The sequence below is a fragment of the Quercus suber genome, unplaced genomic scaffold (assembly GCF_002906115.3).
Source record: "Quercus suber isolate HL8 unplaced genomic scaffold, Cork oak 2.0 scaffold_82, whole genome shotgun sequence".
NCBI classification, from domain to species: Eukaryota; Viridiplantae; Streptophyta; class Magnoliopsida; order Fagales; family Fagaceae; genus Quercus; species Quercus suber.
Genome location: NW_027069547.1, coordinates 1,519,750 through 1,663,928, shown reverse-complemented (window position 1 = coordinate 1,663,928; position 144,179 = coordinate 1,519,750). Strand labels below are relative to the sequence as shown.

At 34.4% G+C, this 144,179-nt stretch overlaps 8 protein-coding genes, 1 non-coding gene and 1 pseudogene across 15 annotated transcripts; 4 read left to right on the top strand and 6 right to left on the bottom strand.

The window, feature by feature from the left end:
* Positions 1 to 5,821: 5,821 nt before the first annotated feature.
* On the bottom strand, positions 5,822 to 9,122 carry LOC112038201 (protein SENSITIVITY TO RED LIGHT REDUCED 1). Its single transcript, XM_024071007.2, has 2 exons — positions 8,988 to 9,122; positions 5,822 to 6,981 (listed from the first exon to the last, which is right to left on the bottom strand). Exon 2 carries the CDS (start codon positions 6,918 to 6,920, stop codon positions 6,069 to 6,071), a length of 852 nt encoding a protein of 283 aa, XP_023926775.1. The 5' UTR covers positions 6,921 to 6,981; positions 8,988 to 9,122; the 3' UTR covers positions 5,822 to 6,068.
* A 2,777-nt stretch (positions 9,123 to 11,899) lies between these two features.
* LOC112038199 (flowering time control protein FY) lies at positions 11,900 to 33,217 on the top strand. Of its 2 annotated transcripts, XM_065773892.1 has the most exons (18): positions 11,900 to 12,285; positions 13,625 to 13,716; positions 14,901 to 14,969; positions 15,138 to 15,242; positions 16,374 to 16,469; positions 16,558 to 16,640; positions 16,782 to 16,853; positions 16,929 to 17,026; positions 21,559 to 21,618; positions 21,711 to 21,771; positions 21,855 to 21,942; positions 22,110 to 22,173; positions 25,489 to 25,567; positions 28,020 to 28,109; positions 29,179 to 29,267; positions 29,604 to 30,151; positions 31,170 to 31,418; positions 32,809 to 33,217. In XM_065773892.1, exons 1-18 carry the CDS (start codon positions 12,078 to 12,080, stop codon positions 32,878 to 32,880), a joined length of 2,223 nt encoding a protein of 740 aa, XP_065629964.1. In that variant the 5' UTR covers positions 11,900 to 12,077; the 3' UTR covers positions 32,881 to 33,217. The 2 variants fall into 2 exon arrangements, with proteins under 2 accessions (XP_065629964.1, XP_065629963.1); XM_065773891.1 differs by lacking the exons at positions 11,900 to 12,285; positions 13,625 to 13,716; positions 14,901 to 14,969; ... (3 more) ...; positions 16,782 to 16,853; positions 16,929 to 17,026 and adding exons at positions 18,933 to 19,005; positions 19,174 to 19,278; positions 20,410 to 20,505; ... (1 more) ...; positions 20,819 to 20,890; positions 20,966 to 21,063.
* A 7,270-nt stretch (positions 33,218 to 40,487) lies between these two features.
* Positions 40,488 to 49,000, top strand: LOC111996022 (putative disease resistance RPP13-like protein 1). Of its 6 annotated transcripts, none has more exons than XM_065773888.1 (11): positions 40,488 to 44,446; positions 44,771 to 45,027; positions 45,163 to 45,395; positions 45,528 to 45,659; positions 45,940 to 46,049; positions 46,511 to 46,828; positions 46,962 to 47,240; positions 47,375 to 47,505; positions 47,700 to 47,888; positions 48,141 to 48,466; positions 48,586 to 49,000. In XM_065773888.1, the coding sequence occupies exon 1, from the start codon at positions 40,687 to 40,689 to the stop codon at positions 44,410 to 44,412; it is 3,726 nt and encodes a 1,241-aa protein (XP_065629960.1). In that variant the 5' UTR covers positions 40,488 to 40,686; the 3' UTR covers positions 44,413 to 44,446; positions 44,771 to 45,027; positions 45,163 to 45,395; positions 45,528 to 45,659; positions 45,940 to 46,049; positions 46,511 to 46,828; positions 46,962 to 47,240; positions 47,375 to 47,505; positions 47,700 to 47,888; positions 48,141 to 48,466; positions 48,586 to 49,000. The 6 variants fall into 6 exon arrangements, with proteins under 6 accessions (XP_065629960.1, XP_065629961.1, XP_065629962.1 ...); XM_065773889.1 differs by lacking the exon at positions 47,375 to 47,505 and adding an exon at positions 47,506 to 47,619 and having other exon boundaries at positions 45,106 to 45,395; XM_065773890.1 differs by having other exon boundaries at positions 45,106 to 45,395; positions 47,700 to 47,885.
* A 3,179-nt stretch (positions 49,001 to 52,179) lies between these two features.
* Positions 52,180 to 61,070, bottom strand: LOC111996024 (potassium channel AKT1). The gene is given in 10 exon segments (XM_065773915.1): positions 52,180 to 52,264; positions 56,825 to 57,021; positions 57,312 to 57,497; positions 57,621 to 57,653; positions 57,802 to 57,900; positions 58,027 to 58,272; positions 58,395 to 58,715; positions 58,813 to 58,870; positions 58,991 to 59,356; positions 60,883 to 61,070. Coding segments are annotated over 10 exon segments (1,779 nt in total).
* Positions 61,071 to 71,904: 10,834 nt separating this feature from the next.
* On the top strand, positions 71,905 to 79,773 carry LOC111996026 (F-box protein At3g54460). The gene is made up of 9 exons (XM_065773884.1): positions 71,905 to 72,494; positions 72,961 to 74,009; positions 75,161 to 76,655; positions 76,760 to 76,973; positions 77,074 to 77,361; positions 77,456 to 77,515; positions 77,590 to 77,720; positions 78,633 to 78,747; positions 79,474 to 79,773. The coding sequence occupies exons 1-9, from the start codon at positions 71,965 to 71,967 to the stop codon at positions 79,618 to 79,620; spliced, it is 4,029 nt and encodes a 1,342-aa protein (XP_065629956.1). The 5' UTR covers positions 71,905 to 71,964; the 3' UTR covers positions 79,621 to 79,773.
* Positions 79,774 to 88,931: 9,158 nt separating this feature from the next.
* LOC111983149 (PH, RCC1 and FYVE domains-containing protein 1) lies at positions 88,932 to 107,044 on the bottom strand. Its single transcript, XM_024014810.2, has 9 exons — positions 106,450 to 107,044; positions 103,803 to 103,889; positions 102,148 to 102,237; positions 101,220 to 101,300; positions 100,869 to 101,063; positions 98,579 to 100,717; positions 95,019 to 95,165; positions 90,911 to 91,293; positions 88,932 to 89,415 (listed from the first exon to the last, which is right to left on the bottom strand). Exons 1-9 carry the CDS (start codon positions 106,510 to 106,512, stop codon positions 89,283 to 89,285), a joined length of 3,318 nt encoding a protein of 1,105 aa, XP_023870578.2. The 5' UTR covers positions 106,513 to 107,044; the 3' UTR covers positions 88,932 to 89,282.
* Positions 107,045 to 119,197: 12,153 nt separating this feature from the next.
* Positions 119,198 to 119,393, top strand: LOC111991113 (U2 spliceosomal RNA). Its single transcript, XR_002880735.1, has one exon. It is a non-coding gene; the product is annotated as a U2 spliceosomal RNA (small nuclear RNA).
* A 7,324-nt stretch (positions 119,394 to 126,717) lies between these two features.
* Positions 126,718 to 130,145, bottom strand: LOC112016856 (transcription initiation factor TFIID subunit 4b-like; annotated as a pseudogene).
* Positions 130,146 to 132,148: 2,003 nt separating this feature from the next.
* Positions 132,149 to 133,101, bottom strand: LOC112016853 (uncharacterized). The gene is made up of 2 exons (XM_024049325.2): positions 132,332 to 133,101; positions 132,149 to 132,242 (listed from the first exon to the last, which is right to left on the bottom strand). Exons 1-2 carry the CDS (start codon positions 133,083 to 133,085, stop codon positions 132,193 to 132,195), a joined length of 804 nt encoding a protein of 267 aa, XP_023905093.2. The 5' UTR covers positions 133,086 to 133,101; the 3' UTR covers positions 132,149 to 132,192.
* Positions 133,091 to 137,153, bottom strand: LOC136067704 (serine/threonine-protein phosphatase 7 long form homolog). The gene is made up of 7 exons (XM_065773914.1): positions 137,046 to 137,153; positions 136,177 to 136,952; positions 134,563 to 134,650; positions 134,015 to 134,394; positions 133,765 to 133,852; positions 133,201 to 133,596; positions 133,091 to 133,144 (listed from the first exon to the last, which is right to left on the bottom strand). Exons 1-7 carry the CDS (start codon positions 137,151 to 137,153, stop codon positions 133,091 to 133,093), a joined length of 1,890 nt encoding a protein of 629 aa, XP_065629986.1.
* Between the last annotated feature and the right edge of the window lie 7,026 nt (positions 137,154 to 144,179).

Genomic DNA, 144,179 nt, shown 5'->3' with positions numbered 1-144,179 from the left:
GGTAGTATTGGATAGTAGATAAATAAATAAATTCGTAAATTTTCAATATAGAATTTGAATGGCTACCAGGCAGCAAGAAAGAAAGGTTTTTTTTTTTTTTTTAATAATAAGTTTCTAATGGTAAAATTTTATTAAATCAATATTCTTAACCAACCTTGTAGAGTTTGTGAATAAACTAGAGTTCCTTCCAAAAATTTACAAATTAAGTTTTTGTTTTTTTTTTTTTTTGGAGAAGCAAATTAAGTTTGAATATAACAGTTGAGCATAATCTTACGATTAAGTTGACTCAAGCTCCAAACCAGAATAAACGAACCAATCTCTCTCTCTCTCTCACACACCAAGCTTAAACACCTTAATTTATACTAAAACTCAATTTGGCTCATGAATTTACAATTCTAATCACTAGTTTCATATGATCCGTGTTGTGTCCAATGGTGCACATAGTGAAACTACCTTGCGTCTTTATCATACAGGAAAAAGGACATAACCTTTGTCATTGATATAAAAATGAAATACTGAAGAAAAAAAATGGAAGTAGTTATTTTCTTAATAAAAGTTGACATTCTAATTACAATTTTTTATTGGAAATGGTAGAGTATACACTGTATATTATTATGAAGGGGTGTATTACATTTACATCTTTGGTCACTGCCTCCAACAGAAAAGCACGAGATTCCTCAAGCCAAACTCTTGCATCAGCCACATTCCTAGCATATTTTGCTAAGTCACAAGCTATACAACACTTCAACGCCTATGAATACAACTGATCTGCCATTGTTGAAATGTTCTGAGTGGGTGTCCGGTTTCCTGAATAACATGTTCACACTTGAGAAGCATGGCTGATTTTGATAGAGTGTTGGATAATGTCGCCTTCCAACACAATATGTTGAATTCTGACATCTCTAACAAACATCAGAGTTAACAATAATGCTACGGTTACAACCTTTTTTATAACTATTAACATAATTTGTTGTTATTAGAGCAATATTACTTTCACTTGGGTCCATTATCAATATCATTTTTATTATACACCAATTACAAGAGATTATGCCAGTCTTGAAAAATGTTGGGTCCCTAGGCTTGTTGAATAGCTATAAGCCTAAAACTACTGCGCAGGTCTTGGTCTCTTGGGAATTACACGACTTTTCCTTTCTGGCCGAGCGCTGCAGTAACTCATCCAAGGTGATCATGTATGAAGATCCCAATTACAGCATTCAGCATTGTTATGGACAAACTTCCTAATTGGCCTTGAGGAAATCCATTGGTGAGGGCCTCAATCAGTACTACATTATTAGGCTCATGATCAGAGTACTGATGTGGCAAAGGAGTACTCTAGTGCTGCTGATGCTCCTGCTACAGTTTTTGTGCACGATCTGAAAGGAATTTTGGATTATCAATCCAACCTCCATGAATGTAATAATTCCCTTGGTACCACAGCCACTACAGATTCCATTTTATGAAGTATGACACTCTAATTACAATTTTGAGAACAATATCCTTGCATAAAAAAAGTTAAATGTGCTCAGAGAAACCATATGATAATACTGTAATTGTTTTGAGGTTCCCATTTGCAAGACACCAAGCTGGACTAACCATAATAAAACATATACAAAGAAAAAGAAGGATGAAGAGTAGCAGCCCAAGTAAGGCATATTAATAATTAATCCTACTTACCTACGACCCAATGTCAAATCTTCAATAATAATTGATTACATAAAAAATGATATTCAATATCAATCAGCCAAAAACATCCACTATCAACAACATAGTTGATCAATATTGTCACAAAGGTTATAATGGGATCAAAGGCACAGATCTTTGAGAACAGAGGAAATGAAATATGGTGAAATTAGGAACCAATAAACAAAAAGAAGAATATGTTGAATTGAGGTGGTTGCAGTTGGATGCTATATAGAAATGCTATTAATTAGCTATCAGAATATGCATTGCCATCACACAAAGAAAAGTAAATGAATATGTCATCTGATAGTTCCAATGTTACACTTGACAAATATGGGTTAATAATAGACCTGACCTGACTACCTTATATAATCAAGGTTTCATTTAATTTTGTTGTTTTTAATTTAAAGGTGAAAATATGTTGAAGAAGTTATTGGTGGTCATTGCAATGGAATGGTACGTTGCTTTTTCTCTCTAAACTAATAAACATGTTTGTTACGTTGTTTCTATATTATTCTATTTTTAGTTGGTTATCTTTTTGGTATGTTATACAATCTGTTAGATTTGTGAGAGTTGCAGACTATAGCCTGGACTTTAAAAGGTTCACTCTTTATTTCTCAAGGGAGTAATTGAATTCATGTTTGAGTAAAGCAAATGACATAGAAATTTTTACTGCAATGCATGGAGAATTTGGCAACCAAAAATCAACAATAGACTGAATTTATAGAGCATCCATTATGGTCCAAGGAGCATCTCACTGTGGGCACAAGAATACTTGATTGAGTACACTGGATTAAGAAACATAGCAAATTGATTTATGCTTCTTTTTTTTTGGTTTAGTTTCCATGAAAGCCATTAAAATATAGAGTAATTAGGCGTGATGTAGATGTAGGGAAATCATATTGACGGTAAAGTTGTGTTATTTTATATTTATTATGTTACAATTTTAATTATTCCTCACTATTAGAATTTTGTAAATTTGATTTCTTAACTAATTAGATATGCTCTCTATTTGTTCTTTATTCTAGATTTTTTTCCCTTGCAATAACGTAGAGTACAACTCCTAGGCTCATACTCATATTGGATTAGGCATTATAATAATTCTCTTGGTTCTATTGTGGTGTAAAAGAATTTCATTATTATATCTAATTCTAATTTTCTCTTTTTACATGGTTGCAGTTCCAATTTTATGTGATACACTACAATTGTGGGGCTAAATTTTACTCAAGATAATATAAAATAGTTGTCATCTATCTTAACATTTACCAAGGAATTGTATTTGTGTAATATCACGTTATGATTATGTAATATTATTATATAAAATTTGAATGTTTCTCATTTTTAACGATGTTTAAAATTATGACAATTTGTCATATGAGATGTTTAATTACTTTCTCTCCATTTCATATTGGAGATGAATTAAAATAATCGAAATTAGATAAATATTTAAACTTGGACATTTTAACATTTTGAGCTAAAAGTTACCCGTGTGATGCACGGGTTAGCGACTAGTTGATATAAAAATGAAATACTGGAGAAAAAAAATGTAAGTAGTTATTTTCTTAATAAAAGTTGACATTCTAATTACAATTTTTTATTGGAAATGGTAGAGTATATTATTATGAAAGGGTGTATTACATTTACATCTTTGGTCGCTGCCTCCAACAGAAAAGCACGAGATTCCTCAAGCCAAACTCTTGCATCAGCCACATACCTAGCATATTTTGCTAAGTCACAAGCTATACAACACTTCAACGCCTATGAATACAACTGATCTGCCATTGTTGAAATGTTCTGAGTGGGTGTCTGGTTTCCTGAATAACATGTTCACACTTGAGAAGCATGGCTGATTTTGATAGAGAGTTGGATAATGTCACCTTCCAACACAAATATGTTGAATTCCGACATCTCTAACAAACATCAACGCTAACAATAATGCTACGGCTACAACATTTTTTACAACTGTTAACATGATTTGTTGTTATTGGAGCAATATTACTTTCACTTGGGTCCACTATCAACATCATTTTTATTATGCACCAATTACAAGAGATTATGTCGGTCTTGAAAAATGTTGGGTCCCTAAGCTTGTTGAATTACACGACATTTCCTTTCTGGCCGAGCGCTGCAGTAACTCATCCAAGGTGATCATGTATGAAGATCCCAATTACAGCATTCAGCATTGTTATGGACAAACTTCCTAATTGGCCTTGAGGAAATCCATTGGCGAAGGCCTCAATCAGTACTACATTATTAGGCTCGTGATCAGAGTACTGATGTGGCAAAGGAGTACTCTAGTGCTGCTGATACTCCTGCAACAGTTTTTGTGCACGATCCGAAAGGAATTTTGGATTATCAATCCAACCTCCATGAATGTAATAATTCCCTTGGTACCATATGAAGTATGCAACAGCCACTACAGATTCCATTTTATGAAGTATGACACTCTAATTACAATTTTGAGAACAATATCCTTGCATAAAAAAAGTTAAATGTGCTCAGAGAAACCATATGATAATACTGTAATTATTTTGAGGTTCCCATTTGCAAGACACCAAGCTGGACTAACCATAATAAAACATATACAAAGAAAAAGAAGGATGAAGAGTAGCAGCCCAAGTAAGGCATATTAATAATTAATCCTACTTACCTACGACCCAATGTCAAATCTTCAATAATAATTGATTACATAAAAAATGATATTCAATATCAATCAGCCAAAAACATCCACTATCAACAACATAGTTGATCAATATTGTCACAAAGGTTATAATGGGATCAAAGGCACAGATCTTTGAGAACAGAGGAAATGAAATATGGTGAAATTAGGAACCAACAAAGAAAAAGAAGGATGAAGAGTAGCAGCCCAAGTAAGGCATATTAATAATTAATCCTACTTACCTACGACCCAATGTCAAATCTTCAATAATAATTGATTACATAAAAAATGATATTCAATATCAATCAGCCAAAAACATCCACTATCAACAACATAGTTGATCAATATTGTCACAAAGGTTATAATGGGATCAAAGGCACAGATCTTTGAGAACAGAGGAAATGAAATATGGTGAAATTAGGAACCAATAAACAAAAAGAAGAATATGTTGAATTGAGGTGGTTGCAGTTGGATGCTATATAGACGTGAACACCCACTTGACAAGATCCAAACTTTAATGAATCCAGAAGTATTCTCAAGTAAAGGGCAGAAAGGAACCAAAAGAAGAGCCAACCTGAATCGTGAGAAGCACCAAATAATCATTTTGGATTCGTATGTGAATCTTGAAACATCCCAGTTTCGTGAGTGACACTTCCTCATAACGCTGCATAAGAAACATTTTGACTCTTGAGCCCCTTTATCAACATTGGTTGATCATGGATAAAGACATTAAAAACAAAGAGCTTCCTCAACTAATTGCTGGGGAAAAAAAAAGGTAACTTATTCTGCACGCCATTATATCACCCTGACTATGCTTGATTTAGATCAGTGCAAAGTCCTGGAAGTCAATGCAAGTTCTCTAGATTCAGGGAGCTCTCCAATATATCTCCTGAATTGATTTTAATGCTTTGTCAGGATTTTCGAGAGGAAGAGAACATGGTTTATATTCCTACAGATGGGATCATTGGAATCTGTTAAATTCCACTTTCAGAAGAATATCAATAAACTTCTGCCAATTGTAGTGTTGGAACAACCAATTTTACGTTCCGAGAAGGAATCACAAAATTGGTACCTAGTTTTGACAGATATTATAGAATTCATAACCTTTTCATATCAAGACTAGTTCGAGGAATCAGCCAGTAAAACCAAACATACTTCCAAATGAAAAGACAAAATCCTCCACAAGTAACAATCAATAAAGAACTCCTTCAAAGTAAGCCAGAAACTGGTACTACTTCCTAATAAAAACAACTAAAACACACATACCTACCGAGACACACATCCATTCACACCCCCAAACCCACCCCACACACCACACAAGAGCAAGTCTGTCGTCATCACCAATATAAAGTACCTACATCTGGATTTTCAGTCTAACATTGTCTCACATCCATAAGAGTTAGGAATAATATCAAATATATAATATATTGGCAGAATGGGATATATAAAAAAAAAAAATTAAAAAAAAGTGCACTTTCCATGTGAAGAAAGAAGAGATCAATGATGTTACATATATTGGTAATCAAAAGTTATAATATCAGGTGATTTCTGATATGCAGACTTGACATTGGCTTGTTTAGGTCCTTAATCCAAGCAACTAAACACAAAAAAACTCATTCTGCATGCATTTGGATTATAATAATGGTTCTCAAGAATCATTTCCAACAAAAGTTGGAAAGAAAAAATATGCTTCAGACATTATCCAATTACTGAAACAAATTTGATATTTTTAATCGATGTACTGTAGCTCTGTCTCACGAACAGGGCTGAAAAAATGCCAACTTGAAGTATGGAAAGCACCAAAATAATCATCTGAAACTGTCTGGATTCTGAACTCCTTTGTAAATTGTCGAATAGCCAAGATATGCCTTGTTGAATCAACCATAGCTGAGTTCTTAGAGTATGAGACATTCTTCTCATATGCGTCAAAGCTATTCCCAAACAAGACTACATGATTCAACAGTTCCACTCTCCAATTTGCCCGTAATAGATTGTCATACAACATTGACTCACAGTGTGGCATATAGAACATAGTTGGCTTTTGAGCACATCGCTGCCCTTGCTCATTTATTGATAGAACAGAGCAACCTAGGGCTTCCAGTACCTGACATTCAGTTGTAGAAAGAACAGGATCAAAAACCTCGATATCTCCAATCCAACTGAACTTCCTCTTCAGCAAGATTGCAAGGCTTAGCTGCAATCGAGGGGGTTCATATGATTCAATGCTACCTATACCATAAATCACCATTTGCATTTTCATCTCAGAGCCTAAGACCCTATGAAAGCAACAAAAGATTTCTGGGGTTTGGATTTGATCCAGTAAAGTATGATAGAACGGAGAATTCTCCATTTTCTTCATGCAGATCTGCATCTTCTGCATTAATTTTAATTTCCTCACAGCATCAGTTTCAAGATCGATTGGGGCCCATGGTTGTTGTTGTTGTTGTTGTTGTTGTAGTTGTTCTGGAGATCTAATTCTGAATGAATGTCTTCTCTGTTTGCCACGACGGGGTAAAACAACCGTCCAGTCACCATCTAAAGTATGATTGTCAATGGTGAGGGTTTTTGCAGAAGCTGCCATCTTTTGTCAAGGAACCTCTTGTCTCTTTCTCTTATAATTAAACGCCACTTTTAGGGATATGCTGAGACAAAGTTACAAGGAAAGAACGTGAGTGGTGGGGCAGATTCCATCTTCATTTACATAAAAGGAAAGGGAAGAGGTGCATTTCTCATTCAAGGGGAATGGAAGACACTAGAAATATCATATATCAAGTGAGGTATTCTAACTATCCAGAAATATTTCACATAATCACAAACAATTTCTTTTTCTTGTTCCTTTTTTTTTTTTTTTGTGAGAAGTAACAGAATCACAAACAATTTTGTTAACTTTGCCAATGACCTTTCTCTTAAATAGCACTCTCTCCTCCCACAAGAATCAGCGGAGGGAGATCTCATAGGTTCAAGTTAACTGAATGTGTTTGTAATTTTCTTTCTTTTTCCATACAACAACTAGGGAGGGGGATTTGAATTTAGGTTCTTCTCATGAACAGTTGATCACAACATTTATCAACCAATTAAAAAAAATGCAATGAAGAAGTAAAATTAATTCCCTCCTTTACAACTGTAAGAGCACTAGCATTGGTCTAGGGAAAGTTTTAGGCAAATATTAATATAAGAAATTACATTTTGTATCACAGCTAGCCACTTTTCAAAACGCTCCACATCCAACTCTCTTTTATAAACTCTATTCTATTTTCATATTATTTCTTCATTCCTTTTTTTTTTTTTTAGTTAAAACCATTAAAAATACAAATACATGAAAAGCCAGGTACTACAATAGCATCAGTAAAACCATCAAACTGCACTAGATGAATATAAAAGACTACAATGCAATTTGCTCAAGCTTTGAAAAAATATTTAAGAGGTTCTAGATTTTGGGGAAAAAAAATGAAAGAAAACAAGAAAAATGTTTGATATGACGATACTAATCAAGCAGTCACTAAGAAGAGCAAGGAAAATAATCCACCATCTCCAAAGATTTTAGCAGAAACCATTTAGAAATAACTGCATATAGTACACATACAAGAATCATTCTTACCTCAAATAAAGAAATATTGCATGAATTTGATAACTGAATCATTAAATTGAATTGAAATAGAAACCTACATTTGAAAGCGTAATAACTACAGAACCTAAATATATCTCAATGGGCTACATATATAATCCTCTTTTGTCTGAATCCATCTCAATTAGTTCAATCTAGAATGAATAAAACATATGGGGCATTATTCAAACATGTCCACTACCTATTAAACCAGAAAAAGCTACCAAGAGAAGATGAAAGAAATCTTATTGAATTCCAATCAGCTAATAGAATAGAACAACAATATAAAATCTAACGACAAAGAGATATATATCAGGCACAGGTATAGGAACACCTTGAAGATCACCAATAACCAAAAGGAAATGAAAAAAAACAGAAACCCATTTGGGGCGAACTAAAATGCAATAAACAAAAAACCCAATTTTGCTAAGACACAGTACTATGGATTAGCAATGTAACTGGTGGGTGTTTCCAATGCTACCACTTTTTCAAGGAAGCATGTACACTGACACAGTTACGGGTACGAACACGGTTACGACACAGTGACACAAGCAATTTCTGAAAAATTATAGATTGAAATGGCTGGCACGACACGGGTTCGATACAATTACGGCATCCTAAATGAAGTGTCTGTGCTTCCTAAAATTTTTGTGGGTTGGTTGTCAAATTTAAGCTAAATTAACCAAATGCCTTTCAAGGGTCTTTAACAACCATTACAGACATAGATACAGATATAAAATTTTAGTGCTTATCTAGCAAACTCTAACCCTCCAGGAATTTGAAAAAGAGGGCTGATATCAATGGTGGGATTTAAAAATTAAAAAAAAAAAAAAAACCATTTTCTGATAAATTTTTAGGGAAACCCAGATGCATTATCCTATAAATTGATACACAAAATTCAGATTTTCATGAGTTTTTCTTTCTATTTTATTTTGTTTTGCCCAGCACCAAGAAAAGTCTTTACAAAAAACATTGTAGTAACAAAAGGACAAAGTAATTATGAATTGAAAAATGAAAACAATTTGGGTAGTGAGTTGATGATACCTCAGCGATGGCGAAGAGTTGGTTAGACAGGAAGAGTGTGGGGCTCTGAGACAAGTTTGACCAAAGATGGAGAACCACTCACCTACGCCGCGTTTTGTAATCAGGTCGAAGTTTTTTTTTTTTAATAATTTATTTGGTAAATTCGAGGAACATGATGCGTTTGTGTTTAAAAACTAAAAATATGTGTTTGAATGAGTGTATCAAATAGAGGCTACTTGTTTAGCTAATATTAATTAAAATATTTGTTTGGGATCTGTTTATTTTACTCAAATTGAAAATTTTTTATTGAAAGTATCGTAGATAAAGCTAAAAGTTAGCTGAAATAATACAGTAAAACCCATGAATAGTACCAAAAAGTATAGTGAGATCTATGAATAGCTGTAAAAATAAGCTAAATAGTAAAATAAATTAGCAAAATAATTTTTGCCAAACGGACACTAAGTCATAAACTTTTCAAAAGTGACCATCTTGGCCCCTAAATGCTCTTATGGGCCATTATTTTTTAACATTTTTTCTACACTTTCAATAAAAAGTTTTAGTTTCAACTAAGGGTCCATTTGGAATTCATTTTATTTTGCTGAAAGTACTGTAAATGTAAAAGTTAACTGAAATAGTACACTGTGACTCATAAAATAGTACCAAAATGTGTAGTGGGACTCATGAATAGTAAAAAAAATAAGCTGAATAGTAAAATAAGTTAGCAAAAATAATCTTTGCCAAACGGACACTAAATAAGCTGTTCTAAACGGACACTTAACCATATAAAACCTAAAACCCCTAAAAACTTAACCATATAAAACCTAAAACCCCTAAAAATCTCTGATCACAAAGCATACAAACATATCCATAATATAATTCATACTCCAACAAAAACACTATATTAGACCAATTTTCAAACAAAATCCAAATAACAAAAAATACCCACAAATGACCATACCCAAACCCAACCTTTCAAACTCAAATAAAAAATCACCCATTGAACCAACAAAGGAGGATGAGAATGACCAGTGGCCAATGGTGGTGTTTGTAGTGTGATTCATTACCTATGGTGGTTGCAGAGGTCGTGAGTCTCTCTTTGCCAAACATTCCCTTGACATTTGGCATACAAGCCTAAACTCAAACCCAATTCCAAACAGAAGCACAAATGCAAACTCTCTCTTCCATGGCTGAGAGGAACACCAAAGCTAGTGTTGGTTGCACTAGAGGTCGTGAGTCTCTCTTTGCCAAACATTCCCTTGACATTTGGCACACAAGCCTAAACTCAAACCCAATTCCAAACAGAAGCACAAATGCAAACTCTCTCTTCCATGGCTGAGAGGAACACCAAAGCTAGTGTTGGTTGCACTTGATCGGAGCCTTTAGTGAGGAACAACAGCAGCAGTGGTGAGGGAAAAGCTCGAAAATTCCTAGCCAATTGTTTTCATGGCACTGATTCGAAGAGAGAGTGCAAGATGGTAGTTTTGCCATTGTGGGTAAGAGAGAATAAAGAGCGTGTGGGAGAGAGAAGATGGGAGAAGCTGAGAATGAGTAACGGGCCTAAATGCCATTTAGAGATTGATTGTATTCAGGACCAACTTGGTCACTTTTGAAAAGTCTGTTTAGTAATGTTATTTAAGTGTTGTGGAAATACGTGTTATATTGTTTAAACAACAAAAAATGTTGTTTAAACAACGCAACCAACACATGCCTTTAAAGTTTTGGATCTCGTTGGTATTAACCTAAACCCTAAGATAGTTTTTCTATTAAATGGTTGCCAAACATGGACGTTTTTGAACCTTTGGAGTCAATCATTTTTAAAATTTTTTTTAGAGTGATAAACATGCTTAATACACCTAAAGTTTGTGGGTTTCTAGATTTTATATATCTTAGATTTTTATAATTCGGATTTTATGCTTGAAATTATATTCTATTTTCATCAATAGGTTCAATATTTTTCCTTGAGTGTCACGTAAGTTTATAATGTGTGTTTAGTTTGTCTAATAATTAAAGTTTTTTTAGACTACAAACATTACGTGACATAATTTTATTGAACGAATTAAACACGTGTGACACTTAATGGAAAACATGGACGGAAGAATTATTGATGCAAACAAAATATAACTTAGAGCATTTTCATAAGTTCGTGCAAATTGTCTTTATCTATTTTAGTGTACAAATCTATTTTTTTATTTTTTTTATTTTACATACTCACTTTTCAAAATATCTCACATTATATTATTTATTTTACATTACATTTCATTAAAATATACAAATTTCTTGATTTTTAAAATACTTTCTCTTTCTTCACATACAAGTTGCAAAAACCATTATTTACTTTCCTCCTTTATTCTCAAGATATGTAGAGAATTAATAAAAAATTAAACAAAAAATTAATAGTACTAGTATAAATTTACTTGATTATTATAGAAAATTTGTAAATTTACATAACTGTGGGTCGTTTTTAAGCAAACATTTGTAAATTGTATACATTTTTCTATGAGTATGTCTACTACAACAATAAATTCCACAATTTTGGCTATAACTTGTCTACGCGACGAGTTGTAAGTGATGAAAAAAATGGTGGGTCTACAATTTTACTACTCACAAATTATCATGTGGATAATTTGTGACAAAGTTGTGAAAATAGTTGCAGTACTAGTTTTACTCTTTTTTTATTATACATAAAAGTAATTTTTAGATACTCTTAAAGCACGATAAATGATACTTTATTTTCTCATATTCATGTTAGAGTTTACTCATTAAAAAAGAAGTACAATTTCATTACACTTTTGGAGCACGAAAAATGGTGTGCCCTTCTCTCATGAGTAAGTCAAAATGTAACTAAAATCTAGAGACAATAAAAGCCGTTAAAAATAAAAAAAGGTGAGGGTCACGCGCAAGTTCTTAAAAGCCACGTGCACATTCTCACACACACACACAGTCTTCTCTTCCCACTCTCTTTCCCGCTTCTTCACTCTCTCTCTCTCTCTCTCTCTCAATTTGGGGGTTTAGGGTTTTTCTATCCCATCCCAGTTCTACATTTTCCTCTCTCTCTCAATTTGGTCTTTCGCATTTCAATTCGATTCCAGTAATACCTACCTCATCGCAAATATGATGTACGGTGATCCTCAACAGCACCAACAGTACAATCCGCAGCAACAGCAACAGCAACAGCAACAACAACAGCAACAGCAAGGCGGAGACTTTCACAGAGGCCCACCGCCGCCGCCGCTGCTGATGATGAGGCAGCCTTCCGCTTCTTCCAGTACACTCAATCCAGAGTACCACCACCCCTCCGGCCCTCCTCCGCCGTACGACGGTAATGGGTTTCTCTTTCTTTCTTTGCTCTCCTTTGCTTTCATTACTAAAGAAATTAGCAATAACCCAAATTTATGGTTTTTTTTTTTTTTTTTTACATATGGTTCTAAATTGAGTGAAATGTACTAAATTTCAAGATATGGGTATCCTTTACTTTCAGCGTTTTAATTTAAGAAATTGGATATGGTTTATTTTTTGGTTATAACGGAAATTTAGAATTAAAAGATGGTTGTTTTGATGGGTTGAGGTTAAAAAATGGGTTATGATTTATTAAGTATGATACAATGATGTCTTTTTATGTATGGAGGATATGAGGCAAGTTGCATTTGCTTTTCTGAGGAGCTTGTTGTCGTTTAAGGTTTGAATATTAAATTTAAGTCAATGAGAAAGAAATTGAAAAGAATAGGTAAATTTTATAAGGAAAAAAAAAAAAAAAATACAACGGGGAGAGATTATGGGGTGACTTGTTGAATTTTTTATATATTGAGGATGGCTTATGAGTTTGATTTTTTCATGACCTATGGTGTGAAAGTCTTTATAATAAACACCTCTTCCTTGACCTTTACACCTTGGGTGTGCATAATAATGCTTAAGTTTTGGGCTAGTCTAATTGGTGTTGTATGCGCAAAAGCTGTGGGGGAGTCGATTGACTGAGCATCTCTTACTTCATTGTTTTAGTTTAGTGGCAAGGGTACTTGGTCACGTGGTTTCATTCTTTGGAGTATCTGGGTAATGTTGAAGACTTTGATTCAGATGTTCAAGAATCTGGAAGGCTGTTCCTTTGTGTGCACTGTGTATCATGGAGGTTATGGAAAGGGAGAAATAGTAGGAATTCTGAAGGTTTTGATTGCTCCTGGTGTTATTTAACAGTCTTTTATTGAGGTATTTCCGTATTTGTAGTTTGTACAATTAGATGACTGAGTATCCTTCCATTACTTATCAAAAAAAGAAAAAAAAAGACTGAGTATCCTTCCTTATACTTTTTAGATCTTTAAAGATTTGTTGAACTTCAGATATTAATCTTTAATACCAGTTCTGGCACATTTCATTGTATTGAAACTATCTCCTCTGTCAAATAAACATATATTTATAAAATTATTTTATGAGTCTCAAGGTATGAGGAAATGCTTAGCAAGATCCTACCATGTTGTAAAGCCTCAAGTTTATTAGCCTTACAGTTTTGGACCTTTATAAATTGAGGCGAAGGTGTAAAATTATGATGGTTTTGTCTCTTATTGAGAATATTGATAGAACTTTGTTACAAAATGTTGATGGTCTAGACCATAATGATTGTTCCTTTGGTTAATTTTGTTTAAATGAGTAACACATGGTTGTTGCAGCACATGGCGATAGTTTTGCTGCAAAACGAATGAGGAAGCTTACCCAGAGGAGGGCAGTTGATTATACTAGCACTGTTGTGCGATATATGCAGGTATTAGGTGAATTTAAGAAACTACCTTTTCCTCATTGTCACTACCTTTCTCACTGGCCTTTTTATTTTATTTTTTTCTTTATTGAGCAAATCTATTGTGTGTCTTGTTTAGATCATATTTGAATGGTGTCAAAGTGGGTTTTTTTTTTTTTTTTTTTTTTTGTAAGCATCTTGTGGATTTGGCTGGATCTGTCTTAAGGATCTAATTCTGAACTAAGGAGTCATCTATTATAGTTTGAGTAAATTCATGGAATAAGGGCTTGTTTGGTACTGTTATTTAAACAATAGTACACGTATTTTCACAATACTTTTTTACCCACACGTATTTTCACAACACTTAAACAACGTTACTAGAAATATCTTACCAAATGGGCCAGTAACTGCTGACTGTTATAACTAAGCCAATCAAAAGTTCATACTACCTATGTGACTTCACATCTTCTAGTTCTCTGTCAACACAATTACTATCTTTGATAGTATCAACACACCTTTTGGTTATCTTTTAGATGGTTTATTTTGATAATCAATGTGAAGTATTTCCTTGTGCAATAGATTTCCACGTCCTAGTGTATTCTGTTTTTGCATTACTTACTTTGCTATTGCATGGGAGTTAATAATTTTCTTATTGATGGATCATATTGAATGTTGGGCTATTAAAAAGTAACATGTTGATAAAATGAGTGTACCTGAAATGAGAGTGTTAAGATGGATAAGTGAAAATACAAGGAAAGGTTACAAAATGAAGTCATTCATTTAAAGATGGGATGACTTCTATCAATGAAAAGATGAGGAGAGTCAATTGAAAGGCCTGGTCATGTGCAAAGGAGAGCAATTAATGTACCAGTGAGAACGAGTCATTTGATTCAAGTTGAGAGAATGAAATGATGGAGAGAGACCTAAAATAACATTTTTAGAAGTAGTAAAAGATGATATATTGATTTAGGACGTGATAGAATGACTGAGAAGGAACATATGGTTGACCTTGATTAGTTTGTTATGATCCATAACTGATATCAAAAGTTTTGGGACTAAGGCTTTGTTTTTTTTATTGTTTGACTTGTATCTATTTTCATTTTCAGTCTCTGATTCCCTTTGAGGGATGTTGGTATAAATTGTATTTTTTTTTTTTTTAATGATTTCGTACGGGGGGTTGAGTAACTTATTTTACATCAACATCTCTGCAGATTCGTATGTGGCAGCGAGATTCAAGGGACAGGACAGCATTGCAACCTACCCCAGCTGCAGCGATTGATGTCAGTAGCATGCCATTTGATCCACACTATATATATTTTGTTGTAATTTGAAAAAAACCTGGTTGACTTAAGCCTGATGGTGGAATTATCATTATTCTGAACTTGGTGTATGTTCATTGACAATAGTTAAAATATTAAAATTTTATCTCGTGTTAATCCTCGGTGCAGATGTTGCCAACAGTTGCATATTCAGATAATCCATCTACAAGCTTTGCCGCAAAATTTGTACATACATCTTTGAACAAAAACCGTTGTTCGATTAATCGGGTTTTGGTAAGTTGGGACAAAACTTAATTTCCCCAAATTATATACTTTAGTAAATAATATTTCTTAACTGTTTGTTTTCATCTCAATGTGTTTCTTTTCTCTTTTTGAAATCTACCTTTTCTCATTAATGAGTGTTGATGGATTTCTATTTGGAGTTTGGAGTGATTTGTCTTTATAAAATAAGCATGTTAGCTGTTGGATGCTTTTAATCTGTGTAACAACTAACAACACATTTGTGAGCCTATGTGTGTTACATGGATACACCAATTTGTTGAAAGGTTTTATGAACATGCAAACGTTGTAATTACAAATGATATGGAGGCAAAATACTGTTAATATGGCTTGCACTTGGTAGCTTGGGCATGGCTTTGACTGTGTTCTAGAGTAAGGTAGAAGGGATTATAGACTTAGTATAGTATAAAGTCTCTCTTAGTTTGAAAATACATAATGTATTTGATACAATAAAAAGGGAAAGAAAGAAAGATCAACATCATGTGTTTTCAAGCAATTTTGATGCGAGAAAAATGGTCCCAAAAAAGAAAAGTGCAGTGGTGCAGAAAAATTGCCACTTGGATGTGCGCTCTGTGATTATAATGCCTCCCCTTGCTTTGGTTCACTGGGGAATCCTGGAAGTAAATTTGTTGACAATAAGATGATCATCCCAGGATTTGAAGTGGGCCCCAAGGGATGATTGGTAGATTCTCCTTACGTCTGTTGGCACACTTATGAAGTCATGAGTTCCTTGATTTATAGTTTTATATTAACATGCTTATATTAAAAAAGGTTTTATACTAAAATGTCCTACAATCTACTGCCCCAAACTAGTGTTATTTTTGGCTAATGGTAAAATTAATGTGACCTATAGATGTTAAAATACGGAAATATAAGCAAATGGGGCGTCTTAACGTCATCCATAAATCTTATGCGACTATTATGGAGTTATTTTGAATGAGACCAGTTAGATGGTATGTCCTAATACATATTTTGATGCTGGCATATTAGCTATTTTAATTTTACTTTTTGGTTGCTGAGTGCTGACCAAACATTGTGTGGATAATTTTTGTCTTCTTGTATAACTATATTGCTGTTAACTGAGTTGCTGTCATTCTGATGTGTGTTCTTTTTCTTCTTTCAAAGTGGACTCCTACAGGTAGGCGACTAATCACAGGCTCTCAAAGTGGAGAATTCACTCTCTGGAATGGACAGTCATTTAATTTTGAAATGATTCTTCAGGTACATAATTGTATAAAGTTACATGTTCTCCTTTTTTTGCTGTGAAATAGAAGCCATGTTGATGGCTTTTGGAATTTCTACTCTGTAGGCCCATGATCAAGCAATCAGGTCAATGGTATGGAGTCATAATGACAACTGGATGGTTTCTGGTGATGATGGGGGCGCAATAAAGTAAATATATATCTTTAGAGAATTTGCAGTGCTGTTCAGCCACAATTTTTTTAAAAAAAATATTTATTTGAATTTTGTTGGATGAAAACTTGACTTCATTCAAATTTACAAATGTATTGGATTTTTGGTGGGCATTTCTAGGTATTGGCAGAACAACATGAATAACGTTAAGGCTAATAAATCTGCTCATAAAGAATCTGTCCGGGACTTAAGGTAGCTAACCTTATGTATTATATTTTCTAGATGAGTATTCTCCATGAGGTATATTATTTATGACTATTTGAACAGCTTTTGTAGGACAGACCTGAAGTTTTGCTCCTGCTCAGATGATACAACTGTTAAAGTTTGGGATTTTGCGCGGTGCCAAGAAGAGCGTTCATTGTCCGGTAATGTGCTTTGAAGACTCAAAAGAATGAAAAATATAACTTTTTTCATTAAAGTTACACATGCACCCACTGGGTTTTGAACCAAATACCGCACTCTCCATCCCATTTTACTGATTTCCGGATTTGCAGTTATGTCTGATTTCATCTCCTACTGAAGACATGCAATGGCACAGAGCAAGCCTTTGTTTGCTTGAGATGAACTTATATGATGCATAAAAAGGCGTCTAATGGTTCTTTTTTTAAGTTTCTTTGTATATTGTTTTGTGTAAAACATTCTATACATCAATGAAATAAATAAAGCCTTTTTTTTTTGGATAAATGAAGCTTGGTTCNTAATGTTTGTCATGGAAAATCATCCACATATTTTTGGGTTATATTTGAAGTTCTTGTCACACCTCAGCTACACGTGGCATATTTTTGTTGTTGAAATTTTGACATTTTGTATGAATTCTTCTGTTGACACTTGTGTTATCTTTATCATTAATGGGATGTCTTAGTTGGGATGGGCATCAATTGTTATCTGAAATGAAATTTTACCAAAATATGTCATATGGATTTTGTTGAAATCCCATGATGCAAGTGTTCCGTTGGATTCTTTCTCTTCTTTCCTCTGGGTTTTCTTTATATGCCTTTTCCGAACCAAGTGTGGCCTTTCTCTTCCCCCATATTATATGATTTTGTTGTCCTGCAACAGACGGATGAAGAAACTAATGTTGAAATTTCGAGGGATTAGGTGAATTTAAGAAACTACCTTTTCCTCATTGTCACTACCTTTCTCACTGGCCTTTTTATTTTATTTTTTCTTTTATTGAGCAAATCTATTGTGTGTCTTGTTTAGATCATATTTGAATGGTGTCAAAGTGGGTTTTTTTTTTTTTTTTTTTTTTTGTAAGCATCTTGTGGATTTGGCTGGATCTGTCTTAAGGATCTAATTCTGAACTAAGGAGTCATCTATTATAGTTTGAGTAAATTCATGGAATAAGGGCTTGTTTGGTACTGTTATTTAAACAATAGTACACGTATTTTCACAATACTTTTTTACCCACACGTATTTTCACAACACTTAAACAACGTTACTAGAAATATCTTACCAAATGGGCCAGTAACTGCTGACTGTTATAACTAAGCCAATCAAAAGTTCATACTACCTATGTGACTTCACATCTTCTAGTTCTCTGTCAACACAATTACTATCTTTGATAGTATCAACACACCTTTTGGTTATCTTTTAGATGGTTTATTTTGATAATCAATGTGAAGTATTTCCTTGTGCAATAGATTTCCACGTCCTAGTGTATTCTGTTTTTGCATTACTTACTTTGCTATTGCATGGGAGTTAATAATTTTCTTATTGATGGATCATATTGAATGTTGGGCTATTAAAAAGTAACATGTTGATAAAATGAGTGTACCTGAAATGAGAGTGTTAAGATGGATAAGTGAAAATACAAGGAAAGGTTACAAAATGAAGTCATTCATTTAAAGATGGGATGACTTCTATCAATGAAAAGATGAGGAGAGTCAATTGAAAGGCCTGGTCATGTGCAAAGGAGAGCAATTAATGTACCAGTGAGAACGAGTCATTTGATTCAAGTTGAGAGAATGAAATGATGGAGAGAGACCTAAAATAACATTTTTAGAAGTAGTAAAAGATGATATATTGATTTAGGACGTGATAGAATGACTGAGAAGGAACATATGGTTGACCTTGATTAGTTTGTTATGATCCATAACTGATATCAAAAGTTTTGGGACTAAGGCTTTGTTTTTTTTATTGTTTGACTTGTATCTATTTTCATTTTCAGTCTCTGATTCCCTTTGAGGGATGTTGGTATAAATTGTATTTTTTTTTTTTTTAATGATTTCGTACGGGGGGTTGAGTAACTTATTTTACATCAACATCTCTGCAGATTCGTATGTGGCAGCGAGATTCAAGGGACAGGACAGCATTGCAACCTACCCCAGCTGCAGCGATTGATGTCAGTAGCATGCCATTTGATCCACACTATATATATTTTGTTGTAATTTGAAAAAAACCTGGTTGACTTAAGCCTGATGGTGGAATTATCATTATTCTGAACTTGGTGTATGTTCATTGACAATAGTTAAAATATTAAAATTTTATCTCGTGTTAATCCTCGGTGCAGATGTTGCCAACAGTTGCATATTCAGATAATCCATCTACAAGCTTTGCCGCAAAATTTGTACATACATCTTTGAACAAAAACCGTTGTTCGATTAATCGGGTTTTGGTAAGTTGGGACAAAACTTAATTTCCCCAAATTATATACTTTAGTAAATAATATTTCTTAACTGTTTGTTTTCATCTCAATGTGTTTCTTTTCTCTTTTTGAAATCTACCTTTTCTCATTAATGAGTGTTGATGGATTTCTATTTGGAGTTTGGAGTGATTTGTCTTTATAAAATAAGCATGTTAGCTGTTGGATGCTTTTAATCTGTGTAACAACTAACAACACATTTGTGAGCCTATGTGTGTTACATGGATACACCAATTTGTTGAAAGGTTTTATGAACATGCAAACGTTGTAATTACAAATGATATGGAGGCAAAATACTGTTAATATGGCTTGCACTTGGTAGCTTGGGCATGGCTTTGACTGTGTTCTAGAGTAAGGTAGAAGGGATTATAGACTTAGTATAGTATAAAGTCTCTCTTAGTTTGAAAATACATAATGTATTTGATACAATAAAAAGGGAAAGAAAGAAAGATCAACATCATGTGTTTTCAAGCAATTTTGATGCGAGAAAAATGGTCCCAAAAAAGAAAAGTGCAGTGGTGCAGAAAAATTGCCACTTGGATGTGCGCTCTGTGATTATAATGCCTCCCCTTGCTTTGGTTCACTGGGGAATCCTGGAAGTAAATTTGTTGACAATAAGATGATCATCCCAGGATTTGAAGTGGGCCCCAAGGGATGATTGGTAGATTCTCCTTACGTCTGTTGGCACACTTATGAAGTCATGAGTTCCTTGATTTATAGTTTTATATTAACATGCTTATATTAAAAAAGGTTTTATACTAAAATGTCCTACAATCTACTGCCCCAAACTAGTGTTATTTTTGGCTAATGGTAAAATTAATGTGACCTATAGATGTTAAAATACGGAAATATAAGCAAATGGGGCGTCTTAACGTCATCCATAAATCTTATGCGACTATTATGGAGTTATTTTGAATGAGACCAGTTAGATGGTATGTCCTAATACATATTTTGATGCTGGCATATTAGCTATTTTAATTTTACTTTTTGGTTGCTGAGTGCTGACCAAACATTGTGTGGATAATTTTTGTCTTCTTGTATAACTATATTGCTGTTAACTGAGTTGCTGTCATTCTGATGTGTGTTCTTTTTCTTCTTTCAAAGTGGACTCCTACAGGTAGGCGACTAATCACAGGCTCTCAAAGTGGAGAATTCACTCTCTGGAATGGACAGTCATTTAATTTTGAAATGATTCTTCAGGTACATAATTGTATAAAGTTACATGTTCTCCTTTTTTTGCTGTGAAATAGAAGCCATGTTGATGGCTTTTGGAATTTCTACTCTGTAGGCCCATGATCAAGCAATCAGGTCAATGGTATGGAGTCATAATGACAACTGGATGGTTTCTGGTGATGATGGGGGCGCAATAAAGTAAATATATATCTTTAGAGAATTTGCAGTGCTGTTCAGCCACAATTTTTTTTAAAAAAAATATTTATTTGAATTTTGTTGGATGAAAACTTGACTTCATTCAAATTTACAAATGTATTGGATTTTTGGTGGGCATTTCTAGGTATTGGCAGAACAACATGAATAACGTTAAGGCTAATAAATCTGCTCATAAAGAATCTGTCCGGGACTTAAGGTAGCTAACCTTATGTATTATATTTTCTAGATGAGTATTCTCCATGAGGTATATTATTTATGACTATTTGAACAGCTTTTGTAGGACAGACCTGAAGTTTTGCTCCTGCTCAGATGATACAACTGTTAAAGTTTGGGATTTTGCGCGGTGCCAAGAAGAGCGTTCATTGTCCGGTAATGTGCTTTGAAGACTCAAAAGAATGAAAAATATAACTTTTTTCATTAAAGTTACACATGCACCCACTGGGTTTTGAACCAAATACCGCACTCTCCATCCCATTTTACTGATTTCCGGATTTGCAGTTATGTCTGATTTCATCTCCTACTGAAGACATGCAATGGCACAGAGCATTTTGGGATAAATGAAGCTTGGTTCTTTTGTTGGAGTATATTTTTTTACTTATATATATATATTTTAATTGATTTTTTTTTTGTGTGGAATATATGTCCATTAGTACCTGCTTCACACATATGTAGTTTCCCGTTTGGTGGGATTGGTTGTTTTCATATTCTTCTAACAGATTGTTCCTCTTATTCTTTAGCTGAACAATGTGATAAATTTATTCTTGCTTGCATGTAAAATTTCTTCCTTTACTATGTTCCTTATTGTTATATAAATGTGCACGAAGTAACCTAAGAATATTCTATGTGGGATTTGAACTCAGGCAGGCCATGGTTGGGATGTGAAGAGCGTTGACTGGCACCCTACAAAATCTCTGCTAGTTTCAGGTGTTTACTACAGCTCTGTTGTGAACTTTGTTAAAATCTTCATGTAGGTTGTAATTGAAAAATTTATCGCTGCTTGATTGGTTGTTATGTAGGTGGTAAAGACAACCTTGTGAAACTCTGGGATGCGAAATCGGGAAGAGAGCTTTGTTCGTTGTCAGTACAATATTTTCATTGTTAAGCCCTTAGTCTAGTTAATTAGTTGAATTCTTATGAGGACTCATACATTTTGTTTGCAGCCATGGCCACAAAAACATGGTTCTTTGTGTCAAATGGAATGAAAATGGAAACTGGGTGCTAACTGCTTCAAAGGATCAAATCATTAAGGTTGATAACATGTTTCTCACTTTAAAACTGTCAGTCAAGTTGATAGGGCCTATATTGTCTGTTACTTTTTTATTTTTATTTTTTATAACTATCCTTTTTAATCACTTTTCCTCTCTCTCTCTCTCTCTCTCTCTCTCATAATGATGTTGTTGCATCTGCATTTGTAGCTCTATGACATTAGGGCTATGAAGGAGCTTGAATCTTTCCGTGGGCATAGGAAAGATGTGACTGGTAAGTGACAGCCTTCTGTACAAGTCCTTGCATGAAAAGAATTGAGTAAAAATGCTATATTTATTATGTTAATTTTACTAAAGCATTTGACTATGTTGCAAATTGATGTGAGCATTTGTAAATATATGGAATAAAACCATGTACTTGTGATGGAAAATTATGAGGTTTTTGCATTGCCTGCATTGTTTATTCTGCTGTTATTACATTCTAGCGTTTCTTTTTGCTCCTTAATTATATGGGACTTTCCCGTTCTAACTTAGGCATCATATCATGATTTGAATATAGCGATGTGGGTTTCTAAATATCATATGCCTCAAATGCATTTTAAAAACTCTGAAGTCTGTGTTGGTGGTGTTGTTGATAATAATTTAAGTAATCTAGGTATTTAATGCTGAAAACATAGTTAACCTATTCCAAATGTGGCTCTTCAAAGGGCTTTTTAATGAATTACCGGTAATGTGATTGTGAAAGCAGTAAACCCATTCCAAATGTGAACCATTTGTCAATGCTGAAAGCTACTATTGTTCAGTAATACTTGATGTTCACCAATGGTGGTGGTTAAAGGTAGTGGCTGGGATTCCTGATATTGTCATGTTACCTACTTTAAATTAACAGGGTCTCTCATAGAGCCTTGAAATTTGATAATTTTAGTCCTTGATTGGATTTAATTACTACAATTAGAAAATTTAGGGAAGAAAATTTTCTTAAAGCCTAACTGTAAGGACATGGTTGAAACCTGCCCTCAATCATTGTATTAAAGATGTGTCTAATCCATAATTATAAAAAAAAGTTGTGTCTACCACCGAGGTGGTGTGGTCTAGTGGTGTTAGGTGATGCACAAAGATGCGCCAAGGGTGAGGTCCCATGTTCGAGTCCGAATATGGACTTGCATGGAGTTGCCTACCTTGGCAGCCTAGGATCACTAGTGTCCCTCGTGGGGCTGGGAAGCAATGGCTCACCGTGTCCCCCTGCACCCTAGTAGGTTTCGGACCCAGCGGATAGAGTGCTACTATGGTCACGCTCAGGTAGGATTGCCATGTTTGTCGGCCCCCCCTACCCATTTTTTGATTATAAAAAAAAAAAAAAAAGAAGTTGTGTCTAATCCTTATTATCATTATTACTATTTGTTTTCTATCTGGTTGCTGTCTTTGATAAATCTTTGGATTTGCATCTTGTACATATCTTAAAGTCTGTCAGGACACTAATGTTAAGTCTACAAAGTATAGTCATTATATTTGTTGTCTTGTGACTACATGATAACATAAAAAAGAAGTAATTTAAAAATTCCTCCCTAAACAGGGAACAAACATGCATTTTAATTTTTACGGAGTAGTATGGAGAGAATAATAATAGGTTTTGAAAACTGTAACTATTTAAACTAAATACTATACCCTTTTTGATAAGTAACTTAAAAGTTTATTGAAAGAACACGGCCCTGTACATTTCGAGAATAATGATAGGTTTTGAAAACTGTAACTATTTAAACTAAATACTATACCCTTTTTGATAAGTAACTTAAAATTTTATTGAAAGAACACGGCCCTGTACATAGGAAATGTACGAAAGAGGCAAGAATATCAAGAAAACAAAGTACAATGATCAAGCAACCCAGAAAGGGAAATACAAGAAAAAGAAGGTAAAACCAAACACTATTTGAGAAGAGTAGAAAAGAAAAAAGACTTAAACTCAAGAATGGACCGTTCGCGATCCTCAAAGCTTCTCGAATTCCGTTCCCTCTAGATACACCACATCAAACAGTGCGGTACAATCCTCCAAATAACTATATTAAGACGTCGCCTGAAGTTGCAAGACCAACAATCCAACAAATCCGCTACCCTTTGCGGCATCACCCAACAAATACCAAACAAGTAGAAGATCATACTCCACATCTCAAAAGCAATAGGACAGTGAAGGAGGAGATGATCTACAAATTCCCCACACCCTTTGCACATAAAACACCACTCAAGAACAACAAAATGCTTCTTCTGAAGATTATCTATAGTTAAAATCTTGCCTAGCGCCGCAGTCCAAGAGAAAAAAGCAACCCGAGGAGGAACCCTAGATTGCCACACCATTTTCCAAGGGAAGGGAATGACCGTAGATGGGGATGGAGAATGATAATACCCACTCACCTTGAAACCTCGGCTGTAGGTTGGCTTCCAACAAAGTTTGTCAGCACCAACACCCCGGACCTTTGTGGAATAGATCAAGACCAAAAACGAATCCAAAGAAAGTGACTCTTGATCATTCACTAAGTGACGAAACTGAATGTCCCAAGAAACTCTCCCATTACCATACCCTAAAAGGAACTTATGCTGTATATTGATCCAAAAATAATTCATAAGATTGAGGTTATTGCTGAAATGATCTTGGTGGGGGCTGGGTATTTTTATTGTCAAATATTAGCTGCTTGGAATCTGAATCTTGGTTGAGTGAAGTGCTAGACATAATCATGGCGAATATCAGTGATTGGATCAGATTCTACATCTATAAGAATTGACGTGTGATCCAGGTTGCATTGTATTTATATCCCATAGCCATATCAGTGCTTCATAGGGTATAATATAACCTCAAAAGTGGTTTGTTTCGCATGAGAAATTAGCATCACTCATAAAAAATGTTGCAGTTTCTAGTTGCCATTTATTTTTAGCAACTCATTCTTTGTGGCTAAGTTAGTATGGGTGGACTATTTACTTGAAAATGTCATATAAATTTGCTGAAAAGATGCATTTAACTGGCTTTGGCTGCTAAAAATAGAAGATTGGAGTGGTTTTGTTCAGTAATTTGCAAGTTACTTAATTTGCACTGGGCCCATGTGTTTTGATAGTCTGATACTGGACCATGAGTGGGTTGGGGGGGACATTCATGCTAATCTGTTGCTATTACCTTTAGATGCATACATTAAAAAATATTTCAGGATTTTTTTTTTGTCAAATTAACAGCTGTGTGTGTGAGTCTTATTCATAAGACAAAACAGCTCTTCACAATTGTGGCACTGCCTATTAACCATGCTGCTGAAGTTTGAGGTCTTATTTGATTGTGGACTAAAGTTAGGGTTGTCGTGCTTCTGCACTAGCGGCAAAGCTATTGATGAGCAAGTTTTTGACCAACATCACTAACAGCTCACTTGTTTTATATGCTAATGCATTTCTTGCGTGATTTGCATGACATTAATTTCTGCACTATATGCTAATGCATTTCTTGCGTAATATGCATGACATTAATTTCTGCACAACCCCCCCCACCCCCCCTCCCAAAAAAAAATTAATTTTGAGACATTGATACTTATGTTGCATTTTTGTTTTCAATTGTCAGCTTTGGCTTGGCACCCATTCCACGAGGAATACTTTGTTAGTGGGAGTTTTGACGGGTCCATTTTCCATTGGCTTGTTGGGTAAAGTATTTTATTAATTCAGGACAGTTTCCTTTACTGGTTGCATAGAATTTATTGTTCCTTAGGGTTTTTAAAAATGTGTGTAATGACTTCATGTTTTACCTCTTGTATTCTTCCATTGTTCCTTCCTGTGCAGTGCATTGAACATTTTTTACAAGAAATAATCCATATTAAGGGAGGAAACCTATTGCTATTCACCTATTTTGGATTTGTTTAGTAATGTTAGTAATAAGAATTATATTAAACTTGAAGAAAAAACAAAAACAGCAAATACAAGGTGTTCATGATGGTGAACACAAAAAGCAGCAAACAAAAACAACAGAAGCAACAGAATAAAGGAAAGCAACTTAAGGGGCACTTCTAAGGGAGGTAAGAAACTCTAGTAGAAGAACAGTTTGAGGAACCGCAGCACCTAGCCCATTCAAAAAGAGTACTTTGGTTGAGAGCTTGTAACTGATCAAGCGATTTTTCTATAGCCTCAAAAGAGCACCTGTTTCTTTCCATCCAAACAACCCACATCAAACAGCCAGGAACCATATTCCATATGTCCGAGGAAAATTTCCCCAACCAATTACTCCAACAAAATCCCAAACTCTGCATTGAACTTGGCATGACCCATTGAATCCCAAAAACTTGTAACATTTGCACCCACAAAGAATAAGCTACAGGATAGTAAATGAGAAGATGGTCCACAAATTCCATAGAATAGTAGCACATACAGCACCTATTTGCCAAAGGGAGGCCTTAAAGCATCAAATTATCTAAGGTAAGTATCTGACCATGGGCGGCGTTCCACAAGAAGAAAGCCACCCTTTTAGGAACCTTGACTTTCCAAATCCCCTTCCAAGGGAATCTAGAGGGAGATGTGCCCCTGAGCTTCTGATAAAAAGTCCGAATATCGAACTCACCATTCCCTTTAAGACACGAATGGGGACTATCACACCCAAAGCCTCTTGGAATCCTAGACTGAATGAAATTTAGGAAAGAATAAGCAACTTCTAATTCCTTCTCATGAAAATTCCTATAAAATCTCAAGTTCCAGAATCTATTACTCCCATCCTCCTGATGACCCAATAGTTTAGAAATGCAGGCTTTTTTGTCATGTGAACACGCATATAATTGAGGATAGAGCATTTTAAGCGAGGTATCCCCAACCCACCTATCATGCCAAAAAAGAATGCAGGAGCCATCACCCACCATAAGAGCCAAATGTTTGGAGAACCTCTCCCAACCGTCATTAATACCATGCCAAAGACCACACTCGTGGGCCCTTCTGCATTTTTTAGTATACCACCCCTCTTGGCCCTCTCCATATTTGGTGGCAATAGCCCTCCGTCAAAGATGAGTTCCTTCTTGGCCAAACCTCCATAACCATTTTCCTAAAAGGGCTTGGTTGAAGTGAACTAACTTCCTAACCCCCAAATCACCCGTCTCTAGGGGTGAACACACCTTCTCCCAAGCCACCAAAGAATGTTTAAAACACTCCTCCGAAGACCCCCACAAAAAATTCCTCTAAATACACTCCAATCTGTCATCCACAGCTATAGGGGTGTTAAATAGGGATAGGTAGTATGTAGGAAGACTGGAGAGAGTACTCTTCAAGAGTGTAAGTCTACGAGAGAGGATTCTTAAATTGTGGTACATGGTCTCATTGTCTTTTCAATATTAGAATGTAAGATTTAGGAGGTGTTTTAGCGCACACCCCCTTCTATCACTGGTTTATTTTCCTTTGTTATTGGTAAATATTTTACATGTTCATAAAGTAAGATCGTTTGCATAGAGGTCTTATAGAATTCAAATAGGTGTATTTCTCTTCTAATGAGGGAAAAGAGGAGAGAGAATTAGGGTACATCTGATAGTTGAGAATAAAAGAATTTGGATTAAAAAAATAGTATAAAATAAGGGGAAATGCATATGGGAGACTTGATCAACTATTGTGTATTGATTATGACAGAATGTGGTGAATATAAAATAGGTGTTAAGTTTTTGAGGTGAGGAGGATCACTCTCATTAAAAGTATGCTATCTTCCCTTCCCACAAATTTCATGTCACTTCTTACAATACCAATTTATATAGCAAACATACTGGAAAAACTTGTGATATTCTTTGTAGGAGGGAAGGCGGCCAAACTTAATGTGTTTGCTCCCCTTTTTGTATGACCAAAATAGATGAGTGATGTCACCTACTAGTCCTCTTAATACTCTTAGTTTCCTATTTGGGTTTCTTTGGGTTCTATTTACATGCTTAATGCTCTGTGTATATTCCTGCTGGAAATTTGTGTCTTAACAATGTTTTTGATCCTCATGAAGCAGAGGTCACTAGTTTGAATCCACCCTCCCCCTTCCCTTTCTTTTTTATTTTTCCTTCCCTTTGGGTCAAAAACTTACACATAAAAAACCAAAAAAGAAAAAGAAAAAAGTGAAGGTATCTTATGACTGTTTCTGTTGCACAGGCATGAAACTCCCCAGGTAGAAATTCCCAATGCACATGATAATGCTGTGTGGGACCTTGCATGGCATCCTATTGGATATCTTCTCTGCAGGTGAACTCAGTCTTCTTGTTTATGATCATTTTGGCAGTCCTTATTTATATGTTTAGAGTTATGAATAATCTTTTACGGTGGCCTTGTTTTGTTATCTTTCCTGATAGTCAACCATTATTAGAATATGTGATGTTAAATTCATTTAGAGTGAATTCTATGATACTTATAAACAGAATTAATTACTTTTTTTTTTATCCTTTATGGGGGAGAAAGAAAATTAGAGAACACATGAATATTGAAAAAATTTTAACTATGGTTATCTAAGGAAAATAACTTGTAGTAAATTAGTGCTTCAAAAAAGAATATAATATGGCCAAAGATTTTAGAGGCCTGACCAAATTGATACATTGCTTTCTTCTTTAGATGACTTTTCAAGGTTCAAGTTGAGTAGAAAATTATATGACAATGCCTTATCGGCTAGGGCCTGTCCTAAATTATTTCTCTGGCCATGAGTTTGCTGGCTATGGTGAAGGATATAAATTAACAGAACAAACGTTGAGCTAGCTGGTTTTTTTGGGTTTTTTTTTTATATAATTTTTTTTAATACTAAATAATAATAGCCAATGGCCTTTGGGTTAAATGACAACTCCACCCTCATAAATATTGGGTTGCGGGCAAAGGTGGGACTTCAAATCTCCTTTGGTGTGTGATTTACCTAGAGGAAAAAAATAGTTTGTGATTTTTGTTTTTTTAGACAAGTAAATAAAGAAGTTTGTGGTTTTTTTTTTTATCGTATTTATAAAAAATGGTCTTAACTGTATTAGTGGTGTTATACCTTAAGGTCTTGTATTTGAGTCCTGGACTTGCCTGATACCTGTGTTTGTATCTAGGTTTACCCCAGCCCCAATAAGTGGGGTCTGGGGGTTCCTAGTCATCAAAAAAGGTAATGCCAATGAAGGCAGCCTTTGGTAGAGTATAAATCAAGGGGAGCTCTATTGAAGGCCTCATGTTGTTTCTATTTTAATTAACTATCTGTAGGTTTTTTTTCATATTTATGTTTTAGTTTTATATTGGTGCATACGTCATCAAGTTGCAGCTGTTTATCAAACTTGTGTGGTTTCTTCTGCAGTGGTAGCAATGATCACACAACAAAGTTCTGGTGCAGAAATAGGCCAGGAGACACTGCTCGTGATAAATTTAGCATGGGTCAGGCCCAAGGTTGTAACTCCCTTCCCCATCCACCTAGAGAGCTGACCCTTTGGTCTTCCGTGATTGGGTTTATCGGGCTCAATATTCCAAATTTGACTTGTTGGACTGTATGGTCCAATGGAAAGTAAAAACTTTCCTCGAGTATTGTCATGACTTAAAATGGAAATTTTTATTCTTCTTTTTTCCACTTCCAATTCATTTTGGTGTATGGTTAAGGTGTTTGTGAATTTATGGGAAAGTATGCTATACATTCCTGAGTAGAACTGTAAAAATTTTATGAAAATTCAGAATTGAGGTAGAAATGGGGAACATGTCTCATCATCTTAGTATTTTCATCTGTATCAGGTTATGGTGAGCAAAACCCTGTTATTGGTGGTCGCATGACTGGTAATTTCCCAGTACCTGAAGGGCCAGCGACTCCAGGACCATTTCCTCCTGGGTTGACTCGAAATGAAGGAACCATTCCTGGTGTTGGAGTTGCGATGCCATTACAAATTCCTCTTGATGCATCAGCTCAGGGAGAGCAAAAGCAGCCTCTTCCACTTTCAATGCCATTAGGGGCTCCTCCTCTCCCTCCTGGTCCACATCCCTCTCTTCTTGCTTCCAATCAACAGCAAGCATATCAACAAAATCCACAGATCCAGCAACAACACCACCACCAACAACACCAGCCACTCCCACAACAAATGGCTCCTTTGCCTATGCCCCCTCCAAATATGGGACAGCTACAGCCTCCATCTCATTTACCGTTGCTTCCGCATCCCCATTTACCTCGCCCACCACCCCAAATGTCCCCACTTGGTATGCCTTCATCAATCCCATCTTCAATGCCAGGATCGATGTCCATGCCTTCATCAGGACCTGCCTCACATCCATTGTCAATGCCTCCAGTGGTATGATTTAGTGTGCAGTTTTACTTTTTGTTTAACCTTTTGAAACTCAGGTTTCCAGTGTGGCAGTCAGTGTGATATGCTTGCGAGCAAGGCTTCACACGCAAATGTGTGCACTCGCTTAAAAAAAGAAGATTGTTTGTTGGTCTGCATGTGCTGCTTAGTAATTACTAGGACACTTTATTCTCCAGGCTTAGTGCAAGCCTTGAAGTACCTCAAGCTGGGCCACCTTTAGAAACTCCATTTTTTGCATTTGTTTTATTCGCAGCTGCATGTGAATAAGATGCGTGTATTTCCAGTGTGGCAGTCAGTTTGATCTGCTTGTGAGCAAGGCTTCACATGCAAATGTGTGCTCTCACTTAAAAAAAGAAGATTGTTGGTTGGTCTGCATTTGCTGCTTCGTACTAATTACTAGGTGCTGCTGGGTGTCCTTTAGAAACTCCATTTTTTTTGCATTTGTTTTATTTCAGCTGAATGTGAATAAGATGTGTGTATTGGCAAAATTATCGTATTCAAGCATTTCAGTTCCCCCACCACATAAAGGTGTACCCCTCAAATTAAACAATTTGTGAAATGGAGGATTCAAAGTGGACCATTCCTTTTTAACAGTAATGGTTATAAGGCTTATCTGCAACAGTTCACCCTCCCCCACTCTCTTATGATGTCTCTTCTTTCTGTGGATGGATGATACTATGTGCAATGGCATTGGATATTTACTGGCATGCTTGTGTGTGACAACATCAAAATCATTTTATAATTTGATGTGGCATGTAGCTTTTTGAAGAAGGTTATACTTTCAAAAAGTTTTCTCTATGGATTTGTACTGTCATCACTCATCAACATGATTCTCTGTAATGTATACTTGCAAACTACCCTAGTGACTTTTCATTTCACATATTATTCAGAAAAATCATTCATCATTGCTAGTTTCAAGGGTGTTGCTTATTGAGCGTAGTGCATACCTCTTTCTCATGTTTGAAAAATTCTATTATTGGTACTGAAAAAAATAATCCCACTTCAGGGTATGCAAGGTACAATGAATCAGATTGTTCCTCCATTACCACAGGGCCATTTCATGGGCATGAACCCTATGCACTCCGGACCCTTGTCTACAAGTGGAGTACCTCCGGTTGGAGGCTTTCCGAATGGCTTGCCAAATATGCAGGCACCATCAAATGCAAGTGGGCCCCAAATGTATCCTCAAGGTGGGACATTTAACCGGCCACAAGCTGGACAAATGTCAATGATGCAAGGGTATAATCCCTACCAGGTAAGATAGAGAGGTTTGTTGTTTTTCTGAACTGCTAATTGTAGGAGTTTATGGACAGCTTTTAACATTATAAAATTTTCTTGCTTTTGGCGGCTGTTCTTGTTTCAAAAATCCCTAGCTAAAACCCCTTTTTTGTTTTCAAAAACTGATATGCTTCAACATTCTTGTTATTTAGCCCGCTAAAGTTATCATTGTTTCTATATGGCCTTGATTTTTGTGGGACTTGGATTGGAAATTGGAACCAAGAGTACTTATTATCGGTTATAAAATGAAAAAGAAAAAAAAAAGGAGAATACTGTGTATAAAGGTTAATAGTGGTGAGTACATGGCTATAAAATTTCAATTGGATAAGTGTAAAGGGGTGGATTTAATCATACATGAAAAAACTATCTTAGGCTTCAATTGTATAAGTGTAAAGGGGTAGATTTAATCATACATAAAAAAACTATCTTTAGATCCTTTCGTGTTTACACCTTGCCTTAGGAAGGATCTTTCATTAGCATTTTGACATGAAATAACCCCTGGCTTTGACTTCAGTGTTATGACTATCACATTCTGCCCTTCCCTACTTTTATGGCTTGGCCTGTTAGGTGAAGGCTGCTAGATTATCCAGCTACTATTTTTGGCGGGTAGAATCAATTGCCTATAGGTTTTATTGGTTAGAGGCAAGTCCAAAAAGCTCTTCTTTAGAAAGGTTTTCTACGTTAAGAGCGTGTGTGTGTGTATAAATATCTCCAATGCCTTGAAAGAAAAAGGAAAACCTTGGCTCTAAGTGGAAAAGGGTGGGGTTGACTTTGTTTAGGTTTGTAGTTCAGATCTTACCAATATATTAATCACTACCGTTAGCTATAGTGATTTGTTATGAGGTTTGTAGCATTATAGATTGCCTGATCTGAATCATGTTTACTTCTTTTAATTATTATTATTATTTTTTACTTGCAATAAGTGGGAGTGGGGGGATTTGTTATTTAACATTGGTTTGTTGGTCATCATTGATGATGGGGGTGGCATTCTTTGCCAAAATTTATAGGTAGTAAATGTATTACTCAATGTTGTGAAGTCGGGGGGAGTCCAAATCTTTTGTCCCACTTTTCCTGCTCCACTCTATATTCCACCAATAAATACTTGCCACGTGTTCATCTAATTAATTAAATACTATCATTATTGACTTATTAATACTAAAATTATTAATTAATAGTAGTATTTAATTAATTAGGTGAACACGTAGCAAATATTTATTGGTGGAGTATAGAGTGGAACAAGAAAAGTGGGGCAGAAGATTTGGACTCAGCCGAGGGTCCTATTTCAAGACCTTCCTGAGATTGGGGCTTGTGTGCAATTGTAAAATAGTCTGGCTGAAACTAATGTGTTCTACTCTTGCTTATTACAGTCTGGGAATCAAGCTGGTCTGCATCCACCTCCACCACCAGGTCCGCCACCTCATGGCCAAGCGCCTCAGTAGACCATTTTTTGCATCGGATTTTTTTTTTCATTGCAACCGCTGCCATCTATCCCAGAAGAACGCAATCCTCTCAGAGAGAATTTGTATCAGTGTTATTCCTCTCATTTTGTCTCATTTTTTTTTTTTTTTTTTTTTTGGGGGTAGTCCTTGGTCAATAACTCATTATTATTTTTAGTCTATGAAATCATTCAAATATTTGAAGAATTTCCTTTAGTTGAGCTATAGATTCATCGTATTTTGTTAATTTGATAGGATTCTCATGTGGTTGAGCTCTTCATCTTGTTTGCTGTATGGCTGGTTTATATCAATGAGAATGGTTCAAAAGTACCCTTTTTTTTCCCTCCCCCTTCCCAAAGCAACTTGGATCAATTGCATGACTGTTACACAATTTTTTTATAGAGCAGCCCAACTCCAAACATGGCAAACTTCCTCACAGTTTGTTTTCCTTGATATGATCTATTACCCAATTGTTAATAGGAGCTCTTGAACTTTTTAGTATTTTTAATAGAAAATAAAAATGAAATAGAGGTTATGGAATTATGCAATAAATAAATTATTTTAGGGTGTTAAGTAGCTCTAAATAACCATGCCCACATTTGTTGTTTCATGTCTATGTACTAACTTAAAAATAATTGCCAAGAGCTTGTAGTTCAACTAGTTAGTATTTTTTGATGTTTCTAATTGATAAATTTAGGGTTCAAATATCTTCTCTCATTATAACTATTGAATTAAAAAAAAAAATTTATTCACCCTACAAACTATGGGTTTTTCGTTGGAAACTTTATTGGAAGTTACTTTTTTTTGTCTCGAAACATTGTAAGAAGTTTTTTTTCCCCTTCTTTGTTCAAAAATTTAGGGATAAAATTAGCGATGTAAAGAAAAACTTTTGTCAATATTTTAGAGAGGAAAATGATATATTTTAAAGTTTAAAAATGGAAAAAGAAACATTTTCAATAGTTTAAGGATAAAGATTTATATTTTTTAGAGTTCAGAGACAAAATGAAATTCTTGCAAATATTAGGGATAAAAATAATATTTCAGTCCAGTCAATATCAATCACAAAATAGATTTTACTGAAATTGGGACCATCCAATTTAGTTTCATATGTTTTCTTTTTCGATGAAAAAGATCCTTGCTCATGTTCACATTTGCTTTATTTTGACTAGGTCTAAGCTTGTTGACGGTTTGTTTTGCCTTTCCGAGGATAGTAGGAATGAGATCAGATGGGGTCAAACTTTGGTTTAGATTTGGAAGACAATTCAATTATCATATCTGCAGTATTTTGTTTGATCCCAATTTGTTAGTTCAGAGAAATCATTGCCTATACTTGCGTATGTTGTTCAGATGCTAGTGTATTGTTTGATACGGGTTGCTCTTTGCTTCTACTTATCGAGTATGCAATGATAAGTTACTAGAAAATGGACTAGGATTAACTCATCTGTTTTGAAATGTAGAGTATTTAGTTCTTGAAGATTTTTGTTTATGCAATTTTAGTGAAAATAAGAGAGAATAGGAAGAGAAAATCAATATAAAGATTTGCGTGGTTTGATAGAGTACTTACACTCAAGGAAGAAAGTGACTAATAATTTCTCTAAAAAATATGATTTACAACATTATTTGATTGCCTCTATGAAAAATCGTAATCTATTGATGTTTCATTTGATTTACTTTGATCTGTCTTTGAAATCTCTAAACTAAAAACTTTTATTACTTTCTTATTCAAAATATGAGATATTATCTCTAACACTATTCTATGGTGAATATTTAGTTTCATGAATTTTGAAGGTATAGTGTCTAATTTATCGAGACTTTGAGACATATTTATTTTTAGATTTGTGAAACACTAAATATTCAGCAAGAGCCTTATAGCTCAACTAAATGACTAATTGAGCCACCTAATGTGTATATGGTATTTAGGGTTTAAATCTCTCATTCTCGTTGTAACTATCGAATTATTGAATAAAAAAAGAATTTAAAACAATTGAGTGCAATTATATAATCATTTGATCTTCGTTGTCAATCAAGAACAAAGAAATGAAAGGCAGAGAGTAAATAAAGGGGTGGAAAAAACAAGAAAAGAAAATTCCTTATTCTAATTTTGGGATATAAATTCGTAGAATGAGAGCCACGATTTTAAAACTATCATAGGCAATTCAACCTGTCGAAGAAACAATAACTACTTATCGTGATCAATTGTATACAAAACCAGTCTTATATTATTTATTTATTTATTTTCATTAAAAAAACAGTGAAATAACATTTAAAGAAGCTCTGTAAGGATTAATCAAACACTCCATCTCCATCTTCATACTGGATAGAACGAGCAATACCATCAGCAACCAAGAAACACGTAGAGAGCCATTCACATAGTCCCATCCAAACCTTTGTGGCCACCCAAAGTATTGCACTTGCTCTCATTGGCATTATAAATCCTTCTTGTGCTTTTTCTCTCTTCTTCCAAAAACTTGAACATAAACAAAAATGAAAATGAAAATAAAAATAATAAAAGAGGACTCAATAGAATGGCATGACACAACCTCTAATTTCAATTAGTCTCCCTTGATAAAAGAAAAAAGAAAAAGAGACATACAAAAGAATTTAGAGAACAAATTCGAAATCTCTTGTCAGCATCTTGGAGCCCCCCAAGGGATTCAACCCCATAATAATCTGATGTGTGTAATATTGGGAGACTGCATATACTAGAAGAAATTATTACATACTTGAAGAGGTTTTGATACCCTTGTTTGTCCCAGAAAAGAAAAAGAAAAAGAAAACTAAACTAACAATATATGTGGGTTGTTCTTATCCTCATTTTAGAGAACAAAACCTTGACTCATACGAAGTTATAGGTTTATCCTGCTTAATAGTTGACATTTTTACAGGTATTTATTTCCTCCTATCTTAGGACAGTGACAGCCGTACTAATGAATATGTCAATGTGGTTAAGCTACTTACCAATTATGAAAAACATATATAGTGAAATGAATAATGAGACTAGCATATACTTTGTGCACAAACTATGTCAAAAGGATTTGTACAAATATTTATATTAAATGTTTTAGAGTACCTGGATTCTTCCTCTAAAAGTCGAGTCTATCAAGTATCAATCCCTAACAGTTACATCTGCGTGGGTGATGATGGTGGCATGTGCTATTGGCGTTGGGATTTTAGAGTTACAATAGTATGATAGTACTAGTTGATTGTAAATAGTTTGTATACCATTTCTAAAAAGAAAAAGAAAAAGAAAACTAAACTAACAATATATGTGGGTTGTTCTTATCCTCATTTTAGAGAACAAAACCTTGACTCATACGAAGTTATAGGTTTATCCTGCTTAATAGTTGACATTTTTACAGGTATTTATTTCCTCCTAACTTAGGACAGTGACAGCCGTACTAATGAATATGTCAATGTGGTTAAGCTACTTACCAATTATGAAAAACATATATAGTGAAATGAATAATGAGATTAGCATATACTTTGTGCACAAACTATGTCAAAAGGATTTGTACAAATATTTATATTAAATGTTTTAGAGTACCTGGATTCTTCCTCTAAAAGTCGAGTCTATCAAGTATCAATCCCTAACAGTTACATCTGCGTGGGTGATGATGGTGGCATGTGCTATTGGCGTTGGGATTTTAGAGTTACAATAGTATGATAGTACTAGTTGATTGTAAATAGTTTGTATACCATTTCTATCTTTTTTTTTTTAATCACTTTCACCTTTGTCTCTCATTAACACAATTTTTATTATGCACTAATCATATTAGATCTTGATCATGTCAATAATTTATAAAAAAAAGATTATGAACAATGTTGTGTTACTAAAATTAAATCTTAAATTTCATTGGCTGATTATTTTCACTGGGGGAGTTTTTATTTTATTTTATTTATTTTTTAGGGGTGGGGTGTTCATAAAACTCTCAATGGTAACATACGTTAAAACCCCTTGAACATTTATGCCGTTACGCCGTTATAATAAGATTTGCATGACATTTTTTCCCACCAATTTTGTACAAAAATCTTGATATCATAACAAATTGATCCTTTTTGTCTATTCTCTTACTATTTAATTTTTTTTTTTTTGCCCATAAATTGTTAAAAAGAAAAATGAAAAAAATGACTCAATCAAGTTAATAACGACTATTATTCTACTCAGTAAAAAAAATAATAATAAAAAATAAAAAAATTTAACGATTATTATAACGGTTTTCAATATTGGCAAAAGTAAGAAGAATGGATACACATATAACTTTTAATTTGATTGAAGATGGTACATACATATAAAAAAATTGAAGATGGTACATAAGTGATTTTTCATAGAAATTCTATCATAAGCGTATCGCATTGTATATTTAAATATATATCTTTGGTACCTCAAATTGTTTCATCTCAAATTGTTTCAATAATAAAGTGTACTAAAAATGTTAAAATGCGTTTGTGTCTAAAAAGAAAAAGATAATAGAAGATAAAACAAATCTCAAAGTGCCGTTACAAGCATGAATTTATATATCTGCTCTGATTTGTGCATGGTAATCCATTGTTTCATTGAAAATATGGGAATAGATAGATGTGGCTCATCTCATTAAGCAGATAACCAAGAAACCAAACAAAAGAGCATGCACTTTCAATTCTACCATTGCTGCCGCATTCCTAGAGAGTAGTGACCCTCATCAATTAATTTGGAAAAAAAAATGTTTTCAATAACGTGAGCATGTGGAAAGATTCTCAAAATTGAAAATAATTTTCATAGAAATTGGCAAGGACTTTCTTCCAACGAATACGATTAATTCTCATTATATTATTGACTCTGTGCCAATCATATTGGACATGTCTCCACCTTCCATCATAGTTTATTGATCATTCACACGTGTTAGGTGAAGTCAAGCATGCGGCTAGGTTGTCCATGTGCAACCCAAGAACTCAGAAAAAGGATCTCTATCTATCTAAATCTGCCAAGAAGCATAGACTTTAAAAAGAATGACTCAATCAAGTTAATAACGACTATTATTCTTCTCAGTTTAAAAAAAAAAAAAAAACGATTATTATAATGGTTTTCAATATTGGCAAAAGAAAGAAGAATACATACACATATAACTTTTAGGCTAAAATGTAAAATTGACCCTCTAAGTTTTACTTTTTGTCATATCAGTCCTTTAAGTTTTAGTTTTGTTATTCCAGTCTTTTAAATTTTAATTTTTGTCAATATAGATCTCCGTTAGTCTTCTGTTAAGTCCTCTATTAGTCTCCTTGCAAGGAAAAAAAAAAAATTGGATAATAAGAAACAGAAAAATTATCTATAAGTATAAACACTTTTTGGGATGTTAGGGAAGAAAAAATAAAAAGGAATTAAGATAATAGAACTTATTGAAAGACGCACTTAGATGACCACCTCTGGAGATTGTTTTTAATTGGCTTAAATGAAAACACTATCTTCTCAACAAACAAGCAAAAAAAAATGAAACGCTACAGGATAGAAACTGTTGAGCTATTTTCGTTGATTTTAGTGAGATACAAAAATTGTCCGTTTCAACAAGAAGATTTTGACTTGCCAACCTTTGCTATGCCGGCGGCTCCACGAGATACTACAGACCGAATAAGTTGACGCCATTGATTTTTTCTGTTCCAACTTACAGGAAGTCTTTTTTTTTTTTTTTTTTCTTGCAAGGAGACTAATAGCTGCTAACGGGAGGATTTAACAGAAGACAGATTGTATTGACAAAAATTAAAATTTAAATGATTAAAATGACAAAACTGAAACTTAGAGGATTAAAATGAAAAAATGTGAAACTTAGATGGTCAGTTTTGCATTTTAGCCTAACTTTTAATTTAATTGAAGATGGTACACACATATTAAAAAAAATGAAGATAGTACATAAGTGATTTTTCACAGAAATTCTATCATAACCGTATCACATTGTATATTTAAACATATATCTTTGGGATTTAGTCACTTGAAATGTCAAATTGTTTCATCTCAAATTGTTTTAATAATAAAGTGTACTGAAAATGTTAAAATGCGTTTGTGTCTAAAAAGAAAGAGTTAATTGAAAATAAAACAAATCTCAAAGTGCCGTTACAAGCATGAATTTATATATATCTGCTCTGATTTGTGCATTTTATTTTGATTCAACGCTCTGATTTGTGCATTGTATTTGTAATCCATTGTTTCATTGAAAATATGGGAATAGATTGATGTGGCTCATCTCATGAAGCAGATACCCTAGAAACCAAACGAAAGAGCATGCACTTTCAATTCTACCATTGCTATCCCATTCCTAGAGATCGAGTAGTGACTCTGATGCGGGAGACACAAGAAGATTATTATTTAGTATTATTTATGTTTGCAAGCCCATTGTATTTTTATGTTTTAGGTCTATTAGTTTATTAGGCTTTTAGTTATTGGGCTTTTAGTATTTTAATTTAAAAGTAAGTTTATTTTTGTAATAAGGCAATTAGGGTTTCCTAGCCAATTAGTAAGGTTATTTTTGTAATAAGACAATTAGGGTTTCCTAGCCAATTAGAACTAGGGTTTAGCAATCCTATATAAACAACCTATTGTACTCCTTGAGGAGGTAGCGAATATTTTGATGAATGAAAACAATGGCCGTTTGGTCTTTCTTTGGTCTGGTGCTGACTCCAGGTCTACCCTAGGTGCTGACTCTTAGGTCATATCCCTATATTTTTCTATTGTTTAGTTTTCGTTCTGGTTGTGTCAGACCCTCATCAATTAAGTTGGAAAAAAAAAATGTTTTCAATAACCTGAGCATTTGGAAAGATTCTCAAAATTTAAAATAATTTTCATTGAAATTGCCAAGGACTTTCTTCCAACGAATGCGATTACTTCTGATTATATAATTCACTCTGTGCCAATCATATTGGCCATGTCTCCACCTCCCATCATAGTTTATTGATCATTCACGTGTGTTAGGTCAAGTCAAGCAGGCGGCTAGGTTGTCCATGTGCAACCCATGAACTCAGAAAAAGGACCTCTATCTATCTAAATCTGCCAAGAAGTTTAGACTTTTACATCACAAACTGCTTTCTGCCTTGTTGCAATTACTTCTCTTTACTTCTTTTCAACCTTGTTCAACCAAGAACAGACTATGGCTGGAGCCTTGGTGGGTGGAGCTGTTCTCTCAATAATTATAATATCAAAATTAAAGAAGATGAATATGTAAAATTAAAACCACATAAAATAAGTTTGTAAAGCTAATATATTTATATATTTAATATTGTAAAAATAATTAAAAGTAAAATAAATTTAAGAAAAAGAATAATCATATGGTCAATGAGAAATCTACAATAATATGCAGTTTAGTAAGAAGTGAACTTTACATATATATATATATATACACACATACAATTAAATTAGACTAAAGTGAAATTTATATTTTAAAAAAAAAAAAAAATTCATCTATAGGGTGGTAAATGGCCCTTTTTCCTAGAGACCCTCTTTAATTAATTTGGGGGGAAAAATTGTTATCAATAAAGTAAGAACGTAGAAAGATGCTGAAAATAATTTTCAAAGAAATAGCCAAGCACTTTCTTCCAACGAATAGGATTTCTTTTTTATTATATATTCACTCTGTGCCAATCATAATCGCCATGTCCTCACCTGCCATCACTACTTTTTGATCATTCACGCGTGTTGAGTGAAGTCAAGCTGCCGAATAGATTGAACCTCTGTCTATCTAAATCTGCTAAGAAGTTAGTCTTCTACACCATAAACTGTTTTCTGCCTTATTGCACTTACTTCTCTTTACTCTTTTATTCAAGCTTGTTCAACCAAGAACAGAGACTATGGCTGGGGCCTTGGTGGGTGAAGCTGTTCTCTCAGCATTTCTTCAGGTGGCGTTTGAACGAGCGGCTTCTCGCGAGGTCCTAGACTATCTCAACGGAAGGAAACTGATTGATCGTTTGGTGCAAAAGCTGAAGTTAGAGCTGATGTCTGCTGGTGCTGTGCTCAATGATGCGGAGGAGAAGCAAATTACAGACGCTGCTGTGAAAAAGTGGCTGGATGAGCTCAAAGATGCTGTTTATGTTGCGGATGACCTCCTCGATGAGATTGCCTACGAAGCTATGCAATCCAACTTAGAAGCTGAATCCACTAGTACTAGTAAGGTAATGGGTTTTCTCTCTACTTTTGTTAATTCATTTGACAAAAGGATACAATCCGAACTAGAAAACATTCTAGAACAACTAGAATCTATTACAAAACAAAAGGATGTTCTCCGTCTAGAAAAGGTTGCTGCTGCTGAACTACCATCACGACCATTGACGACTTCTTGCCCTGAAGAATATGGTGTGTTTGGTAGAGACAAGGATATGGAGGCGATATTTGAGAAGTTCCAATCAGATGATAATGCGAGTGATGATGGTATATGTGTTGTTCCCATCGTAGGTATGGGTGGGGTTGGTAAAACAACTCTTGCTCGACTTATATACAATGACAAGAGAGTCAAGGAGAGTTTTGACCTTAATGCCTGGGTTTGCGTTTCAGAAAATTATGATTATTTTAGAATTGCAAAAACTATTTTTGAAGAGGTCACTTCATCTGCTTGTAACATTCACACTATGAATTTGCTGCAAAATAAGATCAGAGAGAAATTCCAGAAGAAGAAAGTTTTCCTAGTTTTAGATGATGTTTGGAATGAGAACTACGATGATTGGGTTGAATTACTTAAAGTTTTCAAATGTGGGGCACAGGAGATTAAGATTATTCTTACGACTCGCAGTAAAATAGTTGCATCAAAAGTAGGCACAGTTTCATCTTATATTCTAAATGAATTGTCAATCGGAGAATGTTGGTCGTTATTTGAAAAACATGCATTTAAAAATGGAAGCTCCGGTGAATTTCCAATCCTTGAGGAAATCGGTAGAAAAATTGTCCAAAAGTGTAGAGGTTTGCCTTTAGCTGCAAAAGCACTTGGGGGTTTGCTACGGTTTGAAGAAAATCCAAGAGAGTGGACAAAGATTTTGAAGAGTGATATATGGGATTTACCAAAAGGAGACATTAATATTCTTCCAGCTCTAAGATTGAGCTACTACTATCTTCCACCATATTTGAAACGTTGCTTTGCTTATTGCTCAATCCTTCCAAAGGATTATGAATTTAAAAAGGAAGAATTGGTCCTATTGTGGATGGCAGAAGATTTATTACAGCAATACGAAGGAAATGGAAGAATGGAAGAAATAGGTGAACAATACTTTGAGGATTTGGTATCTAGATCATTTTTTCAACGATCAAGTAGCAACCAATCATGTTTCGTAATGCATGACTTATTCAATGACTTGGCAATATTTATAAGCGGAGAGTTTTGTTTCAAGCTGGAGAACATTGAGTCTTGTGTAATCACAAGAAAGACTCGCCATTTGTCATATGTTAGAACTGAATATGATGCCTCGAAGAAATTTAAGTTGTCTTACAAGGCCAAGGATTTGCGAACCTTCCTTGGATTAGATTTGTCATCGTATCGATGGCAATTGAATAAGATATCAACAGTGATGATAGATGATTTGTTGTTGACATTTAAGTGCTTACGAGTACTATCATTTTCTTGCTATAGAAACATGAGGAAATTGCCTAATTCTATTGGCAATTTTAAACATCTACGCTATTTAAATCTCAGTTACACTCCAATCAAACGATTACCAGATTCTCTATGTAATTTGTATAAATTGCAAACCTTGTTATTGGCGAATTGTGACTCCCTTATTGAGTTGCCTACCAAGATGTGGAGATTAGTCAACTTGCGCCACTTGGATTTAGTTGGTACAAAATTGAAAGAGATGCCGCTGCATATGGGTAAATTGGGAAATCTTGTGAAATTAACTACTTTTGTTGTGGGCAAACATTCTGGGTCAAGTATTAAGGAGTTAGGGGAGCTCCATCATCTTTCTGGAGCATTGTCCATTTTAAACTTGCAAAACGTTCATCATGCTAGAGATGCTAGGGAGGTTAATTTGAAGAATAAGCAGCACTTATCTGAGTTGGTGTTTCAATGTGGCTTTGACATTGGAAATTCAGAAAAGGAAAGAGATGTTCTTGAGCAATTGTGTCCTCATTCGAAATTGGAGTCTCTCACCATTGAAGATTACGGGGGTACAAAATTTCCAAATTGGTTAGAAGATTGTTCTTTCTCCAATATGGTGTCTATACGCCTTGCCAATTGTAAGTATTGCTCATCCTTGCCTTCACTTGGGCACCTACCTGTCCTCAAGAAACTCTATATTCAAGGTTTTCATTTTGTATTGCGTGTGGATCGTGAGTTCTATGGGGATGCTTCTTCTACAACTAAGCCTTTTAGATCCCTTGAAGTATTAAGCTTTAGAGACATGCCAGAGTGGCAGGAATGGTTTTTATTTGAAGGCGAACATGAAGATGGGGTTGGAGTTTTCTCTACTCTCAAAGAGCTTTGCATAAGTGAATGTCCCAAGCTAAGCGGTGGTCTACCCAGTCAGCTTCCCTCTTTAATCAAACTTCTAATTGCAAAATGTCAGCAACTTGTTGCTTCAGTTCCTAGAGCTCCAACTCTCAATGAATTGCAATTAAGTGATTGTGATAAGGTAGTGTTGAAGGAATTACCACCCAAGTTGGATTACCTCTTTATTAGAGGAGGTCGCATCTTCTTGCAGTCGTTTGCGGAGCTTATGACGTGTCTCGCTGTCCCAGGAAGTGGTGTACCCATTACATTAAAATCACTTTACATCCAAGGAACATTTCAGATCACAACTGGCCATTGCTATCCTTCTCTTGAAAGTTTGAGTATATGGGATGACTCTGATTCACTCTGGTCTTTTCCCTTAGAGTCGTACCCAAAACTCAAATCTCTCATAGTGTATGAAAGTAAAAATCTTGAATCTCTTTTCGTATCAAAGGAATCTTACCGTGATCTTAGTTCACTCACTCGTTTGGGTATTTACTCGTCCCCTAATTTTGTATCATTTTTCAGTGGAGGTATCTGCGCCCCTAATTTGATATCGATTTCGATCGTCGGTTGCCCTAAGTTAAAGTCATTGCCTGAAAATATGCGCACCCTATTCCCATCCCTTGAGTATTTGGCAGTCATTCAGTGTCCAAAACTGGAATCATTTCCTGAGGGAGGTTTGCCCTTAAATTTAGTAACACTTAACGTCTCTTACTGCGACAAACTATTTTCCCGGGGATTGCAAGATCTACACTCCCTCAGACAGATCACTATCTACGACGATAATTGCAAAGAAGTGGAGTCCTTTCCAGAGGAAGCGTTGCTGCCTCCCACTCTCACAGATATCAGTATTGCATATTTTCCAAAGCTGAAATCACTCAAGGGTTTTCAACATCTCACCTCTCTTAAAACCTTGAGAATTTGTGAATGCAATAACCTCCAGTGCTTACCAGAAGAGGGCTTTCCCACCACTCTTTCTTCTCTAATTATTAACAACTGCCCTCTTCTAAAACAACGGTGTGAGAGAGAGAAGGGGGAAGAATGGCCAAAAATTGCGCACATCCCCAACATAGCGATTGACGATGAATTCATCGAATGAGCTATGAGTCAACATGCGATTCTGCCCAGATCAGGTAATTTCTTTCTGTAATTAATATAATATTAACTTCCGTCCTCTACTTATTGCTATCACCTAAAATTCCTTTTCAAAGAATTAGTTTTTTTAATAATTTTTTTTTTATAATTTTTAAATTGCAACAAAAAACTCTAGGTCTTATCCCTGATTTTAAATTTTTTGCTTTTGTCTTCCCTGCTAATTGAAAATGATGTAATTGATGTCTGATTTCTGTAACTTAAATTAATGATTGCATGCAATTGTTAATATCCTTGTCTCTTTAAATTTTATTAGAGAACAATAAAATCCTGGTGGTTGCTTAATTTGTTGATTTTTTTTGCAGAATAAACCTTAACTGGGCAACTCAGGAAGAGGCATTAAATTATCTGGGTATAAGACCAAGCTCAATTCAAGCCTCCTTATCTATATGAAAAAGAAGAAATGATGCCAAAATAAGGGAAAAATCGTGCAAGACTCGCATCCCCTACATAAGAATCAATTATAAAGTTTTGGTGGGTGCTAAAACTCTTGAAGAGACCCAATCCCCTGTTTTGCTCCACACAAGAGATAGCTAGCAACACGACTCAATTTTATTGCCAGGTACTTCTTTACAACCAGCTAAGTATCAACTTAGCAACACGATTCAATTTTAATGATTTTTTAAATCTTATAAAACAGATATGAGATGCTTCATGCTATATCCAGAAACTGTTAAGGGAAGGAATTCTTGTGCAGATTCACCTTAATTTGTCAACAAGTTCAACATAAACCCAGCATCTATTTGGTGTGATATCAGAGCCTATTGGTCACTAAAAGAAATATTCTTATCTTGAGGATTTATGGTTACTTGACTCCTTTGCCCACATTCCAACTGGAGGAACCTGCTGCATTATTTAGCTCCTTCATTTTGAGTCCAAACTCCTGGTGGTACAACAAGAAAGTGGGAGATTGAGGGAATGAAATCTCTGGTAGTTCAATTATTAGTATTATTTTTCCTTAAGCTTATGCATTTGACGACTAAGAGATTGATTCTTTTAACAATTTACACCATTAAGAAGTTCAAAATGTGATTGTAACATTTGTCTTGAGAAATATTGCAGGATATTTGATCATATTTGACAAGCGGCAAGTGGAACCTAGTGCAGACTTGTGGCTTCCATTATCACATTTTTTTAGATTAAAAATCACTTCTCAGTCTTAGTGAGAGAAGTTCTTTTGATTAAGCAATGCAGGTCAGCTTCACACTCTTCCATTCTTACCATTTACCTTTGCTCTTCTCAAAAGAGTAAAGGAGAAATTACTTATAATACGAATAAGAAATGGAATAAAAACTGTAAAAAATGGTATTGAAATTATTAGAAGTAATCAGCTTTGAATGCTTATCCATATAATCATCTAAATGCCACAGAGTACTTTCCAGCATTTATATGTCTTTGATGATTAATAAATTTGTTTTACAAGTACAGTGTACGTTTTGTGATATTGGCAATTGAGTAGGGCACAATATGGCAGGTTTTTAATCTCAGGTGGACAATGGGGTACTTTGAAGCAAGTGTTGCTTTAATACCTTCAACAGTTGCTGAATTTTTTAAGCATGAGAATCTTTTGATTGAATGATGCTGGTGAGTATTCCCTATTTCTTCCTCTTATTTCTTTCAATTTTTGGAGAGGAAAAAACGTGATTTACAATGGAGGAAAATAAAAAGGATTAAGAAATGACATGTTCGAAAATCAATTCAAGTTTTTTTTCTTTGATGTGGAAACGATTAATTCTTGTGTAACTAAAATAAGAAATAGAACTCTGTGTAGTATGAATTTTTTCTCTAAGGCTGAAATGTTTTAAATCTTATTTAAATAATGCTTTTCATGTTCCTTCAGCCCAAAATCTTAAATCTTTTATTACTGCATTGCTTTTCAATTCATATAGTCACTACTAGGATATCCCTAATTTTAAAAACTTTTGCTATTGTCTTCCTCACTAATTGAAAATGATGATGTTCGATTTCTGCACACTTAAATCAATAACTGCATGCAATTGTTGATAACCCTGGTGATTGTTTAATTTATTGATTTTTTTTTGCAGAATAAACTTTAACTGAGCAACCCAAGAAAAGGCATTCATAATGTTTGGTTACTTGAGAAGGGCTTTAGTTTCTTATACATGAGTCATAGAAAATAAATTATCAGGGTACAAGGCCAAGCTCAATTCAAGCCTCCTGATCTGTATGACAAAGAAGAAATTATGCCAAAATAAGGGGAAAATCTTGCCAGAAGACTTGCATCCCCTGCATAAGAATCAATTATAAAGTTTTGGTTGGTGCTATAACTCTTGAAGAGGCCCGATACCTTGTTTCGCTCCACACAAGAGATAGCTAGCAACATGACTCAATTTTATTGTCAGGTACTTCTTTACAACCAGCTTAGTATCAAGTTAGTTTACTGCTTTTTTAAATGATTTTTAAAACTGATAAAACAGATATGAGAGGTTTCGAGCAACATTCAAAAATTGCTGAAGGGAATGAATTCTTGTGCAGATTCACTTTAATTTGTCAACAAGTGAAACACAAGCTCAGCATATATTTGGCGTGATATCAGTGGCTACTTGTCCTCTTACATCAGTCACACCTAAATTTCTAATATGCTTCCAGGTCACTAGTAAAAATATTCTTATCTTGAGGATTTATGGTTACTTGACTACTTTGCCCACATTTCAACTAGGGGGGCCTGCAGCATTATTCAGCTCCTTCATTTTGAGTCCAAACTCCTGGTGGTACAGCAAGAAAGTGGGAGATTGAGGGAATGACAAGTCTCTGGTAGTTCAATTTTTATTATTATTATTTTTCCTTAATCTTATGTATTCGATGACTAACAGATTTATTCTTTTAACAATTTAAACTATAAGAAGTTCAAAATGTGATTGTGACATTTGTCTTGAGAAATATGGCAGGATAGTTGACCACATTTGACAAGCGGCACATGGAACATAGCGCAGACTTGTGGCTTCCATGATCACATTTTTTAGATTAAAAATCACTTCTCAGTCTTACTGAAAGAAGTTCTTTTGATTGAACAATGCAGGTCAGCTTCACACTGTGCTTCCATTCTTACCATTTACCTTTGCTCTTCGCAAAAGAGGAAAGCAGAAATTACTTATACTACGAATAAGAAATGGAATAAAAATAGTAAAAAATGGTATTGAACTCATTAGAAGTAATCAGCTTTGTAATGCTCATCCATATAATTATCTAAATGCCACATTCTGGATGTAACAGACACGTCACATGTGGGTGGAATCCCCTGTTGGAGTTTTAAATCATGAAGAAATCAACTAATGGAGTCTTTTCCACTGGAGGTCCCTACTTGGAATTCTTGTTTTGTTGTCTATAATGAAAACTATGTGGGCCTGCAAGTCTTGGAACACAAAAAAAATCCATGCTGGACGGATGATGCTCTTAAAGGTGGTAAGTTCATCATCACTATTTCTTACTATTTCTGGAATATTTTGGTGATTGATATTGACGAGTAGTATGCCTTTGTTTGTCTTATTTATTTATTTTATTCCGTTTATGTTATTTGCACCCATGACCTTGCTTGATATGACCAAACAGCCATCATTCGTTCTGTTATCCAAACATATGTGCTATACTACCACAATGGCATGGACATTTTGTATATTCCATATGCACCTGTTTAAATGAAGTGTACATTATCAGGTCAAAAACTACCTCTCTCTGATCTTTGGGAATTGATGGTGGATAGAAAAAAGTCAGTCCTCTCCAGAATTTTGGTTATTTCTTCTCTTCCACACTCCAGTGAGTTCAAAAGGCTCAGCACATCACTGCTCTCGTTGTCCTTGCAGTCCTCAGCAGTGGGGATGTGAAACTCCGTCATTACTATCAATAATCTAAATTTTCCTATGCTGAGATTGTGATGCGGGAGGTATAGAGGGGCAGACTTTCCCAAGATGGCTTAGGTGCTTGTTCCATGAAAGATCAGGGCCATTCTTGAGGCTCCGTCATGTCAATACCAGCAATAACTAGTACGTGTTTTCAAACCAAAGAGTGCTCAGTGGTTTAGTTTTGTTCAATTGAGTTGTGCTTCCTACATAAAATTTGGACCTCAATCCTGAATGATGTTTAAATTCAAACTATTTTGCAGGTTTTCAAGCACAATATGTGCAACATGTAGGCTTCCAACAATAACATACCTGACAATTGCTTGACATCATCCTATTGATGAGTACAATATTTATAGGCTTGGTTTTAAGATCCAAGGTGGCTGCTACCAACCAAATTTGACCTTCTACAACCAAAGCTTCCAAAGAGCTAAACTTACATCCAAAAAGCAGCAATGGTATCTGTCCTGCTACCCTGTTCTATTTAACTTCATATCAAGTTTGGACCTCCATGTGTGAACTGGTACAATGAAAAGCCATGGAGAGAACTGTGTAGCTCCAGTTTTCAGATTCAAAATTTGATTGGAAACATAACGCTTAGGCAATTTATGTAATATCAATTGTGATTGTTACATATCAAGAATTCGACCATTTTCTAAATGAGTTTGATTGGATGTACTCCAAAATATTCTTGAATTTATATTTTGTCGTACTTTTCCAATGCTATTGAGATTTCATTAGGAATCTTAGAAACAGAGACATACAATCGACTCAACTGAACCTGATTAACATTGTGGCAGTGGAAAATTATATTTTGAAAATAAGAATACAAGCTTAAAGATTTTCTTGGCAACACTACTATGAAAAGCCTTCCAGATGGTTCTATTGAGAACGTGATTTGCTAAACCTCAAAAGTTGAGGGTTAGTGGTCAAAAACAATTACAGACATAAAACTACACCAAAAACAATATCACTGAGGAATTAGATGCTGTGAAGAAGTGTAAACTGTGTAACTAATCTACTTCACCAAATTCTAGTGCTAAAACTCCACCTGTTGTTACATACTGAACTCTTTTACTCCCACCACTAATCTCCCACTCTACAGCTTTTATTATACACTAAACACTTGAACTCCGAAACACTTGAACTCCAACCCCTAAAAGAGTCTGTTTCTTTCCTAAGACAGTGAGCCTCTGGAGTCTGGAAAAATGCAAACAATAACATGTTCCTGACATACTTTGCTGCCCAAGCTATTTCCACATCTTTACATCTCACATATTTTTCATATAAAAAATCTTTTCAACAAAATTTTCCAGTTATTAGCTGTATAAGCACATTCAACAAATAAATAGTGAAGAATTCCCCAAGTTCGGCTCCAAACACACTCGCCATTTTTAGATGAAACATGCCTACAAGTAGTAACAGTGCCTGAAAATTGAAATCATTACTGGTTTCTTCTATCTAAAAGAAATTCCAAGAATCTGCAGATATATATAGCTTCCAATAGCATCAGGTAACCAATTATACCATCCTCTTCCTCGTAAGTTACCATTGGTAGATGTTCTTCTTAAAGTATGCAAGCTGTTTGGATCCAATATTTAATGGGTATGTGTGACTTGCATAAGCATCAAATTTAGAGTATGTTCAAGCAAAGAATGCTGACATTATATTCTACAGTTCAACAGAGTATAACTTGATGATGTAAAAGAACCAAGGAGATAAAGAAACTAAAACTTCGAAACATTGTGTCCAGTACCACAATTGAAGTAAAGAGAAAGGAATACACTATATGTGAAAGTTTTATCATTTTTCCTCCTATGTCGACAGCACAACAAGAACCTACCATTGTAAGCGAGAATCTAATATGTAGCATATATGCTATGTATGGGTATAGATCAAACTGGAATTTGAAAAAGAAAACAAAACTCTCCAGTAATAGTCTTACTCTTATATGATGACTATACATGCTATTGGATTATCTTGGGCAAAAATCTTCTGCTTTGTCCTCTTTAAGCAGCTGCTTAGCATATAACAGCGGTAGATCCATAGCACAGCACAGCTAGCAGGCAGGCATTTCTTCTTATAAGGATGAGAATCTTTGGCAGGATAATCAGATACTTTACGAAAATGATAATCTACAAAACAATGGCTACACAAATGCGTGCAGATGGAACTTTTTCAATCCAGGAAAGTGGTGTGTCAATTTTGTTAGCTTAGGATAGTTGTGAATCTCAATATCCCTCCCTTCAACTCCAGAAGAAGACCACTCCTCCCATTGTAACATGCTGTCAAACTTTAAAGTCTCCAAGGATGGAAAAGGCATAGCAGAAGAACACCCACCCCCGCAGAACTCAATCCCTATTATTTTTATTCTATCCATTCCTTCAACTGTGAGGTTTTCGAGAGAGGGTAGTCACCCAAGTGGTGGCAGAGAACTACAATTTCTACAATTAGTTAAGTGTCAGAAGAATCTGATTAGATTCAGCTTCCAGCTTGCGTCTCAGAGTTTCAGTAGCAAGCTCATCCAATATGTCCTCTGCATCATAAAGAGCATCTCTAGCCATGTGCAGCCACTTCTCCACTGGAGGGCTATGGAATTGCTTCTCCTCAGCATTATTAAGCAATGCAATGACAGTCAGCAATGTGATCTTCAGCTTTTCCAGCAAGTCATCAAACTTCTGTTAGTAAGTCTATGAACTCGCGGGGAGCCAATCTGTCAAACAGCACTTGAAGGAAATCAGAGAGAAAAACCTCTCCAACAGCCATGATTATCAAACCAGATACCAAAAACAAGAATAAAGAAAGACAATGCATAGAGAAGTGGAGATGAAACTGAATATGATACAATGATTGTTTTTGTTGACCTTACTGATTTAAATCCCATAATATCTAATATTATGTAACAAATAAATAAAAATTTTAATCTTTTTTTTTTTTTCGTGATAATTAGGCTGCCATGAAGCCAAAGAGGTCACCCTTCTCTTTAAATAATTGAAAGATACCAAAAATAGTGACACAGTAATCCAAAACTAGAGATATTAATTGTTCAATGCAAAATTAAGCAGTCAAACAAGACTATGTCTTCCAATGGTGGTTCAAAAAGCCTCAATCAAACACAAGTCTCATGCTTCTGTTTTTGGAGTTATTGCCAGTATAGATAATAATAAAAAAGAGTTCCAAAAAAAAAGGAAGAAGAAGAAGACTAGTGGTGGAAAGTATTACTATAAGTTAGCTAACAGTCACTGGTCAATGCATCTGTGTCACAGAGGCATATTTAGATGCTGCTAACAAAAACAGTGAGTCTGTGTAGTCAAGACTAATACAAACTAAAACATGCCCCCCCATGGATTTAACATCTTACAAGATTTATAAGCACATTTTAACAAATAAGTAGTGGACACTTTCCCCAAGTTCACTGCCCAAAAAAAATTCTTGCCTCTTCTAATCTACCAAAGACTTACAATTGAACATGCCACAAGTCAATTAGGAAATTCAATTTCATATTAGGTGCTTCTTAATTTAAAAATTTTAATTGGTAATACCCCAACTTAAGGGAAAATAGTCAAAATACCCTTTTAATCACAAACACAAAATCTAATTAATTATTAGCTTTTGATCATCATATCCATTATCCAATGAAAGGTTCAAACCTGTAATTGGGCATTTCAATTTCCTATATGCATCTTGGTAAAAATATTTAAATCATCAAAAGCCTCAAATTTGGTCAAAGTCTTAGCAATTTACTTATTTGACTTCCCTCAAAAATTTTATGATTCCCCCCAGTTGAAGTTATAAAACCCAAATTATATGCTCCAATCACATTGTTTTCAATCCAATTTAATGAAACCACTACCAGATTAAAAAGGCCTAATATAATGTTGAAAATTAATCCCTAAACCCAATTAGATCACTATAATGTGATCATTGCAGTCACTGGCCAAACTAAGGGTTATACTCATCAACCATGAACCTTAATCATTAAATTTAGTGGAACAACAGCGAAAAAAAAAAAAAAAAAACCTTAATGTGTAAGCCAAACCCTAAAAAAGCTACGATTTTTTTTTTTGGGTAAAAAAATAAAATATATAAAATAAATATTTGGCTCAATGTATAGTTATGATTAATTTGGAAGAAATTATAAGTGGAGCAGAAAATACCCAAATTAATCTAAGAATCTCAACCTAACTCCAACTTTGAAAGCAAAATCTTGATTAAAAATAAATTGAGTAAAACAATGATTAAAAACCGATTGGGGAAAAAAAAAAAAGAAGGAAATTGGACCCAATGGAATCCTGGGCCTTATGTGACATATTTCTGATGCTTCTCTGCTAAGACAAAGCGTGGTAAGAGCAGTAACATTCTTAATATGAACACACTTTTTAAGAGCCCAACCCATGTAACAATATACTTTAAAGAATATTAAGCAGTATTCACAAAAGGAATATATATATATATATATATATATTAAATGGGTATTTTGTGAAATTTGATTTAAAAATGGGTATTTTAGGATTTTTATTTTACATGATGGAAATTCTACTCTATCTTAATCTGTATATATGTGTGTGAAGCTCCAACTTGAAGTATAAGTAGAATGACCATCGTGTCAAAGGTGTGATGTGGTAGTATTTTGGGAAATTCTTATTATGCTGTAATGACCATTACAGCGTACCAAACGTGCCCTTTGTATTTAAACCAAACCCTAAAAGCAAAGATTTAAATTTTAATAATTAATTAAAAAATAATATTCGGCTCAATTTATAGTTTAAATCTTCAATCTAAAATCTCAACTACATGGTTTAATGATAGTTGGAAGAAATTAAATTGGAACAAAAAAAATACCCAAAATCAGGGCATTAACCTAACCTTAACTTTGAAATTTCCTTAATTCCCACAAGATCAATCTAATTTAAGAAAATTTCAAGTCAACTATTGAAATAAAAGTCTTGATTAAAATATCAGAGAGTAAGAGAGGCAAGGAAATAGAAACGGTTCCAAAGGCTCAATTTAGTGTTTGTTTGGATTGGTGTTTGCGATTTTTTTTTTTTAAAGTCCAGCGCCTCTTGCACTGTTCATGGGATATGAATAATGCAAACAGGCAAATGAACAGTGATTTTATTAATGAACAGTAACCGAAATATTTTTTTTTTTTTATTGTTTTCAATTTTCAATTTTCAGTTTTCTATAAAATAAGCGGTATCCAAATGCACACTTAGACAATGCAATTTAGAATGATAATATAGTTATTTGCCGAATGTCCATGCAATTAGGGATGGGGCTATTCCTAGGCTCCTAGGCTTTAGGGGGCAACCCTTTAAAATATATTATACACTTACCACCTCTTTAAAATATCATTAATCATTTTAAATGTCATAAAAAATTTATAAATTTAAAATATTATTTATTTCTGAAAACTTAATTAGGATTGGCTTGTTACCATATTTTCTCTCTGCACTAGATTTTTCATTATTATTTTTATATCAAAAACTCTTCACTTGGTTCATAATTCATTATTAGATATACATGAATTAAATGGGTTCTAATTAACTCAATTTGAAAAGTCTCTTAATAGATGTCATAAGTTGAAATGAGCTCTAAAATAAATAAATAAATAAAACAAATACATGCATGGTTTAATATTATTTATAAGTTTACACTTTTTATTTTATCAGGTATATGTTTACTCTTTAAAAGAATGGTTGTTTTTGCCAAATATTACTTGAAACTTGTGCTTGTTAAACTCGATATAACTAAATAAATTTAGGGAGAATTTTCTTTGTAAATTATTTTTGTAAAAATAGAATAGTTGAGGGGAAAAAAAAAAAAAAAGCCTTAGAAGAGGGGTAAAGGAATATTATATATATGTTGACACTATTTTAGAGGAATAAAATGTTTCTTTGTAAATTATTTTTGTAAAAACAGAATATTTGAGGGAAAAAAAAACCTTAGAAGAAGGGTAAAAGAATATTATACATATGTTGACACTATTTTAGAGGAATAAAAGGATACGCTTTAGAAGAAAGAGTANATTATATATATGTTGACACTATTTTAGAGGAATAAAATGTTTCTTTGTAAATTATTTTTGTAAAAACAGAATATTTGAGGAAAAAAAAACCTTAGAAGAAGGGTAAAAGAATATTATACATATGTTGACACTATTTTAGAGGAATAAAAGGATACGCTTTAGAAGAAAGAGTAAAAAAGAGAAGAGATTGACAAAAAGCTGGAGGTCGGACGGTGGATTTACTGGGACTGAAGTCAAGATGTGTTCCTTCCATAGGTTGCTCTTACTAAAGGGCACAATCACTCGTTCTAGCTGGACTGTACCTATATAAACAGTAAAATTATTTAATTATTAGGCGATGTGGGATCAATATGCATGGTTTAAGTTTTTTTTTTTTTTTTTTTTTTTCAAAGGTGCTTTACTCGCTTAAATTTTGATGGGGAAGTTACAATTTTGATTCTTATTTTAAAAGTAATTCTTCATTTGATTTTAAAATACACATTGATAATTATAGTAAGACAGTCGTTATTGTTACAAATTATATTCCATCTCAAGCAAAAAAAATATTGCTATTCCATGCTTGCCATGCAATTAAAAATCAATTACTATCATTTTAGACTATATATAAACAGCTCTATCTTTTTACAATTTTTGACTATGTTTTACCAGAATTTGGAAACGATGCTCAAATCTTCTATACTTCAATTTTCTCTAAGGTTCTCGATTTTTTTTAAATTATTATTATTATTATTATTATTAAAGCTTAATCAATTATATTTCTTTTATTTTTAAATTTTTTATTGACTAGTGTAAACTTTAGACACTTTATAAATTATCATGACTAGTCTTTTAAATATCCATAGCAAACCTTATAGTTTTGGGATTAAGGTTTAGTCGTTGTTATTGTTTTAACGTTAATATCTTTCATGATAGATATAAAATGAATTTGATATTTATGAAAAAGCAATTTTCATCCCTGAGAGTAAAACCTGATCAATGTTTTTCATGATAGTGTTGAAATTTTGAGAACTTAAAAGAGGAATGCAATTACTGCTATCCTAATCATGCTTTCTAAACATGTAAAACAAGTATTTTTAAAACTAAATAAAGCAGTGCTTATAGGCCAGCAGAGTAGTATTGTACACTAAATAGTAGATCAGTTCTATTGCACATTTCTGCAAATGTAAAGCAAGTAATTCTACTATATTAGTTTGTTAATGGACCCGAAATATCAATAAAGGACTTGCAAAATATGGATATATTTAACAAATGCATGACGAACCCAAATCTCAGAAGACGTGGAAAAACTGGTCTATATATCTCCTCTGTTAATGTCATTGTGCAACCTGCTCAAGGCCCTGGCTGCCAATTTCAGTTGCAACCTATTTTAGAAGACATTTGCTAGCTGCAAATCACATCAGGAAGCTTTTTGGTTTGTTATGGCACCAGGAGTGTAGAGGCTTTGTTGCTGAGGTTGCTATGTCTTTAATTAGACTCATAAGGATCTAGGCTATTTTTTTTTTCCTTATTCATTTTGATGCTTGTAATTACTAGCCCCGTGACCGTTTCCTCTTAATTGTTAATATATCAGGAAACGAGTGCAACAAGGGGTACCAAGGTGCAAGCTATTTCAGTTAACTCAAAGTATTTCATGACATTCAGAACTGACATTATTCTGTATTGTTAGTAGATTATTGTAAAGGACTATGAATGTCCTTTAGCATGCGGAAATTAAATTTCAATGTAGCAGAAATTGGAGAAATTTTAACAGTGAAGAATGCTAACCCTATGTGGTGCTAGAATAGGGCCGATGGGTTCCTTTATTAGAACTTTGTTTCTTTTTATTTTTGTTTCGAATTGGTCGGGTGTTCTTTTACCTTGGAAAATCATAGAGTTACCTCACGGGGAATTAACATTTGCCAATTTAGGGTGTGAAGTGTGAGCAGAGCTCCCTAGAATGAAGTATGATAAGCACTGTGCGAGAAACTATGGAGTTCACACCTGCTAGCTAGAGTGAGAATTAGTTGTCCACAAAAGGGGTAAGTTGCTGGAAAGCTTGTGCTACTTCCAGGGAGTTTCAAGACCTACTTGAGATTAGTGCTAAGAAATTTGGGATCGTGCCCGCTAAGGTTCTAACCATCACATTGAAGGATGCTAAATAAAAAAGGAGGAAAAAAATAAAGATAAAATTCAATATATGCATGTACCAAAAGCATCCATTGGTTTGAGAGCTTTTGCTGTTAGATTCCTAAATTCCAAGATAACTGACAAAAATAAGGTGGTCACCATCTCTAATGGCTTCTATATCATCAATTTCAGCTCCATCTTTACTTAGGACCTTCGAAGGCAGGATCCCAAATTTCTTTGCAGCAATATCAAGTAGCTCTTGAAAACTCCCTGGAAGTAGCACAAGTTTTCCACTAGCTTGTTCTTTTTCTGGACAAATGATGGTCACTCTAGCAGCTAATAAGATCAGAAGTGGAAGCATGTCACACACCAGAACTGTCCTGCCATTGCTGTCCAATTCATTTGGATCGAGACCCTGTTTCAACAGCTGTTGTAACAACATGTCATCTCCCCTAAGAGCTGCAAAGCATAGACTAAGAGGTAGGTCCATTCTACCACGAGCTAGCATGTTCTCTGTCTCCACTAAAACTTGTGACATTATTGGGTCATTAAGATCTTTCAAATGCTGCCCACCAAGAAGAAAAGGCATGTAGCACATAATATGTTAAAGTTTGTCATATGTATAATCAAAATTACTTCACATTACACAAGTTCTTTATATTATACAAAACCAGCATCTACTAAGCTTCATCAAAGACTAGGGAAATGGGATGAAAATCTTGTACCATAAGGACACAATTTAAAGTGTAGTTCCAAGTTAGAAAAGGCAGCAAGGGTGCAGATTAGTCTAAGTAAAAAAAGAGTTTCTACATTGATAAAGGTTTAGATGTCATGAGATACTATAACTTCACAGACCTGAAGGAGATTATTCATTATTATTGTCCCATCTCCAACATTGGACTGAACAATATTAAAGAATGTGGCACGGTTTAGCCTCAGTAGCTGGCTCAATCTTTTGGTCCGCACTGTAAATAGCTGTGGCCTATAACAAAGTACCCCAATCTCTCCACAAAGATCACCGGCTTTTGCCTCTCCAACAACCTGCAATCATTTTTCATTATTTCATCAGTCAGCTTCTTGTATATCATGTACACCAGGAAAGATGTTTGAATTTCTCATGCATCCATTTAAAGCTGTTCAGAAAATTTGAGAGATCATACTTGCCTGTTCAACTCCATTTTTGAAGACCAATAGCTCCTGTGATGCAATTCAGAAAGGAAATTGCAATTCTCAATTGGAAAAAAAAAAATTGCAAAACAATAGTGCAGCTATATTTAAATTAACCAAAAAAAAAAAAAAATCAGGATTTTAAGATTTTGAGAAACAAATAACCCTGAATTATTACCACAGCACCAGTGACAAGTATGTAGAAGTCCGTAGGTGCTTCATTCTGCAAGATCACATCTTCCTTAGGAGGAAAATATTCAGGTTTCATCTCCGAGACCTTTGAAATTTATATGAAGAAAAAATTAGTCATGCAAACATTTATTCAAAAGAGGCCGTGCAAAAATCAATTTAAGGAGAAGCATTCAAAGATTAGAAGTTGAGGCAGCTTTTAAGGAATTATTACCAGCTGGAAAAGCAAATCATTTGAAATCCCTTGAAACAAGTACACCTTATCCACAAGTGAGTAAAAAAGATTATTAGAAATGCTTGACCGGATGGCTTTAGGAAGGGAATCAAAAGTCTCTTGCTGCTGGAGCCCCTCAGAGTCTGTTCTGAACTTCAAACTTAAATGGGCAAGCATCTGTTCTTGCAAACGAAGAGGCAGTCGGTTCCTCTTAGCAAAACTTGTGGCAGCTTGAATGGTATCCCTCTGGAAATCAGTCACAGAAGACAAGGAAATGGTATTAAGAATGTACCAGGAATCTAAATCTAACTCTTTACGTTTATATGTATGGCTGAGTATCACTCTCAATTAGTACAGTTTTTACTCACATATTTACTGGTCCGACTGGCCCCATTGACAACCAAGTTTGTCATGTTTCCAATTAAATATGATGTCAATCCAAGGTTACAAAGCATGAAGAATATGTCAAAGATCATCTCCCTTGTATTCACTGCATGTAAATCACCATAGCCAACAGTAGTTAGAGTAGTGATGGCCCAGTAAATCGCCATCACATAGGAGATCCACAATTCCTGTTCGAGGAAGTTGTTATCCATTGATGTTCCAATCCATGTTTTTTTGGGGTTACCATAACGTGATGCCAGAAGATAAAAGAAACATCCAGAACAATGAATCCAGAAAAGTGTAACCTGTATAAACAATATCCAAATCATAAGACAATTACGTTGTGCATGCTTTTTCTTTCACCTATAAAAATAGTCCTATTGAGTTATTTAAAAGACTTACACATAGAAGTTTTGTACATCGAACCCAAAAGTAGTTGTAGTTCTTATCTTTTTCCAATCTGTATTGACGAATAAACAAACCCCATGTTAAGACTTAAGACAAAAACAAAATAATGTTCTTTCATATTGTTTTACAATAGCTCGAAGGCATTCATAAGATGGGAAAAACCTTTTTACACCTGGAAAAAAAGGCACTAAATCTTCGGAGACGCCAAAGGCGAAGCATGTTGAATAAGCCATATGACCTTAAAGGTGATGGAGATATCTTCCAAGCAAGCTCAGATGGGATTGTGGATATGACATCAAAGACAAGCCAGGAACATGCATATTTCCATGCTATCTTTCTTGGGTCATCCACAAGTAGGAAGGTTGCTCTATCAAGGTAAGCTACAAAGAAACTAATGATAATATCCATAGCAAAGAATGCATTGACAACATTATCAGCTATGGAGAGAGGTGCATGTGGCTTCTTATGGAATCCGAATTCAAACGGCGACACCCAAGCGGTATAGATGACCAGAAAAACAAGGAAATTTTCCCAAATCCTGCGATAACCAATGTAATATTAGCTGAGCTTAGCAAAAAAAATATTGTTATTTCAAATTTTAGACAGAAATTTGTTAATCTTAGTAAGAATGCATGTCATATATTGTTTATTTTATTTTATAGATATAATAGAATTTAAACACAAATTTGTGGAAGTAGGAGTGGGAGAGTCAATCCCAAGTCTCCCTTATTTGACAACACTTTCTTTTTAGCATGAATATATAAGAGTTATTATCAGGTCAGAGGTCTCTCTTATTTTGGCAATAAGACTCTTTAAAATCAACTTAAACCCAAATGTGTCATTGTTTAAAATTTAAAACTTTAGACCTGACCTCTTATATAATTTCAACAATATTTCAAGAGAAGAAAAAATTTTCTCCAAAAAAAAATGCAAATTAATGACAACCAGCCACTAGTTTCTCACTTTTAGAATACCAATCCAATACTGAATTTTTAAAATAATAATAATAATCTTGATTTTTATACATATCTTTTTAGGGGGGGAGTGTCATTTGAATTGTAGCTTATTTATGGAGGGGAAAAAAAAAGAAACTCATTATTGAGAGAAAAGCAATAAAATTGTATTTTGAAAAAGCTATAAAGCTTTTTTGGCATAAAATTAACTAAATAGTTCAAAAAGAATACCTTTTAGACCATTTAAGGAGAAATTTTTTACCCAGATTGGAAAAATACATCAACTAAAAACCATTTACTAAAAAGTAGAACTAAGAAAATGCATAAAATAATAATATTAAGAAAATAAAACAAAGAATATAATATATATATATATATATTATAGAACTCAGAAAGAATCAAAAGTGGGAGTGGCAAAATCTAAAATGAACTCATGTCATACTTGGGTTGACACATATAATCTGTTTAATAAATAAATACGTGTCCATCACATAAAATCTATTTATTCCGTCTAACTAAATTTTAATTTATTAATATACTTTTCAAAATCCTAAGCATATAAACTTATTAGTTTTTGTGGTTTATTTTATTTAATATATTGTGATTTTTGATATCAAGATATGTTTTAGTTATAAATAATTATTTGTGATACTATTAGTTATGAATTTGATATAAAAAAAAAATAAAAAAATAATCTGATCTTAGCCGTTTAACGGTCATCCCTAATCAAAAGTCAAAACCTTTCTTTTCAGAATACTCAGATTTAAACATGCACACATAAACAGAAAAAATAGTATAGAGCAAAACAAATAATAAATAAATTAAATTCTAGTTTAGAAAAAAAAAATCCAAAAAAATAAATACATGAATGTCAAGAACAAGAACAAAATGGTAGGTAAACTCAAATTTCAACAATCCAGCATAAACCAGAAAGATTAACCCAATAAAAATCATTCATATTATTAATACAGAAAAAATCAAACCAGTAAAAAAAATATATAACCAGTCTTTTATATATATATATATATATATAGAAAACACATATGAATGTAAAGGAAACAAAAAGTCACAAGCCCACAAAGAAAAACCAAGAATCAAATCACTTTTGCACCTGTAACGGCGGTCATAGGGTGATATGATGAACCTCTTGAGCTTGATTCTGCGTGCACTACTTCCTCCAAGAGAAGGCAAAATCCCTGTTGAGAAACTGTAGTGGCTACCATCCATTGACAACTGTTCAATATCTTCTTGTCTGCGCAGTGAACCCTTACAGAGTCCACTGTTTATTAGAGCCTCCATTGTTATAAGACAAACCAAGAAAAAAAAGGAGCACTATTTGTATTAACTTTTCTTGTACGTACGTACACAGCAAATAAAGACACCTTCTCTCTCTCTGTCTCTCTTTCTTGTGTATGTGTTGCCAATGTGTTACGACAATGCTTCTTTCTTTGTGTGCTTCTTCAATGCGCTATGTATGGAATAGTTCTGGTCTCCTTTTATAGAATGAGCGATCTCGCTGAATTTCTCTAACACTCACAGTCACAAACACCGGTTTGCTTCCTCTTTTTGACCCTTATATCCCTACTCTAGACAACAACATTTTTTATTTTTTTTTGTTATTATTATTTTAATATTTTTGTTTACAAAAGGTAAACTTAATTTTCTAAACTTTAACTAAGTTTAGTTAAATTATTTTATAAAACTATTTATCCAATAAATTTATATATATATATATATATATATAAAAGACTGGTTATATATTGTGTGTATATATATATATATATAAGACTGGTTATATATTGTTTTTACTGGTTTGATTTTTTTCTGTATTATAGATATGAATGAATTTTTACTGTGTTATTCTTTCTCGTTTAGAGAAATGATATGTCTATAACATTTCTATAACATTTTTACAACAAATCCTAAGTGGCAGGTTGTTATTGGTTGTTATTGTTGGAGCAAAAAAGTAATCTTAGTGTTCGTTTCAAATTTGAACTAATAACAACTAAGCACCTGTGATTTATTGTAAAAATATTGTAAAATTGTTGTAGACGTAACATCTCTCTTCTGGTTTATGCTGGATTATTGAAATTTGAGTTTACCATATTGTTCTTGTTCTTTTAATTTATTTTATTTATTGCTGGCTAGCTGTATAGAACTGATATTATTTGTCATTATGTTTGACATTCTTGTATAAAATATTAAATAGATATGTGGCCTTCTTAGACTATAGGCATCATATGTTGAAGCTTTTTGACCTTAAGGAATCGTTTGGAAGAAGAGAATGGAATGGAATGGAGAGGAATGAAAAGAATAATTTTAAAATATTCTTCCCTTTCCTTTTTTAGTAGTTTTAATGTCATTCCCTTATTTGAGAGTTTAAGTGGGAGGAAATGGAATGAGTAGGAGAGAACACTCATTCATCTCTATTCCCTTAAAATCTCAAATTTTCATTCCCCCCGAAATTGGGAGGAATGAGGGGAATAAAATTAGATTTAATGATTTTTTTACTAAAACTTTAAAAATACCTCTATATGTTCAACCCTTTATTTTAAAATAGAGGTCTAATAATAATATTGTCATAAAATAATTTCATTCCATTTTTTCCATGTTGCTAAGATTACTTATATTCTATTCATTTTTATTCTTTTCCATTCCTTTATTTTAAAACATCCAATCAAGGTTACTTAATTCCATTCTTTTCCATTCATTTCCCTTACTTAAATGCATTCCATTCCATTTTATTAATTTCCATTCCCTTATAATCATTTCATTTCATTTCCTTATGAACTCCCAAATGGAGCCTAAATAGTGTTATACATTAATTTTTCAAATTAAATAATAGTCATAATTTGAAAATACAAGCATGAAAATTTTGAATCTATTTGCTACTCTATGTAGTATACCCTCCTTTCATACAAGGGTGGTCCTACGTGAAGTCCCATACCCTAGCTCCTCTCATACAAGGGTGGTCCTACTTGAGGGATCTTGCACATAAGATACCTATATATCCTAATGTGAGTGAGAAAGCATAATGGAAGTATAGTGTTGGTGCACTTTTATTGCTTAAGGATTGTTTTCATTTAAACCATAAAATTTTTATTTTGACTTTCTTGTTATTGGTTATTCCATTTCCGTTAGTAAAACACACATTCATAATACTTTTTTTTTTCCTTACAACAATTAAACTCTTGCATTTCATAGAATTTTAGAATTAGTATTGCATGAAATAATTAAACCAGAAGATCTAGAGCACTTGATGGCGAGGTTATTTACTAATATAAATGGACGGTAGAGACAATATTAAAGCAAAATAAATATAACCCGAAATTTTAAGGGTCAAAAACTTTCTCAAAAAAAAAAAAAAAATTTAAGGGTCAAAAATGTACTTTAATCAATAATTTCACAAATTATTATTATTATTATTTTAAATCACAAAAAAAAAAAAAAAAAATGCAAGCCTTCAAGCTGGATATTTTTGCCAATTTAGGGTTCTCTCCTTCCCCCTCCGTTTTTGGAGAGATTTCCTCACACTTGTAAGTGACCTTCGTATCCTGTTAGAAATATGATCAATATTCCAAGCTTTAAGTCAATATGGCCATAAATATCCAGGCTTTACGTCCATACGACCTTAAATAGCAAGCACTGATATATATTCTGAATATATTTTTTCCAATTATTTCGTGACATTTATAGCCCATATACTACTCCTACTGGTTAGGGTTTAGCAACTTTTTTTTTTTTTTTTTTGAGAAAGAGGGTTTAGCAACTTGTACAACATGAAGATTCCTTGCTTTAATTAAAACCATGATTTATATATATATATATATATGTAAAAAAATTTGTAAAATATTTTGTATCTCTAACATTATTCATGATGATATTAGTTGTAGGGTCAATTTTAATTGTTTTCATATTTCGTACAATATTTACCATAGTAAGATCACATCTTTATTAATATGATGAAATTATATACTACATGTTTAGTAATATTTATTAGGAAAAAAAAATAATTGGTCCACAAATAATTAAAGTTTTTATTTATTTTGTCCATATAAGTTCTTTATTTTCAATAGGTCATATTAATATATAGTTTTTTTCTTTGGTCTTTGGAAGCCCATTAGGGCTATGCATAATAGATGTAACCAGTAAACCTCTCCTTGCCTTTTCACCTTCTTTTTTTGGTAGAAACGGAGGTCTTATCTTTTCCTCTCACATACAATAAGAAATTTTTATTTATTTATATATTTATTTGAGTGAAATACAGAAAGAGATGTTATTAATTAGTTGACACATATTTCAAATCTATGTTATATGAAGTTATTAATTTGCACATTTTTGTCTTTAATTAACTTTCGTATCTCCCTTATTTCAAGTAAAACAAACAGACATATATATTTCTTTTCATAATAATCTCATTAGCTAGAATCATTCTCTCATTAAATTAGTGTACAAGAGATTTGCAAAAGGAAATTCCCTATTTAGAGAGATATTATTCCTATACCATGTGGCATGTGCAACTCTCTTGTCTTGAATCTGACAAATTGACAAAGATGCCTACAAGGGAAAATGCTTATTACTTAAAAGCTGAAGTAAATCTTGAGATTTACTACTAGCTGACAGAGACAGTAATGGAATGATAGTAATTACTGATCAATTTTTTGATCAATTTTTTGTCTCTCTTGTGGGTTTTAATTCGTTCAATTAGTAAAACCTCTTATATTATCAAACAAATAAATGACCCGTGTTTAATTTTTTTTTACACCAAACACCAACTAGTGTCTTGGTTTAAGAATAAAAAGTAATCTTTAAGGATAATACATCATTTGTTCAAATCTTATCATATCTAATGGGGAAAAAAAAATTCCTTTTGGTCTCTCTTAAAAATTTAATATAGGTTTTCTATGGAAGTAGTAAGGTAGAGTATTACAACTCCAATCAATATCTATTTATTAGATATGAATTTTGAGAAACTTATCATTAGATTACATTTTCTTCTTAAAGTCCCTCATACTTGCAAAATTTTCAGAAAATCAAAGATTAATAACTATTTCATTAATCAAATATTTAAATTTTAAATTTTTATAATCTAAAATGATGCATAAATAATAAGTTTATAGATCGAATAATAAATAACATCCAGTTAACACGAAATTTGACATGCTTGTTAAAAACATAAATAACAAGCAATTCAAATTCCGGTTAAGTTTTCAAAATAGAGTTTGGTTTAAATCCAATACTTTTTTAAAATGAATTTCTTTTTGTTTTAATGAGAGATTACCACATCACTCACTAACTAAATAAAATGTGGAGATTAAAATTCATTACCACTTGTCATTATATATTTAAAACAAAATGATATGTCTAGTTAAAAAAGTATTGGAGGTAAGCCACACATTTCAAAATATATAATCATGTTATTTATTATTATTATTTTTAATGAGAGTTATAGCTATTGATTGTAACCAAATTTTGCTGTGAAAGGAAATCCTAAAAAAAAAAAATTGGGGTAAGTAATTGAAAATCCTTCGAGACATTGATAACTATGGCCTAAGGCCCTCTTAAGTATGCACCTTCTTTTTGATCTCTTCCAATTGTTCACAAAATGAGTTTCTTTGACATGTACCACATCATCTCACACTTATTATGTCAACACCATATATGATATATACAACACAATTAATTTGATTGCAAACATACTAAAATAATGAGCCCACACCTGCATGCTAGTTAAAGTTAATGTGGAGAATTCAGGTTGATAAAATATGCAGGAAAAAGTATTATTACCAGAAGGACCGAAGCCTGAAAGAAGTACAAGAATATATGGTACTCCTCCTCCTCCACCAGTAGAGATGCATAAGTTGAATGTGGCCATGGGGCTGATTTTCATGAAATTGATATAGCTAGAGTAAGGGTCATTGTTAGAGATTAGAGGGGAGCTTTGATCGTAGAAAATAAGAATAAATTGTAAGGGAGACAGTGGCAATGGCAGAAGCTATATTCCTTTGAAATGATAGTGGAGAACGGAGATACAGGATGTTATAATGGAAAGCTTGCAATTGCAAAAGCTTGGTAATCAAATAAACTCTATATCTTTTTCCTTTAAAAAAAAAAATCGAATTTGTAAACAGTTTGATTGGACTTAAATGATCTTTTTAGTTGTTGTTGAGAATTGACTTTGATTGGACTTGGATGATCCTGTCAAATTTGATCCTCCTGTATAAATTAAATGTTACATTGCAAATTGCATCTTTTGGATTTTGGAGCTTGGACCTTTAACAAATATTTAAATTTTAATAAGGTAAAATATACAACTATACAGTTTGCTCAGGAGGTTGAGGCCCTGCAACATCATGATAAGACACTTTCTTTTTCTATATTTTGATTGGTATTTCACATCGTTTATAATTTGGGATTTAATTATTTATCTTATAGATGGTGATGTTTTTGCTAAGTAAAAGGGACAGGATATGGGTGATGTTTTATTTAGTGAAAAATTAATCTCTCTCCTTACAAATTCAAAAAGAAAAAGAAGTAAGCCTTTTTGAGCACATCCTCCCTATGAAAATATATGTGATACTAATTATATATATATATATATATATGATAGGACTTGAAACTTGTTATATTGCCTCTATAGATCAAGAGATTAATACATCTAATCAACTCTATGGTAAACTTGTGAATCCTCTCCAATCCTTTAACATTTAAAATTTTCCGAAGATGACACTTGTTCTCTTAATATAATGTTAACTAGTGTATAACTTATGCATATGCATGATAAAATTAAAAAAAAAAAAATTACAATTACACATATAGATTCAAATTATACTCTCTCTTTCACTTTTTTTATTTTTTTTATTTTAATTTCTTTTGGATATACACATGAGTTTACTCTTCGTTTTTTTTTTTTATTGGGTTTTTTTATGATTTATTAATGTTAGACTTTTCATCTTTTGCATTTCATTAACTCACCTAGAAAAAAAAAAAAAAAAAAAAAAAAAAAAAAAAAAAAAAAACAACAACAACAACAACAACTAAAATAGGACACGTGGCACAAAATTAAACAACAATTGGAATCCAATTTAAAACCTAATTGGATTAGACTACCACATCATACTATTCCTTTTTCTTTTTTTTTTTAAACATCATTGTTTTCTTTTCTCTTTTAATTTTTTCCCTTGTTCCTATTTTTAACCCTCCTTCCACCTTTAATACCACTAATATTCAGAAAAATGATCTTTTATTTCTATTGTATACAATGAACCTCTCACAACATGTGAGTCATATATATCAATGGTGGGAAAAAAAATGAATAGAAAAATAAATAGTGAGTATCATTTGAAGGAAAAATCGAAAGTATCATAAGATCAACAAGAGTGAAATACACAACAAAAAAGACCAATGCTAGAGACATACAAAATTTTACAACTTGTAAAGATGATAATTTTATGATTGGTATAGTAATTAAGAGAGAGAGAGAGAGAGAGAGAGAGAGAGAGAGAGAGAACAAGTGACTTTTTAAAAAAGTTGTTACAACAAGTGGGGAGGCACCATTAAAACCTTGATCCACTATCATAAGGGAAAGATCAAACAAATATTATGAAGTTACAAGACTTTTGATGATAAAACAAATGACATTTTGTGAACTAAATTACTTCACATTATAAAATAATTGACCATAGTAAGCCATTGGTAAAGTCACTTCTTGTAAAATAAACAATATCTAGTAAAGCATACTCGTTATGAAACGAATGCCATAAATTAAATCTTATAACCTTCACTCTATAACGATTGCTTTTTATACTTCTTGTAAAATAAACAACATCCACTAAAGCGTACTCATTATGAAATGAACGTCATAAAGTAAATCTTATGACCTCCACTCCATAGCGATTGTTTTTTATAATCAAGCCAAGACACTAATTAATTATTTTTATAGACATGTTCGAATCCTAAATTTCTTATTCAACAAAAAACTTTACTAGCTAAGCTAATCAAAACTCAACACTTGAATACAATGATTAATCCATATTAATTTAACCACGACGCGTTCCATGGAGGCTTTGGTTAGAAGTTTTGCTTTGAACATTGTCATAACACTCTTATTTTTATTGGGTGGTGTTTATTACATAATCTATTATATACACTTCAAGTTATGATTTTTGTGCATTTCAAAAGTGTGTGTATAATAATGTGTGTGAAATCCACAACATGCCAATTGACCTATTGTGCATTGGAGCTATGGTTAGGGGCGGCTCCACATTGAAGGCAGGATGGTCACAAGACTACCCTAACTTGGAAAATAATAATTATTATGTATAAATTTAAAAATTTTATGATTTTTTTATCCTTAAAAAGTATTTGTGACCACCCAAAATTATTTTAGGCCCAACATAATTAAACTTTGGACAAAGTTTGACAACAAACTTATTTGTAAACTAAGGCTACAACTCCACTCAATAAATTTTTTTTTATTGAATGTGAATTTTGACAAATCTATCATTGGATCAAATTTTCTTCTTATATCCTCCACATGCTTACAATATTCAAGAAGTTCAAAGATGAATAATTACTTCATCAATTAAATTTTTAAATTTCGAGTTCTTGTAGTCTAAAAGTATATTAAAAAATAAGTTTATGAATCAAATAGTAAATATCATCTAAATGACATAAAATTTGACGTGTGCTTTAAGAATATAAAGAAAATAAAATTGTGGTCTGAATGAAAAATGTACCACTAGACGTTGAATCTATTTTCTGGGGCTGATTTGAATAATCTCCTTTAACAACATGCTTGAAACTTCTTCTTTTAAAAAAAAAAAAATGCAATTCAACAGTTAAATTTTCAAAAATGTAGTCATGTTAATTTATTTAGTGAGAATTACAGCTTTAGGCTACAACCAAGTTTGTCCCCAAACATTGGTCCCTAATATATTAGGCCCTTACAAAACAAAAAGAAAATGCTAAAGAAAAAATTTATTGAATTAAATTTTTAAAAGAGATATAACTTATAGCATTGATAATGAGACTATCATATAAAAATTTGAAATTAAGAAAATTTGTAAAAGAAAATTGTAAGACTTAATGTATTTGGGTGTGTGTTTTATTTATTTATTTTTTGTCGATATATGAAATTACATTTTTATTAGATTTTGTATAATTCAAGGTGGTGTTTGGTACGAGGAAATCCGCATTACCCCCGGCATCTAGATTCCTTGGAATGTGATGTCTTGCAATCTAGATGTCTTGAATGTAATTATTCCTATGTTTTGTTTATTTATAGGAATCTTAAAGGAATTATTTACTTTTCTCATACTTGTTGGAAAAATACATGTTTGTATCGCATACAAAATATACGCAGCGAAAAATTAATAGATCTACTTCATTTGCAATTGATAACATGTACTATATAGATTTCAGAATATAAAAATAAGAGAGTGTACCTTGGTGTGGTGAATTTCAAAACAAATATTAGAAATACTGGGGAACACTTTTAATCTTCACTCCAATTCCACTAATGCCCAAGAAGTGTAGTCTCTCAATCAATCATGTAAATTTGTTCAAGAGAGAATTAGAGAGTGTCCAACACTCACATACAAACCATTTCATGTATCTTGTTACTAAATTCTGTATGTTTCTCTCCTTATAACTAATTATCTAATTGGGCTAGCCTTTTGGGCATTTCCAATTGGACTCTAGTATGTGGCTTGGAGTGGGACTAAAAGAAAACAAATAAGACATTAGCTCCAATGGGCCTTGGACTTTTCTGTTAGCTCTTAACAAGTCCAAAATTACCATTAATTATATTTAATACCACTATACAAATATAATTGTACTCTAGGTTTTATTAATAAATTATATCCAAAAACTTTATTGTACATGCAACCCCTTCATAAAATATTCGTAGTAATACAAAATCATGAATATAGACTGCCACTTTGTAAATTACTACATCTTAATCCTTAAATACCCAGTTTAATCTTTTAAATTATCCATCATATATTTATGAAATCTAATTTTATAAATATATACTTTAGTAACTATTTACTAAAGTAGTTAGGCCTAACATTCTGAATAACAAACTTATTAAACTTATCTTAAGGGAATATTTTATATCTCTATTAAGAGACTATGAATTTCATCTTGAGAATATATGTTCCATCAACACTAAATGTGGCTACCCAACATACTAAAGTTTTGATCGTAACTTTAGATCTCACTCTTGGTACATCAAAGCAACCAACATTTCATGATCAGGTCCATTATTCTCTCAGGATTAAGAGTTCATGTAAATAAAAGTTGTGAGATTTATTATTCATTTGACAGTCATTAGGAAAATAATAAATCTCACAGCAGTCCAATTCAATATATTTCAACTCTTAAAACATATCAACATATCAACTAGAAGTCTCCACTTCCATGATCAAGACAAATCATCTTAGTTGATATGTTATAGTCTTCGCAGATGAAATACCCAATTTCATCACTGACTACGAACTAAAATTCTAAGTTTACAAAAAACTTGTGATTTATATCTTCTGTGACTTTTCACATAAATCACATACTATGCATCTCATGGACTATATAATAATGTCCAAATATTTATGTTACTATAAGTTTAGATAATAATAAAAACAACTTTATTAATCACAACATTAAGTCATACATAATAACATATATAGCATCATACAATAGGATTTTAGGACACTAATCTTAACAATACTATCCTTAAATTTATAAACCCAATATCAATTTTTTAATGTTCCTCTGAATAAATAATAACAAACAAAATATAAACTATAAATTAAGAAAAATTCATTAAAACTATAATCTAACAGTTCAAAATGACATGTCTAATACAAAAATAACTATTTAAATTCTTATTCTTTATGAAAATCAAAACATCATTTTTTGTTAATAAAAATAAATATTTTATTTTATTTCAGAAAATAACCAATTCCAAATAGGAGATATAAATATAGCATTTTATTTTAGCATTTATATTGTTGTGGCGGGGAGAGATAAAAATAAGGGAATAGATATTAATGATTTTTTTTTTTATGTTTTATCTCAAATATTTTTTGATAAGTATGTTTTATCTCCATTGGTTAAATGATAAGTGAAAAATGGTAAAATTGTCCATTTATAACAAATTTGATTTTTTTATGCTTAGGAATCTAGATACTCACCTGTTTCAAAGAGAATCTACATTCCTGAAAGAATATGGTTAAGTGGGAATCTAGATACCTCTAGCATCTGATTCTCTTGTGTGATTTGCAACCAAATGTAAGTATCTTTCAACATTTCCAAAAATTTTAAAATATTACCCCGTATCAAATGCCACCTAAGTTTCTTAATAACCATCTTGAAAAAATTCCTAAAGCCGCCACTTGCCCATGGTATTGGTATATTTGATAGTTATTTTTAGTCTTTTCTATAATTTTATTTTTAAGAGTTTGATGACGCAAAATATCCAAGAAGAAATTTAAAAACAAAAATAATAAACCAAAAGATAAAAGAAAAATATATATAATAAATAAGAAGTAATACTAGATCCATAATATTTTCACAACAAATTATACGTAATAAGTTATTATTAATTTTAATTTGAATTCACAATTTAAATTACTTTTTTACACCCACATAAAAACCAATAATAATTTTCTACTTAAAAATATTATATAAAAATATTGTGTACTTGTTATTCGGTAAAAGGATTAGATATGCATACACAGGTAGAAGAGCACAGTAGTCTGCCACCTCATGCCTCTAGTTTCAGTTAGTTTGGTGAGCGCCACTTCGCGGTAACCAATGTACCAGAAATTCGCAGAAACAAACGAACCCACAGTATTTACACTTTTACTGGAAGACTACGAAAAGTTCCAGGTTCCGTTTTTTTATTTTTATCAGTTACAAAAAAAAGTCCCAACCCCACTGCCAGCTCATCATCCAAATACAACCAATCAAAACACAACCCCAATCCCCAATCGCGTGGCCCCAATCCACAAAACCCTAAATCAACGGTAATTAAGCCGCGGGCCCACCAAGCCCAAAACGAAACCCAACCGCACCAGAACGAAACCCTCCTACACTATAAATACTCTTTTTTATCATCGTCTTCTTTAGAAAAACTTTCGAAGAAAAGCAGAGCGGCTCTGATAAAAAGAGTTCAATTCTGAAGACTCAAAAGATGAACGACAACGATGACGAAAACGACAAGTCGTTTCCGGACCACAAGCTCTGCGGCTATTTATGCACGGTTCTTACGGTTAATTCTCCGCCGTCCGTTGAAACGCTGCGTTTCAAGAAGACTCGCTGCGAAATCTTCGGCGACGGCTTGTACGTCGGGTTCAGGTCCTCGAACGGCGTCGTACTCTCCGTGCTCGATTCGGCGCCGGAACCGGAGCAATGCGAGTCGAAAAGCGGCGTCGGCGGCGTTGTTGTTTCGAGCGGCAAGAAGAGGAAGAAGAAGAGAGTGAGGAAGATAGGCCAAGTCCACGGCAGCATAAGCGTGGTGCACCAGCTTCAGGCGCTTGTTTCTCAGAGGTGCGTGAAGATCGACGCGCGCGTGGTTTGCGTTTTAGGTTCCGAGTCCGAGGAGGCCGAGGCCGAGGCGAGGGCGGTGGTGCTCGTCGACGTGTATCTGCCGATCGCCGTGTTGAGCGGCTGGCAGTTCCCCCGGTCCGGCTCGATCGCCGCCGCGCTTTTTCGGCACTTGAGGTAAGCAATTTTTGGTTAATTTGGTTGATTTCGTGATGATGATGATTCAGCGAAATTTGATTGTTATATGTACGTATTGAATTGACCAAATGTCATCGGTTTTTCGAGTAATTAGATTCGAGTTTAGGGTTTGTATGGTATGGTTTTTTCGTCCACATTGTAATTTTGTGTGCATTCAGTTTTGATAAAATTTCGACGGTTACAATTTTCGAAGGGAGGATTTGAATTCTGAACGTGTTCGGTTACTGTGGTCTTTAACAGATTAATTAAAGTCGACTACATGTATTCTTTTCCTCCGTTCTGTTCTGTTCTACCTGAAAAATCATACTCTCTGTCACTTTCTTAATTCTCTTCTTACTAGATTGATATGGCACCATAAAACAAATAGGTTCATGTGGATGCATTATGGGCTTTTTTCTCTTTTTCCTAGCTACACGCTGACATGGTACGGTAACGTTTTCTGCAGCTGTGACTGGGGCGAGAGAGCTTCGATGCTTGCTAGTGGACAGCGTTGTATAGAAGCTCAAGGGGCTGATAAGAGCGTTTGGAATCTTTCTGATTGTCACGTTCTTGGATGCAAGCTGCATTACAATGTCACCGATTCTTCAAAGAGAAGGCTATTTGAACTCCATGAAATTTTTAAGAGCGTACCCAGCTTGATGAAGAGGGAACAGCTTGATTCTTCAAGAATAATGCCTGTAGATGGCGTTTATAGATCTGGCATTTGGGACTTATCAGATGATATTTTGATTAATATACTAGCTACGCTTGGTCCGACGGACCTTGTGAAGGCTGCTGCAACGTGTCGGCATCTAAAATCCTTGGCCGCATCAATCATGCCATGTATGAAACTAAAGCTTTTTTCTCATCAGCAGGCAGCAGTTGAGTGGATGTTGCAGCGCGAGCGCAATGCTGAAATTATGCCGCATCCTTTATACATGGCTTTCTCAGCAGAAGATGGATTTAGTTTCTATGTAAATATTGTTTCTGGTGAAATAGTCACAGGAATAGCTCCTAGTATCAAAGATTTTCGTGGGGGTATGTTCTGTGATGAACCTGGCTTAGGCAAGACCATAACTGCTCTTTCCCTTATTCTGAAGACACAGGGAACATGGGCAGATCCACCAGAAGGGGTGCAAATAAACTGGTGTATGCATAACGGTGACCAGAGATGTGGCTATTATGAGCTTAGTGGTGATAATGTCACTGGTGGGATCACTTTCTTGGGAAAAAGGGATGTGGGTCAGAATGCTCGAAGAGGCATGGAGGACTTGGCCCGCTCCTCGCCTAAAAGAGCCAGGTTAATAGGTTTTGATGATCAGATTGCATTTGATGATTTATTTCCTAGTAGAGGAAATAAATCACCTATATCTGCATCATCTATTCCGGCAATGTCTGTGGTTCAATGCTCTAGGGACTTGAGCTTCATCAAGAAAAACCTTTGTTCTGAATATGAAGGAGCAGCTGGTTTCTCTAAAGAAAAGAAGGTTGGGGGAAATTCAAGTAGATGTAAGCGTGCCTCTGTTTGTCCAAGACGTTTTTCACAGGAAAAGCAAGTTGAAGTTTCATATGGAGTATCAAACTGTTGCAAGAGGCCTGGCAAGGCTGTTGCAGATTATCTCGAGTATAATGACACCTGGGTTCAATGTGATGCTTGTCGCAAGTGGCGAAAGCTTATAGAAACTAGGGCAGCTGATGCTTCTGCAGTATGGTTTTGTAGTATGAATACTGATCCTTTATATCAGAGCTGTAGTGTTCCTGAAGAATCTTGGGATAATTGCAGCGCAATAAGATATTTACCTGGATTCTACACCAAAGGAACTGCTGCAGGTGAGGAACGAAATGTTTCATTTTTCACCAGTGTGCTTAGGGAGCACTATCCATTGATTAATTCCGAAACAAAGAAAGCCTTAACTTGGTTGGCTAAACTTACTCCAGAGAAACTCTCACACATGGAATCAATTGGCTTACGAAGTCCTTACTTAGGCACTAGTGTTATGCCTGTTAGGAATGCCCATGGCTACGATAAGATATTCAGTGCATTTGGTCTCAGGAAGAGAGAAGAAAAGGGTATTTTTAAGTGGTATTATCCACGAGATCTTGACAACTTGGCCTTTGATGTGGCTGCTCTCAGGATTTCTCTCTGTGAGCCACAGGCAAGACCATAACTGCTCTTTCCCTTATTCTGAAGACACAGGGAACATGGGCAGATCCACCAGAAGGGGTGCAAATAAACTGGTGTATGCATAACGGTGACCAGAGATGTGGCTATTATGAGCTTAGTGGTGATAATGTCACTGGTGGGATCACGTTCTTGGGAAAAAGGGATGTGGGTCAGAATGCTCGAAGAGGCATGGAGGACTTGGCCCGCTCCTCACCTAAAAGAGCCAGGTTAATGGGTTTTGATGATCAGATTGCATTTGATGATTTATTTCCTAGTAGAGGAAATAAATCACCTATATCTGCATCATCTATTCCGGCAATGTCTGTGGTTCAATGCTCTAGGGACTTGAGCTTCATCAAGAAAAACCTTTGTTCTGAATATGAAGGAGCAGCTGGTTTCTCTAAAGAAAAGAAGGTTGGGGGAAATTCAAGTAGATGTAAGCGTGCCTCTGTTTGTCCAAGACGTTTTTCACAGGAAAAGCAAGTTGAAGTTTCATATGGAGTATCAAACTGTTGCAAGAGGCCTGGCAAGGCTGTTGCAGATTATCTCGAGTATAATGACACCTGGGTTCAATGTGATGCTTGTCGCAAGTGGCGAAAGCTTATAGAAACTAGGGCAGCTGATGCTTCTGCAGTATGGTTTTGTAGTATGAATACTGATCCTTTATATCAGAGCTGTAGTGTTCCTGAAGAATCTTGGGATAATTGCAGCGCAATAAGATATTTACCTGGATTCTACACCAAAGGAACTTCTGCAGGTGAGGAACGAAATGTTTCATTTTTCACCAGTGTGCTTAGGGAGCACTATCCATTGATTAATTCCGAAACAAAGAAAGCCTTAACTTGGTTGGCTAAACTTACTCCAGAGAAACTCTCACACATGGAATCAATTGGCTTACGAAGTCCTTACTTAGGCACTAGTGTTATGCCTGTTAGGAATGCCCATGGCTACGATAAGATATTCAGTGCATTTGGTCTCAGGAAGAGAGAAGAAAAGGGTATTTTTAAGTGGTATTATCCACGAGATCTTGACAACTTGGCCTTTGATGTGGCTGCTCTCAGGATTTCTCTCTGTGAGCCACTGGATTCTGTCAGGTTATATTTGTCCAGAGCAACCCTAATTGTTGTTCCATCAAATCTAGTTGAACATTGGAAAACTCAAATCGAAAAGCATGTCAGTCCTGGTCAGTTACGTGTGTATGTTTGGACTGATCATAGAAAGCCTCCTGCTCACAGTCTGGCATGGGATTATGATATTGTCATAACAACCGTTAGTCGTTTAAGTGCAGAGTGGAGCCCCCGAAAGAAGAGTGTACTGATGCAAGTGCATTGGCTTAGAGTCATGTTAGATGAGGGACACACCCTTGGCTCAAGTGTTAACTTGACAAACAAATTGCAAATGGCTATTTCATTGGTGGCTTCAAATCGGTGGATATTAACAGGAACTCCAACTCCTAACACTCCCAACAGTCAACTATCACATCTTCAACCATTGCTTAAGTTTCTTCATGAGGAAGCTTTTGGACAGAATCAAATGTCTTGGGAAGCTGGTATTCTTAGGCCATTTGAAGCAGAGATGGAGGAGGGACGGTTACGTTTGTTGCAGTTACTTCAGAAGTGCATGATCAGCGCAAGAAAGATGGATTTGCAAAATATTCCACCCTGCATTAAGAAAGTTATGTTTCTTGATTTTACCGAGGAACATGCAAGAAGTTACAATGAATTAGTAGTTACAGTGCGGCGCAATATACTAATGGCTGACTGGAATGATCCTTCTCATGTTGAGAGTCTACTGAATCCAAAGCAGTGGAAGTCTCGAAGTGCAACTGTCAGAAATGTCAGGCTGTCTTGCTGTGTGGCTGGACATATTAAAGTTACAGAAGCTGGTGAAGATATTCAAGAAACAATGGATGTTTTAGTTGAAAAGGGTCTGGATCATACTGCGGATGAGTATACTTATATAAAAAATTACCTCCTCTATGGTGGGTATTGTGTCAGGTAATATTTGGTATTTGAGGCTTCATGTGGATTTTTTGTTGTCTTTTTTTTGAATTTTTTATCACATTTGAATCACTGATTACATATTTTTCTTTCTATGTTAGATGTAACGAGTGGTGCCGTTTACCTGTCATTACACCATGTAGGCATCTTTTGTGCCTTGATTGTGTTGCTTTGGACAGTGAAAAGTGTACTTATCCTGGATGTGGTAACTTATATGAGATGGAGTCTCCTGTTGTACTAACCCGGCCAGAAAATCCTAACCCAAAGTGGCCTGTGCCCAAAGATCTTATTGAGTTACAACCATCATACAAACAGGCAGGCTTAGCTATAAGAAAAAGTTGAATTTTGTCTAATTTCTATTTCTTTTTTGGTAAACAAAATGTTTATCTATCTGTACAATTTTATATTTATACAGGATAACTGGGATCCTGATTGGCAATCAACATCTAGCAGTAAAGTTACTTACCTTATACAGAGGTTGAAAGCTTTGCTTGAAGCTAATAGAGAGGTTGGTCACTACATGGGAGAAGGCCAAATTGTGAAGTGTGTGGATGAGCTAGTTTATCCCTCTCAGATGAGTGATGCAAGGGTCTTGTCCCTGGATGATTGCTCTAGAGCGAGCAGTGAGACTCAGAAATTTTCCCTAGAAAAAGTTTTAATCTTCTCTCAGTTTCTTGAGCACATACATGTCATTGAACAACAGGTAGTTGTTGTATAACATAGGCTGAGCATGGCTCTGTGTGGTTCTACACATGCAATTAATGGTTGAATGTTGATGTATTCCATTTCTGTGGCAGTTAACTATTGCAGGTATCAAATTTGCTGGGATGTATAGTCCAATGCATTCTAGCAACAAGGTATATCCTTTTCTTTCCCCATATTGTCTAAATTTATAACATGTTCTTGTATTGACGCACTTTTACTGGTTCAGATGAAGTCACTGGCCACGTTCCAGAATGATGAAAGTTGTATGGCACTTTTGATGGATGGAAGTGCTGCATTGGGGCTCGATTTGAGCTTTGTAACGCATGTATTCCTAATGGAACCAATTTGGGACAAAAGGTAATACCTTATTTTGGTACTGTATGGAGATTTAGGGGAAAAAAAATCATTTTGATTTCCAAGACTTCAGAAAGATCATCCTATTCCAGATTCTTTTTATTTTAAAAATAAGATTTTATTAATTATTTAAATAATAAAGTGAAGCATGGTTTTTATTCTACCAATCTTCTGGTGGAAAGTTAAACTGTATATGCAATGGAAACATTATTATTTCCAAGTTATCCAACCATGACCACCATATCAGCTTATGCAAATTGACAGCACCATGACTTTCTATCGTTGCTGCATGCATGTGTGATGAAGCCCATTGTGTCATTTTTACTAGATGAATACTGATACTACCATTATAGCTGCCATGCTACTGCAGCCACCACTCCAACTGATGCTGAAACCAATTCTGTCGGAGCTATTGCTGCAACCTTGGCCATAAATTCCTTGGTTTTGTTATAACATCAGTAAATTGTTGCCACTATTTAGTTAAAAGCACAACCTCCTAGGATCTTCAGTTAAAATGCTTCCTAATGTTTTGCTTCAAATCTCTTATAACCTGAAATGTGTTGTATTATTTAGTAAGAAAAGATTAGTTTTGGTGTTATTATAATCAATTTTGCTATTAGCATATTATAGGTAATTCACTCTGATTAAACGAGTTACATATACTCCACAATGAATTCCAAACTACCTAAGATGCCACTCTTCTTTGTCAAAATTTTGCTAACCTTTTCACTTGTAAAATTATATATACATTTGCTGACCTTATCAGGTTCAATATTTAAGCTTATGTTTGGTTCACAATTATGCTTTAAAAAATTATCCATGTTATTAACTTTGTACATTATCTAGTGTTCTTTTGAACATAATGATCTATCTGTCTCTCTTTTCCAAAGATAATGACTTGTTATATTGGTTTAGTATGGAGGAACAAGTTATAAGTCGTGCTCATCGGATGGGTGCTACTCAGCCTATTCATGTGGAAACTTTAGCAATGCGTGGTACAATTGAAGAGCAAATGGTGCACTTCTTACAGGTAAACCAATCTTTGACTGTAAGTTGACTGTCAAGAGTATCTGTGCGTCAGTCATGATATGTAGATCTTAAATGGGCAGTGTTTTGTTGCACCTGTGTGCCCATACAGACCGATGTGCAACAAGTTTTTTCCATATTAAATAATCCAGTTCCATGACAAACATATTCTTCTCTTCCATATGCATTATTAGACACTCCTCATGTCATAATCGTGCCAATTTGACCTTTACCTGGCAAAAAAAAAGGTTATACTCTGTTTAGTAAAAGGAAGAGTCAAGTCAAAGATCAAGCAAAGCAGTCACAGTCACAGATGACCCGGATTTTTTTATTTGAAATCTAGGATTGAAATTGGTCTCTTTCATCATTGGGCGTTTCTGTTGTTTCTGGCAAATCTGATTTCACTTGTCCTTTTCTTTATGTTGGAAGCTAATACGTTTCTATAGGTTAAAGATCAGTTTTGTTTGCTTTATGATGATTTACATCTTTATACCACATGGATCTGTGATTTATTTTTTTTAAGACATAACTGCCAATGAGCTACAGCGTACAGCTCAACTGGCTCTTCCTTCTCCTATAACAACGGGATGGAGGGTGAGGTCGGGGGTGTTCTAGATCCACTAAGTGTGTGTGTAGCTTACCTAATACCTTGGTCTTCTGTTTATTTTATCCTTTATTCTTTGTCCTTAGCTTTTTTTTTCCCTCCAAAATATCCTTTGTGGTCCTTCAGGATGCTGATGATCGTAGAAGATTCTTGAAGGAAGAGTACAGAAAACCTGATCGTGAAGGGCCAAGAACTCATCGTACATTACATGATTTTGCTGAGAGCAATTATCTCTCTCATCTTGGTTTTGTGCGCACTAATCCTAAGACTTAAAGGTTCATGAAACATTTTTTACCATTGTAACTGTACTGACTTCTCTGTTTATTATGTACAGAGATGGCTCAAAATATTCTAGGACATACTAATGAAATCATTCATTCTTTGCACAATTATTTCAAATTATAAGCTAATACGAGAAATTGTTAAGTAATTTCCCACCCCCCCCCCCCTTTTTTTTTAATTGAAGTGCAGTTGCTTTCTAATTTTAAACCCCAGTTTCTTTAAAACTGCTTGCTTTGGTGCCCTAATGCTAAGATTTTCGTGAGTTTATAGCATCGCCATCATGTACATAGCCCAACTTTCCCTTTTATTGTTATATACTAGATCCAAGGGCTAACCTATTGAAATAAAGAATAAAGTATTTTGGCATCGTGAAGTATTGAGGAGAACCAGGCGCATGAATTAGAGCCATTTGTGAAGCTCAAAGCTTAAGCTGTTTAAGAATGACTTATTTAGCTGAAACTGAAAATTTTTTGCTGAAAGTACTGTAAATAAGACTAAAAGTTAGTCGAATAGTAGGAAAAATAAGCTAAATAATAATAAAAAAATTATCTTTTTCAGCCAATATCAAATGCAAGCTTAGATTCTCTTTTGATTTTAGGCTTTGTGAAGGCCTGTCTGTAGTAGGAATCCTAATACAACTATGATCCAAGCACGAGCATCTCTAATTGGTTGGCCATATTTTGCAGTTTGTTTTGACAGATTGTTTAAATGACAAATAAAATGTCTTTAGGCAAATTAATAAGTACCACGTCGGAGGGTATATCAGTTCTCTCTTGTATGAAACAATATGGGTATTGATCTTCTTATCAAAAAAAAAAAAATTATATATATATATATATAGGTATTGATCTATTTTAAAATTTTTATATATTTTCTCAAATTTTTTATACATATACTTTAATATGAGTTTAAATTCTGGAATGCTTGCTCCTGTGAAATTAGTTTTTTTCATTATTAATTTGGGTTAAACTCATGGGCAGTGCAATGTATAATTCAGGTTCAAATGAACCCAATAAGCTGCCAATTTTTTCTAATGTGTGTGTGTATATATATATATGTATATGTAATTTTTTTTTTTATTTGACCCTCCTTAAATAAAATTTTGAACACTCCGACCATAATTTTTTTTAAATCTACTTGAAATAAGCCTTAAATAAGTTCATCTTAAAAACATTTTGGTCTTTTAAAACACACACACACACACACACAAATCCCAACAACAAACCAATTTTATCTAAAATCTAGGGGAAATAGTAAGCCTAACAACAAACGTAAATTTCTTTTACATCTTAAATCATAAAAAAAAAAAAAAGCCCATTTAGATCTTTAACAAATTTGAAATAAACTAATGGAAAATTCATAGTTTACATTGTACTATCAATGTAAAATTTACATTGTTTCTAGACAAAAGTGTACAGTATTGTATATTTTTTTTGCAAATGTGTACAGTATAATTATCTACAATTTAAATCTTACATTGATTCTAGAGAAATGTATACAATATAATTGTCTATAATATAAATTTTACATTGATAGTACAATGTGCATATATAATTGTCCTAAATTAATAGATAAAAATATTTTAAATAGTAATAATTAAAATTCAATTAACAATAATAATTAATATGTTTATTGTATTAAGAACAAATATGTCAAATGAACATATAGATTACTTTTTTTTTTTTTTATTCTATTACTAGTATGTACTATAGAAAAATTTGTAATAAGGAAATTATGTAAATCATAAGATTCATCTCTTCTCCAAGATGTATCTTCTTACTAACCTCATTAGAAAAAAATCCTAGAGCTACCACTAATTAAACTTTTGGTCTATTTATTTGAAAATATATCATTGGGAATAAGGTCTTCTAATTTGAATCCAACACTTTAATGGCATAAAAGGTTTGAATGAAAAAAAAGGCATAAATGTAGGGACGGAGTCAGGACTTGGAGTTTAGGGGGGCAGCTTTTCTACTAGCTGCGTGTAGTAGCTCTGGCTTTTGGCTCTGTAGCTTAACCACTAAGAGTTTTATTTATTTAGTTATTTATTCTGTGTTTTTTATGTGTGTCTTGCTTCTAGATAAGGACAAAATTATTTCATTTAAATTTTTTTAAAGGATTGGACAATTTGTTTTGGGTAAAATTGTTTGATTAAGTTTAATTGTTTTTAGCTTTACTATTGGTAATTTTGTTGTTGGGCTAATTTTTTTGGGCTTGTATATTTTGTTTTAGATTTTAAATCAAGTGTTATGGCCTTTAAAAGGAGAAAAATGCTAGAGTTACAACACTTTTTTACAAATTATAAATGTGGTGAGTGGTTATTTGTAAATTAAAAAGTGATATAAGTGATAGGCTTAAATGCAAACCAATTAGATTTTACTACCTCAATAGTTTATAAAAATGTTGAAGAAAATTTTGTGACTATAACATTACTCGTAAAAGAATCAATAATAATTTTGTGACTATAATATTATTTGTCAAAGAATCAATGATATTGTTAAAAGGCGTAGAGTGTAATTTTATAGAACAAAATTGCTAAAATTAGTACCTATATAATACTAATATTTTTTATAAAAAAAAATTAAAAAAAAAAAATTAGGGGGGCATTGCCCCCAAGGTCCAATTGTACCTTTGTCATGTACCTTTGTCCCTGCATAAATGGACGAAGAAAGACAAGGCATTGTGATGCAATTTAGATGTGGTGTCTTCTAAATCTAAACAGCAATTTATATGAAAAAAATAAAAATAAATAAATAAAAAATAAATAAATAAATAAAAAAGAAAGAAAGTGAAATAAATGCAGGTCATCATTTTTTTGGGCACTTTAAATGATTTCTTAGAGGCCTACTTAATTAAATCTGTTAAGTATGAGTAATGCTACAAGCACAAATTATTTTACAATATTTTTTTCAAAATGTTGATGTGGCCAACCTCTTATTGGTTTTCATTTAGGCCCACTATTAATATCACTTTTTCATTTACCAATTCTCACTCATTGCATCAGCAATTTGTAAAATAATTTGTATTTTTAGCATTATTCGTTAAGTAACCAGAGAAGACCCAAAATTTTAGGACTAAGGTTTTGTTTTTGTTGTTGTTAACAGATTCCTTATTGTATCCAATTGAAATGATATTATCGTAATTCATAATATAAATACATAAGGATGAAAATGTATTTAGGCAAGATCTCCAAAATATGGTCGCAATTATATAGTTTCTTCAGTTTACCAAAAAATATATATATTCTATAGTTTCTTGGATGGATCATGGTACACATTTTTTTTCTTTTGTATGAACTATGCCTAACAATCCTCTCACCAAAAAAAAAAAAAAAAAACCTATGCCTAACAAATTTAAACCGTTCTCAAGATTAGGACCTTTAGGGAAGTACTGTAAGATTTTTTTTTATTTTTTTGGATGATGGTACAGTAAGATTAGACAATGATGAAAAATTAAAAAGTTATTAACTTTTTTAACAATTTTTTCAATTATTCATAAAATATTTTAAAAAATGAATGATTAATGTATGTCTTAAAGGCATTCATTAACCGGACTCATAATAATAATAAAGCAATGCTCCACACACACACACAAAAATCACAACATTTTTCTCAATAATTAAGTTGACAAGTTTTTACTAGTTCTCATCTGGGCTTATTACTAACATTAATTTTTAATCTATTACTAACAATCTGGCACATCAGCAAGTGAAAAGTTTTGCCAATTTTTTTGTGTTTATAAACTTTCTCTAAAAATAGATGTAGCGCATAATAATTCTCTGTTTATATACATCCTATATAGGATAATTAAAAAAAAAAAAAAAAACTATATGAAACTTTCGGCATTTTTGCATGCCAATGATTTCTACCCCCCCCCCCCAAAAAAAAAAAAGAAAAAGAAAAAAGTGAGAGAGAGAGAGCATCAAAGTATAAGAGAAAATATGTAATTATAGTTATGCAATTCTTTTACCCATTCAAATCATTTTAATAACAAAAGGAGAATATTACACCAAATTAAATAATTAAAAAAAAAAAAAAGAGAGAAAATATATAACAAATACTCTATCAAATCAATTATTTGATTTGTTTCCCTTGAATAATTGGATCTTATTGGAATTACGACAACTTTGAATCAAGAGATTTATTTTCATGTCTTTTATTGTGAGGTTGGTACACTCTTAGGGTTGCAGTTAATGCAACGGAATGTCATTTTGGCTCTTCAAGCCATTGGTGAAGACTTTAGCTAAGTCTTGTCCTGGAGGGTGACAAATACATATGCCTTCTTTGCATTGACACATTTCTGGATGATCACTGCAATCTTGAACCTTCTTGCATGGAAAACTTACATTCCTTGCTTCAACATCTAACTTAAAACCTGCATATATTATATTTGTTAATAATCACATTGTCTCAAATTCTATACAAATATAACACATCATTTAAATTACAAAATGGAGGCATGCTACCTGTTGAGAATTGAGATTTGATAGGGTTACCTATTTTTATATAAAAATATGTGGCTTAGTAAAATTTAAAACAATACAATTAAATATAAATGCCTTATCTGAACGATAGCCAAGTGAAAAGTCTAAACTCTTAAGTTTGAAAATTTTAATTATGTAAAAATAAAGTTCTTTTTTTATTCCAAATAATTAATATCTTCTTCTTTTTTCAAATATGCATTTTTACGTCGCAAAATTAACTAAAGATTGAAAGTGGCCTATATTATGTTTTACAGATTAATTAAAACGCGCGTAGGTTTCAATTGTCAAATAATCCTACTACAATTTATGGAGATACAAACAAATCATAGTTTATCCCCCCGTTATATATTGTATGATCTGTGGCCTTTTAAACAAGCTTGATGAATGATGACTTTAATTAATTTTTCTAAAATGAATAAAGATAAAATTATATATATATATAGACACACACAAAATAATATAATCTAATAGTAAATTTGTCAAAATTTACATCCAATTAAAAAATATTGAGTGGTGTAACATTATTTAAAGTTACACCAAATGTAACTGTGGGGGGGAAAAACCCAACCCAGCTTATTTGGGCCCAAGGCCCTAAATGAGGATCACTCTTCGTCCGAGGAGGTGAGGCCTTCAGTCAGGCCCACTACAAGGAGGGATGCCTTGAGGTGAGCACGTATACCATCCGAGGAGATGCTCATGGTCCGAGTAGTCCTGCATCCTCGGATCCGAAGAGATTTGACTCAACACGAGCATGGGAGATTCAAGTGATCTATTTGACAGGTGTCAAGAGGGAGAGGAATCTCGAATACACATAAAGATAACGGGAACAAAGAAACAGTAAGGAGGCATACTTCGACCACCACATTTAATGCACAGCACCTACCTTCCTGGCCGCATTTATGTGGATAAGACCCCTGAACAGTGCATTCTCAGCTACCGCCACTCACATAAGGCTAAAAGTGGGGTGATGGGACATACACTCAAGTGGGTGCCTGGATGACGAACAAGTGGACGGGGGAGATGGAAGATGGCAATGCTATATAAAGGAAGGGTGCCTCTGATAGAAGGGGGAGGAAAAAGAGAGATATTAGAGGGTTGTAGCTCCAGGAATTGTAATCCCAGATTATGAATGAAAAACATCTCTTCGGAGAGAGTACTCATATTAGTCCGAGAGCACATTAATTCAACTTCTCTCATTGGTGTTGCTGTTTTATACTGTTATTTTCATTATTTGCCTAGCCCTTTCGCCCACTCTCTACAAAATTTATTGTTTTGGGCTCAGTAGGCTCCGAATCCATACCTCCTTGGGCTTGGACCGTAAAAACTGACCCTACAGTAACCAACCCTATATATAAACACATAGTAATACTTCAAAAAAAAAAAATTAAGTAAAATGAGAAGGAATAGATTTTTTACAAGAGCTAAGAACCAAGAGTGCAATTAAGAAAGCCAACTTGAAGGAATATTTCTCCATCTCTTTTGTCTTTGTGTATATCATTGCTACGTTTGTTTTATGTTTCTTACTTTTGCACTTTTACTGCTTGAGCTTTTCCATATATATTAGCTTGAAATCTTGGTATTTACTAATCCAAACCTGCAATAAATTTTGGCCGAAAGCTTCACCTATATATGTATGTGTGTGTGGAAGAGCTAAAGGTGTGAAAGTAAGCAACATAAAACAAACGTAGCAACAATATACACAAAAACAAAAAGACATAGAGAAATATTCCTGCAAGTTGGCTTTCTTAATTGTACTCTTGGTTCTTGGCTCCTGTAAGAATATCATCCTACTCGTTTTACTTTATTTTATTTTCTTAGAGTATTCCTATGTGCTTTTATATATGCCTATATCCAAACTATGACTAGACATTGTCTCTTTAAGATTGATATAACCTTATTGTTCTTACTAATATATGTTAAATTGTAGGCATAATTTAGTCTGTTCAATAGGTTTGCTATCTTTAATATGAATATATGATAGATTTAAGCATATGTAAAATGCATATTTGAAAGAAGAAAAAAAGGGTCAATTAATATTTGGGATAAAAAAAAATAACATTATTTTTTCATAATAAAAATTTCAAACTTAAGAGTTAGACTTTTCACTTAGTTGTAGTTCACAAAAGAGATTCATATTTTATTAATTGCTTTGTTTTAAATTTTCCCAAGTCACATTGTTTAAATAAAAATAGATAATCCTATCAATCTTAACAGCATGCCTCCATTTTATAATTTTAATGATGTGTTATACTTACATAGAATTTGAGACAAAGTAATCATTAACAAATAATGGGTTCCAATTAATTCAACTGATAAAGTCACTGATAATTGGAATAAGGAATTTAGGATTCAATCCCTGCCTACACCAAAAACCAACTAATGTCTTGGTTTGATGATAAAGAACATCATTAGGAGCGGATGTCATAAGTTGAAATCTTCTAAAAAAAATTTATTAACAAATATAATAAATGCAGGTTTCAAGTTAGATGTTGAAGGAAGGAATGTATAAGTTTTCCATGCAAGAAGGTTCAAGATTGTATTGATCATCCAGAAATGTGCCAGTGCAAAGAAGGCATATGTATTTGTCACCCCCCAGGACAGGACTTAGCTAAAGTCTTCACCAGTGGCTTGAAGAGCCAAAATGAAATTCCATTGCATTAACTGCAACCCATAAAATGTCATCAACTACACAATAAAAGAAGCCAGCACGTTTGCTTCTACTGATACAAGCAAGAAATTTAGTTCCATACAAGTAGTATTTGAAGGAATGTGTAAGTAGGGTGCTTTTGAGAAATAATACAATGAGTAAAAGGAGCCACCGTTGTTTGAGTTTATTACTTTATTCGCATTGGTTCATGTTATCGTTATGATAGGTGACGAGAAAATTAACTTCAATAGCTAAATGATGATGAGCAATATCAATCAGCCTTCTATTTATTTTTGTTACGAATTGTTCAAGTGGTCTTTTACCTTGGAAAATCATATACACTTACCTCATGGGTAATTAATAATTAGCCGTGCCTGGTGGCTGGTGCCCTCGTTCTTAGGCCAGTTGGCTTTTTTTTTTCTTTTCTTTTTTCCTTCATTGTTTGTTATTATTTCGTATGACTAGAAGTTGTGATTCTATAGCCTATGGCCCTATAGGGTATCTAGTTTCTAACTTTGACTTCAAACTTTAGTCAAGCTTGAATAGAAGGCAAGTATAGTTGGTGCAACTCCAAGGAAACCTAAAAAATGTGCAAGCACTACATTTTTTTTGTTTTTTGCAAAATAAAAACTTTATTTATGAACACCAGAATACAAAGGGAGGAGGGCTTGGAACCATCTCTCTCCACAATGCCAACTCAATGCGTAAGTCATTGATGCAGTCGCCTAAGGCCCCAAGTGAAAAAAAAAAGCCCCTAAATTTTAACCAATGGTATTAATTAAGCCGAAATATTACAAATAAATAAAATAATATTTTCTTATCTAATGAAAACAAATAAAAAATAGAAAGAAATGCTATGTCCATAACATTTTTCATAACATTTTTACAAAAAAATCTTAAATAGCAGATTGTTAAGGGTTGTTATTGTCAGCAAAAAAAAAAAAAAAAATTTAGTGATAGTTTCAAATAGAAAATAAGAAGTAACTTAACACCTAAGATTTGTTATGAAAAATATTGTGAATGTAGCACTTCTAAAAAAAATAAATAAATAAATAAATAAATAAATAAAAAAAGCAATCCACAAAAAAATTCGCAACATTTTTCACAATAGTCAAATTAGCAAACTTTTACTAGTTTTCAACTAAATTCACCACTAACATAATTTTTTTACTTACTACCGTCAATCTACTACATCAACAAATATAAAAAGTTTTGTCGAATTTAATCTATGTGATTTACGTTAATTAATAGTAATTTTCCATATGAAACAAGATAATTAATTTTCGCCTTAGGCCCCCAAATGCATCAAGCCGTCCCTGCTCTCCACAACCTGAATAACTAAGAAAGGAATAGTAGAGATGGAAACTAGCCCTACCCAATTCACAAAAGTAGTCTATTGGGCTAAAAGATGAACTAAAACATTGCCCTCTCTTTATATAAAAGAAAAGGAGAAAGCATCAAAACACTTTTCAAAATCCAAAATATCTACAATCACCTCTGCAATACTCAATGGACCTATCATATTCCAAGCATCAACCATTTTCAATGGCATTCTTGATAGCACAAAGTGCTGCCTCTGCTTCACCTACCAGAGGATTATCCGGTTCACATAATTCATTGGACAATATATAACTTATAGGAGTTAGGGTTACATATGCATGGGGCCAAAATAGTCAAGATCAGGATCCTTTATAGTATCGGTGAGAGGGTTTCATGGATCGGATAGTTAGACATGACACAGATTTGTAAGATTTTATTTTCTGTATTAAAAAAATCATCAATAATAATATATGTTAAAGAATCAAAGAAAGAAAATAATTGTGACACATTACTTATAAAAGGTACTGCCGACTACTTACTCACCAATATATGAATAAATGACAAACTTCAAAGTCCAAACTTATAGGCTCTTTTATCAGGATTTTGACAATCATGCTTAGGCTTCATAATAACAATTGGGCCTCTTGAGCCATTAGATAATTAAAATAAACCCAGCATCTTTAACAAAATTGTTCATTCTTAGCAACCAAAATTGCTCATTTTCATAAATAAATAAAAAATAAATAGAAGATACTCCGAGCCTAGATGTCCTGTTGTATCTATATTATAGCTGGCTTGCTTTATTTATAATCCGCATTCGGTTTAGCTGCTTTTACCCCGAAACAATTGGACTTCAAAGAAACATGGAAGATGCATTGACATTACAAATTTACAAGAAAGTTTTGAATATAACACCAGTAACCTACTTACAAAGAATTTACATGACTAACAACTTCACAACTTGCCTCAGAAAACAGAGAGAAAAGGAGGGATGCATTTACGGAGGGGAAAAGAAAAAAAGAATTGACTTAGGGAAGAAGAAATACAACCCTCCCTGCTGTGAAAACAAAATTGGGGGTATTCGGCTCTTTTTTCCGACAAGCTTAAAAGCTGAATTAAAAAGGGGAAGAAAAAAAAAATCCTTCAATTTTGAAGCTTCGAATGTGGAAACTGCCAACTCATTTACACCTTGAATCTTGTAGGTCAATGAGCTAAACCTTCCCTTCCCATGCCAACACTTGCTTTGTCAACCATCGGAATATTGTACTGCTGATATACTCTAGCCCTGTTTAATGCCCACCACTGTTCTGCTTCTTTCTCACTAAACCGCTTCCGACTGCAGTTAGAGGAAAAAAGGCACTAAAGGTAAATAATCATTGATGATAACCAATTTCATTACTTACAAGAAATATCATACTCAAATCTTTCCAGCAATGATAATGAGAGATTTGGCTCATGAGACCAGTACCCAACATAAAGTAACCAAATTGAAAAACAGTAAATATTTGCAATGAGATTTATCTTGAGTCATCCATTAGAAAATGGCTTTAACTCTAATTCTTTGTATAGGAAAAACGCTTTAGAATGTGGAGAAAGTTTGGAAAGCTTGATTAAAGCCGAAGCAAATCCAATGCCATCTTTCTATATGTAAAGTAATTTTCAGGCCCTTCCTATTGCGGATCAAAAAATTTTCATATACGTCCATCCTACACAGCATCCCTCTCACAGACATGTGGGTCCCACTCACATGTCTGTGAGAGGGGTGCTGTATAGGAACCCACATGTCTGTGAGAGGGATGCTGTATAGGACGGACGCAGGAGATACTTTCTCATTGTGAATCATATAACATTCACAAACTACACGTTCAGTGTCAATTGGATGCCTAAAACTAATACTGCTACTCTGTTACATGATTTTAAAATTGAGGGTGAATGTGAAAGCTGTGATGCCCCAAACTGATATTAAATTAGTTTAGTGTGTGTCATGTGGGTGTGTGCTAAGTCCCATAAAAGAAGAAAAAGAAGAAAGAAGAAAGAGGAATACTTAAGATCTAAAATTAAGAACACCAATAAAGTCACAAAAAGACATTGAAGATTCATAAAGAAGAGTGACTCAAGATCTAACAGGACAGAACATGGAGCAAATTCTACATGACTTCACCCAAAGACTTCTCCGCACCATCAAAAGCCCTGTGTTTCTTCCCAACCAAATGCAGTACATAAGGCATGTCAAGCAGCTCTTGGACTTGACTGTGAATAATCACAGAAAGCATAATAACGTTATAGCTGATAGGTATTGTATGTGTTAAGGAAGGTAGTGGTGAGGCTGTAATGGCATGATTTGTTGTTTCATTATGTCTCGTGGTGCATCTAGTGAGATTGTGGAAAAAGAAAACTTGTGACCTCCAAAGGCCTCGAGTCATTGTCAAGTTGCAGCTTCTTGCTCTGAGATCACTATAGCAGTGACTTTGGCATAAAGTTATTTTTCTGTCTTTGTTTCTTTTCTTTTTTTGTATAAGTAACAAAAATTTTATTTAAAAAAATCAAAACAAAGTACACCGGGGGTGTACTCAGGGTGAAGTACAATCAAACTCTCAAACTACAATGCTGTAGTTTTTGGATTAGTTTAACTTAGAAATCAGTCTTGTGATCTTTTACTTTGCTGTTGTTCTTGTATACCAGAATTATAACCCTTATGCTTTATCATTAAACTGGCATGAATGTTTTCAGGATTGAACCAAATCCAGATGAGGGGAAAATGTCTGCCTAGGTTTGAGTACATGAAACATCTTAGGGAAAAAGAAACTAGGTCACATTTGGTTATGACATACCTGAAGCGGACACGCTTAAGATCTTTGGCACCTCCAGGTAACGAAACAAGGGTGATATAAACACCTGGCTCATCTTGCTCAACCCATTCATCCCCATTTGTGGGTTCACCTTTTGCTGTTCTGGTCTTACTCCTAGCAGTTGCTTCTGGGTGCAGCACTTCAGAGTGACTTGAGGTGTGGTTACTAATTGTGCTTGACCCATTAGAAATCACCAAGCTGCTTGACCCTTTTGAATCCAGTTCATGGCAGGTCATGTGACCATTTAGCATGTCGGTGGCCGCAGTAGAAACATCCTGAGTAATAGGGGGGCTGGAAGAACCAAAGGAAGGTGAATTGCTATTTCTTGCAGCACCAACAGGTAACCTTTCAGCCATTTCTTTCAACTATCATAGATAAAAGAACATAAATTAAGATGAGTTCTGATATATGCAATATATTTAATCCCATGGGAAGTGACAACAACAGTGACATTCAAATTTAAAAAGCATAAGGCATTATAGCAGCACTTCAAACCTGCCCAACTATCATCCTGACTGTTCCACCATTTTTTCTATTCTTATTAATCAAACTTCGTACAACTCAAATACAAAAATGAGAGACAATTTTGTGTGCTTGATCTGGAAACCAAGACTCCTTTTCCTCCATGATGTTTACCTCATGTGATAAAAGTATATACATCCAAAGCATTGTTCAAAAAGGTGATGGCACTAGCAAAAGCCAGATGTCAGATGCTTTGGGTTTAAGCACTATGACTTCAGAATTAAATTACACAGAACCCCCATCCATAGATACAAAAGCTTATTCTAGAAAACAGATGCCTGATTAAGTCAACATATATATCCTCACCCCACCGTATAACTTTCAGTTAGAAATGAAACGGCCTTAGAGGGGGAAATGAGGGAATACATTTTTGTATATGATATGAATAGGAAATAATCAAATAGGACTCATACCTTGAAGGTGGTCTAAGTTTAAGCCTTATGTACTGGCCAGAAGGCTCAAACCACAAATCAAAACTAAGAAATATCTAATGCTTAATATTTTATTTTTAATGAGATACACACAAGAAAAAGGTTGTACCCAATGCACAAGACTCCCCCATTCCTGTGGGGTCTATGAGATGCACAAAAGATTTCTTATTTAATGCATCTTAAGAGCTTGTTTGGATGAAGAGAGTTTTGAGTGATATCACTCAGTTTTCTGTTTTCATCATCCAAATCTTGTGGGTCCCACTGCTCAACACTTGTTTGGATTAGTTTTGAATCACGGTTTTCATCACTCAAAAACTCAGTAAAATGGATGTGAGTGACCAAAACTGAAAACAGGTTTCACCTGTTTTCAAAACTCAAAAACTGAGTTTCAGTGGCAAGTCGGTAAATTAGATGAAGTTGTGGGCCCCTTCGCCAGTGCATTGTCACATCCGGAACAGGCTGAGTTATTACTGTTGGAGCTCCTCTTCTCACTTCCCTCTCTCAGCCTCTTCTCATTTTCACTTTCCTCTTCATCCCCAGCGAGCTAGCTCCACCACCGAACCCAACAACCCCAAACCCAGCAACCCCAAATCAACCAAACACAAACCCAGCAACCCCAAACCCAGCCAACTCCATCAGCACAACCAACCCAATCACAACCACCCACCACCCACTGCCGCAACCACAACCAGCCCACCACGACTCAAATTAAAATAAAATAAAATAATTATCACCACCACAAACCCACCTCAACAACGGTCATCCACAACACCCATCACAGGCCACAACCAACGCATCACAGGCCACAACCCACAAGCCACAACTAGCCACAAACCACACGCCAATCTGACCCATGAAACCCAGCAAACCGATCTGACCCATAAAACCCAGCAAACCGATCTATACCCACACACCAACACGCTGATCTAAAAATTAAAAAAATAAAAATAAAAAAGAAAGAAAATTAAAGGGAGAAGCGTACAGGGGAGATCACCGGCGAGTGGAGGAAGAGATGGCCGGAGCTGGACAGTCCTGTCGATGTGAGGGAGCTTCTCATTTCTTTGTTCCTTCTGATTTAAGGAATGTGGGAGAGAGAAGTGGTGGATTCAGTGAGTGAAAGAGAGGGGGGGCAAAATTTTTAGGTCTTAGGGGAGAGTATAGGCACAGAAGTGAAGAGAGGAAAAAAGAAAAAGAAGAGGAGAGAGAACTTATGCGGGTAGGCAACTATCCATCTGACCCAGTACAGTAAATGGGTCCCACCATTATTGCAAAATTTTGAGTTACATAAAACAAGAAATGAAACCAAAAATGTTTTATTTTGAGTGAATGAAAAAATAGAGTTTGAGTAATGAGTGATGAGTGATGGGTGATGAAAACTGAGTAATGAGTGACCATTTTTTTAAAACCAAACAAGCCCTAAGTTTGCAAAATCTTTTACCGCCTTATTTCAAGAACTAGAATGCACCCAATTTATGGGTGAAGGAAACCAATGTAACTTAGCATGATTAAGGAGATGAGTATGTAACTCCGCATCAGCTTTCAATTGCTCATTTCAAGATTAAAATTTCACCCAATTTATCCTCAGACTTCAAAATTTTATATTTAACACCAATTTCAAATGCTTGACAAAGCTTGCCTGTTGAGCAAAATGAGCAAAGCCTTAGCCCACTTCCAGGCTCAATTAGTGAAAAACAAGCGAAGCTCAGGCATCAAGGTGCTTGCAAGCTGGCTCAGCAAGATGATCTTCATTTCCACAGGTAAACACAATCATTTATAGAATTCCTTCTTAATTAATTTATTTCTTACCACCATGGGGCTTGAGCATTACACTCATGAAGGAGTCTCTTGTCCCACATTGCAAATTAGAGGGAGATGGCCAGATGGGTGAGCTTGTATGCAATAAATACTGCCTCACTCTCCTTCCTTTTAACACTTGAAGCGCGCTTGTCCCACATAGGAAAAAAAGATAGGCTACTGCAACTGTTGGTATAAAGCCCAAACCTCTTTGACTTTATACACTTAAGGAGTGGGTCTGTTTTGTTTGTGTGCCCCCTTCTGATTAAGACCAGTATTTGCCAAAGAACAGCAGGGAAAAAAAAATGGGACCCTTATCGGTTTGAGCCTTTGAGATGGGCCATGAGCTTGCAAAAATGGCAGGCCCAAGGGTGTTGTCTTTGAGGCTTGTGAAGATACTCATCATCTTCACAAGCTTACAGCAACCCAAGCTCCAACTCATGTTTAGGGTTTGGCTTCTCTCCATTGCAAAAAAAGCACTGGAGGTGACACAGGACTGACACATGTCAGCCTTGTGTCCTGTCCTATGCTCCTATGCACAAGACAGAAGCCTCACCCCATGTTTAGGCTCTCAAGTGCTCAACTTGAGCTTCAGTTCATGTCTACAAGCTCAACTCAAGCTTGAGCTCGTGGTTTGGTGTTTGACTCTAGTGAAAGCAGACTAAAGCTTGGCTCGGCTCAGTCGCCTACAACCTACTTCTTCCATAGAATCATTTAACCATGACATGTAGCAAAATATTGATCAGAACATGGACGGGAGTTAAAATCTAAGGGAATTTGATATCCAAGAATATCATCATTGTGACATTGACAGATTCACCCAAGAAGTACATAATATAATACGAAATAGGAATTCAAAAGAGCTTTTCAGAAAACAAAGTCATCTTTTGGTTAGAAGATATACTTCTTCATTACCTAATAACAAGCCCATCAAACCCATATCAACCTTAAAGATTGCTTATATTAAAAAAAAATAGTCCAAAATTTTCTCCTTTCTATTTACATGTTTAGGTACAACCTACAATTAAAAAATGATGTACCTACACAGAGTATCTGAGAAGATAACAGGATTAAACATGTAAAGCCCTTACTATTGTGAGCCATATTTTTTTTTTTTTTTTTGCTGGGATAAGTATTGTGATCCATAAAATAAGGGTCCACTGATCCTACTTTCCAAATTCACCAAACTGACTGCACCGTACCCATGTCAGTTTTCTTGAATCAATGACTCCCATTAAATGACAACATAAATCCTCCTAATTTTTCAAGCTAAATTTTATCTACAGTAAAAACACATTTAATATATTCTGGATAAAGAGTTTAGACATGAACATTGAACTTACTTGTGCAGTGAGTGACTTAATTACTTCCTTTGCAGCTTTGCATTTTGAACTCTCTTCCCCTGCTACTTCAATGGCCTCCTTAAGCTGTTTGGTTGTTCTCTCCAGCTCAATTTCTTGAAGTTGCGCATTACGGGTAAGATCGTCAACCTACATCATGCAGTCAATTAGCCATAGTGCACAGAAGTACTATTCTGTACAAAGAACTTTCACAAAGATGATAATAGACGTGTTTTAGAAAACCACAGATTGACAAAAACTTGCAAGCCCAAAGTTTTCATTATATAAATGTGTTGTTTACAACAATTAAGCATGCAAGGAAAACATAATGCAGACATACAAGCAAAAGTACCCATCCACCCACAAAAACAAAAAACAAAAAAAGAAAAACCACCCAATGGTGATAGTAATATCTGGTCATAGTACCTTAAAAAAATACTATAGGCAATTCTTCCTTCTTTTTTTTTTTTTTTTAATGTTGGGAACTTTCCGGACAAGAGCCCTTCGGACTCACCTCTATCCAATAAAACCTATGGGTAATTCTTCAAATATTTATTATAGGACTAATGCATGATGCTGATTATTACAACCCCTTTTTTTTTCCTTCTGGTTCTTTTTTCTTTTCTGTGGCCTTAATACACAGTAGCCTAGCTTTCACACATTTGCACCTATTATATAGATATCCAATTGGATATAAAAGGGCAGAAATAATAAAATAAATTTCAATTAGCTTATAAAGACCATTTTATTTTTAATCCCAAAACTTACACTGGCAAATCAACATCTTTCATATTAGCTATCATACTAGGCAGTGTTCAAGCAGACAAGTCAACAGGTCACCTTTTAAATGGTACCCCAAATGATTGGACAGTGACTTTGAGCATGACACTGACAGTACAGACCACAGAGTTATGTACTTAATGGTACAGAATATGACAAGTGTCAAAACCATATATTTTATGAGCATTAATTTGAACATGTGCTTATTCAAGTAGAATGAATAAGGAAGGATTCACTAAAAACAAAAGATCACATTCTCATCGGTCATTAGTACTTAAAAATGAATAAATTGCAGGAACCAAGGATCTATAATTGAGATCCTTCAAGTTTCACCAGTTGCAATTCTCTTAGATATTTTACACCTATCATGTAAACCAAAAAAGAAAAAGTAATTTAATACTTCTCTTTCGATTTAAGTAATCTGCTTCTCTAAGCTCAGGGTGTTAGAAATCATATTTTTAAGCTTAAATTTCATTTTCTTCTTCAGAGAGAAAGGAATAATGTTGAGAACCCCTTTAGTTAGTACATTATCCTTTTCAGACCAATAAAATTGATACTTATGACAATGCAGAGAGTAATCATGGCAACAGGTTGTAATTTACAAAAGCCCTCTCTTGATATTAGCCATCTAGAATTGAGTATCATGTAGCAGGTACATTTCTAATTCAATGCAGTACCCACCTCCAAAACATGGCAGATGTACTCCATGGAGTTCGGTACAACGCCATTACTGATGTGGGAAGAACAATCAAAGATTTGTTTTAATTTAGCTTTATTTCTTTTTGGGCATCGATTGTGTATTTTTATTTTAGGTCCTAGTATTTGAGGTAGGGCGACCCATTATCCCCATTATTGTTTATCATCATTATGGTGGCTTTGAGCAGATTATTGGTGAGGGAGAAGAGAAGTAATTATGTTTCGGGGTCTACAATTAATGATCCACTAGATGATCCAATCATGTTCCCACATATTCTTTTCGTGCATAACACACTAATCTTTTGTGGGGCTGACCCGGAACAAAATTGGCATTTGAAAGCTATTTTTGTGTGGTTCTAGGCCAATTTGGGTTGAAAGTAAATTTGGATAAATCTGAACTGGTTCCGGTAGGTAAGGTGTCAAATGTAGAAGGTTTGTCAGATATTTTGGGCTGCAGAGTTTCCAAGCTACCTATGACATATTTGGGGCTCCCGTTAGGCTCAATTTTCAAGGAGAAAGATGTGTTGAATGCTGTTATAGAGAAAATGGAGAGACAGTTGGCTGGACAAAAAAGAATGTATTTCTCTAAGGTGGTAAAATGATGATTATAAAGAGCACCTTATCTAACCTCCCAACCTACTACTTATCTTTATTCTCTATTCCAATGGGAGTTGCTTGGCATATAGAGAAGCTACAAAGGGATTTTCAATGGCATGGGATTGAAGATGAGTTTAAATTCTATTTGGTTAATTGGAGAACTGTTTGTGCATCAATTTCTAGCAATGGACTGAGCATTGGAAATCTAGTCCAATGTAACCATGCTTTGTTGGGCAAATGGTTTTGGATGTATACAACTGAGAGGGAGGCTTTATGGCTACAGATGGTGGAAAATAAATATGGTAGCATGTGAGGAGATGGTGCTCTAACAGTATTCAGGGGTTGTATGGGTAAGCCTCTAGAAGAAAATCAGGATGGGTTAAGATAGATTTAAGCACTTTATTAATTTCAAGGTTCAGGATGGCTCTTCAATTAGGTTTTAACATGACTCTTGGTGTGGGTAGCTACCGCTGAAGGAGAGTTTCCCAAAACTTTTCCGTATTGCAAGTAATATGGATATTCTTGTGGAGGACATTTTGTTTTTTTGAAGGGAATAGTTACCATTGCAATGTCAATTTTGTTCATCCAGTTGATTGCCTTCTTTTTGGATATAATTTATTCTGGGCAGATAAGACGGGTTGGAGTGGATACTCTTTGTTGGACTCCATCCTCTCGGATTTCGAAGTCAAATCCTACTAGGTGTTAAATGTGCCATCTCATTAGGCCTTTAGAAGAATTTGTGGAGACCTAAAATTCCAACAAAGCTTAGCTTTTCCTTTGGACAACAGCTTTGGGGAAGATCTTCACAACCAATAACCTTTGAAAGCAGAGATTAATTATAATAGATTAGTGTTGCAACTTGCAACGAAGCAGGATGGAGAAACAGTGGATCGTCTACTTCTCCTTTGGGGTTTACTGGGCCATGCCAAAAAGTGTCATGGAGCTTTTAGCCAGTTGGAAAATAAATTTCAAGAGGTGTAGTAATACTGAGATTTGGGGTATGATCCCTAATTGCCTCGTAGGGTATTTGGCGGGAGAAGAATGCCCAGACTTTTGAGGGTTGTGAAAGATCAGTTCATTACCTTAAGCTTTTATTTTTCAATTCTTTGTTTGAGTGGAAAAATGCTTCAGGTCTGTTTTCTTTTATTGCTTTTCCTGACTTGCTTAATTGATCTACTTTTAGTGTTTAATTTTGCTTTACCTGTTGTACACGCCCCATAGGCCATAGACACGGGTGATGCCTTTTGAGCTTTTCTAATGAAATTTTCCTTTTATAAAAAAAAAAAATATATATATATATATATCTATTTTTTATTTGCATATCTATGTATGTAGAACACTTAGATTTCTATCCCTGATCCTCCACTGGACAGTGGCATATTTTCTGAAGACAGATGCAGGAACAATAAGGAAGGATGTACACATGATATGACATAAGAAAAAGGTTTACACATAAAATGATCAAAATTCAAATAAGATAATCAAGGTACCTGGGCTCTTAATTTTAGAACTTCTTCACTCAGACTATCATTCACCCTTTTAGCATCATCCACAACAAATTTTGGCGAACTAAGCCCTGATAAAGTTGGGATTGGTGTTGTGGCACGAGGGGGACTGGATCGTCTTGACTTAGGAGATGTTGCTCGAGAAACAATTCTTGATCCAGGAAGAGAAGCAGAGAAAAACTTTTTGGAAGACCCAAACACCGGATTGAGATATTTAGAGTTATTGAGTGCATCCCACTGAGAAACACCATTGGGAAGGGGCGAAACACGACTACTATTAACATCTATCTTTTTGTTTCTTTTAGAAGATCCACTTTCCACTTCTCTAGATGATTCTAAAGAAGAATTCCTTCCAAGGTGGACATTAGATCTTGAATCCATTTTCTCATTCTTTTCACCAAGTTCATTTTGTCCCTGATTCACACTTCCTCTTCTATTAAGAACACAATGAGAGGAAGAGTCAGCTTCGGTGGCTTTCCGAAGCTTGTCAAAACAATTATAACAGACACGATAGGGTTTGTTGGGATTGGGTGCCATGGAAGCCTTGAGACACTTTTTATTAGTGCATGAATGACAGAAAACAAATCCACAATTATAACAATTGTGTCGTTTTCTTTTGAAATTAAACGGAAGGCGGCAACCAGAACACAAAGATTGATCAACACAAGAGACCCACTTATGCAGACAGATAGCTGCAGTAAAATTAGTGCCGCAAACAATTGTTTTGACTTGTTTATCTTTTAAAGCTTCAACTAAGGATGGGGAATTTCTATCATCTGTATCCCCATGACCCAACCGACCATTGGCACCCTTTCCCCAAGTGTATACTTCAGTTCTTGAAGTTAAAACTGCAACATGATAAGCACCACAAGCTATTTCTTCAACAAAATTCCTCGTAAGCTTTCCCTCAACACAGATGGGTAGCTTTCCATCAGCCTGTGGATCTCCTAGCTGACCATAAACAGGGCTTCCCATTGTGTAGACATGGCCTGTAGTTGTAAGTGCAACAGTCAGGCTGTCTCCACAGGCAACTTGACGAAAGTTGGGTTCAACAAGAGCAGCAACACAAGTAGGCACCAGTCTTGCTTCCTTATCACCATGCCCAAGACGGAATTTGTCTCCATCTCCCCACGTAAAAAGCTTTCCGGATGAGCAGTTGCTGGAAGTTGAAGATCCAACCATGACTTCAACAACCGCAGCAGTGTGCCAAACACCACAAGCTACTCGCACAGTGCGCAGGCCCCTAAGGGATTCAACCTCCCTAGGTATCAACACACTTCTACGATCCCCATGTCCTAAAACGCCAAAAGTTCCATCACCAAAAGTAAATAATTGCCCAGCAGAGGTTACAACAGCTGTGTGCCACGGTCCACAAGAAACTGATGAAACATGTATTCCCTCCAAAGGTCCATTTAACTTTTTTGGAACCCAGTGACTAGCTCCGTTTCCATGACCAAGGAGCCCAAAATGATAAGAATTACCACCCCATGTGTACATTTCACCGGTAAGAGTAACAGCACAAGAATGGTACTCCCCACATACTACAAGTTCAATGTTGATATTTTTAAGACCATCTATCAGCTTTGGATGAGAAACATCAGAGTCTACACCATGTCCAAGTCTGCCTGCCAATTCCTCCCCCCAAGAGAAAACCTCTCCTTGCTTGGTTACTAAAGCAGCATGCCGCCGACCACAAGCTATGTTCTGAACATCAAGTTGTACTGCAGATTCCATTGGTCTAGGTACTAAAGAATCAATCTTAACACCAGAAGAACTACCATCTGTATGTATTCCCCCACCCAGAATGCCATCGCCAGTGCCTTCTCCCCAAATAAAAACATCCCCTAAAGCATCACCATCATCGTGACCAGAGCCTTGACTTGATGAGCTAACAGCACTTGACAAACTAACTCTGAAAGCATCCATGCCTGTACCCTTTACACGTCCGTTAATTCCATCTGAGGTCCCTGATGACAGGGAATGGACCGAGCCACTAGCAGAATCTGGGGGAAAGAAAACCTTGGGAGGCACAGCATAAAATATCACATCTGACAATGCCTTCTCTAATCCAATTTTTGGAGGGCTGTCATGTGGTGTACGCAGATGAAGGGGATCAACCGCATCCTAAATCAACAAGAAGAAACTTTTCAAAACAACAAATATAAGAGTGGTGCACAGTAAATGAATAAAAAAACTAAACTTTAGGAACAAACGAAGACCTTTTAATAAATCAAATAATGAAGAAAAAGAAAAATGTAAGAAAAAAACAGACCACCTTTTGTGAACTCCCACCACTGCCAAATGGAGAACTTAAAGGAGAACTTCTTTGGGTGTTTGCTCTAGGACTATTTGCTTCAGATGAAACTCCATCGCTTCTTGATTCGGATCTCCCTGTTCGGTGACGGCCACGGGATATTAGTGCTTTTAGACCAATAAACCAGGTCTCGGCTTCATCTTTATCCTTGCATATCTGGTACAAAAAGAGTTGGATCAATAGAGTGAAAAAGATTCTGTTAATAATTTAAAGGGTCAGATATTAGAGATTAGACGAGTACAGAGGAAAGCTCTCTGAAACTCAGAAAAAATTTAGTTAAAAGGAAAATAATGTACACAAGGAGATGCTCACCAAATCTAAAGACCTATCATCATATATAAGAGAAAATGATTGGTATTCCTTCTCAGGCCGAGGGTACCTCTGAAATATTGGCTGTAGTGAAGATCAAGAACAATCAGAAAGTTCTCACAGCCCCAAAATAGATGAAAATTTGCATTTTATAACACACATCATCAAAATCCTTTATCAGTACAAGATCCAACGTAATTAAGAAACAGGATTTTCATAAGAATTGACAACTAACTTCTCTTGGAACAGCATTAAATCACTCAAGTGAAATCAACTATAACACAACTCACACAAAATTCGAGCAAGTAGAGATGTATGGTAAAAGCATACATGATGTAGACTAAAACCTGATTGAATTTGGCAGTTCTGATGTGCATAGGCAATCATGTAAAAGAATTGTGACACCCAAAAAAATGAAGGCATTCATCAAGCATCAACATACACAAACCATGGTGCTTCTTTACAAACTGAAGATGCAGCTTTCCTAAACTGAAACATTCCAGTGGTTAATGCAATCAAAGATACACATGAAAGCATAAGCCTCATGAAACCAAAAATAAAAATAAAAAATCATGCAGTATTATGATGTAAATCTGAAAATAAAAATAGGTGTGTACAAAATAATAAAAAAGCTGTCCTTTTTTCCATTGAGGACTTTTTTTTTTCCTACTTATTTTTGGCCATAAACCTACACTTAAGTGGAAAACATTGTGAGAATAATATGAAATATTGAAGACAAATCATTTCAAAGCTTAAGTTACACTCATCTACTAATTCACCAAATTCTCAAGCTATTTGCTGAATCATATGATAGAAACCTCACTTCTGTTGTAAAATTAACATATGCTATTGTTTTTTTCTTCAGATCTATAGCAGTATACATTATATACCATTAAAGAGGTGTAGTAGATCTGATCATAGATAAACTTACAGTGCGCTGACCAGGAATAATTCTGGACACATGGCTTAGTTTAAGGTGTTTCTCCTCTTTTCCAGAGAACCAAATCAGAACAGATTCATCCTGAAAGAAACAGAATCAAAGAAACAGCATATATCTTTTTAGTATAGAATCTTACCAAAGGATTCACTAGCCAACAACATTAGAAGCAACAGAGTGTGCAATGGATCACAACATGAAACATTCCAGATACCCTAAACCAGTTAAAAAGATAGTCTAGGAAAGGAAGTTCATATACAGATTTTTTTATTAAGTAGGAAAGTAAATTTCGTTCTACAGAATTAATGCAATATTATAACAGCTAAACATGATAACATGCATGTGCCCAATTACAGTTAGTTTTTTATTACTTTTACAGTATATATGCAGCAGCAATAGCTAGATAATGACCCTCAAAACTAAGAGGAGGGTGCTTTCTTATCTTCTTATTGCAGCTGACCCATGAAAACTTCAATTATTTTCTACTACAATAAGCCTCATAAAGAAAATTTATTTTCTATATCATGCTGATTTTTATCGCGTGACAAAGCAGAAAGGGAAACTTCGGTACCCATAAGACAGACAAGTTCTACACCAAGGCCAGACAAAAACTAATCATGGAGGTCAGGTGGAAGTAGACAAAGGACTCAAAAGTGCTTTTAAGCAAGCAAATTCAGTTAGAACTGTACCATGGCTTAGTAAGTCCCGATGACTCAAGCTTAACTCTTCTGCATTTAGATCTAATTTTAAAGCTTACTCCTTAGATATAACAGAAATTCTAGGCTTATAGTATTATTAGTTCAATGATTGCCCATGTATACGGTTTTTTGTTGCTCTCTTTTTGGAATACACTAACTACAAAGACTCAAGGAGGCATCACAGTGCCATAAGTTTCTATATTAGCACGCAGGTTTCAATGAGATTTTTTGGGGAGGGATATTGGGCAAACCTTCACTGGGGATGTCTTGATGACTGCTTACATGTGGCGGTATTTTCTCCAGAGTTTTAACATACTCATCTGTCGAAAGGCTTTCTCTTTGAATTTTAAAAAAATTTCCTACTTTTTCATGAGTCTCAGAGGCCTTTGTAGATCCCTTTCCTATGTTCTTATCATATGTATATACATGTATGCATCTAATTTTTTTAAATGAAGCAAGAATGTAAGTGGTTGCCAAAATGATTTTTTTTCATTAGTTTCACTTTTGGTGTGATAAACACACTTTAAGCAATACCATCACATAATTCATTGAAGATACCTCCAGCATATTGTAACCTATGCATGGTAAAGCAATAAAAGCTAAATGTTATGCTTGACTATTTTTATGACCAATAATGAGAGTAGCCATTCTTTTGGTAGAAAGCAGGCTTGTTATTCAAGAAATCTCCATAGACAAGGATGAAATAACCTATCTCACTTTTCGTAAAATTAAAAAATATATATATATAACATACCCCACTTTTTTTTTATGGTTACCCGGAGGGGGGGGGGCGGTCGTTGGTGTTGTTGGGGGGGTTTGAACACTAGTTGAGCTTCAAGGCTCTAGGCAATTCTTATTGTACTTAGTTTGATGTCAACTAAGAAAAATTGATACGAAAGCTTAATAATTAATATAGAGCATATGAACATTTAGACACATTTAAAGCCTTACATTAGCCACCCTGAAGGGACAAAATTTGGGCTTCCCTCTGCGTCCATACTTGAGCAACTGTGCCCCTTTCTTGAGAGCAGTGATGGCCTGTTGTAAAAAACAAGATAAGAACCTAAATTTAAAAATAATAAAAAAATAAATAAAAAACAAAACAAAACAAAACTAACCAGAGTTGGCATTCTAATATAAAAGGAGGGAGAAAAAAAAAAGAGACATATAGTTCCATATAAAAGTAGAATTTATAAAAATAAATAAATAAACAAATTCATCTTATGCTACTTTTGTTGGAGAGAAAAAGGCTCTAACTACAAATAACAAAGCTATGCAAACATCATAGATTTAATGCCTTAAGCTGACTTAATTTTACCAATTCTTTGTCGAAATATTTTGTTTTCTTTTACAAAAACAAAAACAAAACTTTTTTCCCAAATTTTTGGAGTTGGCTATGGAACATCAACAAATTCATCAAAGTCAGCCACATGTATTCTATTCATCCATTCTATTATATTATATTTGAAGTCCTAGTCTCTATTACTTTCATGATTGATATGTCTTTTTTTATTACTTCCACTAATGTTATTTTTTTTCTTCCTCTACCTTTTAGTATATTGGTGTTTAGAGGAATAGGACGAGATTACTTAGCTAGCTTTTCTACAAGTGATGTCAAGGTTTAGTCTTTAGTGATTTCCCATCTTCTAGTATTATTCTTTTTTTTTAATAAGTAATCTTCCATTATTAACTTTACCTATCAAAAAAAAAAAGTAATCTTCTATTATAAACCTTATATGATGCAGATAACAATCAAAGTTGGCATTTGAGGTGTATTCTTTGGTGCTTAGGCTATTTTGAGTCTCAAGGTGAACTTAACTGAATCTAATATGGTTCCTGTGGGGGAGGAGCCAGATTTGGATATTTTGGCTAATACTTTGGAATGTAATGTCTCTTCTCTCCCAATAATATATTTGGGATTACCTGTGGGAGATCCTTTTAAGGGAAAGAGAATTTAGGATGGCATTCTAGAAAAGATAGAAAGGAGACTTGAAACTCTATTTATCAAAAGGAGGTCGTCTTAAGAGTCTGTTATCTAGCCTTCCCACTTACTTACAACCTTTGTTTCCTTTCCCTGTTTGTGTGGCCAACATATGGGAAAAACTGCAAAGAGATTTTCTTTGGGCTGTCATAGGAGGTGAGCACAAATTCCATTTGGTAAAATAGACAAACTGTGTGTATCCTAATTAGAACGGACATAGGGATCCAAAGACTATTGGTTTTAGTCAAAGATTACTTGGTAAATAGTTGTGGCATTATGTAGATAAAAAAGATACATTGTGGAGAAGGTAATCTAACAAACATGGTGTTGTTTGGCTCTGATGCTATAAGAGGTCCCTTCGGGGTATGCCTAAGAGATGGCTTGAAAAAAAAATTTTGTTTTACTTAGCTTGAGGTGAGAGATGGTACCAGAATTCATTTTTGGCATGATTGTTGGAATGGTGATACTTTAAGGAAAATTTTATATATATACTTCCTCCGTCCCAAATTGTTGATCCGATTTAGAAAATCCAAAATTTTAAGGAAAAATCATTTAATGCATTGTCACTTAGTTAAAAAGATACAAGTTTTCGAAACTACCCTCATTAGTTTAAACTATAGTGAAAGAATAGTATTGGCATTTTAAATAAAGTAAAAGGATAAATTAGGAAATTTATTCATTGACTTTTCAAAGAGAACTATATTTTGGGACATCCCAAAACGGAATGGAGGGCCATATATTTGGGATGGAGGAAGTGTATAGAAGTAAAGTTAACCCTTAAGTACAAAAACCAAGAGCTGTACATGATTGCCAGGGACAGAGATGCCCCTGTATTAATTATACAGACACCTCCATTGCAATACTTTATTTATTAGAAAGGTCGGGGACTGGGAGTTGGTATCATTGGAGCATTTTTTGAATGAGTTGTATGAAATCAATATTAGCCAAGAGGGAGAAGATAGAATAGTGTAGCTTCCCTCATCTAAGCACGGATTCCAAGTCAAAAGCTACTATAGGGTGCTAAAATACAGTGATGCCGAAGAGGGTGCTGATTCTTTCCCATGGCAAAAATCTTTCTAGCATCTAACACAATGTAGAATCTAATTTCAGGACTTCTCATAATTCATAACTCAAACAAAAATGCAAATAGTTTTCAACGATGTCAAAGCAGCAAGCAACTAACCACACAAAAATGCAATCAAGCAATAAACAAGAGCAAAAAGTAAGTAGACAACAATTTTTTACAACCTTTTTTTTTTCCTTCCAAATTCATAGTTGAAAACTCACACAACACCTATAACCTTCCCTACCATTAATCCAACCATTCTAACAATTCCTAAAAACCATCACAAATGACAAAACCCGCTATTAAATTTTGCCTGCCCATTTCTTCTTCTTCTTCTTTGTTTTTTTCTATTAACTAGTTAACACTTCCATTTAAGCCAGAGCTCATTGCAAATATTACACCAAAACATAGAACTAAAATTATCAACATTTTTCTAGTTTCACTATATAACCATAAACCTTCACAAATCACAAATTACACACACACAAGCTAACAACAAGTTAATAAATAAAACTTCAGAAATGAATTAAATTTTAAAAATAAAAATTTACCAAATCAATCTCTCTCTCTGCTCTAGACTGCTCATTAGCCATTGTATCAGCTTTGCGTGACATCAAGAACCTACTTTCCGAAACGAAACCCTACCTTCCCTCGCCACCACCAATGCACCACCACCACCTCCTCCTCCTACTCCTCCACTCATTGCCTTTTCCTCCTCCTCCAAGAACCACGCCGAACCAAATCGCCGCAATTCGATCCCAATCTTCTCACAGCTCAAGCTTCACGCACTACCAAATAAACGACAAATTCCACCGAAAAAAAAAAAAAAAAACCAGAATCTAAATCCGAAGAAAGAAAGCTGTAAAAGTGCGATTACAACGGCGACGAGAGAATGTGAGACAAAAAAAGTAGGGAGAATTTTTCGAAGATTTCCTCTCACTGTAGCAGCTCCGTTCGGTTCGAAGATTCCTTTCTCTCTCTCTCTCTCTCTCTGTCTCTCTCTTTCTCTTAATTTGTGTTTGGGGGGAGAGAGAAAAATGTAGAGAGAAAATGCGAGAAAGAGAGGGAAAAATTGTAGTGAAAGTGAGTGAGTGAGTTGAGTGATCAGTGAGAGAGAGAGTGAGTTTTTGATGAAAGCGATTGATGAATTAAAAGCAAAAGGCAGCTGAAACCGAAATAATAGGGTTTTTTTCTTTTGTTTTTAGATTAGATTTTTTTTTTTTTTTTGGGGCGGTCCTTTCGGTCTCTAGTATAAAGCCATTGACTAATTTGTTTGCGTGCTCTTTTATGGTCAATGAGCCATTCATAGATTGACACCTCAGTGTGAACTGTGAAGAAAAGTGGGCCAATTGCTTCTTTTTTTTTTTGTTTTAAGTGTAAATTACAATCACCTTCCTCAATTACTTCATAAATATATCAATGGCATCATAAATACTTTTTTTTTTTTTGAAAGAATCCTATTAACAAGTGTCGCGTTGAATTTACGATCAATAAGTTTTTTTTTACATTTTATATATATGTTTTTATTAACAGGTATCGACACATATTTAATTTGCAATCGATCAGTTATTTTTACATTATAAATATTTTTTTTTTTTAAAGTCTCCTACTAACAAGTGTCGGCATAGGTTGAATTTGTGATCAATTTGTTGTTTTTAGGAAATTGTGCAACTTTTAGTTAAAGAAAATGTGTATTTAGTAATTTTCTATATTTGTCGACACATTATAAATATTGTTTTCTTTTTAGTTAAATAAACTTTATCTAAAGTTGTTTTGGTCCTTTTGGATGAGATTAATCTTAGGAATGTGTATATCTCAATTTTATTTTATTTTTTTAAAGATGTATATCTCAAAATTTAAATAGGCAAAATGCCATTTGTGAAAATAGCATAAGGTTTCTGAAATTTCACCAACCTTGAGGGATGTTGGTAGAATTTACCTTACAATAAAACAAAAGAAGATCCAAGAAAGAAGGAACTTTGAGCTCCACTTTACTTCACATCTCATGTCAAATATATTAATTGTGATTGTGACACATTATGTAAATGTGGTCCCATATGGATAATCTTAAAAATCAGTAAATTTTAACTATGAAATGGACAAAATTATTGACCAAAATATACCAAATTTATTATAGTTAATGACATTCTTTTCTCAATATAAAAAATAATAATTTGATTTTTTTGAAGTTATTCACCAAATTTTTACTCCAAAGTGAAACTTAATTTTTAAGTTTTTTCTTTTCTTTTTTCATTTTAACTAGAGTACTCTTTTATCTAATTTTAAGCAAAACAGAGAAAAATAAATAATAAATAAAATAAGTGAAGAAGTGTTTCTTTCTCTCCTTAGTAATAATTGATTTGAATCTCATACACACTCATTAAATTTCTGTCGAATCTCCTACATGCCAGATTTGAGCCCTGTGAATTCTTCTACAACCTAAATTCGAATCTGCTGACATGAACATTCTTTTGCATGTTCTATAGACCAAATTTTGCTTCATGCTAAAATAAAAATTTTCTCTGCGGGTTCCATCTCTAACCCTGTTGATTTGAGTATTTATTTTTTAATTTTGCTATGCTCAGACATGCTAGTTTCCATAAGACTTTTTTTTTTATATATGGAAAAACTGAAAACTTTATGAGTTTGCTCTAAAAAACAGAAACTCTCTTCAATCCAAACAAAGAAATCAACAATGTCAGACGCATGTTTTACAAATATGAGCTGGTCTACAAATATGAGAAAATTCAAGACTTTGATCGGCAATCCCTTCCATATCACTCAAATTCCTCTTATACAATTCCATCAACAAGTTTTTGACTTTAACAACTTAAGTGTAAATCCACAGAATAAGCTCTCAAGAGCCTATACACTGTTGAATATCTCACAAAGCATTGTTGACTATCATACTACACTACTGACCTCTTCATTATGGCACCACCGAATGCTTTCTATCTATTCTTTGTAAATTAAACTACTTCAAGTTCAAGTTAATATCTACTACGACTAAATGCTTTCCACCACCATTGATTATTTCAAGCTTGAAATATCATTTTCACAAAAAGTCATACAAATATCAATTTCAATATCAAGCGACCCAAAAAATTATTGCAACTATTTTTTACAGACAAACATTATTATTGCTATATTTAACCTATCCCATTCCATATACTCGTTATGTTATTTCTTTGCCTAAAATAAAAAATAATAATGATAATAATATATTAAATTATAAATTATAAAAAAAAATTATTAAAAAAAAAAAAGCACACACACAACGCTAGTAACCAACGGAGTTTTTTTTTTTTTTTTAAATAATTTGATAAAAGAAAAAATTTTATATAATGTTTTAATAATTAGTTTTCTGTCCTCAAAAGGACTTCTAGTCTAAAATAAAGAACAGAAAAGGACCTCTAATTTAAGCTTAGAATATCAAGTGTCATGCAATAATGTCTGCCAATAATGTTAAGAAGCCAAGGCAACATGTGGGTATCGAGATCGAGATAGCTCGAGCTATATAATTGACAAGATCACGTAACTGAAGTGGACTCAAGTTACTCAACTACTTCAAATATGTATGTCTCTATGTAAAGTTATAAAAGTCTATTTCATATTCTAAATATTATATATATGCATGCATATAATACCAGGTGGTATCTTTTGCCTCATGACAAAGTTGTCTCGTAGTGTACCAGTGTGTGAATTTTCCAACTTTCCATCAACTATGATGAGACATCAATTTAGGTACAAAATTATTTTTCTAAAGCAATTTAAGGTGACAATTGACAACATATGTATCTTATGCCACAAGGATATGCAAATAATGCAATACTTCTTCGTTACTTGTATAGAACGAGTCTCTCATTCATGTGAGAGTGACACGTATCTCTTATTTAAGATATATATAACATTAATAATGAACCAAGTTAGTTTAGTTGAGTGCGACATAAAAATATATAAATTTCCAATTATTTGAAAGTTTAAATTTGCAAAAATGTATGAAATTTAATACATTTAGCTATCCATATAAGCAAATGTGCCCCCATTAGCAGAAAGCCATAGTATGCAACGTTTTTCAAAACTCACATGCGTAAAATTCACAAATATGAACTAATATTTCATAGCTAAGAATCTTGTACCTCAACTGGTTGGCAAATTTTAGTATTTTTTTTTTCTTTTCCTTTTTAATAGGGCCTAGTGTTTCTAAGATAAGTTATCCTTCATAAGATTATCATCTTCCTTACATATATAAGTTCTAATTAGTACTAAAAGAGTCACTTAATTATGCTAACAAATGCCCTTAGGGTATTGATTAGCAATCCATTTTAGGAAAGTTTTAATACCACTTTTATGGGAAATAAAATAACTGTCAAAATATTAATTACTTTTTTTTTCTCATAAAACTTTATTTAAATGAATTATTAACTAATGTCCTAATGGCATTTGTTAGCATTTCCCTTATCATAAAGTTATTCTTTGAGTCCTTTATATTTCCTTAAATGCCTTAAGTAAGTCTTGTGTAATTTTTCTTTTATAGAATACAATATGATTTAAAGAGTAAAATATATTATGTAGTGTGAGATGTAATTTTTCAAAGATTTCTTTCACTATAGCTTTGTTTGGTTCAAGGATTCATCTCTCTCTCTCTCTCTCTTGTTAGGGTTTGTGCCCTAAAATCCAATTTATTGGCATGTTATAAATAATTAAATTGTTTAATTATATGAGACTATTTATAAATGAACTAATGAGACATTATCTTAGTTTATGAAATGCATAGTATGTGATTTATGTGATTTAGTCACAGAAAATATAAATCACAAGTTCTTTGTAAAATCTGAATTTTAGTTCGTAGTCGATGATGAAATTGGGTATTTCATCTGTAAAGACTATAACATATCAACTAAGATAATTTGTCTTGATCATGTAAGTTGAGACTTCTAGTTGATATGTTGATATGTTTTAAGAGTTAAGACATATTGAATTAGACTGCTGTGAGATTTCTTATTCTCTTAACGATTGTCAAATAAATAATAAATCTCACGACTTCTATTTACATCAACTCTAAATCTTAAAAGAATAATGAATCTAATCATGAGGTATAGGCTGCTATGATATATCAGAAGTGAGATTTAAAGTCATGATCAAAATCTCAGTATATTGGGCAACTACATTTAGTGTTGATGGAACATATATTCTCAAGATAGAATTCATAATCTCTTAACAAAGATATAAAATATTCCATTGAGATAAGCTTAACGAGTTTAGTTATTCAAAGTGTTGGACCCAACCACTTTAGTAAGGAGTTACTAAATTATATATTTATGAAATTGGATTTCATAAATATATGATAAATAACTTAAATGATTAAACCAGGTACTCATGGATTAAGATATAGTAATATTCAAAGTGACAATCAACATTAATGACTTTGTATTACTACGAATATTTTAATGAAGGGGTTGCATGTGTAATAAAGTCTTGGGATATAATTTATTAATAAGACTTAGAGTGCAATTATATTCATATAGTGGTATTGAATATAATTAATAGTAACTTTGGACTTGTCAAAAATTAACAGAAAAACCCAATACCCATTAGAGCTAGAGTCTTATTTGTTCTATTTCGGTTCCACTCCAATCCATATTCTAAAACCCAATTGGAATGGCTCAAAAGGCTGGCCCAATTAGATAATTAGTTATATATATAAGGAAAAAAAACATACAGAATTTAATAAGGGTTTTTCATTAAGTTCATATAAGGAATGAAATTGTATGTATGTAAGTGTAAGACACTCTTATTCTCCCCTTGGAAACTGATTAAGAGACCATACTTCTTGGGCATCAAGTGGAATTAGAGTGAACATTAAAAGTGTTCCCAAATACTTCTAATCTTTTATTTTTGAATTTCACCACTCCAATGTACGCTTTCTTGTTCTTAAATTTTGAAACTTACATAGTACATATTATCAATTGCGAATGAAATAAATTCGTTAATTTTCTCCTGCGTATGTTTTGTATGTAATACAAACATGTATTTTTTCAACATCTCTCTCTCTCAATTTGTGTTTGGGAGAGAAAGTGAGACAAAGAGAGGGAAAAAATTATGGAGAGTGAAGTAATCAGTGAGAGAGTGAGTTTGATCAAAGTGATTGATGAATTAAAAGCAAAGCAACCGAATCGAAATAATAGGGTTTCTTCTTAGATAATATATATATATATATATATATATTTTTTTTTTTTTTGTGTTCGTTTTGCTCTCTAGTAAAGCCATTGATTATTTATGTGCTTTTATGGTCAAAGAACCATTGATAGATTGACACCTCAGTGTGAACTATGAAGTAAAGTGGGCCCTCAGCTTTATTTTTTTTTTTTTTGTGTAAATTACAATGACATCATAAATATTTTTTTGTATTAAAAAAAAAAAAAAACCTATTAACAAGTTTAACACATGGTGAATTGCAATCGATTAGCTTTTTTACAGCATAAAATATATGCTTTTTTATTTTTAATTTGCAATTGATCGTTACTTTACATCATAAATATTTTTCTTTATAAAAGATTCTACTAAGAAGTGTCAACACATGTTGAATTTGTGATCAATTGATTGCTTTTAGGAAATTGCGCAACTTTTAGTTAAATAAATTTTTATTTATTAACGTTTTATACCTTTTGACACATATTTACTTATTTAGTCTCACTTGTATTACTGTTTTCTTTTTAATTAAATAAACTCTATCTAAAGTTGTTTGGATGAGATTTTAATCTTAGGAATGTGTATATATATGAAAGTGAGTAGGGCTATCCACGAGTCGAGTCAGATCGGATTTGGGTCTGACCCGTAACCGACCCGATTAAGTCAGGTGAATGGAAAATGGACCCATGGCCGACCAAATGTTTGGGTCGAGCCCAACGACACAGGTCATCGGTTAAGTGAGTCAGATCTGATCGAATGATTTCGGGTCTCAAACACAACATAAATTTCAGAACCCGAAACAAAAGAAAATAAAATCCAAAGACAAAATAGAAGAACAAACCAATGGGATAGATGAACAAACCATTTTGTGGGTTGATTTTGGATTCCAAACCAAAAACCCATACTAAAACAAAATCAAAATCAGAACAATATTTTCAACAAAAGAAAAAAAAAAATCCTAAAACAAAGAAATCAAAATTCCTACCAAAAACCCAGATCTATGACTAAAAGTCTAAAACGAAATCAAAACCCAGAAGAATCTTAAAAAAATAAAATTAAAAAAAAAAAAAAAAAACCCATATCTATGAGACTAAAATGAAAAATAGAGAGAATATTAAATCAGCACTAACAGTGCCACTCCCTCCCCACCACCAACACATCCATCACAACATCAGTACAATTTTTTTTTAAAGAAAACTTTTTTAACTAACCCACCATCAAACTGCATAGATTAGAGTCTTAAGAGGATACTTCAAGTAGATCAAAGGAGGCTTGTGGAGTTTGAGACACGGTGAGTGCAACGTAAACTTTGAATCAGCGACGGCACAGTAGGTCCAATTGGACGACATTGGCAAGGAGGCTAGGATTTGGGGTGGCGATGAGGCTCACTTTGGCAACAACAGTAACAAGGATGCTAGGGTCAGGGATTTGAGAGAGATATTAGAGAAAGGGAGAGTGAGAGAATAGAGAAAGTGAGAGAATATTTTGGAACCTATGTTTTTTTCCTTTTAAAATTCTGGGTCGGGCTGGTTGGTTTACACGGGTTAGAAGTCAAGGGACCCGAAACCGACTGTAAAACCAAATTTTGGCAACTAAATGACCTGCATCCGACCCGGTTGTACAATCGGATCCACTCGTTGGCCTTCATGTCGGACGGGGTCGAGTAGGTGGGTCGGGCCTAACGGGTTGATGGACAACCCTAAAAGTGAGAGTGACACATATATGTTATTTAAGATATATATAACATTAACAATGAGCCAAGTTAGTTTAGTTGAGTGTGACATAAAAATATATAAATCACCAATTATTTGAAAGTTTAAATTGGCAAAAAAAAAAAAGTATGAAATTTAATACTTTTAGCTATCCATATAAGCAAATGTGCCCCAATAACAAAAAAAGCATCATATGCAACATTTTTTAGAACTCACAAGCATAAATCCACAATATGGTACTAAGAAGTAAGAACCTCGTGAATCATCTAGCTAACACTTATTAATGTTTTTTTTGTAATAGGGCCTAATGTTTCTAAGATAAGTTATCCTTCATAAAATTATCATCTTCCTTATATATATATTCTAGTATTAAAAGAGTCACTTGATCCTATCTCTTATAATTATCATAAAGCTAACCTTTGAGTCATTTATATTTCATCGAATACCTAAAGTAAGTTTCGAGTAATTTTTCTTTTGTAACCATATGATTAAAAGAGTAAAATACAATTACATAGTGTGAGATGTAATTGTAATAGATCATTACTAAATTTCTAATACATCATATCTTAATCACTTGAGATTGGATTAGTGTGATACATATCTTTAGGATTAGGTTAGGTAGGATTTCTTTACATTCATTGTATAGTATATCCTATATATGTTCATATGTAGTTTCTAAGATAAGTTATCCTTCATAAAATTATCATCTTCCTTATATATATATTCTAGTATTAAAAGAGTCACTTGATCCTATCTCTTATAATTATCATAAAGCTAACCTTTGAGTCATTTATATTTCATCGAATACCTAAAGTAAGTTTCGAGTAATTTTTCTTTTGTAACCATATGATTAAAAGAGTAAAATACAATTACATAGTGTGAGATGTAATTGTAATAGATCATTACTAAATTTCTAATACATCATATCTTAATCACTTGAGATTGGATTAGTGTGATACATATCTTTAGGATTAGGTTAGGTAGGATTTCTTTACATTCATTGTATAGTATATCCTATATATGTTCATATGTATATTATATATAATGAATTCCCTCATTTATAAAATATTAATTTCTTTACTTCAAGTTTTCTTAGTGCATTCTTTCTTACTTTTCATATTAAAATTTATACTTTATCTCTGAAAAATTGTGGTGCTGGGTAATGAATAACCTGCTCATGGGCTCATACTTGTGAAGGTAATTATAAATTAAACCATGGAATGCTCTCCTAAGAGGCTAAGAATGATAAAAAGGATGTCATAAATAGACACTCATTCATAAAATGAGATTAGATTGAGAAAAACAAAATTTTTCTTCAAGGTCTGGTTCAAGATTAATTAATGGATTATGCTGCCATTTCTCTACAACTGTACTATTTGCTTCCATTCCAATTACCATTGTCATTTGTCCAGTCCAGCAAACTTTTTAAGATGAGAAAAAGATTAATTAATTTAATTGGGCATTGTTAATGAGTGACTTACAGTCACAACTCACAAGCTTTTTTTATATTTTTTTTTTTTGAAAACAGTCTCTTCATTAATTCAGATAAATGCAACAAATCATTGAACAGTGCTTCTACAACTGGTGGAGGGGTTTCCTCCAACCATATCATATCCTCCATTACATTTTTAGCATGCCTTGCAAGTCCGTGTGCCACTGTATTAGCACTTCAAAAGCTATTATATTATATATGTCTCATAAATAAATAAAACACACACACACACACATATATATACTCTTTTTTCTTTTTCTTTTATATAGGAAAAAAACATATTATATATGCATTATAATAAAATGTTTTGGGTTAAGTTCATTTATCCGAATCTCATCCAACCGCACAGAATTTCCTCACAGGCTCACAGCCAACTTTTTTTTTTTTTAATTATAAATTATATATAGAGAGAGAGAGAGAGAGAGACACACACACACACACACACACACACAGAGGAATTAGGCTCATGGTTCATATTTTATCTACATTACAAATTGGGCTCACAACCCATTTTTCTCCTCCATCATGGACTGGGCTCAAGGCCCATATTTTCTCCTCAATAGATTAAGGTCCATGGCCCTCATCATTTCTCCCATGTTTCGTGTACCACAAAATGGGTTTCCCCAATAAAATTTCATCTTTGTACAAAATGGGTTTTTGAGGGAAAATGCCCAATTACAAACTAGTTATATTCCTTTAACCATTAAAAACGTAAGGCCCACCCATATTTCTTGAAGGCCCAAGTCTCAAATGGGTAAAATAATATGTTTAAGCTTCTACTACAAAGTCATAAAATCTATAGATATTTAAGTTTTAATGGGGCAAATCATAGCATCTGGGCTAAAAGCAACCTAAGTCATGAAAATCATTTGAGACATTACATACCAACCCAACAATCATGAATCAACAACTTTGATTGTTGGGTTGCTATGTAATGCCTCAAATCATGAATCAACAATACAACTTTTACACTAATACATCAAATGATATAAACTTTTCCACCATGCATTGCTCAAAGATAAGAAAACCATTCCCACACATTGGATTTTCCCTCTCTTCAATTTTCTACTTGCCCTTTGATTTCAAACTTGGCCTTGTAACCTCTATTAGATCATCCATCCCAGACACACACTAATCATCCTCACTCAGAAAACCCATGTCATCATGCTTCACTAGCCAAAACACATCACAGAAAATTATTCCTCCCTTCATTTCACTTAAAACCCCTTCTTAAGGAAGGCATAAAATTGTTATTGAGGAGATGCATTTTCTTCTAAACTAGTGATTCAGCAAGACGATTTGGCCAACTCACCCTTGTGTATAGTTGATTGCACAGTCTCTCTCTCTCTCTCTCTCTCTCTCTCTCTCTCTCAAGTTTGCCACTTTAATATTAAAGTATCATGATAATTTATTCTAGTTTACCAATTCCCTATTGTTGAATCCACATTTTTGTTACTGCTAAACTTGCATTGTTTTATTGATATTTTAACATTGGACTCACATCAATTCTAAAAATTGGAATTGTTTTGTTTCACTTTTATCTACTGTTAAATGTCCATTGTTCAATTTTAACTTAATGTTGAACACATATCATTTTGCTTTCATTTTAATATTATACCCATATTATTTTACTAATTAATTTATCCCTGGATTGAAATTAAATTGTTAAACTTCCTTTAGTGTTCATTTTCTCTCCCTTAGATATTGGTTTTGGTGTTTTTTGTAAGATTACAAGTGCACCGGTAGCCATTAATCTTCTTTGCTCCAATATTTAACTTCAAGTTTGCTTCCTCATTTTTTTTTTTTTTTTGTTTGACAAGGTCACTCCTCCAACAAACAACATGTGACACACCCCAACCTCCAAAAAAAAAAAAAGAAAAAAAGAAATTGCAATACACAGTTTTTCCAAGGAAAAAAAAAGGTCTATCAATGGTTCACTAGTTGATTTTACCTTATTTGAATTATCTTCTAAAAACGAAAATATAAATAAGCATTAATACATCTTAGCTTTCAGCCTTTCAGGCAATCCTTAACAGGAATTTAATAAAATTTTCACAAAATTTTGTCAAGATTTTCAAACCATGAATAAGTGAAGCCACCTACCCTTCTTTATAGGCAAAGCCACCAAGAGAAGTCACCTAATTTTTTTTCCTACTGAAAGATACCCTACATTCAATCCAATATATTGTGACATAATTTTAATCCAATGACAGCATTACACGTAGGTAATCTGCTATCTTGCTAGCAGGAAAATAATTGCCCTTTATTTGGTAGGTATTACTATTATTATTAGCAGTAGTAGTTTTGTTTGTCAATAATATAATATGGTAGGTCTTTCACTCATTTGATATGGTTTACANAAACTTATAAGAGTATATGCTATGCTTCCCATAAGCAAATGTAGCTTGTATTATAAAGGATAAAAACCCTTTAGAGCTAAAGCATGTGTGGCATCCAACATAAATTTTTGGTTCGGGAAGGAGATGCTCTAAATGTTATCACAAATGGTCCATTGAGCACCTGATTAAGGAAGCTAGAAGTATCTTCACAATATTTTTTAGGTTGGAATGTAAATCATACTTTAGAGAATCCAATTTTGTTGCGCATAAGCATGAGTCCAAATCCTCTGTCTCATCAATTGTGCTCCACTTCATGCTCCACCAATCAAATTTGGACAGCTAACCTTTTCATTAAATGAATTCTCATTAAATGAGACAACTAGTCTCTCTCATTAAAGTCAGAGTATCTCATTTAATGAGAGAGACTAGTTGTCCAGTTTTTTTGGTGGAGCATGAAGTGGAGCACAATTGATGAGACAGAAGATTTGGAAGTTTATGAAAATATTTAAAATAAGGTTTTGTGATCTAGTGCCTCAATTAAATGCTGTACATGTTACATAATCATATTGAAATTCTATCAAGCCTTAAGCTGGAGAAACTGAAATTCTATCATTTTAACCTTTTGTAGTCAGTCTGGGTGTGCATTATTTTCACGAAATTTGAACTTTACTAAATGAAAATTTTATTCAATTTTCGCTTAGCCTTTGTGGTTCAAGGCTAGGAATTTCAACCAGCAACCGATAAGCTTTTTGGTTTAGCTAATTTCCTAATTAAAAACTCAGTTTTCATCACCAAAAAAAAAATAATAATAATAATAATAATAATAAGAGAGAGAGAGAAGGGAGGAGAGAAAGAGAGAGAGAGAGAGAGATATATATGAAGAAAGAGAAAATGTAAAATTATAGAAGAAAGAGATAGTCGAATAGATTTTTAATATTTTTTTTATGGGCAAGACTTAGGTATAGTATTTAGGTACTGTTCCTTAGGTTTCCCTTTTAAAATTCTATAATGTGAATTTTTTCTCATGGGATGAAAGTGTATTTTTTAATTAAGTAGTCATATGACTAAATCTTAAGAGTGGAACTTAAGGAACAACACCTAAGGTACTGTACTTAAGTTTTTTTTTTTTTTTTTTAAATAACTTTGTTGCTACATAAACTGCTATAGATGGCACATGATAGTTTACTGTAGCTAGATGGTAAATTTTTTTAGATTTAGCAACTTTGATGTAGTGAGTTTTTGAGTGTTAAAATAGCAATTTAGCTCTTATATGAATGCTTTTACATGGGGGTAAGTGGACAGGATTGTGCTTAGCTATAATTGGCTGTAATGCCTTTTACTTCAAGCCATCCATATCTATTTTCCCACATTGAAAACAGCCTTTGCTTTTCGTGTGCATCCCTGCCGTTCTTGGTCTTAATTTTATTTTTTTATTTTTTTATATCAGGTTCTTGGTCTTAATTAAAAGACAAAACTTTAATCGATTAGACCCACATCGTATAAGAAACAGGAGAGGGAAGTCAAACAGGGAAATAAAAGACCATGTCAGGCCACTGTAAGATTCATACCTTTCTCGGCCTTTTGGCTAAGATCAAGTGTAGTATCTGTTCTTATCAGTTTAATATCTGATATGTGGGTCATCGGCCCACACGATATTAAATTTATTTCTTGAGGGGGAGAGCCCACCACAGTAGCTTGCTATTGGGGCCCTTAAGCGTCGCCCATGCGTTGCACTGCTGCAAGGGCCTGGCGCACCCCACCAATACAAGTCTTAATATTTATGAAGCAAGTGGGCCGTAATGAACTTTTAGAGGTTCATCTTAGGCGAAATTGGCCCAATACCATTAATTTTTGAACTATTTTGCACGAAGACACTGTTTCGGAAATAATTAGCAATATACCACCTTTTTAAGTACTCGAGTTTGGTGAACTCGAGTACTACATTTTCCACTTCCACCGTGGCACAATGACATGGCAAGATTTAAAATATTTTGCTTCGTACTCGAGCTTGGTGAGCTCGAGTACTGTATTACTGAGGTACTCGAGCTCACCAAGCTCGAGTACTGTATTTCTATGGTACCCGAGTTTAGGAAACTCGAGTACCGACTGCCACATTTCTTTATTACCCACCTACACACAACTGCGTACTGGCTCCAACCGTCGTAGTAAATGCATGATTAATGGTACTCGAGTTCTTTGAGCTCGAGTACCGTTAAACAAATTTCAAGAGTCAACATTATTACTTCCATTCAATACTTGCATTCAGTTCCGAGTCACAGACCTGTTTCCAACTTCATGTGCGAGTGAGATCTTTCCAGCATAAATTTTCTTGTTTGGTCACCATCTGCAATTCTTTGGGCTGTGTCATTGTCTCCATCAACCAACGTTCAACCCTCTTGTGACTAGTAGATAGAGGTATTGTTAAATGCTTAGTTTTTTGATATTTCTGCATGAGTTAAATGACTTCAATGCTTAGTTTTTTGATATTTCTGCATGGGTTAAATGACTTCAATGCTTAGTTTTTAGATTGTTTTCGTATGAGATTTTTATGCATGAGTTTCATGTAATGAGTTTTGCAATATTAACTGTGTACAACATTTGATACATACATGGTTCTATATATGTAGTGGAAATTTAACTGTGTAATGAGTTTGGCCATTTTCACCTCAAAATGAGTATTAAATTTAATTACATAATATAATAGTAGAAATGTCAACTGAAACATCTTTTTATTATTACCACCTAGTCACACATCCAGATGGGTTTGAATCCTGACCTTGTAATCTATATACGGTAAGAGGCAAGTATAATGTAAGCTATAACTCATTGGCATTAATAGTTCAGAACCATCAATATAAAATTAATATGAAAATTGACAAGAAATATTGATAGCATTTACTCGTTCAAGGTTAGAGATTTGAGAATTGTAAGGTAAATTGTAAAAAAATTTATAATAAAATTCTAATAACATTAACTATTTTTTTCGATAAAGTAAAAAAAAAAAAATAATAATATGCAATTAATATAAACTTATAAATTATGTAAACTCCTTTTTTCTTTCTATTTATACCAAGTTATCAATTTCTTCACAATTTAAAATTATCTAATATAAAAGTGGGGCTGTATATATGGTTTGGTATATTTTTCCCTTTTCCTACCGTACTGTTTCTTAATATAATCTTTCCTTCTCATACTTTATATAAAACTTGCATATAATATGAATTCATTTCTCAACAAAGAAATTGGCTTAATAAAATAAAGTCGAAATGGTTGACATTTTTTTATTTTATATGTGTATAAAATATATATATATATATATGGTTAAGTGCACATTATGATCGAGATTCAATTATTTATATGTCTATACACATAGTCAAGGAGTTTGATTTTGAATAGAAATACTTTTTATCATATGCCAAATTTATGTAACTATTTATAGTTTATGACAACTTTTAATATTGTTAATAATAGGTCGGTGATGGATTTTCACTTTTTCTATGTGTACTACGATGGAGAGACGTATTATCATGAGTTAAATGGGTTGTCATACCAAGGCTCAAACCAAAAGCAAAAATGTGTTAAGGTGAAGCGTGGGATAGGGCTTATGAATTTGAAACGAAGAATATTGAAGGCGATGGGGTTAGACCAGTCTAGGCATAACATTTCAATCGTGTATCGAGCACCTCAATTGGTTGTAGGCACCCAAGTTGTCTACAAGTCACTACAATTATCGGGTGGCGCTGAAGTGAAGATGATGTGGGAAGTTGTTGAACAAATGGTGGTGAAAGGATTTGTTGCTTCGGAGCTCTATGTTACTGTTGAGCCCACCATAGTAGAGGCTGGAGAGGGTTCACAACATACTGTTTTGGATGGAACTATAGATGAGCACATCGAGTCAATACCATTACAATCTTATCAAGGGTGTGTAGAGAACACAGGAGATGGGTATGACAATGAACCATGGCAGGCATTTCCTGGTGTGAACTCAACTGAGGAGGAGGCAGGGCCCCAGGAAATGCATGAAGGAGAGCATTTATCTCATGATGAGCTGCATGGGGGCACATTTGAAAATGAAGATGATTACGGAGTTGCTGATGATGCAACCCATATTGATGTTACTAGGGATGACTTCGAAGAGTTCCTAGATACCATGGGTGAACATGAGGATGTTGATCATATTGAAGATGTGGTTGTAGAAGAGAATAGAGATACATGCCCCGGTCCCGATCCTATACCGGAATGGTTCACCAAAAACACTTGGGATAATATGTTTGATCCATCACCGGTTATGCAAGCGGAAGTATCAAGTTGGACACCTGGGGAGCAGCCACTGAAAGGGATGGTATTTGCAACTAAATTGGCAGTACGACATGCGTTGACCTGGTACGCAGTGCAAGAGAATTTTAGCTTCAAAACTGAGTATTCAGACTCAGAGAGGCTTATGGTGAGTTGTGAGGATGATTCCTGTCCATGGTCAGTCCGTGCAATTTGTTGCAAAGGAGACAATGTCTGGAAGATCGCAAAATGCAAGGGCCCCCACATGTGCGATAAAATTCAGAATGCTCATGATGGTCGGATGATTGATTCAGTGTTTCTAGCATACGTACTTGAGCGCTATATACGAGAAGACCCTGCGTATAAGATAAAGAACTTACGCCACGTTGCTTTGGCAGACTTAAAACATGAAGTATCTCACTACAAGGTATTCTAGCAACTTGCATTCTTTTTTCAATACAATGTAGAGACATCAGTTTTATGTGAACTTTAAGCACAATATTTTTTCCCCACAACCCATGAATACCTTATATTATGTGAAGTATAAGCACAATATTCAGGTTATAGCCTTACAAGTCCTGATTTTTTTTCTTCAGCTATAATTATTTAACATGTATTCATTTCTAACGTAATCATTATGGTTCACATACAAGGTATGGGATGCCAAACAAAAGGCCGTTGCAGCTATATACGGGGATTTTAAGGAGTCATATGCAGAGTTGCCGCGTTTTTTGGCAGGACTTCAAGATGCAAGTCCAGGTACACAGTATAAGTTACTAGTAGATGATAATTATGAACGAGGAACCTGTACATTCAGGTCTGTATTTTGGGCGTTTCGTCCATGTATTGTTGGGTTTAAGAAGTGTAGGCCTGTGATTAGCATTGATGCAACCCACCTCTATGGAAAATATAAAGGAAAATTGATGATTGCAATGGCGACAGATGCTAATAATAAGATTTATCCACTAGCCTTCGCCGTTGTCGAAAGCGAGAGCACAGAGACTTGGGGTTGGTTCTTGTGTTGTATAAGAACGTATGTTACCGACCGGAGACACCTGTGTGTCATATCTGACAGACACCCTGGGATACAAGCTATCTTCAGAGACACTAATCGAGACTTTTCCCTACGGCCTCCCATGACAGAACATCGTTACTGCCTTCGTCATCTATGCAGTAACGTCAACAGTAGATGTAACAATGAAACTGTAAAGAATCTAGTATGGAGGGCAGCAAGTGCTACCCAGGAGCGAAAGTTCAATGCCACCTTTGATTTAATTAAGAATATCAACCAGGACGCACACCGATATCTGAAGGATGTGCCCAAAGAGAAATGGGCTCTAACTTTTGACGAGGGTTACCGTTACGGGGCGATGACTACAAACGTCTCTGAGTGCTTCAATGGTGTTCTAAAGGGTGCTCGTAGCTTGCCCATTACGGCAATGGTGAAATACACATGGTTCAAACTTAATGCTTACTTTGATGATCGGCGCAATAAGAGCATAGCGCAGTTGAATTCAGGACAAAAATGGACTAAATATGCCTCGGATATCTTCATGAGAAATAAGGCGAAGGCAGAGCGTCACAGGGTGACGAGATTGAGTGCGCAACAACAATCATATCAGGTAGATACATCGCATAATCCAGGGTCTGCTGGACGTGGGGATCACACACATGGAGTTAATCTGCTGCAAAGAACTTGCACATGTCAGAAATGGAAAATGTACAAGATACCATGTTCACATGTCATTGCAGTTTGTATTAGGTATCGACATGATGCAGAGCAGTACATTGACCCATGCTATAGTGTGGACGCACTATTCCGGAGCTATGCTCCCGTTTTCCCAGTGTTGAAAGATAGATTATCATGGCCGGATCCTGAAGAAACTCGAAAAGTCCTCCCTAACCCCCGATTGATCCGAGAAAAAGGTCGCCCTGTCTCAACACGAATCAGGAATGAGATGGACGAGGGTGGGAGACGGCCAAGAACCACACCGTGGAAGGAGGGGGGGAGGAAGGTGCAATGCCGGTTGTGTGACCAAGAGGGGCATAACCGAAGAACATGCCCTAAGCGGAACGAGATACCGATGAGTGGTGGTCTCGCGGAGTAGGTACGCTAAGTTAGAACCGTGACATCCTTTTGTTTAGGTCTTTTGCTCTCTTTACGATCTTGTATTATTTTTTTATTATCATTAATTAGACTTACTCACTAGGTTTGCTGAAACAGGAGAAGCATTGGTGTCTTTTGTTGACAAAATGACTTTTGCTGGATCACTTGGTGTGGGTAAGATGGTATGATATCTTTTTGGACAATTGTGTGGACTTGGTTTTGATTTCCAATTTCTAAAGAGGATTGTCACTTTATTTCATTTGCAGTAACTCTTGATGTCTTAAGTATGTATAGATGTTCTTCAAAACAAATACCAATTAGTATTGGCTATATTTTGTTGTTACCATTAAAAAAAAGGGAAAAAAAATAGATGGCATTCATTTGAATTCAGTGCTTTCATACTTCATTTTCTCTACATGAAGAAGATGTTAAATTATTCTGGAGGTAGTCCTGTTGCCAACAAGAGGTGTCTCATATTTAGATGACTATCTATAGATGAACCTAAATATCTTCCACACTTTTGTAAGTTCTTCCTTTCTAGAGGTGTCTCATATTGTTTGTACTTGAGCATATATCATTATCAAAATGAAGGATGGGATATGGAAAATTTATTAACTTATGCATTTTGTGATACTATTAGGTTGATCCAAGGTGAGACAGAGGATGATGGTGTTGAAGATGAATACCAGCTAGAGGACCTAGAGGTTGTAGCAGCTGATTACATGTTGAAAGTGGGGGTCTCCAATTTCAGAAATGCATGGGAAAGCATGGGTGATGACTGCAAATTGATAATGTTGTTCACAAATATCATGCAAAGTTCAATCGATGGATTAAAGAATTTTGCTACAAATAACTTTTATATCTTTATTAATTTGAAGTTAGTTGTCCCAACTTTGAAAATTGTTTGTTGCAAATCTACAATTGTTAAAATGGTGGTCGCTTTGATTGTTTCAATATAAGCCACATTTTAGTTATGGAGGAAATTTTGTGCATGTTTCATGGGGTTTGGCAATGTCTTGTGACTCTTATCCACTTCAAAGCAATGTAAAGATTTCACGCACCAATAATCAAGCCGAAATAGCATTTTGCCCAGCCTTTTTTGGCCAAGTGTTTTTTAAAAGAAAATTGTTAAGGCAGATTGGTACTCGAGTCTGCGAAACTCGGGTACCAATCTGCCTCGTTGAATTGTGCTGAAGCCTTTTTTGGCCAAGTGTTGTTTTAAATGAAAATAGTTAAGGCAGATTGGTACTCGAGCTTCCCAAACTCGAGTACCAATCTGCCTTATTGCAATTTGCTACAAATTTTTTTGGCCAAGTCTTTTTTCAAAAGAAATTGGTTGAGTCAGATTGGTACTCGAGTCTGGGAAACTCGGGTACCAATCTGCCTTATTGAATTTTGCTACGGAATGTTTTGGCCAAGTTTTTTTCAAAAGAAATTGTTAAGTCAGATTGGTACTCGAGTCTGGGAAACTCGGGTACCAATCTGCCTCATTGAATTTTGCTACGGAATGTTTTTGGCCAAGTGTTTTTTAAAAGAAATTTGTTAAGGCAGATTGGTACTCGAGTTTCCCAAACTCGGGTACCAATCTGCCTTGTTCAATTGTGCTGCGGATTTTTTTGGCCAAGTGTTTTTCAAAAGAAATTTGTTAAGGCAGATTGGTACTCGAGTTTCCCAAACTCGGGTACCAATCTGCCTTGTTGAATTTGTGCTGCGGATTTTTTTGGCCAAGTGTTTTTCAAAAGAAATTTGTTAAGGCAGATTGGTACTCGAGTTTCCCAAACTCGGGTACCAATCTGCCTTGTTGAATTTGTGCTGCGGATTTTTTTGGCCAAGTGTTTTTCAAAAGAAATTTGTTAAGGCAGATTGGTACTCGAGTTTCCCAAACTCGGGTACCAATCTGCCTTATTGCATTTTGCTGCAAATCTTTTGGCCAAGTTTTTTTTTACAAGAAATTTGTTAAGGCAGATTGGTACTCGAGTTTCTCAAATTCGGGTACCAATCTGCCTTATTGCATTTTGCTGGGAATTTTTTTGGCCTAGTGTTTTTTCCAAAAGAAATTTCTTAAGGCAGATTGGTACCCGAGTCTGTGAAAGTCGGGTACCAATCTGCCTTATTTTTTAGCCAGTTTTTTTTTTAAAAGTTGTTAAGGCTAATTCAATTTGTATACTATGGTTAGCTAACTAAAGTTTTTAAAGTTTTCCCAAAATATATATATGATTTTTAAAAATCACTAAATTTCTAAAGACAAAATTAGTTAAAAATTTATTGGGTAAGTTTAAAACTTTTCTTCTTTATTAAAAAAAAAAAAAAAGGTTTTAGGCTGTGCTAGTGGCTCACGTTGTGGGCAGTTGCCAACTGAGACTTTGTGACAATTATTACACCATAGAGAGAACAAATCAACAATGTTTTTTAAATGAATTGAGAAGAAGCTGCTAAGTTAATTTCTTTAACATCTAATACCAACACAGGTAGAACCCAACATGTAGAGTTCCTTTTCGCTCTAAATAAGAGATAGTAATCACTTATCCCAAAGACAACCACATAAAAGAGAATACTAACAAGTAAGATTAAAATTTGGTATAACAGACTGAATGAAATAGTGATATGTAGACACATGCCAGAAGATATGCGGGTCCAAACTCAATTTTGACTTTATGAAACTTATACTTAGTTGGGAAGATAAAAATTACAATCCAATGTTTTCAATCAATGAGTCCAGCCTTGCAATAGTTTTCAACGGAATCAATTAAAGATTCCTTCAATGGCCGGGAACTCCAACCCAGTTTTTGCAATTTCTCAGAACTCAACCTTTCTTCTTCATGCACTTCAGTAAACCTGCCAATACAGAAACCATGAGTTGAGACAGCTACAGAAAGAAAGTGTTTACTGGATTAGGAGAATATGGGTTGAACCCATGATTAACTTTTTCAAGTTTGTAGTTATATAAGCAACTACAAACCAATAACCAATATAAAATAAATCCCATAAAAAATTAGTAAAATAAAAACAAATAGAGAACTAAAGTGGCGCTTACATGATTGGCAAGAGCCATTCCTCTCTTTGAGGAATGATACAACTTTCAACTTTCAAACATTGCATGAAATGTTAGATTATAGAGACTTAAAAGTCTTACAAGCAACATTTACTAAGGCAGATAAGAAAAGACAGCCTAGTTGAGCTAAATTAAGATTAGGAAAGACATAGACATAGCAAGGCCAGTTGGCCCATAAATTGTATCCATTGATGAGACATATCTACAAGCAAAAAATTGTATTGCATTGTAGGGTAGAGATCAATGACATGAGCATGTTTCACAATATTGTAGACATTGGCTAAAAATAACCCCACTTTTTTCTAGAATCATTCAACTGTATTGCATTGTGATCAGAGAAAGAGGGGGGAAAAAGCTATTGATATATGTACCTTAAAATATGCATTAAATACTTCATCCTTTACTATTTCACTATGTATCTCAGCAACACTATTTCACTATGGCCCTAAACTATCTTTTATGTTAAAATGTAAGAGACGTGAACTTATAGTAGTCAAAAAATCAAGGAAAATGTTTATGCAATGATGACTATCCAACCAGACCTTCTCAGCATTTGCTAGGGCCTCATATGCTTTGGTGTGCTCCCCGGCATTAAAAGCACTTGGAAGGGGAAGAAAAGAAAGGGTAATCAGCATACCTCAAGCCAATCTTCAGCAACTTCCTCCTGCCCATCTTTTGTAATTCGCTGCTTAAACAAACCATACTTGTATCTAAGTCCATAACCCCAGGCTGGGTAATTTAATGTTGCCAAAGATTCCTTCCAGATTTTCTAACAGTCCCAGCTGAAAGAAAAAGAATTTTGGGGAGGGGGGTGGGGATGCAAATTCAATGAAACACACTACATAGAGAAGGTATATAGGACATTTAATCAACAAATAATCAACTAAACTAACAATAAAATAAAATAAGTAAAATCTTGCTTGCCAGATCTGTTGGACGAGGCTGGTGGTAATAAAATCTAACATTAACTTTAGCATATTGCCAGCTACATAACTTTCAAAATTGAAACCAAATTAAAGCACACTTACCAGAAGCAGCAACTCGAGTCTGCATTGCCCCTTTTCTCTGTTTCTTGGATGTCCTTTCTTCCAGATGTTGATAAAGGCTTGCGACTCACATCTTTACTTCGTTGAGAACCTGATGTATCCACCCCTCCTTCACGTTTCTGCCGGGCTTGCTCAGCCATTAGTTGCCATTTTGAAAGCATGTCATCTCCTCCAACAGCAGCACGGGCTGCAACGTTTGCCGCTGTTGTCCTCATTTTGTCATCTTCCTCTTTGTTTGCCTGTACCGAAGCAGATAGCAAAGTCAAGAATTTTGATATTTGGTTGAGTGGTGAAAATATAAATGAATTATCCTGTATACCCTAAGTGATTTACCTATTCATTGTCATGATTTGTTGTTGAACATCTGAGGTGACAACAGTTCGGTGTCTTGGTTTCTCAATATCAACCCGCTACAATGATCCACTAAAATTCAGAACCATTTAATCATCGATAATTCAAGTGAGAATAAAAAAAGAGGAAAAAACCTGACCTGTTTTGACAGTCTGATTAGATTACTTATTAGTCCGCGCATTCTTTCCTCCACGCACTGAAGGTTTAGTTGCATTGCATAAGAAAACATGTAACTTGTAAGCTTTGATAAAGAAAAAGGACCAAATAGCTAGCATCTCACCAGTGACAAGCATCGCTCCACATCGGTGCTTATACACTTCAAACCACTTTTGGCCACTGCCAGACAGACAAACACAAACATGCACCATATATCAAGGTCTATTATTTTTGTTGACATGCACAAAGTGAATGGAAGTACAATTAGAACACTTTTATAAAGAGGTATCAACTAATGTGCCTAACTGATCTCAGCCAGCCTTTTTTTGGAGAGGAGCTTTCTGCAAAATCAGCCTTTCTTCTTCTTCTTGCACAACTCTTCGAGATGCTTCTGAAGCTCGACTGTCCTCCTTGGGCCCAGAAAATAGCTGTTCTTCCTCTTCCTATTTAAGAGCAGAATGACAGAGAGTTTTGAGCTTGTCTACTTTACGTGTCAATTGTTTAACTTAATTAGCTTATACTTTGCAATAGGCAGAACTAAAATGGGAGAATAACATACCCTAAGATTAACTCCACTGACATCAGTGACATCATTTAGTTGTTCAATGCTTTGATCTGAAAAGGCCCCAGATACTTTTTGCTTTTTACTGTAGGATATCAGATAAATTTTACATAAAGAAAGAGTTTGACACAATGTTAATGTGGAAAATGAACAAAATCACATTGAAACCATTGATAATCATCCTCAAGTTGTAGTACAACAGAAAAAGTTATACACCTTGGCAGAGATGGTGATGAACCATGTGCTTCGAGTGGTTTCCTCTGGCCAATAGAAGGCTTTTTGCAGCACAAAGTAAACCGGAGAGAAAGCAAGTCCATTTTAAAATTATAATCATACCTGCATAAGAAAATGAGCAGCACTAAATTAAGGAGATAGCACACAGCAGCAAAGAAAAATATTGCAGAGAGAGGATTAAAATAGAAAGGTTCCAGTATAGCCTGAGAAATTTGTCATCTGAAAACTGTAAATGCTGTAATGGCACTTTGTTCTTCATACAAAATGAACATGATTTTCTCTAAAGTGAGAAATCTATCCGGAAAGATGTAACATGGCAATATATTATGTTCTTCATGAAATAAACATGTTATGAGGGTCATGTGAAAATTAAAGCCCTCCAAGGTGTGTTTAAGGAAGTCAAATTTCAAGTTAGAAAAATTCATGAAAAACGTAATTGTTACAAGGCGTGATGTCGATGACACTAATTAGAAAATATGAGATTGTCCAAGCTACAAACACAGTTGATCAAATACAGATTTTTTCCCAAGTAAAGGCATTATTGGATACTCACAGTTCCTTAAATATAGGAACTTCCACATGGCTGAGTTCAAGGCAAAGGAATCTTCCTCCCCGTTTTAGTACCCTGATAAACAAAGTCATATAAGCCAACAAGCCAGATAAATATCAGAGCAATAAACTTCTTTAAAAGCAAAAAAAAGGTATGACATACTTTCTTCAGTACTGCATTGTAGTTTATTACCTAATAATCATCAAGTCTGAGACAAAATGGGTGGCAAACCCCTCAATACTTTCCTCCCATCAACATGTTTCATCAATCACTTGATCCTTGGGCCAACTTGGATTCATGGCCACAGCAGCAAAAGAGGACACAACAACAACTCGCTTAACTTTTGCTTCAAGACATGCTTTCAGTATGGCAAATAAATTTCACTTAAATAATGAGGCAAATAAAGTGAAATAAATTAGAGAAGTGAAAATATTCTATACCAGAGATAGCAATGTCTTCCCTATGTTTCCATAAAAGTTCACCCAAGAATCTGAAAAAAGCAACAAGTTTTAGGATAATATGTCGCAAGGAGGATAAATTTAGATGGCAAGATCTACAACTGAGGAAGAATTCAATAAACCTTGATCAATAGATTGCACAGCCATCTGTCCATAATTTGCCACTCCTCCAGAAAAATCGAGTAAAATGTTGCCAATGCTGAACCCATCTGTGCTCTTTCTTGCAAAGTTCATAAACACCTAAATTTCATAACAGTCATTAATATAGTATGAATGGCCAGTCCAACTGTCACTTTAATACTATCACAAAATTTTAAGCAATTACAACCATTTTGATGTAGTCATCTTATGAGGTAAAGAAAATTAAAACACCAAAAGTCAATGACATTTTTCCCTCTATTACCTACTGAGCAAAAGCAAACAATTTTGGAGCACAGCACATTAAGCCATGTCAGCAAGTTTCTGCTAGAAAGGCAAATGGGAAAAAACTAGCTTTATATTCTGCAACACTATACTTCATAAGCAATATAAATTGCAGTAAAGTTGCTTCAAATTATATGAAATGGGGTATTGATGGGTAAAGAGAATGCAGTTATCTGCATATTTGCCCAAAAGAGGACACTTACTGCAGCTGCCATTCTAAGGCTCAAATTTTTCTTCAACACACTCTTTGGGGTCACTAATTTCAACCTAAGCAGCCTTATATATCAGTGGGAGATTTCCCTAATCATGTGAATAGAAGGCCTTTGTCAAGGTTCCCTACGTTCAAACATGGCAGCATGCCAAAATTCCAGTAATTCGTTCCCCACCAGCTTAGCTGGTCTGCCAAGAAGGCCTTTTCACCACTGCATAGTGAAGAGAGAAGTCTAGAGTTTCTTAGATCTTCCAATACACAAGCTTTAGCAATACCCAAACTGGAAAATACTATAGTGTACATATTGGCATTAACAGAGAGAGTTAAGCTTTAAGAACTGAATATGGAATAACCATACAAGATATAGGTTTCACATACCTTAAGTTCTGCAAATGCTATTTCAGGTTCCACCATCCAGAACTCAGCTAAATGCCTGGAAGTGTGAGAGTTGTCAGCTCTAAAAGTTGGTCCAAACGTATAGACACTACTAAGAGCACATGCATAAGATTCAACTTGTAATTGGCCAAAGACAGTCTAAAATGCTTGACGGGCAAAGAAATCACAGGCAAAACTAGTTATTAATGGGGAAAAAGAAATCATAGATAGGTATTCTTGCAAATACATGAGTGACCCTTTTGGACAAGTGCTCTTATATTGCAGCCCCCATTTGCACCAGTTTTTGCTTCCAAATCTTTAAATACACCAAAAAAAAAAAAAAAAAAGGGACAAAAAGATTCAGACACAAACAAATATTGTGTAGCTAGGTGGGTTTTGTGATATATGGGCAAAACTGAGGTACAAACTCCTTAGTTACAATAAAATTCTTGCATTGACCAATACAACAAAATTAATATTAACTTTCTCAAGAAAAATGAAAATAAATGCAGTTAGACTATAATTGGAGAAGCTAATGTAGAACACCTAAGAACTGTAACTATGTTTCAGCAACAAAAAAAAAAAAAAAGGAACTGTAACTATGTTTTGATTGATAATATACTAAAAACAAAGCACAAACGTAGATGGAGTTAGAACCTATAATCAACGAGGCTTTTGAGCAGATATCAATATATGCCATTAAGGAAAATTAAGCAATTAGAACTACCAAAGCAGCATTGATTCTCGACCATTCTTGAATTATCCCCGTTTTCTTCTCCTCACTGGTTCCTTGACTGGTCTCACCTTGCCTGAAAAGAACACAAGCAAATACTAATATGCAAATCATTTAATTATAAAGAAATATATATGTAATCGGTATTGAATCGAACTATAGTACCATGTCCAGTCCCACAGTCAGGAGGATGTGTCCGTGTCCGTTGCGGCCTTTGCGGTCGACCCTCAATGTGTGAAGCCTCTGGTGGGGGGGTGGGTATCTGTGTCTGGATGAACTCAGTATGCACAAACTCAGGGGGGACAGCACCAGGGGTGGGTAGCCTAGGAGTGGGCATGAATCTCATCTCATCTCTACCATGTACATCTGTGGGGGCAATGCCGGTAGTCAGTGGGGGAGACGTACAGGTGGTGGGCAACGGGGATGTAGTAGGGGATGTGGGTGGGCACGTATGGGATGGACCCGCATCATCGTGTGCCATGGAGCCCATGTCATAACCAGCGTCCAAGCACATGTCATCTGCTGTCTGACTTGCTTCCTCCATGGTGTGGTCATGCACGGGTCTGTGACGCCGACTAGATGTGGGACGCTGAGTAGATGTGGGCACGGGTGTGTGACGCTGACCAGATGTGGGACGCCGACTAGATGTGGGCATGGGTGTGTGACACTGACTAGATGTGGGACGCCGACTAGATGTGGGCACAGGTGTGGGAGGATGAGTGGATGTGGGACGCTGACTAGATTGACGGCCTCCACGCCCTTCACGTCCACTTGCTTGTCGACCACGCCCTACAGCCGGTTCACTTGTGTTGCCCACATTGCGTGCATCGTCCAAGGTCAACCGACCAATCTCTTCAACAGATTGCAAGGCCTTAATACAGTCGGTGTAGATCTCAGACCCTGGTTCGCACTTCGCCATAATCTTCAATTGTGATTCAACCTGTCAGAAATATACAAGAGTTGTGTTAGTAGGCTGATCTAAACTATGTGAAGCAAGGTACATTTATAACAAAACAATCTCTTCGTAAACTTACCAAAGTGTCCCAATACGAGGTCTCTTTTGTTATATGGCGAACAGTACGGGGACGAAACCACACCATATACTCGTCATTGTAGCTCATCTCCCCATGAAAGGGCGGTGCATTGGCAATTGTGGCGTGCGCAGCCCATTCAGCAATATGCGTGGCATGTTCTTGGGCCCAGTCTTTTTGGTGCTTGCCCTGGAGAGTTATCTTGTGAAGCTCAATTGAAGTATCGACATCTGGTGGTATGTCTTGCTTCATCCCAAACTGTCGGAGAACACGTTCAGGGTGATGCCCTTCAACCACCCAAAAATGGACGAGTGGCACGATAGACCTCCATATGTGTTGGCCTGCCTTACAATATGCGGGAAGGGAACGCAAATAATTTTTGTATGGCTCCCACACAATCTGCAATGATCCAACCGATGCAAACAACCATATTAATAATAAAATTAGAAAAAATGTGTAACGAATGTGAACAATACATGTAACATGAGCATTCTGAAATTAAAAAAAATGCTTATTCATTCCAAGAGCAAATTATTCATGCCAAAGCAAAATTGTAAGACACGATACCTGATTTGGCCGTAGTGAAGCAAGCGACACACGATAGGCGCGTAGGACGTGCATTCCATGTTCGGTTGTTATCTTAGCCCCTTTCCATCTAGCAAACAATAGAGACATAAATCAAGGGAATCAAACAAGTATTTAAGTAAATTTAAGATAATGAAATAAGCAAAGCTCATCAAAGCCATTGACAAAGAGTTGAAACTTGAAAGTGGAGGTAGATAATGTTGTCATTTAAGTCATCCATTTTTTTTTTTACGAGGTCTCTTTTGTTATATGGCGAACAGTACGGGGACGAAACCACACCATATACTCGTCATTGTAGCTCATCTCCCCATGAAAGGGCGGTGCATTGGCAATTGTGGCGTGCGCAGCCCATTCAGCAATATGCGTGGCATGTTCTTGGGCCCAGTCTTTTTGGTGCTTGCCCTGGAGAGTTATCTTGTGAAGCTCAATTGAAGTATCGACATCTGGTGGTATGTCTTGCTTCATCCCAAACTGTCGGAGAACACGTTCAGGGTGATGCCCTTCAACCACCCAAAAATGGACGAGTGGCACGATAGACCTCCATATGTGTTGGCCTGCCTTACAATATGCGGGAAGGGAACGCAAATAATTTTTGTATGGCTCCCACACAATCTGCAATGATCCAACCGATGCAAACAACCATATTAATAATAAAATTAGAAAAAATGTGTAACGAATGTCAACAATACATGTAACATGAGCATTCTGAAATTAAAAAAAATGCTTATTCATTCCAAGAGCAAATTATTCATGCCAAAGCAAAATTGTAAGACACGATACCTGATTTGGCCGTAGTGAAGCAAGCGACACACGATAGGCGCGTAGGACGTGCATTCCATGTTCGGTTGTTATCTTAGCCCCTTTCCATCTAGCAAACAATAGAGACATAAATCAAGGGAATCAAACAAGTATTTAAGTAAATTTAAGATAATGAAATAAGCAAAGCTCATCAAAGCCATTGACAAAGAGTTGAAACTTGAAAGTGGAGGTAGATAATGTTGTCATTTAAGTCATCCATTTTTTTTTAAATGAACAAGTTTTGGCCCCAAGGAAGAGGAACAACAGTGAAAAGTCCCCAACCAATTATGCTACTCCCTTGGGGTTGTTATTAAGTCATCCATGTAGTTTCAAAAGAGTGAGTATTCAAGGTTGTCATTAAAACATCAAAGAATTTCCTATAGTTATCCCAAAAATTGAAGCTAACCCAATATTAGTAAAAGTGCATGTGCAAAAACAGAATGAGCACCGTAGTTGAACTCAAAACCCACCCTCTCAACTAGACTATTCTATACCATGGTTGAAATATATGATTTGTGTTTTTAAATTTGAATTTTGACATTGATCAAGAGTGACAAAATATATTTAAAACAAAACCTTAGGCATTGCCAATCACTGCTATGTTTCCTTTATTGTGCTGCATGTTTTTCCACAGAATTAAGTCTTCAAAAATAACTCTAATGCCCACAAACAATTAGATTAAGCCTAGTTACACAACCTCAACAAACAAGATATGAAGAACATATATCCCAAGTCAAAATTTTGGCAAATAACATGGTTCAACACACCTCATTAAAAAGACCTCCTGCCTAAACTCTCTCTACATATCTGAATTTACATGCTCAAACTTGAGGACTATAGTAGCTAATTCCACACCAAAAAATTATATTAATACGATACCAAATAACTCTTCCAGCAGTGTATAATCAGAACTCTTCCAGCAGGAAATATTAAAAAGACAATAAAATAAAAAGAAGAAGAAGGCATAATAAGAAACAGCAGCCACACCAAACATCCAACCAAAACTTAATTTTAGTACCATCTGCTACCTCAAATTAATCATGATGCATCCAATAAGATAACAAAATTCAATCATGAGTCAACAGTAATCTACCTATCTTGACAAATGCCAGTCATATAAAGGCTTGTTTCCTGCTATTTAGCTGATTTTCATGTTAATAATCTACCTATCTTGCAAATCGCTATCTGCTACATGACATTCTAATTTCCCTCTAAACAACCACAACAATTTCCACCATTAATCAAACCAATCCATCTAAGACCTTAACATGAATCTTGTCCCTCCTGCTCATATAGTCTCTATTTATACTTGCATTTTGACAATTACTGTCAGTTTTTACTAGACACATGTATTTGAGTAACCTCAATCCTTAGGACAACTTTCATGATGCAATGTCAAGCTCTCCTTGATTTTTGGAGTGGTTGCCTAATTGTACACAAATCCCTTCAGTTCTCAATTTTTAATTTATTCTAATTGCTTTCTCAATTAATATCTTATTACCAAGTAGTAAGCATTTGTTTTAGATTTCCCAAGCTTCTCAATTAATATCTTAATGCGGAAATGCAAAAACAATAACTATCTACGATCCTACATACCTGATAGCAAGTGGACCTGGGGGCAATGCCTGGTGTGGATGCCTCATCACAGGACATATATGTGGAAACCTCGCCCATGCCCACAACTGTACCAAGAGCAGTGCACCGCCAATCTGCTTCGATGTCTTCTTTGATGCATTACAGAGGTGTCTATATAACCAACTTAGTGCTGCACTACCCCAACTATACTTCTTTCCGTTGCTGATTGGATTGAAAAATTGCAAATACATAATTGAGACCCGTTCGCCTGACTTATCCATAAACAACGTACCACCCAACAACCCCAGTATATAAAACCGAGCATACTGCTGAACAAGCTCATCAGTGGCATCCGCTGGGAGAGGGTTGCTAAACCGATCCTCAAGCCATTTGGCTTTTACCCTCGGCCCTTCTATCACTGCAACGTTCTTGCGTCTATCACCAACATCTCTTCCCGGCGGACTATGTCCTAGCATTTCGTAGCAGAAGTGGGGCCAATCATTCAAATCAGTATATCCCACCACCGGCAAGCCATCTACAGGTACCCCCATTATAACCTCCATGTCTTGTAGCGTGATGGTCATCTCACCGTGGGGCAAGTGGAATGAGTGCGTCTCCGGCCGCCATCTCTCCACCAACGCCGTGATCAATGCATGGTCAAGGTCCATATGTGGGACCCGAAGAAGCCCATCTAACCCTGCAGCTGTGATATAAGCTGCAATCCGTGGATCTAAAACTGCACCATCTTCAAGCAGACCTTTATCTCGGTGACGACAAGTCAGTACACCTGGCACTCCCTGCAAACAAAGCAACTTAGTATTAATTATGTTTCTTAAATGCCAAAACTCTTCTACTACATATATTGACTACGATTTTGGACAAGTGCATACCTCGCCTTCCAAAGGAGGATTCCAAAGCAAACTTGAACGATGCATAGGCTGCCTCGTCAAGACAGTCTGTATAGAGGGTCCCGCTTCATTTGGGTTCATATCTGCCATTTGGTGACAACAACAGTCAGGGGAAAATTCACTTCAAATACATAAACTTTCTTCTCTTTTGATGTATTTATTTTTAATTATAAACATATTTGATTGAAAATGACAATAATATAAATCTAAAATGAGAAAAAATGAATTAAACTTCAGAATGTTAAGTAGATTACAGCATATTCAGCTAATAGAAATAGCATACATCAACATACACGATAAAACATTTTTACCCCTAAATAAATAAATGAGAAAGGGGCAACATTCAGATGGAAGGAATTTCTAAAATGAGTCATAATGTTGCACTTTTTGCTAAAATGAGTCATTCACAAACACTACACTAACCAGGAAACTGCCTACTGTTGCACTTTTTGCTAGTCAATTAGTCATAATGTACCAAGTTAGAGGCATAAATTCTTTGTATAACACACTGCACCATATCAGTCAAATTAATAAATAAATACAAGTATCAGTATAATGTTATTGTATTGTTATTTTTTTCATTCTAGCTTTTATTTTGTTTAGAGGTATATATAAATATATATACCCCCTTGAGAAAACAAATATTTAGAACTTCTTTTAGAAGTATTATGTTTTTTGAATAAGACTTTGAGAAGCAATACTTGAATTGTATTCCAATTAAAGTAGCCCCAAACACTTATCCCATATGGCCATATCACAAAATTAACAAAGAGCTCTAAGAGTATTCCTACTCCTAGTACCAATAACAATTTGTACATAACTTAATTTCACTCCTTCAATATTTAAGGTTGTCTTTGGATGATTTTTTTTAATTTTTTTATTTACCTTATTTTGTTTTAAAAATTAATGGTGTAAAATTATTATTGTGAATCTACGCTTCTTTTGTAATAAAGGCATTCTCTTTGTTGGTGTAAAGTAAAGCCTTTTTGGCCTTTTGACGCTTTAGTAAATTGTAGCTAATCTAGGTGAAATATATTAAGTGGTTATAATATTATTTACTTGAATGGTTTCAGATAAATGCCTTCACATATTTATATGTCTAATATTCAATTGCAGAAGAAAATCATATAATAGCATTATTGCAGTAGAATATGCTATTACTTTACAATTTGATTCAAAATTTAGTAATGAAAAGTGAAAAAAATCATTAATAGATATTGATGAAAGATCGTTAAAAAAACTTGTAATGGAACCTTCTTATAGAGATCAGAGATTCAAAAGCAAGGGCAGGTCCTTTGGATATGATTCTCACTAAGGTTCACCATACCCCTCTCTGCATTTTTATTCATTTTCCCCCTGATTTTGAATTTTTTGTTTTTTGTTTTTTTTTGTTAGCACAATTCCCCACAAGATGAATTATATATGCACCCCATTTGTTTGGCAATGTAAGAATGAGTCTGGAGTTGTTTATAAATTCATATCAATAACATTCTTTTCATTTCCATTTGAAACATGGACCCCATATGTTTGACAAAACTTTCACTCACTCTTGCTGGGAATAGGGGTTTCTTTTTTTCCTATTTAAAACAAATTAACATGGATGCCTTGAATTTTTACTGCAGGAGTTTCTGTTTTGGTTCAGCATGTGGAGAAAGACACCAAAGATGCTTAGAAGGCCTATAGAAACATGTGTTTGACATGCTACCTCCTGTGCTTTTCGGTGGTTTTACTTATTAAGCATCTGTAAAATTATTATTGTGAATCTTTAAAAATTTGTACATATATAATTTAGCTGATTTTTTTGGTAGATTCAATAGGATTTAAGATGATCATTTTTTTGGTAAATCCTTCCTAAACTCCCAACCCTTAAGATCCTAAACTGATAAAACAAGCTAAATGTGCCAAATGAGACCGGCAAATGTTATCCTAACCCAAATTCAACGAGTCCACGAAGCATTTCATAGAAGCATTTCATAGATAGTTCATAGAAACATTTCATCAAACACATAATTTGCATTACAAACCCACAAAAAGATAACAGAAATAGAAAATAAAGACAAACCCAAAACAAATTATTGAAAATACTATGAAACAAAACGCACAAACAAATGAACAAAACCCCAAAAAAACCCACAATAAATCAAATGAAACTCAAGCAAACCCACAAAGAAACCCACATCCCAGAGCCTATATGGATTCAGATTGAGCAGAAATAGAGAAATAGAGAGGTCAACGAAGAAGAGAAAAGTTAGAGTGTTGAACCTGTGTTGCCGTGAGAAATAGAGAAAGAAGAACAGCTTGTGGTGCCGAAGAAGAGAGCGAGAGCGCGAGAGCGAGAGCGAGACAGCGAGAGCGCGAGAGCGAGACAACGAGAGCGCGGCGAGATCGAGGCTGAGAGGGAGATTGCGCGGCGAGATCGAGGTTGAGAGGGAGATTGACAGCGAGATTGAGAGGGAGATTGAGAAAGTGAGAGCGAGATTGAGAGGGATATTGAGAAAGTGATAGATGAGAGAGTGAGAGATTGAGTAAGTACGCTGAGATGGCCAGGGTTTTTTTAAAAAAATTTGTTCAGGCAGAACAATACTCGAGCTTGGTGAGCTCGAGTACTTCAGTAATATAGTACTCGAGCTCACCAAGCTCGAGTACGAAGAAAATATTTAAAATTGCCATGTCATTGTGCCACGGTGGAAGTGAAAAATGTAGTACTCGAGTTTGGTAAACTCGAGTACTTAAAAAGGTGGTATTTTGCTAATTATTTCCGAAACAGTGTCTTCGTGCAAAATACTTCAAAATTTAATGGTATTGGGCCAATTTGGCCTTCTAGTGTGTTTTGAAGTTTTCTCTCTACCAATCGAGAAGCCTACGATGGCCACAAAGTCGATCATCTCAGCGTCGGTTAGTCTTCCTGAGGTGCAGATGAGTGCAAACCTAAATGCCCAGAATTTTCTTGAGTCGATGCATTTAGTGGAGGTGTCCCAGTCACCCTCCGAGCTGGTACAGCCAACAGTGGGTCATATAGTATCTCCGGTTGCGAAGGATGATGGGGGTGAGGAAAAGGTAGGCACGAATATGTCTTTTGTTGATTGTCCAAAGAGTTCATTCCTTAAGGGGGTCCAGAATTGCTGTCCCACTATTAGAGAATTAGTTGGAGACTTGGATAAATCATGGTGTAATTCTAAAGACTGGATGTTACAACTAAGGGATGGTAGGCAGATATTGATTCCACTGTCGCTCTATCAGTCTCCAGGGAGTGAGTCGGATTGCTCAGTCAAAGAGGGTGAAGCTGCTACAAGTAATTTTACTTGTGTCACTAAGGGGCAAATTGTTAGCTGGGCAGATGAGTGTGATGGGGTGGTTGATTCGTTGTCTGTTGTTACTGGGTCAGAGGATGAGTTATGGGAATTTGATGAAAGGTCTATGACTAGGGAGAAAGGGGGAAAGCCTTTAGTTGTGGTACCATTGGCCACAAAAGTTCCTTTGCAAATTGAGTGTGATTTTGGGGAGGAGTTTGGGTGTAAGGAAAATATTGATAGCAAACAATTATCACAATGGGTAACCAAATGGATCAAGGCTTTCTAGAAATCTGTGGGAACTTCATTAGAAGGTTTTGAGGAACAAATAACAGGTCTGTTCTTGGCTTTAGAGTTAAGAAATAATAATAATAATAATAAGCAACAAATTATGGTAGGTAGTCCGAAGAAATTCATTAAATTTGGTTAGAAGGGCCAACAGAATTTGAAGAATTTAGTGAGCTCTTTGAATGTGGATTATGGGTCAACTAAGTTAAGGAGTGCTAGTAGTGAGAGGGCTATTGTGGTGCATCAATGAATTTGAAGATTATTTCTTGGAATGTAGGTTTGAATGAACACGGTAAAAAGACTTCGGGTTAGAAATATTATTAGAAATTGGAGGCTAGATATAGTTTGTCTCTAAGAAACCTTGTTGTGAAATTTTAAAGTACTCGCAAGTGTACGAACCGTACCGAAATATAGTTTGACAAGAACGAGGTCAAACCCACAGGGACTTGAATGAACGTAGGAAAATTAATTAAACCTTAACCAAATTAATCCTAAACTAAGCAAATAGTTAAATTAAGCAAAAGATATAAAGTAATAAAAAGATGTAAACAATCAAGAGAAAAGAATTTAGGTTTTGGAATACACCTTGTAAGTCATATCAGCATATATTTATGATCATTAATTTTTTCCAACTACTGCATGATAATCTAAAAATCAATCTTGCTATCATGGAAAATATCATCATTAAAACTTATGTTTAAAAATCTAAAGCATATTCTTCTTCGCATCTTAAGTATAAAACCAAATCATCAATTGTATCCATAGCCAAACAAATCATAAGATATATCTAATTTTAAAAATCAAATCATAAGTTGTATCCATTGATAGACAAATCACAAATGATATCCAATTTTATAATCAAGAATTAATAAACCAAGTATTCAATTAATTAAGACAAATCTTAAATCGTGAGAAAAATATTATTGAACTCATTTCTAGAATTCCATCTTAGTCAATTGATATGAAGCAGGAACAATTTAAATCATTAAAGGACAACTATTGTGGGAAAAATCAAATCACATAAATATTACTAATAATCCTTAACAAAGTTTCATCCTTTACCCTAATTATAAATTTAGCTATTCATAGTAATTGAAAGAAAAAACAAAAATAAAATACTAAACATTAAACTATAAAAATAATTAAAACTAACTGTCATGAAAGAAAACCAAAGAAGTAGCCGTAGCTCTCTATACATTTAGCCCTCAGCCCTAGCACTAGCCTCCCCTCCTAAATTTTGCCCTAAAGAGCTTTTAAATAGTTTAAGGAATCCTATTACAAGTTGAATTCCCATTTGAAGAAAATCCCATATTTTTAGGCTTCATTTAACCGACTATTTTGGCCCATTTAATTTCAGAATTCGGGCTTTTGGTAAACTGCAAAGTTGTAGCCCTTTAAGTTAAATTTTCAGCACAACTTGAATCATCTTGATTGGACATCTGAGCCAAAATTTATGCCGAAAATACTAAATGATGTGCAGGCTAGAATCCTAATCTGAATTGGACTTGGATTTGGTGCAAATTTCTTTTGATTTCTTGCCCCAATTGGACTTAAATTTAATTGGGTTGGACTTCTCTTGAATTCATGCCTGGCTGGATGTAATTTGGCTTGATTCAATTGGCCTAGCCCCACTTTTCATGTAAAGCCCTTGTTACCTGCAACACAAAGATATTATATAATTAGTTACAAAATAACATAAAGGTAAGGCTAAATATGTAGATATGTGAATACTTTATTGTATATATTTCATGCACATCAAATACCCCCAAACCTACATTTTGCTGGAATTTTCGATTGCATTTAGCGTGTGCAACAAGCCTTTAAACCCCTAGCTTATACTAGTGGACGAGTTATAGTCTCGTGAGCGTTTGCAGGGAATATACCCACAAAATTCTGATAATGAATACTAAAAAAAAAATAAACAAAACAAAGAAAATCAAAAATTTTTTTTTTTTTCAATTCAATTGCCTTTTGCAAAGAGGATTAGTTTAAGTTCAAAAATATTACAAATGCTAAAGAAATTTCTCATGCCATTAAAACTCAATGTGAGTGAAAAGTGGTAGCCAACCCAAACATACTCTTAGTTTTAGAATAAACTTGACTCGAATCTCTATTTGAAAGTATGTTTCAACTCAAATCTTTCTGGTATTATCACTCAACAAATGAAATCACTCTGAAATGGGGTGTAACACTCTCAACAATATATGTGAGCGGAATAATGTAAGCAAAATCAAACATCTCACATATAAATCACACTAAAAACTCTTAATCAAAAAAGAACAAGTAGTCTCATGAAAGGATGCCAAAAAAAATTTATACCACACTTTTTATTCAGTCATATCAATATCTGAACTACACAATCTTCAAGATCAAATAAGGAGTTTATTAGGACGTAATGTAGGGTAAAAGCAAAATGATTGAAATAAAAATGGGTGAATGTAAATAGTAAGAAGTGTTTTCAAGATTAATCGAAATGTCAACTCTTTTTGGAATTTCCATTCAAAAATTTTATTTTTCACCTCTTCTTCTTCTTCAAAGCAGTACTCCTTCCTTGCATTTAACTTATCAAAATTTGATGAGAACCCTTTTTATTTTCTTCTTTTTGACACTTTTCCCTTCTTCTTTTTTTCTTTAAATTCTTTTTTCTTTTTCTTTTTTTTTCTTTGATTTCTCGTACAAACCACCACATTGAAACAAATTGATCAAATTCCATCTTGAAACACTATGGATAAGGGCTTTAAAAAAGAAAGGCAAATTAAAAGGCTCAACGGGGTGACTAGTGATAATGTATCAAAAAAGAAAAACACATATATGGCTCAAAGTAGACAAAAATGGCCTAATCTCATCTCTCAAAGACTAGTATAGTTCATTCAATATCAATGACTTCAAAAGATTCAAGTGTGACATAAAATCAGATTTTTTTTTCTTGGCCAAAAGAAAGAACAATGAGACTACAACAAGGGAAATATGTTACGCACTTCCAAATGAACTTTAAGATTAGAAAAAAAAAAAAAAATAACCCTCCAAAATTAATGACTGGCTCAAAACTCACAAGGGTTACAGTCTCCACATTGTTATCATCAAGATTTTCTAATAATTTTTATCCTTTAACAACAAGTTGTGTCTAAGTGGTTACGTGCATGTCAAATGAATTGAGCATGAAAGCAATGAAATTCTTTAAGCAAGAGTAGTATTAAAAACTCAAAACATAAACCTCAAGCTAGTCAAAAGATTTTTTTTTTTTTTTTTTTAACACAACTAAACAAAACAAAACAAAACAAAACAAAACAAAACAAAAAGATAGAAATCTATATACATCCCCCCCCAAACCTAAACCAAACATTGTCCTCAATGTTTAAAATGATACTCTCAAATATATGTCTTGAATGAAAAGAGAGAAAAATATTAATATGCAACATGAGAATCAAGTAGAAACAAGTAAGGTAAAGAGAAGGAGGAGACGTACCTTGATCAAGCTAATAGTTATAATTTTTAATTTCTGTCAAATATCAGCTAGAACAAAAGAATATAAAACTAA

What these genes read in the sequence shown, in the direction of transcription:
- LOC111983149 (XM_024014810.2), bottom strand. Translation starts at nt 106,512, where the DNA reads ATGTCACGCAAAGCTGATACAATGGCTAATGAGCAGTCTAGAGCAGAG. An exon ending in TTATTCCTGGTCAGCGCACT is followed by an intron (nt 101,301 to 102,147) that starts GTAAGTTTATCT and finishes TCTTCACTACAG; the next exon opens with CCAATATTTCAGAGGTACCC. An exon ending in ATGATAGGTCTTTAGATTTG is followed by an intron (nt 101,064 to 101,219) that starts GTGAGCATCTCC and finishes TTTTTGTACCAG; the next exon opens with ATATGCAAGGATAAAGATGA.
- LOC111996026 (XM_065773884.1), top strand. Translation starts at nt 71,965, where the DNA reads ATGAACGACAACGATGACGAAAACGACAAGTCGTTTCCGGACCACAAG. An exon ending in GCGCTTTTTCGGCACTTGAG is followed by an intron (nt 72,495 to 72,960) that starts GTAAGCAATTTT and finishes CGTTTTCTGCAG; the next exon opens with CTGTGACTGGGGCGAGAGAG. An exon ending in TACAACCATCATACAAACAG is followed by an intron (nt 76,974 to 77,073) that starts GCAGGCTTAGCT and finishes ATATTTATACAG; the next exon opens with GATAACTGGGATCCTGATTG.
- LOC112038201 (XM_024071007.2), bottom strand. Translation starts at nt 6,920, where the DNA reads ATGGCAGCTTCTGCAAAAACCCTCACCATTGACAATCATACTTTAGAT.
- LOC112016853 (XM_024049325.2), bottom strand. Translation starts at nt 133,085, where the DNA reads ATGGCGAAGTGCGAACCAGGGTCTGAGATCTACACCGACTGTATTAAG. An exon ending in TGACTGTGGGACTGGACATG is followed by an intron (nt 132,243 to 132,331) that starts GTACTATAGTTC and finishes TGTTCTTTTCAG; the next exon opens with GCAAGGTGAGACCAGTCAAG.
- LOC111996022 (XM_065773888.1), top strand. Translation starts at nt 40,687, where the DNA reads ATGGCTGGGGCCTTGGTGGGTGAAGCTGTTCTCTCAGCATTTCTTCAG.
- LOC112038199 (XM_065773892.1), top strand. Translation starts at nt 12,078, where the DNA reads ATGATGTACGGTGATCCTCAACAGCACCAACAGTACAATCCGCAGCAA. An exon ending in GAATCTGTCCGGGACTTAAG is followed by an intron (nt 16,854 to 16,928) that starts GTAGCTAACCTT and finishes CTATTTGAACAG; the next exon opens with CTTTTGTAGGACAGACCTGA. An exon ending in GGAAGAGAGCTTTGTTCGTT is followed by an intron (nt 21,772 to 21,854) that starts GTCAGTACAATA and finishes TTTTGTTTGCAG; the next exon opens with CCATGGCCACAAAAACATGG.
- LOC136067704 (XM_065773914.1), bottom strand. Translation starts at nt 137,153, where the DNA reads ATGGCAGATATGAACCCAAATGAAGCGGGACCCTCTATACAGACTGTC. An exon ending in CATATAACAAAAGAGACCTC is followed by an intron (nt 133,853 to 134,014) that starts GTAAAAAAAAAA and finishes ATTGTTTGCTAG; the next exon opens with ATGGAAAGGGGCTAAGATAA. An exon ending in CCTCGTATTGGGACACTTTG is followed by an intron (nt 133,145 to 133,200) that starts GTAAGTTTACGA and finishes CACATAGTTTAG; the next exon opens with ATCAGCCTACTAACACAACT.